The following is a 144,179-nucleotide window of genomic DNA, read 5'->3' on the forward strand; positions in this document are numbered from 1 at the left end:
CACCAAGGAGAAGCTTTGTTGGGGAGGTTGTTTCAAAGAAAATTTTCCTCATCAATGGAATAAATGGTATATGTATCAGACAATGTATGAACTGAGGGCACTATATTGACTTTCAAGGATTATGAATTGGCTTAAAATTGTCCACATCTTCATGAGTATTATATCATTTAGGATTCTCTCACTAAAACAAATCCTTAGTGGGATTTAATACATGAAATTTTAGATGTAGAGAAGCTGAAACAGCACAAAGGAGATACTATGTATTAATTGAGGGATTATTACCTTCAAGAAACAGCTATTATACTTGACATTGGGAGACAAAAGAGAAAGAGATATTGTTGTCAGAATCTCAGTGCTTAGAGGAAGCTCTCCACTCAGCAGCTAACTCCTTGAGTAAGAGTCCTAGCTCTCAGGGTGTCTGAGCATCACAGGGTGGTTTAGGCCTCAGTAGTTTTCACACGTCAGGTGGCATATCCCATAGGGACTTTGAACAACAAATTCTACTGTCCCAACCTCTGAAGAGAACAGTGAAGTAATAAAAAGCTGTTAGCCAACACCACGTGTCTATTTCTGCTGGATTCACCTAAATGGTCATTGGAAAACTAAACAAATCCCATTCCTCTCTTTTCTCCACATCTTTACAGTCCTCTCTTTCTCTTATTTCCCACTCCCCACCTCCAATTCCTCCACTTAGCAAAATCTAACAGGAAGACAGATACCAAGATGTAAGGAGAATGAACTGTTTAGATTCCCTGAAACATTATCACAGACTGAAGAATGGAAAAGAAGACACAGAGATGAAACAATGGACACCAAAACAACTTTAGATTGCAAGACATCTAAATGCAAGGAAGAGATTCTTTTGCTACTTATTATCTCCCCAGAGTGAATAAATCTCTCTAGATCTGACTACTTAAATAAGCATCGAGATTCTTCAGCCTTTACCCATTATATTAATCATAGATACAATTGATACTTTGTAACATTTGTAAACCAGATATGATGGAGAAAGTGGTGCTGTTGTTGATGGTCACCCTTTAAGATCTAGGTAAGTGAAGTTACATGGATCCATTTCAAAGTGTAAATCTAATGCTTTCCCTTCAATTCTTATAATATAAGCAGCCTTGTATGTTTCCTTGGTTGTTGATGTTCATAGTCACTAAGATGAAGTTCCATTGGGAAGGTTGATTCAAAGGAAATTTTCCTCATCAATGGAATATTCTCTTAGCAGTTGGTGACTTCAATGATATGACAGAATTGAAGGGATGCTTCAGCATTAGGAAGGGCATGAAGGAGAGACATACATGACTGAACTGTAAATCCCATTCACTATAATTGTGTACTTTCTCATTTTGTATCTCCAGTTAAAGTGGTATATTTGAAGTGCATGATTCACCAAGAAAAATATATAAAGACCCATAATCAGTATAACAATATATTTCGAATAAAATAAGGCTTTGGAAAAATTCTAATGTTGATTTTACCCAAAAGAATAGATCTTTTATGCGTTAACTTGAAAATTTGGAACAGAAGATAAAAAAATAAAAGGGTAGAATTTGAGAAATTGAAGCATTAACTTTTCAATTATATATATATATATATATATATTTGCATGGACAGGCACCAGAAATCAAGCTCTGGTGTCTGGCATGGTAAGTGAGAATTCTGTCTCCTGAGGCACTATGGCCTGCCCTCAATGATATTTTAAATTATTCTCTATGAGATTTGTCCTATTTCCACTTGGTATTAATGTTTTCTTTTTTTTTTAACATGGGCAGGCACCGGGAATCAAACCCGGGTCCTCTGGCATGGCAGGCAAGCGTCCTTGCCTGCTGAGCCATTGTGGCCCTCCTGATATTAATATTTTCATAATGACTTGCAAGATATTTTATATTTTAAGAACACTGATCCTAAGGAATATAATGAGAAATTATAATAATTTGGTATTTGTCATTTAATGTTACATAGTATGCATACATCTTATTGCATAGTTTATTTTTTAAGTACTTATATTAATTTCTTTTGCAATGTAAAGAATAAAAGCAGTATAAATATTTTACTATATTCTATGTTTCATCTTGAATTTTATGCTGTTTTTAAAAAATTAAATCTTTATGTCTTAAATTTATTGATTTTTATGTAATTTTGCATTTTTGTTGACTGAATGTAAATAAAGAAATTGTTTAACTCCTCTTTTTGTGATAACAATTGTGTAGTAATTTTCAAAACCCTATTTATTTCCTTATCTACTGAAACTATATCATTGATTGGAGTCAATAATTTACCATTTGGAAATAGCAAATGCTTATATTTCTCCCCTAACTTGGCAAACGATGATTACATTTTTGTGAAGGAAGAGACAATGTCCTTTTTATTTTTTAACATGGGCAGGCATTGGGAATTGAACCCAGGTCTCTGGTATGGCAGGCAAGAACTCTGCCACTGAGCCACCATTGCCCACCCAACAATAACCTTTTAAATAGCGTTCTGAGAAATGAAAATCCATATAGTTTAAATGCTCTGACCAATGTTTTAAAATTAGTAGATGACACTTTACTTATTTATTTTTGCATGGGCAGGAACTGGGAATCGAACCTGGGTTTCTGGTATGACAGGCAAAATCTCTGCCACTGAGTCATCATTGTCCACCCAGTAGGTAACACATTAAAGTCATCTTTATAATATGGCTTCAATCACACAGGCAAAAACACTTTTTCAATATTATTTCATTCTTCAGCTTTATTTTCAAATTACCTGTGGTATCTCCCATAGCAACTATGTAGGATATGATTTATATGAGTATTTTTCATCATAAGTTTAACTTGAAAAAGGAAAATCTTTAGCCACTTCCAGTGTATAACAGCTATCTGACATCCATCATGATACATTTGAAATGCATGGATTGTTATATTTATCTCAATTTATCTTGTCCTTGAACTCCTATTTAAATTCCACTTATTACCTAGAGCTACATACCTATTAATCACAGTAGTGCATTCCTTTGAAACAATAATACAATTAAAACTAAAAACATGTAACTGACCTTTTGTTTCCTGTGGTAATACATTTCTATGTAATTTTTGTCTGAATGAATTATTATTTCAACCATCGTTACTATGGTCTCTATACAAAAATTTAAATATATTAAAATTTTTGGTCGCACATTCAGAGAAACTTACAAGACATCACTGGAACTGCATCTCAATGATATTGATAGGCCAGATTTATTTTTTCTTTATTAAAAGTAGTCAAGTTATCCATTTTCTGACTCCTAGAATAATACTGATTTCAGCATCCTTAAATTTGATCATGTTAACAAAGATGAAATTAGAATCATGTTGCCATTTGTAAATAACGTCACTCAGTTTTTTAATATAATCACCAGAATATGTCAGAATTTTCATGCTTAACCATTAGCGAATATTTTAATAATTAATTAAATGTGATTATGCATTTTATCCTATTTGGTTAAAGGCAAATCTGGCCATTTCCTTATCTTCAAATGGAATTTTTATGTAGTCATTTAGACACATTAACTGTTTTGTTCCCTAAGAAGTTTATAAAAAACAAGGAGGGCAAGCTTTAGTGAGATTTATTAAATGAAAATTTAAAAATCTTGTTAAAATCTCAATTACTTAAATCTTTTTTAAAAGATAAAATCAGAGTTCCTCCTTCAATTTAGGAGGCAGATGTGTAGAAAGAGATTTTTTTCCCACTCTTATAGCACAAAACACTAGATATTCTGTGCACTGGTTTGAAAAGGTGTATGGACCCTAGGAAAGCCATGTTTTAATCAAAATCCCATTTTGTAAAGGCAGAATAATCCCTATTCACTACTGTATGTTTGAAATTGTGATCAGATCATCTCCCTGGAGATGTAACACAATCAAGCATGGTTGCTAAACTGGATTGGGGGAAATGCAAATCCACCCATTTGGGTGGGTGTTGATTAGTTTCTGGAGTCCTATAAAAGAGGGAACACTTTGGAGAATAAGTAATTCAAGGAGAGCAAAGCAGAATGACATAGCCACAAGAAGCAGAGTCCACCAGTCAGTGTCTTTTGGAGATGAAGAAGGAAAATGCCTCCCAGGGAGCTTCATGAAACAGGAAGCCAGGAGAAGAAGCTAGCAGGTGACACCATGTTCACCATGTGCCCTTTCAGATGAGACAGGAAGGCTGACCGTGTTCAGCATGTGCTTTTCCAGATGAGAGAGAAACTCTGACTGTGTTCACCATGTGCCCTTCCACTTGGGAGAGAAACTCTGAACTTTATCGGCCTTCTTGAACCAAGGTATCTTTCCCTGGATGCATTTCTATAGACTTGTTTTAATTGGTACATTTACTCAGCCTTAGGACTTATTAAATTTCCCTTTTTATAAGCCACTCTGTTCCTGGTATATTGCATTCCAGCAGCTAGGAAACTAGAGCATTCTGAAAAATCACAATTTTTTTCTGGGTTCCATTACATACCAGGGGACACTGGACAACTGAACAACACAAGCTTTGAGTAACGAATAATAGCAACTACTTCTAGGACAGGAAGAAGAATCTTGGGAGATATCCTCTCATAGGTTCAGGTGCAAAATGAAAACCTAAAGTTTAGGAGAGATTAGACATTATGAATCTTTAACAAACAAGAGAGTATCTTAGGACAAGAACTTAAAGTTTATTGACACAATTTTGCCTAAAAGTAATGCATATATCAGTCCAAAAAGGCAAAAATCCTAGCCATGATTTAAGGTGCCTTGATTGAAGAATTGAAAATGAAAGCAGGCTTCATGAAGAACAATATATCCAAGTTACCCTTTGTTTTGGTCCACAGGTTGTTATTTATGGAGGATGGAGGTTATCACTATATTTAGGCTGGTTATATCTTTTTTATTTTTGGGCATTTTGAAATGGAAGGTGGAAAGGAGAGCCAGAATATCTCCACATTGTTGGTTGCATTCTTTTTGCAGATCAATTATTGGAATGCATTACATGATAGTCGAGAATAGGAAAACTGCTGTACCTGAAATTGCCTTTATTCATGTACACTGAAAAGACTTTGGCTGCACCCAGGGACACACAGACATAAGTTTGGAACACTGTGGGCAAGATTTACATTATAAATAAGTGCACACTTAAGACAAATACTTGAGATGGTCTCATTTAGTGGCTGCCAGCATTGGGGTTGCATTAGGGAGAATGCAGCCCCAACACTGACTCAAAGCCATATAATTGGGAAAACAAAGCAGCATGATGATTAGACTTCAACTTTGGCCAAATTGCACCCCCCTGTGCTTCAGTAATTGCTGATAAATTGATTAAGAAAGAACTGATATCTTGTTCAGATTATTATGATGATTAAACTACATAGTTTTGCATAACATTTAAGACCTTTGAGTGGGATTATAAAAACAGTACATGAGTGGATACTTGTATAATGTTGAGGACAGGTTCTTGCACATAAGTGCTCTGTTGTGTAAGCTATTCGTATAATTTCCTGACCTGAACACTAATTTTCTTTTTGGTATGTGTAGTAATTCTGCTGTGGCTTAGACCCTATGGCTTGCATGAAGATAGGAGAGTTTGTCATATTGTAAGACAACATGTCATATCGTAAGACAATAAGAAAGGGAAAGTTTCTAAGAAATATTCATGTAATTTCAGAATGGCAAAATGAGCTCTTTGGCTCACATACACAATACTGGAATGCAAAATTCCATAATGCACTAAGAGATTTGTTAGGAAGCACCAGTGGTTTTAAATAATTGTTTCTCAAATTAGGATTAAGAAAAAAAAATCCTTATGATATGCCATAGAAATTAATTGTCGCTTGTAGTGTCCATAGAATTAGTATTATTTATTTGTTTTTTACTTCTTTATTCCTTAGAGAATAATTATTATTTTCAAAAATTATGGTATCTAGTTCCCAGGAGCTCAATTATAGTATGATGTTTCAGCTCTATTACATACACACTCTGAAATTTTCAGGACCAGAGTGGAAATGCCTGTCCATCAGTTTTGTTAGCTAAAACTAGACTCAAGTTACAGAAAATTTTCTGAGCAAAAGTTATTCTAAAAGTAGGTCGAATTCAGCCCTTCTGATTAGAGAACTTTTAACAGAGCCCATCGTCTGGTGTGACTTATGGCTGGAAATACTTTTTTTACATTGAGGTATTTGATGGGAAATTGGGAGAATTATCATCTGAACATAAATATAGGATAACATCTACTAGCGTGAGAAAGAACATAGACTTAAAAAATGGTATATCATTTCCTTATTCTTTCCCTCTTTCTGCCCCTGCCCTCTTTATTTAATATCAGTGTCCTTCGTGGAATCTGGTCAAAGTGACTGTGGAGAGGCTCCCTAAATGTCACCTTAATTCTGAAAATTGAAGTAGTGTGTCCATCAGCAGGCCAGGGAGAGTCAGGGACATATGAACCATCTCTGTTGAAGAAAGAAAATATATTCTTTTGAAGTATCTATTGCATTTACCACAACCTAATTTCCTACTACTGGCCGAGTAAATTTGGGAGAATAGTTTCCAAGTTCATATTCCTCTTTTAACTTGGGCATGTAAATAATTCACATGTTTTTGATTAAGTATAGAAGAAAGCCTAACCCAGGACCACGTTCTTTAAATTTAATCCAAGATATGGAAAAAAATTCCAGGTTGCATGACTTCTTCACACAATTTTCATTGCACACAGTGTGAAGTCAGTTATGCACTCCTCCTGCAACCTCAGATCTCACAGTCCCAAATAACGGGATTGCAGAAAAACTCATCTGGGTAAAATTATGTTACTGACAGTATGAACTAAAACAAAGTGTATACTATATACTAATCACAAGAGGTGAAGCACTGATTGGACAGAGCTTATTAAGTTTATCAGGAAACAGGTGTCAATTTCCAAATGGCCATAAATCATGTCATTGAATCTATTTCATATTCATCAAACCCACCTAACATAATAGAACATCTCAATTAAATTCTATTGTGGTAATGAGTGTGGTAATAAGCCTGTGGAACAAGAACATGAAAGCAGTACTCATGAAAATGTAGAGATTCAAATTATCACTTTAGTAGCTTATTCCTTAGCTGAAATTAGGATTTCAAATGGAAATGTTAGAGAGAAGCTTGTATTTGGGTAGATAAGGATGAAATGGTAAGGAGAGATGGATTTTTGGAGTTAGGTTTTGTGTATCCTCCTCTATTGTCCACTCACCTTGATCCTTATTTTAAAATACCAAATATGGACAGAGAATAATTTAAATGCATCTGTCAGCTTTACTGCTCTTTTCCAATCCCTAAGTGACTGAATAGGTATCTGGGATGTTTTCTAAAGTCTCCATTTTTGGGATCTAAGCAACACCAATTCTAACAAAGAGAAACTAGGAAGACATGTCTTTACAACAATGTTAAGCTATATGTGCCCCTTCTTATTGAACTGACTTCACTTATCTTCCATAAAATTTTTATATGCAACTTATTTCATATTATTTGCATTTCCTGGAAAACTCTGGGCTGTTTCCCATGGGTTTATGTGCATTTGGATTATTTTTAATTATATTTTATTTATCTTCTTTTTATTATCTTTTCTGCTGCAAGGGTATATATTAATTTCAGAAATTTTTCATATCTAAAGTGGATATAATATTCTAAATATAAAAATAATTATGATGATTAAATAAATATTACATGTACATTATTAGAGCTACATAGCATATATTTCAATTGTTTAAACAGGTATCTGATATTGTTACTATTGTTTTTACCTTTATATTTTGCTTACCATGACACTTTAGTTCTTCATTAGCTAAATAAATCAGGTATTTAGAGTATCCAGAATCTACAGTGCACTTGTCATTAGGGCTTCAGGGACACATAGTTTCTCAGTAGTGTGGATGATTACCTGCCTTTTTCTCCTTCATAGATATCAGTGCCATGAGTATAATGACTCATTATTATGTTTTTAACACAAGGCAGCCTGTATTAGATTCAGCTTCACAAAATTTTTCAAATATCAGGTTTCACTTCTGTGCTCCTTATAAGACCCTTAGCACTTTTACCTTACATTGTACCTCTTTGAGTCCCTTATCTATCCCTCTAAAAAACTTGCACATTAACTACTTATTCATTATTTGATCCCTTGCTTCTTTATCACAGAATCCTCCTCAGTGGAGATATTAAGTGAATTTCTATGAAATGAATGTACATTTACTATTGATTGTTTCTAACCTAGATTATTTGCCTCTAATAGAAGCTATTTCTTTCTCTTGTAGTATTTTGGTCCATTCTCAAGTGTGGCAATGTATACAGAAGTGATTTAAAAGATATTGCCTAATATAGTGGCTTTTTTACACACCAATTTGCAAATACTGACTAAATCAAAGACCGTGTTCTAGTTTGCTAGCTGCTGGAATGCAATATACCAGAATAAGAATGGCTTTTAAAAAGGGAAATTTAATAAGCTGCTAGTTTACAGTTCTAAGACTGAGAAAATGTCACAATTTGAACAAGTCGATAGAAATGTCCAATCAAAGGTATCCATCCAGGGAAAGATATCTTGGATCAAGAAAGTGGATAAAGTTCAGGGTTTCTCTCTCAAATTAGAAGGCACATGGCAAACACGGCATCCATCTGCTAGCTTTCTCTCCTGGCTTCTGGTTTCATGAAGCACCCCAGGAGGTGCTTTCCTTCTTCATCTCTAAAGGTTGCTGGCTCATGGACTCTGCTTTGTGCTGCTGCAGCATTCTCTGCTCTCTCCACATCTCCCATTCTCCAAAACATTTCCTCTTTTATAGGACTATAATAAACCAATCAAGACCCACCCAAATGGGTGGAAACATGTCATCACCTAATCCAGTTTAACAACCACTCTTGACTAAATCACATCATCCAGGGAGATGATCTAATTACAGTTTTGAACACATAGTATTGAATAGAGATTATTCTACCTTCACAAAATGATATTTTGATTAAAACGTAGCTTTTCTGGGGGGGGGCATACATCCTTTTAAACCAGCACAGACGAGTTCGAAGAATATTCTCCCAAGAATATTGTCAGTCTGAAATCTCTTTTTCAGAGTAAGCAAACAGCTAAATATTCTATGGGGTGAGAGTGTCTTGGAGCCAGAGATGGAAACTGGAACCTATGAATGGTGGGACATATTCTGGTTTATTGTTAGTCTGCTCTATGGCACATAAAGAAAGTGTGGCTGGAAAGTTGAATGAGCTAAACCCAAAGAGGAAGGAGTGAAGATAAACTAGAGAGGAAAGCCTTCTGACTGTGAAAATCTTTGCTGGGCTCTAATTCCATACCACAGTGCCACTCACTGCAATAGGACCTATTTTCACAAAAGAAGATGCAGATCAATAAAGGGGTCAGTTTGTGTTTTTTGTTGTCAAAATTGAACTGTATTGCCATCTGAGGATGATAAAAATTCAAGTCTTTCTTCTTAAATACTCCAAAGGAAATACTCTTTGAAGTGCATAGATCAGTTATAATAGATAACTACTGGCCCATTTTTAGCTAAATGTGCCATTTTGTTCATGGATCTATGGTTAGGGTCACATGGGGTAACATAAAATCAGGTACAAATGGGTTAATTATTTAAACTCACTTGTTGGGTATGTAAAATTTCAGATTTAGATAAGGAATGTGGTTCCTGGTATTGGTCATGGCACAGACATAGCAATGTGGGACCAGCATCAGTAGCCATGGAGAAACAAGTACTGAGTTTAACCAGCAGTGAAGGCAGAGTCAGGAAGAACAAGTACTAATGCAGCTGAGCAGAAGGCTAGAATCTATAACGGGTGTTTGCAGACTTGATGAGCAGGAGTCTGCAAGCTTGGTGAGCACAAGTCTGTAGACTCAGTGAGTTTTAAAAAGGATAGTAGAGGGAGCCTGGAGGCTCCCTTTCATGAGACAATTTTGTGGAACATATACCTTTTTGCCAGCTCTGGGTTTACAGTCCCTGGGTAGGTAGTTCATTGTTAGGAGCTCTGTATAATCTTGGAAGCTCTCTTTGAAATATTTGTTCCTGTGATAATAACCAACATTGTACCAGTTTGAAAGGATGTATGTACACTAGAAAAGCCATGTTTTAATCTTAATCCCATTTTGTAAAGGCAACCATTTCTTCTAATCCCTATACAATACTATATACTTGGAACTTTAATTAAATTATCTCCTGGAGATGTGACTCAATTAGGAATGGCTGTTAAACTGCATTAGGTAGAGATGTGTCTCCACCCATTCCAGGTCAGTCTTGATCAGTTTTACTGGAATCCTTTAAAAAAGAAGCACTTTGGAAAAAGTTAGAATAACAAGAGAGAAAGCCTTGAGATTCTGAGAGAGCAGAGAATGCCACAGCACCACAAAGTAGAAAATCCACCAGCCAGTGACTTTTGGAGATGAAGAAGAAAAATGCTTGCCAGGGAGCTGGAGAGGAAGCTAACAAATGATGCTGTGCTTCCCTTGTGCCCTTCCAGCTGAGAGAGAAACCATGAGTGTGTTTGCCATGTGCCTTTCCAATTGAGAGAGAAAATCTGAACTTCATCAGCCTTCTTGAATCAAGGTATCTTTCCCTGGATACCTTAGACTGGAGACTTCTATAAACTTGCTTTAATTGGGATATATTCATGGTCTAAAAACTGTTAACTTGAAACTTATTAAATTCCCCTTTTGAAAAGCCATTCCATTTCTTTCATATTGTATTCTGGCAGCTAGCAGTGGGGAGTTCATTGTTAGGTGCTCTGTATAATCTTGGAAGCTGTCTTTGAAATATTTGTTCCTGTGATAATAACCAGCATTTTTTGAGCTTTTAAATAATGTCACATACCCTGAAGAGTTAAATGTGTGTGTATATATATATAAAAGTTTTTTTTTGCATGGGCAGGCACTGGGAATTGAACCCATGTCCTTGGCATAGCAGGTGAGAATTCTTCCATTGATCCACCATGGCCCACTTTAGATACATTTTTAATCTCTTAAATAGAAGAGGAAACTGAGGTCTAATAAGGCTAATTATCTTGAGGACATACAATTAACAGGTCATTGGTAGCATACAAGATGTTAACTGGGATTTGTTTCAATTGGAAGTTCAAGTTATCTTAAAATCTCTCCCATTTTTTTCTGTTTCTTAAAACCAAAACAATAAAAAAACTAACAAGTAAGGCAATTTATGAGTTCCCGCCCATGTGTAAAGACTATTGAGGATCCTCAAAAGAAAAGGCAGAAAAAATGCAAAGAATGTATTCTTCCTGCACATATATGTGAAAGATGGGCAGTGGTGTCAATTTCAGATAACATGAGTATGTTTAATTTGTATACTCATGAATATATTTAATAATTTCTTCTAATAGAGTACACTGAATTGGGAAAGGATTTGAACAGTCATTGAGATGTTCTATAAACAATATAAATTATTCTATTGAAACTTGAGGTATTTGAGGTTATAGAAGAAAATAACATCATCTCTAGTCAAGCAACATTTATTATTTCTCCTTCACCAATCTCAATATAGGTATTGTTTAAATTCCATATTACAAATGCACTCATACACATATACATGTTCCAATTAAATCAATTGAGACAACACAGGAAGTTTTTTATATAGATAGACAAATCTACCATTAGTTAAATTTCCTAGAGATAACCATGCTTTCTAATACATGCTATCAGATTTAAAATTTTTAACCAACAGGTGAAAATAAAACACACACATGTATAAAATATTATGAATAGAGGCATTGTATTCCTGTCTATTGAATGCATGTAATTTACTTCATCCATGCTATGGTGTATGTACAATGCTTCATATTATAAACAAGACTGATGAGTAAAATTATACATATATAATTTATTGTTTCTAGGTGTATCTTTAAAATAAGCCCTTATAAAATGGACTTAAGTAGATACCAAATTGGAGTCCATAACAAATGTTAAGTATTTCTCACATATTTTCTAATATATCTCCAGAGTCTATTCTACATTTCATATATTATTTCATATATTCAGATTTTTATTAACACCGTGATTATACCAATATAGTTGGCAATGTTTATAATCTTACAGGCATGAAATGTTTGAGGAAAGCAAAGCAGTTGCTTTCAATAAATTCCTGTATACACATTCTACATTAAAAAGTAATTCTCTTTTTTCTTTACACATGAGCAGGAACTCATAAATTGCCTTACTTGTTAGTTTTTTATTGTTTTGGTTTTAAGAAACAGATAAAAAATGGTAGAGATTTTAAGATAAGAACTTGAACTTCCAAATTGAAACAGAGTTAAAAAAAGTAATTCACTTTTCAAATGTGAGGGTAATATCAGTTTACATTAAATTATTGCTTGGGAATTCAAAATTAGTGTTCCACAGATTTTTGGATTTCTAAGTGAACAAAAAGTCACCTAAGTAGCATGTTTAAACCAAGGCAATAAAGGTGATAAAGGGTAGAGAGAAGCAAATAGGGAGGCTGTTATATTGGAAGTAAATCTTTAATTTATTTTAGCTGATACTGAAACATTATTAAAGTTGGTATGAAGACTAAGTGATGTGGATGACTACTAAATTACAACATTCCAGGGAGCAAATGGAAAATAAGGAAGATGGTATCCTCTGAAGACGGTATCTTTCCTCTCCCTTAAGAAGAAATCCCTTAGGGGAGATACAGAGGGTATAATGTAGTGTAGAGGGTATACCGACCTTTGTATTGTTCAGATTTAGTGTGGTATTTTATAATGTGGAATCATTCCCTTTTAGCCACAAGCAAGGATTGCTATGTGTTCATTAAACATCTAGTCTAGACTTACATTTTGAGATAATATACAAAAGCCAAGCACACACCTTGTAAAATCTATCTTAATGCAGCTGATTTAAATGCCACTAAACCAATCAATGCAAAATTTACATGTAAACAAACAGTCACAACAATTAAGGTATTACACATATGCAATTTTATGCACACTGACACTGAAGATCATTTCCTGTTTCTTTCAAAATATGACTTTGGAGTAAAGAGGAACATGGTTTTGTTATTGTAATTGTTTATTGTGCTCTCTATAATGCTAGGAAACTTATCAGACTAAAATCTGTGAAATTAGTATAATTTTACTTTTGAGATAGTGATTTAGGTGACAATTTTAATGCATTTTCACATTTCATTGCCATTCTTTGTTTAATGATCCTGGTACTAAATTGCCAAATATATACCTGTGGGAAATAGTGTTGAGGCAAAACTCAAACTACTTGAGTACTTGGTAAATAATTGTCCAGTGGCAACCACAAGAAATTGATATGTTTGCATTACCCAACTGCTTTACTTCCATTATGCACTTCTCTAGTGTATGTTTGGAGGAAGTGCAGTTACCCTTGTTCACCCTCTGATTCTTTTCCAATCTCATTTCCCTTTAGGTGCTTCTCCTTCTCCAGGGATGGTAAATCCCTTCACAGTACGCTCTATTCTGGACCAAGACCAAGCTTCTTAAACACAACTGCCCTTAAGAACACATTGTCTCACTTCCCTCTAGCTCTCCTCATTAAAACCCGTGCTTGCATAGTTACATCATGTTTACAAACTGGATACCATAATTGGCTTACTGAAGATTGGAACTCTCATAATTGAAATCAGTGTATTTAGGAGCAATTTAGACATCAAGGCAAGTACATGAGAAACATATGTCTAGGTTTAAGGCTTTCTGGGTGACCCTATGGCTCCTAAAAGAACATTATGTATTCAACTGTCTATATACAAGACCACCTTATTCAGAGAATTGTTTTCTGTCCCTAAGGTGTGGACTGTTATGAAACAGTGTTCACTGCATGACACTAGTGACAAACTACTTTTAGTCTCACTGATAATGATGAATCTGTAGAAGTGACCATGTGTTGATGAAAACATTATTGGTCTACAAGACAGGACATTTTGAATAAAATAAAGAATGAGCATTGGTTGATATATTCTATGAAATTTGTATTCTACATCAAATTTACAAATATATTTGAATACTTGTTACATATAAGAATCTACCACACATTGAAAAAATATTAATGAAAGGAAACAGCTGTTTGAATATGATAATGAATAGTCTTTGATTTTGGAAACATTTTAGAAAATAATCATATAATTAGTATGTATTAAGTGATTTTTCAGAAATTAAAATTCTGTGCACCCATAACCCACAGCATAAGATAGGACATCACTAAGCATCTCAGAAATCATCTGCACACCCATCACAAGTTGACATCCAATTTAAGTCATTTGTTTGTATATTTTTAACCTTGTGGTGAAATCATTGTTTTATATACAATTATATCTAGCTTCTTTCATTAAAGCTTATGTTTGTGGAATTTCTCTATGTCACTGTTTGTTGTCATCATTTTTCATTCTCACTGCTGTATAGTAGTCCAATAAGCCACATCAATCATTATGTTTTATATAGAACAGTGATTTGTAAATATCACCCATAAAAATTTATGAGAACACATTTGTTCCCAATTCATTTAATATTGCTTTTGGTTGTTGCAATGCAGGAAGAAACATGAATGCTTGTGACAGAAAAGTTATTGCCTGCAAATTCTAAAATAGTATTAACAACATGCAAAAAATCCCAACTCTGATCTAATTTGTTGATAAAAACTTGAGTTGTTTTCAGATTTATATTATTGTAAATAACTCTATCATGAATTTTTTGTACATGCATATTTTATAGACATATTCCTACATGTATTCCTTGAATCTTGTCACTGAAATCCCTACACATAAGAACGGTGTATTAGAGAAAAAATGGTGTATTGGGCCATAGTGGCTCAGCAGGCAGAGTTCTCATCTGCCATGCTTGAGACCCAGGTTCAGTTCTTGTTCCCTGCCCATGTAGAAAAAAGAATGGTGCACTAATGGAGAACTGAGAAGAAATCACTTAAGGGAGATAAAGTTGCTGCTTCTGGCTTTAATGTATATCTCCTACTTACAGGGTCATTGAACATTAGTACTTCTCAATTGTCACTAATGAAGTCAAGCAGGGTAATCAATACTAGGTGTCTTTCTATTTGATGTTTTATACACATACTCAAATCCTTTAGAGAAAACACATTCAAAGTAATCAATTCCATTTATGGTCAAACATTTATAGGGCTTAAAATATCTCTCCCCCTATTTTATACACACGAGGTGTATAAAGGAGCCAGTCTGCAGATCAAATTGACCTTTAGAAGTGGTAATATATAATGTCATAGGAAGCAAAATGAATTAATTAGATGTCATGTTTAAATATTCCAAAATATTGTCAATCTTCTCACATCTTCCACTGTTTGAACTTCAATTTCTCAATTTCAAACACAGTTTTCTGCCATGAGGCTGCTCATAATAACAATTTCAACAGAGCATCAGTTAACTGAGAAAATATGGTGGAGGAAGAACCCTTTAAAGCTTTTTCTGAACCAATAATTTCCATAGGCCTTTTCTACTTCTGTGCTTTCTCCTAACATGTCCAAGTGTTTCACAAAGAAATGCTGATTTGTAAAACACAGGAAGTCCTTGGGCTTTACTCCTATACTAGACTGTTTTCACACAGGTCATTTTATAATGTTAGCTATCAAGTTTAAGACATTCAATGACTTTAGCTTGTACAATTATAGCTATCTAAGTAGGAGTGTCCTTGAGTGTTGCTAGAACTGAAGCAGAAAAAGTAGATGAGTATCAAGAAAGTGCATCAATGAATGTTCCTTTTTCCTAAATTGTATGCATGTATTTGTTTATACATTTATTACTTCTAGTAATCATGAAATACATGTACTTACAAGCTACAATATATATTTAGTTTTGACTAACATTTAATCAGCACTTAACATTAACATTTTGATTTTAGTACTTATCTGATTTCCCACTTTGTATCAAAAACATGAAGCAGATTATTTGTATATTGGGAATGAAAAACTTAATTATTAAGCCCCAAATATTCACATATTGGAGAAAATGATTTAATAAAAAAATAACATTGTAAAAATGTCTTGAGGAGATCATTGCTTATGAATACAAAATGTAGCATTTAACATGGATTGAGAAAGAGGAAGAGAAAGAAAGCTTTTTGCCAGAAGTGATGGAAGAGTTAAGAATTACTATTCAAGGATTACTTTCCTCCAGCTCTTGCTTTTATTCTTTCTAAGGAAACATTCTAAGCATGTTGGACTTCTTTCAGGCAACTTGTTGTCCTCCTCAAGTCCTCTCTAACTGCTATTTCTTCTGCACATAATCCTGTCATTTCCTTAATGTACATCTTTGCTTATCTTTTAGACCTGTAACAAAATTACTCCATTGAGGGAAATCTTTCTCTGCATACCAAAGTCAGCATTATGTTTTGGATTTTCGCTGGTGTTTTTATTTTGTGATGATTTGCAATTTCTGAATTTTTGAAAGCTAAATTAATTGCTGCTTGCTTTTCCATGAGATTATTCATTAGTATAAGGACAGCTGGATTCATCATAATACTAAGCACCTAAATGTAGAAAAGAGATTTAATAAACATGCATTACATTTTAAAATAATTGAGATAGCACCCAAATGAAAGTTTGAACAAATAAAATTTGACAAAACAAGAAGTGTCAGGCAAGTTTTATTCAATGAGATACTTATATATATAAATTCAGGACTTATAATGAAACATGACCATTTAATGAAATGCAAAATTTTGATTATTGCAATTTAGTACACTCTTTCAAAAATTAGTATATGAAGCAACTCATTTCTTACATATTTTCACATGATTTTATGAAAACAACAAGCGCAAATGCACACATCTGTTCACATACATACATGTTTAATAGCATATTTAATATCACCTTTTATTTTTCAGCCTTTCCAAAACCTCTTTCACATTTTTATTCTGCAAGTTATAAATGAAGGGATTTAACATGGGAATCACAAGGATGTGAAACAAAGAAGTTATTTTGTCTTGATTTAAGGAGTAGGAAGAACTGGGCTGGAAATACATGAAGACCACTGTTCCATGGAAAATTGCAACAACAGTCAAGTGGGAAGTGCAGGTAGAGAAAGCTTTGAATCTTCCCTCAACAGATTGGATCTTGAAAACTGATAGGATGATATAACAATAGGATGCTAGAACACCTGAATTGGTACTCAGTTTAATGAAGCCAAACATGGTGAATAATACCAGTTCACTGACCTGTGTATCAGACCATGAAAGGAGGTAAAGGGGAAGTAAATCACAGAAGAAATGATTAATCTCATTTGACCCACAGAAACATAAGTGGAATGCTAAATTTGTATGTGTCAGACCATCCATCCTTCCCATCAGGTAAACCCCAGCCATGAGCATGGAGCACATCCTGCTGGACATGTAGCATCTTGGGCCCAATTGCTGTGAAATAACAGAGGTCACAGAAGGTGAGGTGGCTGAGAAAAGGTACATTGGCGTATGAAGCTGAGAATCCATTCTAATTAAAATGATCAGTCCATGGTTTGCCAGAATATCAATGAGATAAACAACCATGAGGATGGTGAATAGGGTCCCTTTGATCTCAGAGTTAGTAGCTATTCCCAAGAAAAGAAATTCAGTCAAGGAGGAGCAATTTTACTTGTCCATTCTTTTTTGTTGCTAACCAAATTGTGGCAAAGATAATCAAGAAAATGGTATATGCAAGTTTAACTCTCTGGACATCCACAAACTATTACCTTTAAATCAAGAAATTACTTGTTCCTGTGAATTTTCTTCTTTGTCTTCAGACTGTTATCCAGACAAGGGTTAGTCTCCAAAGAAGCATTCTTAGCTATTTCACACTTATGAGTTATCTGTGATCAGAATTGAGAACCTTTGACCTATATGTGGATGTCTTTCATGTGCTATGCAACTCCTCATATTCTCAATTTCTCTTGGCCTTCACTTTTTTACATTAGTGAGTTTAATTGGATTAATTGTAATCTCATTCCATTATCAAAATATTTTGGTAAAGACACCCATGTTAGAGAGACAAAGCTCAAAGATGTGAGATCAATGATCTGACATGCTTGAAAGTATTCACATTGTCAAAAAACCATGATCACATTTATTCTGTGCCTAAAAAATCACAATTGCATTAAAATACCTACATGAGAGTTCTAGAAAAAGTGATTGTTTTATTATTATTATTATTTATCATTCAGACAATAATAAAAATATACAATGTAACTGTTTGGTGTCTATGTTGTCTTTACTACTTAGTGAGATATGAAGTATATTATATTGAACTTTTCTATATGAAGGTATTACTGCTTTGCCACAATATTCATCACCTATTTGTAAAAGTGGTCTAGTGCAGGGTGGGTCATGGTGGCTCAGCAGGCAGGGATGCCTGCCCATGTAAAAAAAAAAGTAGTCTAGTGCAAAAGGACAAATTTCCTAACCAGTGAAAGAGAAGTGCTGAAAAAAACATAGAAACAGTGAAATTCTACATATGCATTTGCATTCTTTTGGATTTTACATTGACATTTCCATTTTAAAAAGATACAGGAAATGAGATAAGTGTTTCTGAAATATGTAAGGTTCCATTTCTTTTGTAAGTGTGTATTTACGTTAATGTGTGTGCTGTGATTGTGTATGTGTGTACAATCTCTCTGTTGATATGAGATTTAGAATGCGTATGATGATTTTGTTTTAGCTTTTAGACCTAAGTAAATATGGCATGTGATCCATATGGAATTGAATTTTCACAAGGTGATATTTGTAATATGCACCTCAATTACTTTTGAGATAAAACTGAAAACAAAATCTAAAAGTCAGATATACACTTGTACAATGATAAAAGCCGTAAAGTTTTCTTATGAATCTAAATTAAATAAAATAATGCAAATCAAGACTACAATGACATGCAACCTCACACATATTATTAGAATGGCTGTTATTAAGCAAATAGGAAACTACAAGTGTTGAAGAGGATGTGGAGAAACTGGGACACACACACTGCTGGTGGGAAGGTATAATGGTACAGCTGCTATGGAAGGTCAGTCTGGCAGTTCCTCAGAAAAATAAATATCAAGTTACCCTTTGACTCAGCAATACCACTACTCATTATATACAAAGAAGAGCTGAAAGTGTTGACACAAACATTTGCATACCTATGTTCATAGCAGATGAGTGATTAACAAAATGTGGTATATAAATACAATGGAATATTTAGGCAGCAGTAAGACGAAATGATGCCCTGAAGCACATAACAAGATGGAAGGACCTTGAAAATATAATGCTGGATGAAGTAAGACAGACACAAAAACATAGATACTGTATGATTTAAATGTTATGCCTGTGGTAAAGGTAAAATCAGAGGCTTATGTTACAGATTATAGGGGACCTAGAGAAGCTAGAGATGGGTGAATGGTTTGCTAATGAGGTTGAACTTAATTGTAAGAGAAGAATAGATGTGATAGAAGTGAAGGTGGTTCACTAGTGGGTCTATAAATAGTATTGCATATTGAAGGTGGACATAATTGAGAGGGGTTGTATAGACTCATGTGTCCCATTGATTAACACTGCCACTATAGATAAGATCTTGCATGAACTACCGCAAAAGTATGAATCTTGTAGAAAGTGTATAATTTGAGGGTATGGGGAAAACTGCTGTTACATGCTATAGGTTATGTTCAACAGAAAAACATCATCAATACCACATTAATACCAGGGGTAGATGGTGCAGGGAGGGACAAGAGTTAAGGGGAGATTTGGATCTTCTGTTTGGTCAGGGTGTGTTCTTGGTTGTCTTTTCTGTTGAGAACAACGCATTTGTGTAAAATTGAGAATGTCAATGGACAGCAGACTTTGGGTGTTATACATGAGGCCCAACAGATGGCAATGGCTGAAAGATGTATTGACTGATAAGTATATTGGCAAATGATAGCGTATATGTATGATATTGACTTTGGACATTCAATCACCAATAGAAGGAGGTGATTGAAAAATGCACTGACTGAGAAATATATGGGTGAACAAGAGTGTATACATATGATCAAATACTGTGCTTGGATTTGAAACTACAAAAGGATTGAAGTTGTGAGGGATGCAACATTGTGAATGAACCTGTGGGGCATTTGGTGAAGCAAAATAAGCCAGAAACAAAAGAGAAAAAATATTGTATGGTCTCATCTAGAAAATACATATAAGTTAACTAGGGCTTTGATTGTAAGCCCTTATTTAGTCCAGAGTGATAATTATTTTTTAGTTCAGAGTCCTAATTGTTATTTCTGGATTTTGAAAAGCTGTTTTGCATATGTTTAACCTGATGTTTAGAGAAAAGAATGAAGTAGATCAGGTTGAGATTAAGGTATTTCAGAATGCAGGGGTAAGGTAGACACTGTATTTTAGAACTTCATCTATTATTTAAGACCAAAGGAGGGAAAATTTATTTTGTCCAGAACCTATAGTTTCTATAGCACTTGATCTAACTCAATCTGTCTGAATAAATCAATTAAAAAATCCAAACACAGGGAGCCCAAAATAAGAATGAAAGCTTTTAATCCTCTATAGCTTAATATAATGCCTGGATATATCCCAGAGTATATTAAGCAGATCTTCAAAAAGTATTGGCAAAATCCCTTGAGGGATGGAAGAAAAATATGGAACTATTAAACTTTACCACTGGGGAAGCTTCAGATACTGTGTCAAACATTAGGGACACCCAAGTCAATAAGCCATGTGGCTTGCTCTTGTAAAACTTATGTTTGTAGTAGATGAGCCTAGCCTACCTATAAATATACCTAAGAGTTACTAATAGAGAACTTCTTTTGTGCTCAGATGTAGTGTCTCTCTCTAAGCACAACCCACAAATCATTGTCTACCCCATTATGTGGGACATGATATCTAGGGGTGAAAGTCTCCTTGGTGGCATGGAAGATGACTCCCAAGGATGAGCATGGCCCTGACACCATGGGATCAACAATACCATCCTGACCAAAAGGAGGAAAAGAAGTGTAACAAATATTGTATCAGTGACTGAGAGTCCAAAGAGAATCAAGAGGCTATTCTGGTGGTCATTCTTATGTAAGCTTAAGTTAGACATCGCTACCTATCATAGCTTTCCAACCCAAGCCAAACCATTCTTAAAGAACACCCAGGGTGACATATAAGATTCTACAAAGGTACCATGAACTAGAACAACTTTCTGGAAACCTACAACCTCCCAATTCATCCTTAGACTAGCTAAATTCTAAAATGAAGAGGACCAACTCTCCAGAATATCAACTAGTTCCATCCTCTTATCACATATTACTGACAGCCTCTTCCAACATGAAAAAATCATAATGGGCATAGCCCAAATATCCCTAAAGAGTAGGAGAAAGATCAAAAGTGATGGTGGATTTATGCAGGGAAGGTAGTGTTTAGCAAATGAGTGATTGCTGAATCATTACATTGATATTCCTTTTAATCTCCAGTGTCTTGGAGATGCTCATAGTAAAAAGCTAAAAATGTGAAATTGTGTACCATTCCAAACTCTGGAATTTGTTATACAGCTAATTGTTGTTATGTGAATGAAATTTACTGCTTTTATGTACATGTTACTTTTCATGAAAAAGAAAAACAAAGTTGATTGTGATGATAAATTAAAAAAACAAATTAAAAATGCTATGTGTGTGTATGGATAGTAATGTGATCAATGAAATTGTTTCACCTTTAAGTAGAAAATATTTTGGGGGCCTGTAGTTTGCAGATTTTATTATTTTATACCCAAGAAAGGAAGAATAAAATGACTCATTTCCAAATCTCTTATATATTTTTACAAAATATATTTTTCCAAAAATATGTTTCCATTATTTTATTTAAATTGGTAACTCATCAACCTATCTGAGTTGTACAAGTGTTTCTGTCCTTGTCTCTGGAAGGAGACGACATTTTATTTTGCTCATTACACTTGGGACTTAAAAATCTCTCAGGCTCCTGCCCTCACACTTCTGTGTAATGAAAACATGAGATTAATTAGATTTGGCTCTGTTCTTTTCCCATGAATACTGCAATAATTTCAAAACACTGAGCTTTTAATTCTTCACTCTTGTCACCAAATAGGTCATTACCAGGAAAGGTACATGCAAATTATTTTCGATTAATATATTTTTTTGTTAGAGAATTGTAGGTTTGCAGAAATAACATGCATAAAATACATAAAACACAGAGCTCCTATGTACCATCTCATCATTAAAACCTTGTATTAGTGTGGGACATGTGTTCTAATTTGTGTACATTTGTTATAATTTATTTAAGAACATTTCTATAATTGTACTATTAACTATAGTCCATAATTGCAGTAAAATCCTCTGTTTTGCTCCTATGCTTTTACATTTCATTTTTATTCTAACATCTAAAATATAAAATTTTCCTTTTAACCACATTCACATATATAATTCAGTGCTGTTAATTCTATTCATTATATTTTGGTATCATTGCCACCATCAATTACTGAAACTTTACAATGAACTCATATAGAAATTCTGTGCGATTTAAGAATTAACTCCCCAATCCCTAGCCCCTATCTAGCCACCAGAAACATACATTCTTGATTAAGATTCTGTGGGCTTACTTATTCCAATTATTTCATATCAATGGCATCATACAATATCTGTCTTTTTGTGTCTGGCTTATTTCACTCAATATGACATCACATAAATCGGAACTTCATTTCTTTTTAACTTGAAATTGATTTTAATGTTATGCTTTACAGCAACCCTACATAAATACCTTCCTTCTCCGGTCAGACCTACATATATGCCTTTCTTCTCCAGTGAAACTCAAAGAGAACAGCTGCTTATACTTATACCTCCAACTCCTTCCTACTGTTCATTTTCTTTCTCCCATTTATGAAACATTTTCATTCACCTCTTTATTTAGAAATGCCACTGCACTTTAATGGTAATTTAAAAACTTTTTTGAGGTAAAAAATATATTATAAGATTCAGACTTTAAAATATGTATCTTTTAGTATTTTAGAATATTCACAAGTTTGGGCAGCCATTATCATTATATATGAACACTTTCATCACTCCCAAAAGAAGCCCCATACACCCTAGCAGTCAATTTCCAACCTGATTTCCCCCATCCCCAGTCCTTACCATCCACTAATCTGCTTTCTGGCTATTTTTATCTCTATTTTCTGAATATTTAAAATAAATGGAATCATAATATGTGGACTTTTGTGTCAGACTTCTTTCACTTTCCGTGTTTCCAAGCTTTATCCATGTTGTAACATGCATCAGTACTTCATTTCTTTATATAGCCAAATAATATCCCATTGTATGGACATATGAATTTCATTTACGCATTCATCAGTTGATGGACAGTTGAGTTTATATTTATACATTTTGTCAGTTTTGATTAATGCTGCTGACATTGACAACAATGGTAATTTAAAGTGCCATTATCTTTATCAAGCTATCACAATGCCTTTCTTCTAGTAAGCACTCAATTAATATTAGTTGATGAATGAATAAAGTAACCAAATAAATAAGTTTATGTTATAGTTATATGACTTACTTACTCTATATGACCTCTCACTGATAAAATATAATTAGTAAACAACAATAACTGCTGTATATTTTAGGCTAGCATAATTTGGAGTTTTAGTTATGAAAATCATATCAAACACTGTTTCTCAGGTCTCAAAATATTTCTAGAAGTAAAAGGAATTTGAACTTGACTTTAAAAGTACAAAGATTTTGAACTTGACTTTGAAAAATGTCTTGGAAATATGCAAAACAAAGCATCCAATGAATTATATTAGTGTTGCAAAAGAGATCCAGAAATAGAATTTTTAAAATTGGGGTTCACTCTCTTATTTATGTATTGAATACTAAGGTAGTAATAATCCTAAAAACTCTATATCTTGTTCTATTTAAATCATTAAAACCCTCTAGACATGGGTACAAGGAAATTTATTGTGTATTAGAAGAGTTAATCACATTTTCAATGTTCTGTCTTCTGTTCTTGCCTGAGAAAGTGTGAATGAGATACAGTAAAACCAGGACAAGAGATAATTTACCTAATTTTGCTGTTTCCTTTATATTTAGAAAAGATAAGTACTTTGCTTTAGACTTGAAAAAAATTGGTAGGAATTGCATCTTGGTCACAAGTGGGCTGTTTGATCTTGGAATATTAAGCATAAATTCTCTTATCTCTAATATAAGAATGACAACAAAAATCCATTGTTGAATGGATTAAATGAGGGAAATATCTATCATCTATCTGATCATCTTATCTACCCACCTACTTACCTATATATCCATCCATATAGTGACTCTTTATAGAGAATAACAGAAGTAGCTAAACAACAAAAAATAGTTTCAATTGTCACACTGTTATTCACTACTCTCACCTTATCAACAGTGCTATGAATAAGGTTGCACTAATAATGGCTAATATTTATGTAATGCTTCTCATGTGCAAGACAATAGTCTAAGCACTTTACATATAACTTACATAATCATCACAATAAAACTAAGAAACTTTTGATGTAAAGTACTATCATTTTTGTTTATTTATAGAAACAGGATTAGAATACAAGCTCCTGACTTTAAAGCCTTGTGATACCTTGTGTCTTTAGGAGGTACACTGTCTTTACCAACTCCCTAATTTGGATGAAAAAATTGAGGCTTAATGTAGTTGCATAATTTTATGTACTCAGAGCTGCAACTCAAATTCAGCTGTGTTCAAAGCCAAAAGCCGACGCTATTAGCCATGAGGGTAAGTAGAATATTAAGGTGGCCATTGTGAGGCATATTGAGGGATATAAAGCAGTTGGAGGAAGAGAGAAACAGCTCATGTATTTACTGAAACAAGAGGGCATGTACTCTTAGAAACTCTACATTGATGACTTCTGATATTCTAAGAATTCCAGATTTAGAAAGATGAGATAGAAGGGAAAAGACATCAAAGGTAAAAGTAGCATAATACAGAGATCCTGGGATTCTTCCTCTAAAATATTATGATGTAATCACATGCCATGATTCATTAAATTCTTCCCATCTGTAATAACATGTTCATAGGATAGAAAATAAAACCATCAGAAAGCCAATCATATTTCAGTTCTCTTAACTGTAATAGAAACTTATTTCAACAAAATATATTTAGAGTCCCAGAAAATCTACATCAGAAAGACTGATAAAAAATTAGATTACTTTGTAAGTGCATAATTGAATAATGAAAGTGCTTCCACAACTGTTTGTACATAGATCAACGATTCTTGCTTTCAGAACCAAAAAAGCCAATTTATATACCATTAAGCCAGTCTAATAACAACAGAAGCTACTTACCCAGAAGGAGCTATTTCCAATCACCTATGTGAATAATTTCACCAATACAGCAAAGCATTTTTACATGCATTCTTATGACAACGAGGACCTAATAATTGAAGGATTCTAAACATGGTGATTTTGAAAGTGTACTTAAGGAATAATTTGTAGGATACTGACATTACACATTTTTTCTCTAAAATAAATTTTATGTAATTACAAGAGAAATACTTTATTGTTAATTAGAATAAGAACTTTCCTTTCAGTAATGTTTGGGTTGCTTTTGTTGATACCTGGAGTGAGTGCTAAAAAAGACCCCCCATTTCTGTGGAAGATGTTTGCAAATAATTCAAATGTTTAAAAATGTTAACTGCTGCCAATTAAGTTATCAAAAAATCTCAGAAGCTCAAATTTTTTACCTATTATAATCAATACTGGAAATTGATAAATAATATTTTCTGGCAGAAATGGGTGAGTGAAGTGGAGGCTTCTGTGGAATGTGGTATCAGCAGCTGTTTTCTGAGAAGTTGACAAGATGTAAAGATAAGTGTCTTATGCCAAAGAGCATCAAGAGTCTTGAACAACATTCTTTGTTAATACATGTCTTATCATACACTTAATTACTATGTTCCATTAAAAATTCACAGTAAAAGGCTAGCTATAATTAGTAGAACTTTTTAATTGTATTATAAGGTCTAAAAACTGCATTATAATATGGATTTCATAATTCACACTATATCTACTGAGTCTTAGTGGCTGTCTAGTTAAAATTTCTCAGGATATGGAAATGTTCTCATATAGTTTGTGGTGGTCAATGCATAACTATATGATTATGCCAGGGGCCATTGATAGTACACCTAGAATTATTTTATGGTATGTGGATAAAACTGTTTAAAACAATAAATAGAAACTACAAGAGCTGGAGGATATGTGGAGAAAGAGGCACACCTATTCACTACTCACAGGGAAGTAGAACTGTGCAGCCCCTCTGGAAGGCAGTGTGGTGGTTCCTCAGGAATCAAGTATAGAATTGCCATTGTATCTAGCAACCATATTACTAAGTATGTACTCAGAACAACTGAAGGCAGAGACATGAATAGACATTTGTGCAACAATGTGTGTGGTGGTATTATTCATGATTGTCAATGTATGGGGGTGGTCCAAGGATCCAGAGATTGATGAGTGGAAGAGCAAGTTGTGATGTCTACATACAATGGATTACTGTTTGGCTCCATGTATCAATAAAAACAACCCAAATGTTACTGATTGAAAGTGTCAGGCATGAAATAATATGGATGAATCTAGAGGACATTATGCTAGGTAAAATAAGCCAGAAACAGAAGGATAGATATAGTGTGGTCTTACTCATATGAACTAATTTTAATGAGCAGAGGTTATCAGGAGATACATGAGGGCAGAGATTAGGCAACTGATGCTTAAGGAATAAAGAGTGTTCAATAAGGTTGATTGTTAAGGCTCAGAAATGAATAGCAAAATACTATGTGATGACAGCACAATACTGTAAGTGTAATTAACAAAGCTGTTTATGAGTATGATTGAAAGAGAAAGGCTAGAGTAATGTATTAGAAAGGCTAGAGTAATGTCATCAGAAGGAAACCTAGAGGATAAAAACTGGGACTGTATAATTTAGCAAAACCTAGAGTAGGCAATGGTGGTAGTTTGCTATATAAATATTAGAAAACTAGAAGAAATGCATGCCACAATTATAAGGTGTTGATAAGGTAGTATATTGGAAAATATACAGTTAGTGTAAATTAATATCCAGAGTTAATAGTAATATTAAAATTTTCTTGCATTAGTGGTAGCAAAAGCACTATGGCAAAGGTAAATGTAAATAATAGGGGAATATAAGGTGTATGGGATATTTTTCTTCATAATAAAAGAGAATGTTTTCATATTAACTGTAGTGGTGAATGCATAACTATGTGATTATACTAGGAGTCATTGCTTGTACACTTAGGATGGATTTAATGGTGTGTGAGGAAAATTATAAAAAATTAATAGGGGAGGATAAGAGTGTGCCAGTTGGAATCTGTTGTGTTCCTTAGAAAAGCCAAGTTCTTTAATCCTTATTCAATATTACTAAGTAGGAATATTTTGATTGTGTCATAGAGATGTGACCCACCCAATTGTGGGTGGTGACTTTTGATTAGATGGTTTCCATGGAGATGCATCTGTACTCATTCAAGATGGGGTTGCTTACTGGAGCTGCTTAAGATGGAAGCATTTTGGAAAAAGCTGTAGAGCCCATGCAGCCAGTGACCCTTGGAGATGAAGAAGAAAAATGCCCCTGGGGTATTTATGACACAAGAAGCCTAGAGCGAAACCTAGCAAATGTCACCATGTTCACCACGTGCCTCTCCAGCTGAGAAAGAAACCCTGAACATCATCAGCCTTCTTGAACCAAGTTATCTTTCCCTGGATGACTTTGACTAGACATTTTCATAGCCTTGCTTTAATTTGGATATTTTCACAGCCTGAGAACTTCAAGCTTGCAACTTAATAAATTCCCATCTTAAAAACTGTTCCATTTCTGGTATACTGCATTCTGGCAGCCTGAAAACTTAGAACAGATTTTGGTACTGAGAGTGAGGTATGGTGACAATTTCAAATACCAAACATGTTGGAATAGTTTATTAAATGGATAATGGGAAGATTCTGGTAGAGTGACAAACTTGATAGTTAAGGCTTAGAATTCCTTGAAGAGACTCTTGATAGAAATATGGACTCTAAAAAGACTTCTGATAAGGCTTTAGACTGAAATGATGAATGTATTGTTCCAAACTGGAAGGAAGGTGACCCTTGTTTTAAAATGCTAGATAATCTGGCAGAATTCACTAGTTGTTTTGGCTGGAAGGCAAATCTTAAAAGCCATGAACTTGGGTATTTAGCAGAAGAAATTTCCAAAGTAAATGTGGAAAATGCAGCCTGGTTTCTCCTTGCAGCTTATTGTGAAATGTGACAGCAAAGAGATAAGCTGAGAACTGTAATCTTGGGTACAAAGAAATGAGAAATTTATATTCTGGAAAATTCTGACTTTCCAGAAAGTAAGACCCCCCAAAATAGTGCTGCATGTGAGGATTTAACCAAAACTGGAACCAGTCAGCCATTTCAGAAAAAAACAGGACTGAAAATAGAGTTATCCAGGTAGGATTTGTGGAAACTCCTTTAGTCTGATGGGCATGATTCTTGCCTACTACATAAAAAGACAACAAGAGTGTTGTGGGATATGTATAAATGGAACTGCTGCCAATATGGACTAAAAGACTCAGCAAAGGGACAAACTGAAGGTAAAATGTCCTCAGAGGTGGAACTATCAAATCTAAGGCCTGAAGTCAAGAAATCTCAGGCCAAGAGAGCAGACTCAGGTAAGCACTCAGAGATGGTGAGCTTGCCCTGAAGGCAGAGGGCATATCTTCCACCTCATTGCAGTGGAAGAGTTCTGCCACCTCAGGCCTTGGAAAGGGTAGAGCATATTCCTTGGGGATTGGATAGAGCCTGGCTGTTACCCCATTGTTTTGTAGAGGTTGAGATTGTGTCCCAGAAATGTCAGAGAGCCCAGGTGTGGTCCCAATGCTTGGAAAGGGTGGAGCTGAGTAAAAGGTGGTTTCCCCAGTGTTCCCCAAGATTTCATTCAGAAATGGCAAGCCACTGTGTAGGCTCTAAGAAAGGGTGGGCTTCCACTTTCTAAAGCCCCAAAGATAAATGACTCTCAGACTTTGAAATCTAATGGAGTTTGCCCTGCAAATTTTCAAACTGCTTGACTCTGGTGACCTTGTGTTCTTTCCAATTTCTCCTAATGGGAATGGGAATATTTATCCTATGACTGTTCCCCCTTAATATGTTGGCACCAAAAAACTTGTTATAGTTTTACAGATCCAGAGCCAGAGGAAAATTTTACCTTAGGATAAACCATGACTGTAGTTGGCTTTAATGAGATTCTGAACTGTTTCTGTCTTTGTATTCTATTTGTATGTTACTGAAATGGTTTAAAGATTTCTGATATTGTTATGGAATGAATGTATTTTGTATTTGGAAAGAACATTTCTTTTTGGGATCCAAAGGGTAAAATGTGCTGGTTTGAATCTTTTAGTATGCCCCATAAAAGTGAAGTTCTTTGATCCTCATTCAATATTGCTGGGTGAGAGCTTTTTCATTGTGTCATGGAGATGTGACCCACCTAATTGTGGGTTGTAACTTCTGATTAGATAGTTTCCATGGAGATGTGTCATCACTCATCCAAAGTGGGGTTGCTAACTGGAGCTCTTTAAGAAGAAACCATTTTAGGAAAAGCTTTAGAGCCCATGCAGCCACAGAACTTCGGAGATGAAGAAGGAGAATGCCACTGAGGGTGCTTCATGACACAAGAAGCCTAGAGAGAAAACTAGCAGACATCACCACTTTTGCCATTGTGCCTTCCAAGTTGAGAGAGAAACCCTGAACATCATCATCTTAATTGAACAAAGGTATATTTCCTTGGATGCCTTAGATTGGACATTTGCATAGCCTTGCCTTGCCTTAATATGGACATTTTCACAGCCTCAGAACTGCAAACTTGCAACTTAATAAACTCTGCTTTTAAAAGCTGTTCTGTTTCAGGAATATCACATTCTAGCAGCTTGCAAACAAGGACAAGGGGTCTGAGATATATTGTTTATAATTTTTGTTTCTTTTCTTGAGTAATGAAAACATTCTATAATTGTGATATGCATGCACAAATATGTGATGATAATATGAGCCATTGATTGCATATTTTGGATGGATTATACAGTGTATAAATATATCTCAATAAAATTGTATTAAAAGGAATAAAGTGATAAAAATAACTAATATGTGTAAGTGCTTGTTATAATCCCTCTAAAGCATTTTACTTGCATTAACCTATAAAGCATTTTATCTACGTAAACATCCTTTAATCCTAACAACATCTAGTGATTTAAGTAGTGCTATTATTATTTCAATTTTAAAGATATGGAGGTTGAAACATCTAGAAGATAAATGCTTGCCCTAGATTATTCAGTTGAGCCAGGATTTGAATATGGACAAATTAACTCTCCAGAGTAAGGAAAAAGCACTATTACCAGTCAAAGAAATGAGTCTGGTTAAGAACTTGCACATAGCTAGATGATCAATAAAGAGATTTTGAATCCAGACTTAGCTCTGAAGAACTTCACCTTTCTCCATATAATTGTAAGCTATTTCATGTTCTTGGACCTGGAGGTAATACCACAAACTGATATTTTATAAAGATTTATTGAACAAACTTTTTTAAAGAGAGATGGATTTTTGGAAGAGGTACTAGAGTGAAAGAAATATGAATTAATTGACTGAAGAGAGACTGAGAACACATTGAGATGACAAGTCAAAATAGCTGAGGTCTAAGATACAACAGCAGAAAACCAGGAAATGGCTAGGAGTGAAAATGAAGAGAAATATTTTCAAGAAGAAGGTGAAAGTCAGTTGAAACTTATCTTTTGGCTAAAATAAGTATTCGTTTCTTACAAATATAATTTTTAGCCTTCAGAAAATAACTCATATTCTCATCTTCAAAAATAATTTCTTGGGACATCTTGGTGATCGGTTTGGAGAACTATAAGTTAAACTTTTAATCAAAAGTTAGACTTTTCAGCATAATATGGACAAACAAATAATTTAATATTTTTGTTTACTGTGAAGATAATAACAGCAATTGCCATTGGAAGATTATAATAATTTGCTGCATAAAACTATTTTTTGAGCAAGCATCCTTTAAAGTTTTATGCATCAATTTTTTTAATGAAATAAATTAGGATTTCACATAATAAGGCATAAACATACTCATTTCTTTTCCCGAATTCATCACTTCAGCCTAGGTGGCAATTACTTAACACTCTAATATTTGATTGATCCATTAGAACTTTGTGCCACTCTTTATTGTGACTCTAAATTTTTCTGACAGCATATCTGAGAGATAGAAGGGAGGGAATGTTAAAGGAGATGTATTTTAAATCATTAAGTTAAGTGGGAGTCAAACATTCTAGAAAAGCACAGTTCTTGGGCACAGAGTTGAGACTTAATTTTTTGTAGGAGTACATGATGGCTGGTGGAGAATGTTGTGATAAGGGATCTGCTTTCCTAAAGGTCAAAATCAGGCCAGGCCAAGGACATGGATTACTGAAGGAAGTCTTTATGACTTGGCAGCAAAGATTGTTGTGTGCATGAATAGTCTCAAGGAAATTGAGAGGGGTGCTTTCAATAAACCTTGCACTAAATGTTCCCTAAAATAAGGACCAATAAGCTTTCCAGACTCTGTGTCCATAAGATGTAAATGTAAGATCATTGTTTTGCTTAAGGCCATCACTCATGAGAAAGTCTGGTATTGCCTGTGTGAGTAAAAGCCTTCTCTCTGAAGCGCTCAAGGCTATTCTAACAAAAGAGTTGTCCCCTGTTCACACATATCCTCTTGTGTTTGGGTATTTCTTTCACTATGAGTGAGTGTGTCAGCATAACCTCTGACACCTTTTTAACATCACATCTGATGGAAAATCATAAGCATATTTGCATTAATTTTAGGTATGAGTTTGTAAAGAAGACCCTTTAAATGATTTTGTTATGCTACACCAGCTTTTGTTTCTTAATATAAACAAACTACATTGGACCAGCTTTGACTTTGTAGACAACTGACTAGGTTTTTCCCTTTGGTGGAAAATAATAATACACAAAATACATACTAAGATCCTTTGAATCCCTACTGCTACTCCTTGCCTTGCTGATTCCAACAATCCTTTGCTTTGAAATACTTGCCTTTATCCAAACTTTCCATCCTTAATAAATTCTGACCTTTCCTTCCTCATTCTGAGTTACTGTATAGATGTTGAGAGACAATATTATCTCAAAGGTAAGCAGTAAATTCTGATATTTTCTTAATAATTAGTGAGGTTTGTGATATTAGAAGAGTCAGCTTTCACATCACCCATGTTTTCAAAAGTAGATTAGACTAAGTATAATTCAAGAGAGAGTAAAACTGTTTACAGGTGGGCAGAAGACTTGAAGATGTCTCTAGAGGTATTGACCAATTGTATGAGAGGGTGAGAGGCTGAGTGTATAGGTTTGTCAGAGTTTTGGGTAGACATATAGCTCTGGAATGATAACTGGAGATATGACAAACCTCAAACTAATGGCAGATTTCCTTCACAAGATATTTTCTGACTTCTAAAGCTTCATATTCAGTAATCTAAAGGCACCAAAAAAACTTGAAAGGTAAAGTGGAATAAACCCAATTTCTGGGTGTTCAGGAAATACCTGTTTGATATTTCATTCTGAGAATAAAACACAAGAGTGGAAACCTCTGAAAATGAATTATCATTTGAGAATGATAACCTATAACCACACTTCTGTGAAAATACTTGCTGATCAAAGCACAGCACAGGTAGAGGCTAATAGTAGGAGAAGACTGCATCTAGGGACAGGAAAACTGGCAAGAGCACAGAAATGGAATATCAACATCAGATATTTTGGGGGTCCTTAGATGCAGAGTGATCATTCTTTTGAAACATTTACCAAATTCTACAACTGCTTGAGAAGAATAATCTAAGTAAAAGAAATTTGAAACAAGGAATACAAATTCTTGCATTCTCTTTATGCTTCAGAATAAAAGAAAGCCAATGTTCTTAAAGAAAGGCCCTGGATGCTCTTGCTTTAGGAATAGGAATAAACTGAAGGTTTAGTGCACATTTCCCAAATACTAAGGAAAATACAAATAATATCACTCTCTTATTGTATTGAGTTTATTAGCTTTTACACCCTTAAAGGAAGGATTGAATTCTCTTTGATAGAAGGTTCATCTAGAGAGTCTTTCTTTACAGTTAATAAATGGCATGTAGGAAACAAATAAATTACTAAACATGGGGATAGAAAATATATTATTGAAAGAGGTTAGAATAAGAACTCTGGGGACAGGGTCAGTTTAGCCACAGAGCTAATGGTTTGGCTCCTTTAGGACTGCAGAAAAATAAGAAAAGAGCTAGAGCACAAGATAAATGGCCTAAATGTAAAGAAACAAACATTAGAAACTGGAGAATTCCACCCCCTCACTTCTCAGAAATGACTGAAACAAGCAAAAAGAGGAAGAAAGGAAGACTAGAGCAATAAGGGAGATTTGGAATTTTCTATACTTAGTGTGCCAATTTGAATCATTACGCACCCCAGAAAAGTCATGTTTTAATTCTGACCCAATCTTGTGAGGGATTATTTATTCTAATCCTAATTCAACAATGTAGGGCAGAAACATTTGACTAGATTATTCCTGCAAGCATGGAGCATGCCCAATTGTGGTGTTGACCTTTTGATTACATGGAGTTGTGACTCCACTCATTCAAATTGGGTTTTAACTAGTTTACTGGAGTCTTTTAAAAGGAAAAACATTTTGAAAAAACATCACAGCTCACAGAAAGAGAGTGCTGACAAAGACTTAGAGGGCAAAGACACAAATGTCTGGAGATAATTCAACCCAGGAGACATCCCCATAAGATGTTAAGCAAGCTAGAACCTGTAAAGAACCAATGGAAGCCAAGAGACAAAACCCAGCCTGGAAGAGGCAAAGTGAGGAATCCATACAGTAACAGAGGTTGAAAGGAACATATTCTAGAAGCAAGGGACCAGCAGATTTTAGCCATGTGACTATCCAGCTGACATAGCTGTTCCTGACCCTTCAGCTTTCCTTGAATTAAGGTAGCTTTCCTGGATGCCTTAGATTGGACATTTTTATAGACTTATAACTGTAACTTATTAAATTTGCTTTATAAAAGCCATTCCAAGTGTGGTATATTGTATTCTGGCAGCTTCCAAACTAATGCAGATTTCAGTAGCAGATAAGTGGGGTGCTGCTGTGGTTTAAAATACCAAACATGTTGGAACAGTTTTTTAAATGGAAAAGGAAGATTCTGGAAGAGTTGTGAAGACCTTGACATAGAACCCTAAAATATTTTGAAGAGACTGTTAGTAGAAATATGGACTCTAAAGATACCTGTAATGAGGCCTGTGCTGGTTTGAAATGATGTATACACCCTAGAAAAGCCATGTTTTAATTTTAATCCCATTTTGTAAAGACATTCATTTCTCTAATCCCTATTCAGCATTGTGTGTTTGAAACTGTAATTAGATCCTCTCCCTGGAGGTGTGATGTAATCAAGAGTGGTTGTTAAACTGGACTAGGTGATGACATGTCTCCACCCATTTGGGTCAGTCTTGGTTGTGGAGGGCCAGGAGTAATCAATCAGGCCCAAGAAGGAACAATCAATCAGGCCCAACCAGGGAAAGTCCCCACAACATTGGGGCAGAATGTCCCAAAGACTTAAACAATAGCCAATGTTAGGAAACTGAGGGAATGGGATGTGTTTTGGCAACAGCTAATGGCATTCTTCTGCTTCTATGATCACACTTGCTTGCTAGCAACTGCAAAACCACAACATGATTTTAGCCTTTATAAGCACACCTTGAAAACCTCTGGGGGCTGCTCTCTGATTCCTCCTTCTTGGAGGTTTCTGAGGCAGTCACTGGCCAGCTAATAAAGATTCCAAATTGACTTGCAGTTTTGAATTGTGTGGTCTCTCTTTGGGTGCACCCCACAACATTGATTAGTTTATGAAGTCCTGTAAAAGAGGAAACATTTTGGAGAATGAGAGATTGAGTGAGAGCAGAGCAGAATGACATAACCATGAGAAGAAGAGTCCACCAGTCAGTGACCTTTGGAGATGAAGAAGGAAAATGCCTCCCAGAGAGCTTCATGAAACAGGAAGCCAGGAGAAGAAACTAGTAGATGATGCCTTACTCACCGTGTACCCTTCCATCTGGGAGAGAAACTGTGACTGTGTTCACCATGTGCCTTCTCACTTGAGAAAGAAACCCTGAACTTCATCAACTTTCTTGAACCAAGGTATCTTTCTCTGGATGCCTTAGATTGGGCATTTCTATAGATTTGCTTTAATTAGGACATTTTCTTGCCCTTACAACTGTAACATAGCAACTTATTAAATTCCCTTTCTTAAAAGCCATTCTGTTTCTGACATCTTGCATTCTGGCAGTTAGCAGACTAGAACAAGGTCTTAGAAATGACATATGTATTATCATGCACTGGAAAGAAGGTAATCTTTTTTTTTAAGTGGCAAAGAATCTGGCACAGCAGACTCATAGTGAATGGAAGGTAGATTTTAAAAGACATGAACTTGGAAATTTAGCAGAAAAGATTTCCAAATTAAATGTGGAAAGTGTAGCCTGGTTTTTCCTTGAAGTTTATGGTGAAATGTGACAGGAAAGAGATAAGCTGACAACTGAACTCTTGGTATAAAGAAATCAGAAATTGATGGTCTAGGAAATTCTGAGCTTCCAGGAAGGGACAACCCATGAAATAGTGCCCATGTGAGTATTTAACCATTTCAGTCATTTCAGAAATACCAAGGATTGGAACTGGAGTTATCCAGATAGGATGTGTGGAAAGTCCTATTGTTTGATGGGTATTATCCCAGAAAACTAGCAAGAGTACTGCCAGTCTGGACTGAAAGGGACAGAAAAGGGACAAATTGGAGGAAAAATAAGTTCAGAGACAGAGCCATGGAAGCTAAGATCTAAAGTCAATACATCTCGAGCCAGGAGATCAGATCCACTCAATCACTTGGAGAGCGTGAGATTGCCCTGAAAGCAGAGGGTGTTTTCCACCTCCTTGCTCAGAAAGAGTTGCACTGCCTCAGGCTCTGGAGAGTATGGAGCACATTCCTTGGGGATCTGGAGAGCCTGGCAGCTGCAGCATTGTCCTGGAGGAGTTGAGCATGTGCCCAGAAATAACTGAGAGCCTGGGTACAGCCCCAATGTTTGGAGAGGGTGGAACCAAGAAAGAGGTGTTCTCCCCAATGTCCCCTAAGGTTGCATTTGGAGAGAGTTGGGCCACTGCATTAGCCCAAGGAAAGGGTAGGACAGCTACTTTCTAAAGCCCTGAGATAAATTAATCTCAGACCTTGAAACCCAAATGGAGTTTTCCCTGCAGGTTTTTGGAAACTGAGTCTAGTGGCCTCTGTTTTCCATTTAATTTTTCCCTATGGCAATGGAAACATGGGACCTATGACAGGCCATCATTTGTATATTGGCAGCAGGTAACTTGTTCTTAGTTTTACAGGTCTAGAGACAGAGGAGACATTTTTTCCCTTAGAATCAACCATACCTGTAAATAACTTTCATGAGATTTTGTACAGCTTTTAATCTTGTATTGTATTGTTGCTGAAATAGTTTAAGACTTTTGTGATATTGTAATGAATGAATGTATTTTGCATTTAGAAAGAACATGAAGTTTTAGTATCTGAAGGGTGGAATGTGCCAGTTTGAATCTATAACATGACTTAGAAAAGGGCAAGTTTTAACCCTGGCCCAGTCTTGTTAGGGCAGCTGTTTCTTTTCATCCTAATTCAGTACTGTAGGACAGAAACTTTTGATTAGATAACATCTACAGAAATTTGGTATGCCCAGTCATAGGTGTAGCCTCTTGATTAGATGGAGAATATGACTCCACACATTCAGAGTCTTTTAAAAGGGAAACATTGTGAAGAAACCTCAGAGCCAACAGAGATAAGGTTGACACAGGTGTTTGGAGATGTTTCGAGCCCAGCAGATGTTGCTATAAACAAGCCAGAACCTGGAGAGGTCAAGGGAGCCCAAGAGATGAAAATGTGTCCTGGAGAATAAAGTGAAGAACTTCCACAGGAACAGAAGCTGAAAGCAATGAAATTCAAGAACAAGGGATCAGCAGATGCTAGCCACATGAGTACCCAGCTGACAGAGATGTTCCTGACGCATTGGCCTTCCTTGAATTAAGTTATCTCTCCTTGGATTCCTTAGTTTGGACATTTTTATAGTCTTGTAACTGTGAACTTGTAATTTATTGAATTCCCTTTGTAAAGCCATTTCAATTCTTGTATATTGCATTCCAGCAACTTACAAACTAATACACCCAGCTTTAGCTTAACAACGTATAAAACAGCAAAAAAAAAATCTAGGTTAATACAGGATACAGCTCTATCTAGAGCATACCTGTGGTGATCTTTCTTAACCATCTACTAGCCTTTGATTAAAATCTTTGCTGTTTCCACTGTTTGTCTTTGGACTGAGGCTGGACTGAGCCTCAGCTTGGACCAGGGCTGAGCCTCACTATCAACTCAGGCAGGCAGAATTCCAGCAACATATTTTGGTAAGCTAGCTATAAGATTTTCATGAGTTGTGAGCCCTAAGTGAGATGCCATCCAGCTTAATCTATGCTCTGTAAGTCATGTCTCTTCACATTGATTCCTGCCAGACTGCCTGGCCATTTCCCCTTTCTTTCCTCCTAGCCACTTCTAAACTTACTCTCATCATTCTTGTTATCCTTTGTGTTCCACTCTTCCTTATCATATGCTTTGACTGTCCTTGGTTTCATGGCTTCTGACCCCAGGCAAAGTTGGAGCAAGAGACTCAACACTCTCTATCCTTCCTTTCTCACTCCAACCCCTCTACTGCTCTCTCTTTCTTTTCTCCCCATTTTCTGTTGTTTGTTACAAGACTATAAACTTATTCTAGGCTGGAAAAGGGAGAGATTTGTGGGGACTACCCTTATAGATCCTCAAGAGCTGTTCATGCCTGTCTCTGTCCCCTCCTTTTCCCTTCCTCCTCCCCAGAAAAAAGAATTCCTCTAGGGCATCCTTTGTTATCTACTCCATCTCACCTGGCTTTACAACTATTCTAGAAAAGACCCCTTGGCCACTCTCTATGACACAGAACTCCTTCTCCATGAGAAAGTAGCAGGAGCTAGTCAATTAGGTCCTCTGTCCCTTCAAGTCCTCTTCTTATGGTGGGTTTTTAGATAAAGTAATGGTCAATGGTTATCTAAAAAACATATTTTCTCCATGCTTGGAAAATGAGCAGATGTCTAGCTCACAGTTGCAGGGTTGAGATGTCTGGATCAAACACCCTTTGAGCCTAGCTCAGGAGTTAGAGGGGAGTTTCAGACCACCCATTTCCAGAGTCTCAGTTAGAGATGCCTAGGGACAAAAGATGTTGATAGAGGGTCACCTCAGCTGATGGACAAATGGAATGATGAGCCTTAGTGAGTGGGTATTCTCATGTCTCACTTCTTCCATAATATGGGCACTGCATCCAATATCCCAACTAACAATCCTCTGGAATGTCTCTTAAAAAATTAGAATGACCTACCAACCACCAACCTGGAAAAGAAAAAGCTTATCTTCTATTGTAATGCTGCTTAGCTTCAGTGTAAGTTAGAAGGCAGGGAGAAGTGATCTCAAAATGCCACTCTTGGCTCTAACACCATTATCTAATTAGATCTTTTGCAATTTGTAAGATTTGCCATCTTAAAGAAAAGAAAACCTCCTTTCTAGGCCAGTCACACAGAGACATGAGGAGGGGTTCACAAAAAATTCCTTCAAGGTCACAAGCAACTGTAAATGACATTATAATCATTGCTTTTTCTGTCTTTAGCAACCAGGATGGAACAACAGAGGAGAGAGCAAGGGGAGACTAGAATAAGGCAAGTATTATAGGTCTAAATATAAATGATAAACAGCCACCTCAGGGAGACTCTGAGCAGAAACCACCTGGAATCTGCCATCAGTATGGACCATTGAGGGGGTCTGAAAATGCATCAAATCCCCTAAGCAGAGTGATGTCTCCCCAAAGTTACTGTTGACTTCCCCAAAACTGGACTGAAGGGACCAGTGACCAGTGGCTCCCTAGACCTTGCTGAAGATCACTGATCTCAACAAGCCCAAGGTGACTCTTGATGTGGTGTGTTAATTTTTTCAGTTGATAAGGGAGCCACACATTAAGTTTTAATCTCTCACTCTTGTCCTCTCCCCTCAAAGACACATCCCATATTAGGAATAGAAAAAGTCTCAGACCCAAGACTTCACCCCAACTTCCCTACTGAATTGGTAACATTCTTTTATGCCATCAGTTATAATAATATCCAAGTCCCCCATCCTGCTGCTAGGAAGGAATCTACATAATTTTACACTCATATTTCTTGTGGTCAAAGTTAGGCAAGGTTTAATAAGTCTATCTACAAAAATTCTTAAAGCTTTAGTGTCAAATATTATACATGAATGTAAGCTACAATTAATTTCCTCCCTATTAAAGTAACAATGTCTCCCTGGATTATTAATCTGCTTTAGTAAGAAGTTATGAATGTTTTTCTGAAATAATCAGTGTAAAATTTAGGAATTCTGTGGTTTATCAAAATAGCTTCCTGTATATTGTGTTGGCTTTATCCTGTTCTTGCCTATTTAAAATATCAAGTCTTCTCACTTAAAAGAGCTAAGTCTTTTTCTTAATTTTACTAAAAAACACTAAAAACAAAAAGCACATTCTTTAGTTCTCTGAGAGTCATAAAAAAAACTTACACAAAACCTAGCAGCTCAATTTCTTCCTGCCCCAGAGTCATATTTTCCCCTCTTAAGGTGAAACTTGGGGACTCATTCTTAATCAAAATCTCCCCAAAAGAGGTCTGTGTCCCAGGTGGAGCCATAATGGAGGGAAACTTACTCTGTAATTTTTGTTACTTCTATAACAGTTAATGTTGGCAGAAATTCAATTTAGATACACCTGGCCAGAGCCAAGCTGCCTTCCCAAGTACGAACTGAGCCTCCTAACTAAGAAAAGGCCTATGAATGTGACCTCCTGGAAGGGCTTACATTCTTGTTCTAAAAGCAAAAATAAGTACATTTTGCTTTGCGCTTGTAAGAGAGATGGCTACTTTAGTCTTAAATCTTACCTTCTTCCTAAAGCTTCTTTCACTAGCAGGAATTCTAGGCCTAAACCCATGGACTGATAATAGTCAGGTTAAAATTCCATTAGATATTAAGGGACACAATCTCTTCAACTGCTGGATCTGTCATGCAAAACTAACTTGCAACTCTCAAAAACTCATCTGAGGTGGGCCATGGTGGCTCAGCAGGCAGTATTCTCCCCTGCCATGGCAGAGGCCCAGATTTAATCCCCGGTGCCTGCCCATGAGAAAGGAAAAAAATGAAAGCTCATCTGACTAGAAGGCTACCCAGTTAATGATTGCATGTGACTGAAATATCCCATATTAAAGACAATAAGTCAGTCCCCAAGCCACTCCTCCACATCCAGCTTATCCCTATATAGAGAGGTGAATGTGGCATTGGTACCCTGGTGGGGACGAGGCTGGTGTTTGTTAAACACTTTGAACATCCAACCTAAACCCCTGGTTGAACAAATCATGTAGTAAATTAATGGAATGCTATAATTCATCTCAGCATAAAGTAATATTACTGACTCCTTCCTCAAAAAAAGGAAATTATATTCCTCCTCTTAATACCCAGATTGCAAGTCTGATTCTGCTGAACTCAATTAAGATGACTATTTTAATAATTAGGGTGATGATCATGACAGAGATGGGTGTGTTGATGTGCTCTGGGATGATGATCTTGCCCTTATAACCTCCCACTGGATCCTACAAAATTATCCCCATTTAGGAGGAGAGAATCATATGCCTTTACTCTGGGAAATTGTACCTCAAAAAGGGACTTATGTTTCTTGCTCTTAACAACGTCAAGGTATTGCAACTCAGTGGTGGGATATCAAAACTCTACTAGGCATATGGATGTGCACTCTTCTCTGAAAAACATCCCCCTTTATTCTAATATGTCTGCCACAAAAGAAGCCCAAATCAGGCCTCACCAGTAAACAAACAAGGATATGGGTTGATCACCCTTGGGGTCACCCTTCTGGTAAGTGTTCTCATTGCCCTACCTGTAGGTGCGATGTATAATATGTGGTAGCTCAAAACATTACCACTACCATAGCTGACCTAGCACAAGAATTAGATCAGGGCCTCCCACTCCTTCAGAGGTCCCTAGACTCCCTAGCCAAAATGGGGTTATATCACCACATTGCCCTAGACTATCTCTTAGCTTAACAAGGTGAGGTGTGTGTACTAGCCAATACCTCCTGTTGCTTCTAAATTAATACCATCAGTCAAGTTGAGACTAATATGAAAGCCATATTTGATAATTCCATATGGTTCAGAGGTCAAACCAAAGACCTCCCACCAGTAGCATATCTCTAGGGTTTAATAAAAAAGCATTTCCATATTTCACTTGATTTCTTCCTTTCTTAGCATGCATCATAACAACCCTATTGCTGCTTATATTTGGTCCATGCTTGTTAAACCTCCTTGTAAAATTTGTTTCCATCAGACCACAAACATCCCATGCCAAATTGATGTTCATCCATGAATATCAAACTATTCCAAACCAAGTCCAGCCTGCCCCAATCCTTACTAGGATGGAGAAAGACTTTTACACCCTGGCAAGCAAGGACCACCATCTCTGACTAGCTCAAAGCAGATCCAGAAGCTGGATATGCACCTTTCAGCCTCCCCTTAAAATAAAAGGTGTCCAATGTTTTCAGAGAGGAGTTGAGGCAGGCTAAAATAGGACAAATGGGGGCCAGGGGTTTCAGTCATTCCATGCACAGTGCTAATGGGTTAAGTCAACTTCAAGTAGCTCCACACCAAGATTAAGTTTAATGGCATAGCAACAAGCCAACATACAAAATTCTAGCCTAGATTAATTGGGAGAACATCTCTATCTAGAGCATACCCATGATAACCTTTCTCTACCATGTAGTGTCTTATCAATAAAACCTTTGCTGGTGGATACCATCAGCTCTGCTTGTCTTTGAATTTTTTCTGATGACAAAAACCTGAACCTGGATCAGGCTTGGCCACAGTGTCAACCAGTGCTGCTTGAGTTTTGGCAACATTATGGTCAAGAAAAAAAAGAAAAGTGCTAGAAGTAAATGCATATTTGATCCAGAAAATAGAGCTGGTAAAAGTGACTTTAAATTATCAAGGGATATGGTAGAAAACAAGGGTCAGAATGACATATGTTAAGGATATTTGGCTTGGCAATTACAGCTAAAGTGGCATGTTATGTCATCAGAAAAATGTATGCTGTCATCATCCAAGCACTCAGAATGAAATCCTTGAACTGGCCTTAGGAAATCATTCTCTGAATGTTCTTGTTTATACTGGTACTGCTTGAGTCAACAAGTGATCTAAATTGTTTACTTTTTGCACAGGACTTACAATGGTTTTGTTTATTGCACACACCAGATGGCACCAAAGACAACTATTTATGCAAATATGAAAGTCTCTAAATTCTGAATTCTCTATCCTTCAGTGTCCTTAGTGATAAGTGATGCAATAGGGATCTTACATTAAGCTGGGAAATATTCTATTTCTCTCTCTGTGTTTATGTGTTTTTCATATTTGCATATTATTTATAAAGCCACTGTGCTTCTACTTTGGTAGGTTGAGAACACACCTCTCAGTGTATATGATACTGCAAACTTCAGGTGACATCATCAAACAAAGAAGATTGACTTTTGTTCTTCCAACCTATTTTAGTTTGCTAAAGTTGCAAGAATACAATATACTGGAAATGTAATGGCTTTTATAAATGGAATTGCAAGTTTACACTTATAAGGCCATGAAAATGTCCAAATTAAGGGAGCAATAAGAGGCTACCTTCACTCAAGAAATCTGGTGCCATTTGGAACATCTCTGTCAGCTGGGAAAGCAGGTGGCTGGTGTTCACTGGGGTCTTTGAATTCTGGACACCTCTCTTAGCTGAGAAGCATGTGGCAATATCTTCTAGCTCTCTCTTCTTCTTTCATAAGGCTTCCCTGGGGACATTTTCCCTCTGTGTCTCCAAAAGTCCATGGCTGTGTGGGCTCTGTTGGCTCTGCAACTTTTTCAAAAATGGTTCCCTCTTACAGGGCTCCAGTGTGCAACCCCAAATTGAATGGATGGAGACACATCTTTGTGGAAGCCACCTAATCAAAAGGTACTACACACAATTGAGTGCATAACATCTCCATGGAAAGAATAAAAAAGATCCCCCCCCCCAGCAATACTGAATCAGGGTTAAAGAACATGCCTTTTCTGGGATACACAATAGTTTCAGACCAGCACATACCACCCAAAAGATGTGTTCCTTCCATATACAAAATACATTCTATCACAATATCAGAAAGCCTTCAACCATTTCAGTAACTATATAAATACAATGCAAAGTCAGAACAGTACTGAATCTCATCAAAGTCAGCTACAGGCATGGTCTGTCATAAAGCAAAATTCTCATCTGGTGTGGACCTGTAAAATTCAGAACACATTATCTGCTGCTAATATACAAAGGAGGGACAGACATGACATACATATTCCCATTTTCACAGGGTGAAAAAATTAGAAGGAACACAGAAGTTACCAGATGCAAACAGTTCCAAAAACCTGCAGGGAAAATGCCATTAGATTTCAAAGTCTGTGAGTCATTTATCCTTAGGGCTTTAGAAAGCAGCAATCCTACTCTTTCCAAGGACCTCCACAGGGGGCTGGCTCTCATAAATGCTGGGGTGGGAATTGCAGCCTTGAAGGGCATTAGGGAGACCACTTTTTTCTTGGCTTCACCCTCTCCAAGCATTGGGACAACATCAGGGCTCTCTGCTATTTCAAAGGCAGATACTCAACCCCCACAGAACAATGTGGTTGCAACAAGGTTCTCTGTAATCACTAAGTAATGTGCTCCACCTTCTCTGAGGCCTGAGACCGTGTAATTCACCCCCTTTGCCTTTGGCACAAATGCATCCTCTCCAAGAACATGGATGGGTTCACTCTGAAGCTTGAAGTTTCTTGACTTCAGACATTAGCGACCATGGTTCTGTCTTTGAAATCACTTTTCTTTCAATCTGTCCCCTTTCTGCCCCATTAAGTCCAAATTGGCAGTGATCTATTTATACAGATCCCATTACATTCTTCTTGATTTTCTACATAGTATGCTGTGATCATGCTTATCAGACAATAGACTTTCCACAAATATTTTCTGGATGATTCCATCTCAAACCCTTGCTTGTCCTGTAATGGCTGATTGCTTAAATCCTCACATGGGGCAGTACTCTCTGGCATCTCATTCTCTGGAAGCCCAGAATTTTCTAGACCATCAATTTCTGGTTTCATTTTACCCAAAAGTACAGTTCTCAGCTTATTTCTTTCCTGTTACATTTCATTATAAACTGTAAGAAGAAACCAGGCTGTACCTTCAACATTTAATTTGGAAATCTCTTCAGTTAATCTTCCCCACTCATGGCTTTTAAAATTTGCTTTCCATCTAAAACCAGTAGACAATTTTGCCAGATTCTTGTCACTTTGAAAAAGGTGACAAGAATCTTCCTCCCAGTTTGCAATAATACATGCATCATTTGTGTCTAAGGCCTTATCAGAGGTGTCAATAGAGTCCATGTTTCTACCAAAAGCCTCTTCAAAGCATTCTAGGCCTTCTCTATCAATCTCTCCACAACTCTTCCAAAATCTTCCCCTTATCCATTTAAAAATCAATTCCAACATATTTGGTATTTGCAATCTACAGCAGCACCCCATTTCTCTGGTACCAAAATTTGGTTTAGTTTGCTAAAGCTGTCAGAATACAATAAAACAGAATTGGAACAGATATTTTGTATGCTGTATATCAAGTCGTATTTCATCCTTTTTCCATGTAGCTATTCTGTTATTTCAGCCCCATTTGTTGATTTTATTTTTGCAAGCTCATGGGCTTGGAATTGAACCCAGGTCTTCCATATAGCAGGCAAGAATTCTACCACTGAACTACCATTGTACCCCTGGAATAACTTTCATGAAGTGGATTTATTAACTTGCAAGTTTAAATCTCTAAGTCCAGGAAAATGACCAAATTAAGGCACCAACAAAAGGTTACCTTCACTCAAGAAAGGCTGGTGCCATCTTGAGCAATTCTGTCAGCTGAGAAGGCACATGGCTTGTGTTTGCTGGGGTCTTTGACTTCTGGGCACCTCTCTCAGCTGGTAGGACCCATGACAGTGTCTGCTAGCTTTCTCTCCTTGTTTCCCAAGTCTTCCCTGGGGACATTTTCTTTTTGCCTCCACAAAGGTCCATGGCTCTGTTGGCTCTGAAACTTTTTCCTAAATGGTTTCCTCTTAAAGGTCCTCAGTATGCTACCCTACCTAGGATGGGTGGAGATACATCTCCATGGAAACCACCTAATCAAAAGGTACTATCCACAATTGGGTAGGTCACATCTCCACATAAGCAACAAAAAAGATCCCACTCAGTAATATTGAATCAGGGTTAAAAACATGGTTTTTCTCAGTTACACAACAGTTTCAAAGCAACACACCACTCTTTCCTGTCAAAACACCAGCTAGCTGAATTCACTTTCTGATTGACCATTTAAAACAAAATTTAATTAAAATTGAGTTCATGTTTTAGACAATTATCAAACTAGCAAAAGCTTTAAGTATTCTCCACACAAATGAATCTTGGAGAAACTGTTAAAACAAGACATAAAAGGAGTTTCCAGGAAACAATAAGTATCTTGAATCCACAATTTTTCTCTACCTATCTCTGTCTGTCTTATAATAATCCATGGACCAAGCAAGTAAATATGTACTGAAGAGTGCAAGGGACAAAGTAGGGATTAGGAAAATAGGAAGAAAAACAGTGAAGGGCAAAAAATATATATATATATACAAGCAAAATTTGAAAAAAAAAAAAGCCATAATGTAGTCTACTAATGGAATCCATTGTATAATATATCTTGACTCACACAGGCCAGAGAAATTTCCACAAAATTGCAACTCTATCCTCCACTTCACTGGCAAGACTTAGAAAAGGCAACAATTGTGGCATATTAAGAGCTTGCCTCTTTAACCCTGTATTAGAATGTCCTATTTAGCACCTATTGACAGCATGAGATTGTGAATATAACTTAACTTTTACAAAGTGAAGAATGACTATCAATGATGACCATTTTTACATATCTTATTCAATTTCATGAATATGGTATCATTGCAGTGTTTATTATTGAGATATGTCTATCAAATTAAAGTTTGGTTACATTTGAAGCCTGAACAAAATTGAGATGTGATGTCTAAAGTTTTTCTAATGCAAATAAATATGAAATTATAAAATCAGTTATATTTTATCAAAGCACCGAGAAATGAATAAGCCTTAAAGCAAAGGCTCAGTATTTCTTTTTTAACTGAGATATGTTTGTTCTATGTGTATATATATAATATTCTATTGAGACTAAATCCACTGAATACCAATATCCTATATTTTAAGAGACCTAAAAGATTCATCTTCATCACTACATTTTAGTAATGGACATGCTAATGAAATACATGGTATATTTTACCTAAATTCTGCTGTTACTTTTGACAATATAATTATCTGGAAATTCTTGGTCACTGATCATTTCTGTAAACCAAGAAATTGGTTTACAATTTTTGCTGGTTTGAAACTGTTCTGTACCCAAGAAAACCCATGTTCTTTTAATACAATCTTCTGGGTTTAGACCTATAGTTGGGTGGGAACTTTTCATTAGGCAGTTTCCATGAAGATGTGGTCCTGCCCATTCAAGGTGAGTCGTAATTCACTTACTGGAGTCCTTTAAGAGGGAGATCTTTTTGAGAAAGCAAGATGCTCAGATAAAGAAAACACCCAGGGAGATGCTAATCTAAGAGATGAAATGCAGATATAGCCCAGGAAAAGCTAAGAGAGGCAACATAGATGCTTTGAGAGAGAAATACTCCAGTGATGCTAAGAGAAGACCCACAATGCACAGAGTGAAGCCAGGGGAACCAGAAGCTGAAGCAACAAACCAGGAGCAAGGACCAGCAGAGGCCAACCATGTGCCTTCTCATATGATGGAGATGTTCCAGAAGCTGGTAGCCTTTAATCAGAATGCAGAAATCATCTTGATGTTTACATTCAGATATTTTCATGGCCTTAGAACTGTATATTTGTAATGTAATAAATCCCCTTTGTAAAAGTCAATCCATTTCTGGTATATTGCCTTCTGGTAGCTTTAGCAAGCCAAAACACAAGTAAAGATTTATTTTTAGCAAATCATTCACCCCTACAGAAATTCTCTAATTATATGGAACTGGAAACATTGTACAGAATATATGGAGCTTGCAATTTCATTCCATCTTTTCTGCTAATTGGTATTCCTGTTAATGAATATTTTAGGACTATTTAACTGATTGTGTACAGGTGTGGCTGATTTCATTTTAAGAGGACATAGAATGTAGAAAAACCTACAGAACATAAATTTTTTTTAAAAAAGATCAATCTGAAAGACTTAAACCATTTCCTCAATTCTCATATAGTCTGAAGTCATAAAGTAACATGTTCTTGGGAACAATTTTACAAACATTAAACTTATGAAAAAGAAAAGGTATGATAATTGTTACCATATACTATTAAGTAGTTACTAGTGTTAGGAATTTTGTGGGCATTATTTTATACAATCTTCATTGCAATTTGAAAACTAAATAAATTAATATCCTTTTATACATGAGAAAATGCATGACAAGCTAGATAAATAATTCATTGAATTCACACAACTATTTAGCAGAGCCAGGTTTCAAGTTCAAATTTCTTCAACTCAACATGCTAAGCCACTGGACCATATAAACAATCATAGTGTGGCATGCAAAATTTTGGAATCAAAACAAACTATACCTTTGAGTATTTGAATACTTTTTGTAAAGTCATGAAACTTAAAAGACACACTTTACAAAAAATAGTAAAATAAAATATCTTCTAGATTTATTAACTAGTAGATTAAATTTAAAATTCATTTTTTATCTTGTCAGAAAATCAAATTACTAAGGGTAAAAGGATTATGAAATGGGTAGTAAATGAAGGTAGTTATAAATACTAGCCATGAGCATGTTACCTGTGGCAGAAACAAAGACAGTAATTGTTGAGTATTTTTCTTTATGTTGTTCTGAATATGTATACACACATAGAGATACTCACATATCCATATATATGAAGTAAATATATCTGTTTTGTTTGATCTGTTACCCCCATATCACAAACATAATTTGTATTAACCTTGTGTCATAGTAATAAATTTACAGGGTAAGAATGACTATCAGCAAGAACTTGCATCCTCCTCTCAGCAAAGTGTTAGTACATTTTCCATTGTTTGCCAGATAGTTGTATCATGTTAAGCAGAAGTATAACTACATATTTTTTTACTTGGGTATGAAGCATGGGTTAAATTGATGTGTATGATTTCTAAATTGAGAAACATTAGACTGAGATGAATAATTCATGTTTCAACTTGGGCATTTTTCTATGTTCAGTTGATTGCTTCATCAAGTTAGCATTAGCCTGATTTTCTTTGTGAATGTATTTCATTGATGAAATTACATTAGTGATCAGTTTATTTCATCTTCAGTTCATTGCATCTGCAATCAACAACAGAGATTACCCACAGCAATATGGAATCTCTCCATACAATAAGTTGAAGGTGTTAAAACCAGAACTGAGGATTTCAGATTGCAAAAAGATGAGTTTCTACTTCTACTTTGGTCAGTCAGTTTCTACTGGGAAATTCAAGTTCATCTTCATGGAAGTTTTCAACTCGCAGCCTGCCCTACAGAATTCAGATTTGGCAATCCTCACAGTCATTTTGTAAAAAAAAAAAATTATAACAAATTTCTTAACATGTTCTTGTCAGTTCTGTTGAAAACTGCTCACCAGGCATCTATGACAAATATCACACAATGAGTTGGCTTAAGCAGCAGGAATTTGTTGGCTCATGGCTTTGAAAGTTAGCAGTCCAAATTCAAGATATCAGCAAGGCTTGCTTTCTCCCAAAATTCTTTAGCATTCAGGTGCTGGTTTGTTGCAGTTCTTGCAGTTATTGGGATTTTATCTGTTCTTTCTGGTACATGGAGGTGTCTCTCTCCTTGTTTCTGCTCTCTTTGTTTCCATTGACTGCTAACTTTTACTGTATGGTTTTCTAAAACCTATGGTTTCCAGTGCCTTCTCTTAATATAGTTCTCACTGATATTAAGACCCATTCTCATCCATCTCCAATGAAACTATTATATTCAAAATGTCATATCTATGAAAGTGTTTACATACATGGCTATGAGACTTAAGATAAGGACTATGCCCAAATTGGGATACATAATGCAATCTACCACATTCTGCCCTCTGGAATATAAAATAAATATTTATCCTACGTGAAAAATCTGTTCATAAATTCCAATATACAGAAATATGAATGTGAAAGGCAAATCCAGTGAGACCACAGACAGAAATGATCAATTTGTCATTGCAAACTGGAAGGAGGTGATCCTAGTTTTAATGTGGCAGAACATTTGGCAAAACTGAATCCTTGTTTTAGATGGAAGGTAGAATTTGAAATGATTAGCTGAGACACTTAACTGAAGAGATTTTTAAACAAACTGTGGAAGATTAATTCTGGCTTCTCCTACAGCTTATAGTAAAATATGAGAGGAAATGGATAAGCTGAGAACTGAAATATTGGTTACAAAGAAAACAGAAACTTTCAATTCAGAAAATTCTGAGCATTTTTAAAAAAGAGACCTCAAAGACTCATGCCCCTCCTGAGATTTAGTCAATCATGGAAACAACCAGACATTTCAGTATAAGACAGGATTGAAGATGAAGTTACCCAGAAAAGATTTGTGGAAAGTCTTGTTGTCTAATGATTGTGATCATTGTATACTACATGGAAAACTGACAAGTTTATTTTATTTTATTTTTTGTTTTTTGTGGGATCTGTACAAATGGAACCACTGCCAGTTTGGACTAAGAGGGACAGAAAACAATCTAATGAACTATCCCCTGCACAATTTGTGTCCATGTACCCAGTTTTCTTTTCAATTTCTTCCTATAACAAAGGGGAAGATTTATCCTATGGCTGTCTCTCCTTTGTGTATTGGAAGCAGATAACTTATCCTAAATTGCACAGGTCTACAGTCAGAGGAGATTTTACCTAGGATAGAACATGCCTATAACTGATTTTGATGAAACTGCGTATTTAATATTGTTACTGAAATGATGCTTTTGTGATATTGTGATGTGATGAACATATTTTGCTTATGGAAAGAACATGTCTTTTGGGTGTCTAGAGGGTGGAATATGCTGGTTTGCATCTGTTATGTACCCCAGAAAAGACAATGTTCTTTTAATCCACCCTTACTGGGGCAGACCTAGTGTTCAGTAGGCTCTTTTGCTTAGGATGTTTCCATGGAGATGTAACCCAGAACATTCAAAATGAATCTTAATCCTTTCCTGGATTCCTTTATGAGGCAGAGCTTGAAGATGCTTAAACAGAGAAATAGAATGGCACAGGAGAATCCAGAAGGACCCACAGGGGATGAAAGAGCCACTTTGAGATGAACCTAGGATATAAGGGCCCACAGATATCACTATATGCTTTTCCACATTACAGAGGAACCCCAGGCACAATCAGCCTTTCTTCAGAGTCAAGATATCTTTCTATAGATGCCTTAATTTGAACATTTTCATGGCCTTAGAACTGCAAATTTGTAACCTAATAAATCCCCTTTGTAAAAAAAATCCATTTCTCATATATTGTGTTCTGGCAGCTTTAGCAAACTGAAACAGTTAACTATAGTCCATAGTTTGCGGGATGTATAATTTTCTCAAAAATCACCTTATTAATAACAACCTATTAATTGTAATAGTGATATATATTTGTTATAGCTTATGAAAGACATTCTTATATTTATATTACTAACCATGGTCATTTTCCACAACAGGCTTCACTGTGTCATAGGTCCCAATGTTTTTTCCTCTGGTTTTCCTTGTACTCAAAACTTCCTCTTGCAACCACCTACATGTACATTACTCAGTGATGTTAATTATACTCATGATAATGTACTACCACCATCACTATCCATTTCCAAATATTTACAAAAAACATAGATAGAAATTCAGCATAAATTTAGGATCCCCGTTCTCTATACCCATTCTCTCTCCTGAAAACCTATATTCTAGATTCCAACTCTATTTATATGTTTATCATAATTTGTTCATATTAATGAGACCATACAATATTTGCCATTTTCTATCTGGCTTATTTCACTTAAAATAATGTCTTCAATATTCATATTTGTTGTCACATATATCAGAACTCCATTCCTCCTTGCAGCTGTATATTTCATCATGAATATACACATTTTGCTTATCTATTCATCAGTTGATGGACATTTGGGTTGTTTCCATCTTTGAGCAATTGTGAATAATGTTGCTATGACTGTAAGTGTGAAAATGTCTGTTCCTGTTCCTGCTTCAGTTCTCCTGGGCACGCACCTAGAAATAGGATTGCTGGAGCATATGACAATTCAATACTTAGCTTCCTGAGGAACCACCAAATCTTCATAAATATCAATTGCACCATATCGCCTTCCAGTCAGTAGGGAATATTTCTCTTTCTCCACAACCTCTCCAACACTTGTAGCTATCTGACTTTTTAATGGTGGTCATTCTAGTAGGTGTCAAATGATATCTCATTGTAATTTTGGCTTACATTTCCCTAAGAGCTACTGATGTTCAGCATCTCTTCATGGGCTTCTTAGTCATTTATACTTTTTTTCTAGCATTTCAAGCAAATTTATTTTTTTTTTTTTTAAAGGAAAGACAGAGAGAAGGAAGGAAGGATAGAAGGAAGGAAGGAAGGAAGAAAGGGAAACATTTTCTTGTTTTATTGTATTCTGTTTCTCCGTTTTTGTTACATGGGCTGGGGCCGGGAATCGAACCGAGGTCCTCCGGCATAGCAGGCAAGCACTTTGCCCGCTGAGCCACCGCGGCCCGCCTCAAGCAAATTTATTTTAACATTTGTTCCCTCTATTATTTATTTTATTCCATATGTTCTACTCATCTCTTGACAAGGTAGATAAAAGGAGCATCAGACACAAGGTTTTCACACTCACAGAGTCATATTGTGAAAGCTATGTCACTATAAAATCATCTTCAAGAAACATGGCTACTGGAACACAACTCTACATTTTCAGGCAGTTCCCTCCAGCCTCTCCATTACATCTTTTTTAAAAATTTATTTATTAATTAAAAAAATTAACAAATGAAATAAAAATTAACATATATAATCAGTAATTCACAATATCATCACTTAGTTGCATATTCATCATTTCTTAGAACATTTGTATCCATTCAGAAAAAGAAATAAAAAGACAATAGAAAAAGAAATTAAACAAAAACAGAAAAAGAATTATACCTACCACACCCCTTATCCCTTGCTTTCACTGATCATTAGCATTTCAAACTAAATTTATTTAACATTTGTTCCCCCTATTATTTATTTTTATTCCATATGTGCTACTCATCTGTTGACAAGGTAGGTAAAAGGAGCATCAGACACAAGGTTTTCACAATCACCCAGTCACATTCTGAAAGCTATATCATTATTCAATCATCTTCAAGAAACATGGCTATTGGAACACAGCTCTACATTTTCAGGTTGTTTCCTTGAAATAACAAGGTGATATCTACCCAATGCATAAGAATAACATCCAGGATAACCTCTTGACTCTGTTTGGAATCTCTCAGCCATTGTCACTTTGTCTCATTTCACTCTTCCCCCTTTTGGTCAAGAAGGTTTTCTCAATCCCTTGATGCTGAGTCTCAGCTCATTCTAGGGTTTTTCTCAATCCTTCGATGCTGAGTCTCAGCTCATTCTAGGATTTCTTTCCCATGTTTCCAGGAAGGTCCACACCCTTGGGAGTCGTGTCCCACATAGACAAGGGGAGGGTCATGAGTTTGCTTGTTGTGTTGCCTGGAGAGAGAGGCCACATCTGAGCAACAAAAGAGGCTCTCCTGGGGGTGACTCATAGGCCTAAATTTTAAGCAGACTTGACCTACCCTTTGTGGGGCTAAGTTTCATATGAATAAACCCTAAGACTGGGAGCTCTGCCTATAGCTTTTGTTGTCCACATGCTTGTGAGAATATCAAAAATTCAACTTGGAGAAGTTGAGTTTCTCCCTGTTCTCACCATTCCCCAAAGTCATTTGTATTTTGCTTTAGAAATAACTATTCAAGTCTTCTGAATACATGTTTAAAACACATATTTATGTTTTAAACACTATGTTTAAAAAACTTATTTTTAAAATTTGATTCTTTGTCTTATTTTTAAGTTGTGGGATTTTTTATTCACCACTGGTATTAAACTCCTATCAGATATATTGTTTCCAAATATTTTCTCCCATTGAGTCAGCTGCCTTTTCAATTTCTTGACAAAGTCCTTTGAGGCACAGAAATTTTTAATGTTGAAGAGGACACATTTATCTATTTTTTTAAATTGCTTATACTTCAGGTAAAATATCTAAGTAACCATTGCCTACCACAAGACCTTGAAGATGCTTCCCTAAACATTCTTTTGGAGTTTTATGGATCTGGTTCATAGCCTTAGTTCTTTGATCAATTTTCAGTTAATTTTTGTATAAGGTGTAATTTAGGGGTACTCTTTCATTTGTTTGGATATGATTATCCACTTTACCTAACACTATTTAATAAAGAGATTATCCTGTCCCTTTTGGGTAGATATGGCTGCCTTTTCAAATATCAATTGGTCATAGATGTGAGGAACTATTTCTGAACTCCATTGATTAATATGTCTATCCTTATGTCAGTATCATGCCCTTCCAACCACTGCAACATTGTAGTATGCTTTGAAGCAGTGTGTGTGATTTCAAGCACTTCACCCTTCTTTTTCAAGATGTTCTTAGCTATTTGGGGCCCATTGCCATTACAAATAAAATTGATAATTGACTTTCCCTAATCTTCCAGTATACTGTTGGAATTGTGATTGTGATGGTGTTGAATGTGTAAACAAATTTGGGTAGGACTAACATCTTAATGATATTTAGTCTTCCAAACCCTGAACACAGAATGTACTTTCATATGTGTAGGATTTTTAAAAATTTCTTTTAGAAATATTTATAGTCTTCTGTGTACATATCCTTTAGATCTTTTGTTAAATTGATCCCTAAGTATTTGATTCTTTTGTTGTTATGGTAAATGGATTTTTTTTCTTGATTTCTGTCTTAGATTGCTCATTACCAGTGTATAGGAACTCAATGACTTTTTGCATGTTGATCTTGTTTCCTGCTACTTTGCTGAATTGGTTTATTAGCTCTAGTAGATTTATCGTAGATCTTTGAGGACTTTATATGGGATCATTCATCTTACAGATAGTGAAATTTTTTACCCCTTTTATTTCTTTTTCTTGCCTAACAGCTTTTGCTAGAATTTCTAGCCAAATAGTGCATAAAAGTGGTTAACAGTAGACAAACTTGTCTTGCTTCAGATCTTAGAGGGAAAGCTTTCAGTGTTTCACCACTGAGAATGATGTTAGATGTGCCCTTTATCAAATTGAGGAATTTCCTTCTATTCACATATCTTGATGTATTCTTTTATGAAGGGATGCTGGATTTTGCCAAGTGATTTTTTGCATTGACCAAGATGATCATGTGTTTTTTTTCCCTTGGTTTGTTAATGTGGTGCATTATATTAATTGATATTCTTGTGTTGAATCACTCTTGCATGTCTGAGATTAAACCCACTTGATTATGGTGTATAATTATTTCGGTGTGTTGTCAACTTGAGCAGGATTGGAATTAATTCTTTGGAATTATTTGTAGAATTTACATGTGAACCCACCTGGCCCCGTGAATTTTTTTTTTCTTGGAAGTGTTGTGATAAGTGATTCAATTTCTTTCCTTGTAATTGCTCAGTTGAGACCATCTTTTTCTTCTTGAGCCAGTGTAGGTTGTTTATGTGATTTTAGGAATTTATCCCTTTTATCCGAGTTTTCTAATTTGTTGGCATACAGTTATTCATATTAACTTCTTATGATCCTTTTTATTTTTGTGGGCCTGTAGTTAAGTGTCCTTCTCATTTCTGATTTTTCTTTGCATCTTCTCTCTCTCTCTCTTTTTTGTCAGTACACCTAAGATTTGTCAATTTTATTGATCTTCTCAAAGAACCAATTATTTTTATCCCCAATATCAGTTATTTCTGTCCTAACCTTTGTTGTTTCTTTCCTTCTGCATGCTTTGAGCTTAGTTTGCTACTCTTTATTTCCTCCAGGTGAGTCATTAGGTCTTTGAATTTTAAATCTTTCTTCTTTTTTAATAAAGGCATTGAGGGGTATAGATTTCCCTTTCAGTACTCTATTCACTTTATCCCATAAGTTTTGGTATGTTGTGTTCTTGTTTTCATTCATCTTGAAATACTTACTGATTTATTTTGCAGTTTCTTTGGCACACTCTTTGAGTGTGTTGTTTAACATCAATTTTATCATTCTCTGCCTCTTCTTGATTTCCAGCTTCATTCCATTATAGTCACATAGAGTGCTGTGTATAATTTTAATGTTTTTTAACTTATTGAGACCGGATTTGGACGCAACACATTGTCTCTTTTGGAGAGTGATCCATGAGTACTTGAGAAGAATGTGTATCTTGCTATTTTGGGGTGGAATGTTCTGTATATACGTTAGGTCTAGTTCAATTATCATTTTATTCAATATCTCTGTTTCTTATTGACTATCTGTCTCTCCAATTACTATTGTAGAGTTGTCTATTTCTTCCTTATGTTTTGCCAGTGCTGTCTCACATTTTAGGACATCTCGATTAGGAACATAAATATTTTTGACCATTATTTCTTCTGGGTGGATTGCCCCTTTCATTAATACATAATGTCCTTCTTTGTCTCATAACAGTTTTGTATTTAAAGAAAATTTTGCCTGATATTAGTATAGCTAACATAGCTCTTTCTTTTTCTTTTTACTTTCTTTTTTTTCCAATAACATGGGCAGTCACTGGGAATTGAATCCTGGTCTCCAGCATGGCAAGTAAGAACTCTACCACTGAGCCATGATGGCTGACCCCCAGTTCTTTCTTGGTTACTGTTTCCATGGAATATCTTTTTCCATCCCTTCACTTTCAAATTTTTTATTTCCATGGGTCTAAGGTGAATCTCCTGTAGACAGTATATCATCAACATTTTTAATCCAAGCTGCCAAAATGTGTCTTTTGATTGGAGAGTTTAATCCATTAACATTCAATATTATTACTGCAATGCTCTACTTACTTCAGATCTTTAATCCCTCAGACTTTATATGTCATAATTGATTTTGTATTCTCTTTCCTACCCTTGTAGTTACACTTACTGATAATCTTCATTTATACATCCTCTTCCAGGGCTTTCTCTCCTGTTTTTCTTTAGATGTCTATGGTATTTTTGTATGAGTTTAATCATTTTGTATAATAATCATTTGAATAAGTTAAAATGATTACCCAATTCATTCCAAGCAGTGCACTTCACAATTGATCAGAAAAGATATGTAATGAGATTAGTTGACTATAAACACATGTTCTGGATTCTGCAAAACATATAACATCATTTTAGTTTACTATGGTTACCCTAAATCTTGATTTGCTGCAATACAAAATGGGCTATATTGTCAGGATGAGGAAACTGGGCTTCAGAGATATTAAGCACTAATCCACGTCAAAGCTATGATCTAAATTCATATCTCATACCTTAAAATTTGAGAGGTTGAATGTAGAAATGATAATGACCAAAGAAATTCTGATACCCTATCATCAGTCATCAGACCTGAAAACACTAACCCACAACCTGCATAAATTTATACAGGATCTTTACACTATATATATATAGTATATATCCTGGGGAGTAAAGCCATAATTCCTGGTCACAACTGACTCCAAATAGTGAGGATTTATTGAACAACTGACAACTTTCCTAATTTGCCTCCACTTTCTACATGAGACCAATTGATGAAAGACAAGTGTGCTGTCCTAAGCAATCCCATAGGACGACATAATGTCGTCCCTCTTTCCCACTATAAAGCTTTCCCATTTCCCTGCCTGTCTTTGAGTATCTTCCAAATTCAAGTGAAAGTCCCAAACTCACATGCTATATCAAGCTTTGAATAAATAGACTTTGTTCACGTTTGCAAATTCATTTATTTCCATGCATATTTCTGGATGTCCCACTGATAACTTGTCTGCATAGTCCATTTTTCTGAACTCCAGTCTTCCACCAAGTGTAGAACACAGACAGGTCCCTTGTGCTGATGTGGTAAGTCATCAATGTCTGCATGAGTCCCTTAGCTATTTACTCTAAGTTTGGTACCTAGCTTTCGGTTCCCATCCTTGGTGGAATCAACTCATTCTTTTTCCCCTCTTTTCTGTCATTTGTGCTACTCATTTTTGTTGTGCTCTCATAGAGCAGAACACAGGCATAAGCCCTATACATCTGTTATTCAAGTCAGTCTCAAAGACTGATAAATTTGTGCTTATCACCAGATGAGCACCCACTTAAATTAGCTTAGCCATATCTCACTAAAATAATCAGATAAATTTCTTACTATATCATAATTTTGTCCTTAGAGATTGGCTTTGATCAAAAGAGGGAATTATCTTTGGTGTTCCACCCTCCAGGGAACAAGATTGTCAGCATTTCATTTGGTGGTGACCACCTGTCAGGTTGGGGGTTCAAGAAAAGAGACAGAAAAGTGGTACACCTTGGCAGACTGTTGCTAACTATTCTGGAGTCCTCTAATTCTAAATCTTCCCCTCCTCCAGGAAAAACATCTGCCATTTGTATGTGCTCTCACTATAGTCCTATGTTATAAATGTGTTTCTAAAAGGCACAGTGTTCTAGTTTGCTAGCTGTCAGAATGCACTATACCAGAAACATAATGGCTTTTAAAAAGGGGAATTTTAAGTTGCTAGTTTACAGTTCTAAGGCTGAGAAAATGTCCCAGTTAAAACAAGTCTGTAGAAATGTCCAATCTAAGGCATCCAAGGAAAGCTACCTTGGTTCAAGAAGGTCAATGAAGTTCAGGGTCTCTCTTTCAAATAAGAAAGCACATGGTGAATACAGTTGAGGTTTCTCTTTCATCTGGAAAGGCACATGGTGAACACAGGATCATCTGCTAGTTTTCTCTCCTGGTTTCTTGTTTCATGAAGTTCCCTGGGAGGGGTTTTCCTTCTTCATCTCCAAAGGTCACTGGCTTGTGGGCTCCCTGCTTCTTGTGGTTATGCCATTCTTCTCTGCTCTCTCTGAATCTCTCATTCTCCAGAATGTTTCCTCTTTTACAGGGATCCAATATTCCAATCAAGACCCACCCAGATGGGTGGAGACACATTTCCCCTAATCCAGTTTAATAATCACTATTGACTTGGTTATATCTCTGGGGAGATGATATAATTACATATGATATTTAGTAATTCATATTATTCTTCCTTTAGGAAATGGGATTTTGATTAAAACATGGCTTTTCTAGGGGACATACATCCCTTCAAATCAGCACACCTAGTTTCATTCAGAATAATTTGGGCATTTAGTGGTAACCTTAGGGAACATTTGATTGGAACAAAATTCTTCATTTGAGACTCACCTCAGAAATGAAAGGAAATAGGATTTCTCTGGCCCAAAGGGCAGCATTTTTGATGGGCATGCAAGAGCCTAAAATGAAAGTCTGAATAAAAAATTACTTCACTGAAGATTAGTTTGGCCAAAACTAATGAGCAATTTGACAAAATTAAACAATCAGTAGACTTCTTTCCCTCATAAATTGTCGTTCCTATCCTGAAGTTAGTTCTCAATTTCCAGATCTTTCTTTTCCTTCTTATTCTTCTGCTCTCTCTGCCTCTGCACCTGTGTCAACAGTTTCCTTCTTTTTTCCTTGTCTAGATCCTCTATCTCTCCCAAAGACTCTCCAAATACCCCCAAAATACCAGTTTTCTCTGAAGACATTTCTCTCCTGTGAGACAGGTATGCACACAAGTCTACAATTTAAACCAGCACCAACTGAATTGAGCGGTAATTAAAGTTTTCTCTAATCCCATATAAAGATTAGCAAAAATTCATAGATAGATTTAGAATTTTTTGTGTATGTATGAACCAGAGTTAAGTGACATATTTCAACTTGTACATATGGTTGGAATCTCAGAGGCTAAATCCTGGACATTAAAACTGATTGGACTCTCCCAGAAAGGGTTTTATAGTATCCTCTTTCCATCATTAACCTGATGTCACAAAATGGGCCCTAACATATGGCAAAACCTCCTAAATGCTTGAAACATGTTCCACAAAAATAAATTGGACAAGAAAAAATTCAATCATACAGAGAATAACGAAGCACATGCCATTTGGGGGATAAACTAGAAAATGCCTTCTGACAACATTCAGGAATTAAGAAAGTGATAAAGTAATAATGGCCTTTTCATTTCACTTTTACAGTGAAATAAAACCTGAGATCAGAGATCCAATTTTAAGGTACAAAAGTCAGAATGGGAAAGTATACCCCTGTCTGACAGAAGACATTGAATGGGCTTTAGATCTAAAAACAACATAGGAACCAAAATAAAACTCTTGTCCTGCAGATTAAATAGCTAAGTAACTCTCTTCCCAACCAACTACATTACTAACAAGGACATTTGTAGATGTTTTAAATAGAAAGGACACTGGAAAATAAATTGCCCATCTTATAAAAATATATATAATTAAACAAGACAAAGGGAAATCCCTCAGTGTAGATCAAATGAATTTGTAATGTTGAATGTACATGAAAGGAACTATTTTTTGAAATCTAGAGGATAATTTCACTGTAGCATTTACTCTGGATATATCAGTACATTGTGGCATCTGCTGGACTTTCCCTTCTTTTCTGGGTTACTTTTTTCCAACTTCTTGCTTCTATGACATTCTCTCTCTCTTTCTCTCTCATTTAAAGGACACCAGTAATAAGATTAAAATCCATCCCGAATGAGGTGGGACACATTTCAACTGAAGTAACTTCATCAAAAGTTCCTACTTACAATGGGTTTATACACACAGGTATACATTAGATTTAAGAACATGTTTTTCTGGGGAACACACAGCTTTGGACCACCATACACTCTAAAGTTTCCACAGACATAGGAAAAATACTTGGAGCAGATCCTATAAATTTCAGATAGAATGTACCAAACTTTTAAGCAAAGTTCCCCAATATCCCTTCAAGCCAGTAGCAAAGGAAGGAATAAACCTATAGTTGAAAATGGCATATCCAAATGTTTTCTTTTTCCTATATTATCTCTGTAACATCTTACAGGCAAAGAAATAAAATGGATGAGGCCAATGATGTGTTCATGATCTCAAACCATCAAAAAAATTGTGATACCTCACTTTCCAGTGCTACCTAATCCAAATAAAATTCTGTCATCAATTCTTTCCAGAGCCACTTACTTCAGTGTAGTGGGTCTTTGCTTTGCATTTTCCAGTGTGCCCCTACACCATGAAATACAATTCCTTTTTTACTTCACTCAGGAAAGAGCAATATGGACAGTAGTGCCTCAGGGTTACACTAAAGCTCCCTCCCACATGACCCGGGTCCTCAATCAATAAGTAAAAGTCTAATTTCCCTTGTGATTCAGTTCTGAAAAAGTTTCCTTTGTTTGGAAAACAAGGAAATTATTAAAAAGCATTCTATTCACTTGCTTTCATCTTTAGCAGAAAAGGGACATACAGTTTGGCATGATAAATTTTGCCATGACACAGTCCATTATTTAGAGCATGACCTACCTCAGGAAGGACAATCCCTCTCTCCTCAGAGCCTAAAATCTATCTAGAGTTTCCCTAGACTCCTCATAAATGACAACTGGAAGGATTTCTAGTTTTACCTAGATATTGTTGACAATGAGGGCCAAAATTTTTGGATTGCAAAAACCTCTTCATGAATGGACTGTGTCTTCAGTAAGAGACCCTCTCTTCTAGGAGGCCAAACATCAACAGGGCTTCTGTAACATAAAGAGAGCTCTTCAACAGCCTCATCCCTGTAGTCATCTCCAACTACAAAAAGCCACTTTCTCTATTTGTACATGAGCAATCTTGATAAGCCCTTGTGGTTTTAACTCAACTTCATGGAAATCATTGAAAACTCATTACTAATTATAGCCTTAGGCTTGACCCAGTTACAAAACCTTTTCCCTCTTGCCTTAGGGAAATAGCTCCACTTCTGCTGAGCTATTTTTAGGTTCCTCACTTGATCTGATGTCTCTGCATGCAGTACAGACATTATACTGACTAAGAATTCACAATTGTCATTCAGCTAATTTAAACACTTATGAAATTCTTCTAAGGTCTCCTACTCACAATGCTATTCAGTGCTGCAGCATACTGAAACCCATTACTCCCCTTCCCTACCAAAGGATGGAAACCACATAATTATCTTACCTCAGTCACAAAACTATCTGTATCTCATGAAAGTCCATTAGAGAACCCATTGAAAACCCTGAGCTAGTATCATTTGTTGATGCATTATATCTCACAGGATGTGCTTTCACTAAGTTAAGCTGTCCTTCAGAATATAATTTTATATCTGGGCTAAAATCAGGCAAGATGGCCGAATTTAGAGATTGTCCCATTGTCAAAGACCAGAGAGTAACATATACAGAGAGCATGTGTATTTTGGGAATAGTACATAACTTTGGATGCTTTACAACAATTGGGTCTTCTCAGCTCAGTTGGAACCTTCATCAAAATTGAAGAAGTTCGACTTCTGGAGAACATGGTGGCTTAGTAAGACATGCAGGTCTTAGTTCCTCTGCCAGAACAGCTACTAAAGAAATAGAAACAGTACAGAACAGCTCCCATAGCCATGACAGAGACCAAAAAGACAGTGTACCCCATTCTGGAAAGGCTGAAGCAGCAGGGAGAATCCACTGCAGTGAGATACCCGAGGGTCGTGCACCTCCATGGGCTGGGGTGGCTGGCGGCCGGAGTCTCTCCCTCCCTCCTTCCGGGGCTGGCTGGGAGAATTGGACAGGTGATCCCCTCAAGCCACGGCAGCTGGCACCCCCTCACAACGCTTGGCATCCCATGCCGGCTGGGAGATTTGGACCGGTACTCCATAAAGCCATGGAGGCCGGTGACCCTCCCCACGCGTGGATTCCCGGGCTGGCTGGGAGATTCGGATAGGCCCTCCCCAAAGCCGTGGCAGCCGGCACCCCCACCATGCTTGGCATCCCGGGACGGTTGGGAGATTTGGACCGGCACTCCCCCCAGCCATGGAGGCCAGCGACCCTTCCCACGCACGGATTCCCAGGCTGGCTGGGAGATTTGGACCGGCACTACCCCAAGCTGTGGAGGCCAGCGAACCTCCCCACTCGCGGATTCCTGGGTCGGCTGGGAGATTTGGATCAGCACTCCCCCAAACCACGGCAGCCAGAGCCCCCCCCAATGCACGGATTCCTGGGCAGCTGGGAGATCCGGATTGGCACTGCCCCAAGACGCTTCGGCTGGCAACCCTCACCACAGCGAGAGTTTTCCAAAGTAAAAGGAGCCACAGCATTTTTTACTGGTGGGACCCGCAGACAGACGAGCGCCACCTACTGGGCAAGATAAGTAAAACAGAGCCTAGAGATTTCACAGAAAAATCTTTCAACCTGCTGAGTCCCACACCCAGGGAAATCTGATTAAATGCCCAGACACCAGCAGAAAATAATGGATCACGCTCGGAAAATTGAAGATATGGCCCAGTCAAAGGATCAAACCAATAGTTCAAATGAGACACAGGAGCTGAGACAACTAATGCTGAATATACGAAGAGAAATGGAAAATCTCTTCAAAAACCAAACAATAAATTGAGGGAGGACATGAAGAAGATATGGGTTGAACAAAAAGAAGAAATAGAAAATCTGAAAAAACAAATCACAGAACTTATGGGAGTGAAGGATACAGTAGAAAATATGGAAAAAACAATCGATACCTACAATGATAGATTTAAAGAGACAGAAGCTACAATTAGTGAACTGGAGGATGGAACACCTGAATTCCAAAAAGAAAAAGAAACTACAGGGAAAAGAATGGAAAAATTTGAACAGGGTATCAGGGAACTCAAGGATAATATGAACCACAAAAATATACGTGTTGTGGGTGTCCCAGAAGGAGAAGAGAAGGGAAAAGGAGGAGAAAAACTAATGGAAGAAATTATCACTGAAAATTTCCCAACTCTTATGAAAGACCTAAAATTACAGATCCAAGAAGTGCAGCGCATCCCAAAGAGAATAGACCCAAATAGGCGTTCTCCAAGACACTTACTACTTAGAATGTCAGAGGTCAAAGAGAAAGACAGGATCTTGAAAGCAGCAAGAGAAAAAAAATCCGTCACATACAAGGGAAACCCAATAAGACCATGTGTAGCTTTCTCAGCAGAAACCATGGAAGCAAGAAGACAGTGGGATGATATATTTAAATTACTAAAAGGGAAAAACTGCCAACAAAGACTTCTAAATCCAGCAAAATTGTTCTTGAAAAATGAGGGAGAAATTAAAACATTTTCAGACAAAAAGTCACTGAGAGAATTTGTGACCAAGAGACCAGCTCTGCAAGAAATACTAAAGGGAGCACTAGAGTCAGATACAAAAAGACAGAAGAGAGAGGTATGGAGAAGAGTGTAGAAAGAAGGAAAGTCAGATATAATATACATAATACAAAAGGCAAAATGTTAGAGGAAAATATTATCCAAACAGTAATAACACTAAATGTTAATGGATTGAATTCCCCAATCAAAAGACATAGACTGGCAGAATGGATTAAAAAACAGGATCCTTCTATATGTTGTCTACAGGAAACACATCTTAGATCCAAAGATAAACATAGGTTGAAAGTGAAAGGTTGGGAAAAGATATTTCATGCAAATAACAACCAGATAAAAGCAGGAGTAGTTATACTAATATCCAACAAATTAGACTTCAAATGTAAAACAGTTAAAAGAGACAAAGAAGGACACTATCTACTAATAAAAGGAACAACTCAACAAGAACACATAACAATCATAAATATTTACACACCGAACCAGAATGCCCCAAAATACGTGAGGAATGCACTGCAACACTGAAAAGGGAAATAGACACATATACCATAATAGTTGGAGACTTCAATTCACCACTCTCATCAATGGACAGAACATCTAGACAGAGGATCAATAAAGAAATAAAGAATCTGAATGTTACTATAAATGAGCTAGACTTAACAGACATTTATAAGACATTACATCCCACAACAGCAGGATATACATTTTTCTCATGTGCTCATGGATCATTCTCAAAGATAGACCATATGCTGGGTCACAAAGCAAGTCTTAACAAATTTAAAAAGATTGAAATCATACACAACACTTTCTCGGATCATAAAGGAATGAAGTCGGAAATCAATAATAGGTGGAGTGCCAGAAAATTCACAAATATGTGGAGGCTCAACAACACATTCTTAAACAACCAGTGGTTCAAGGAAGAAATTATGAGAGAAATTAGTAAATACCTCGAGGCAAATGAAAATGAAAACACAACATATCAAAACTTATGGGACGCAGCAAAGGCAGTGCTAAGAGGGAAATTTATTTCCCTAAATGCCTATATCAGAAAAGAAGAAAAGGCAAAAATGCAGGAATTAACTGTCCACTTGGAAGAACTGGAGAAAGAACAGCAAACTAATCCCAAAGCAAGCAAAAGGAAAGAAATAACAAAGATTAGAGCAGAAATAAATGAAATTGAAAACATGAAAACAATAGAGAAAATCAATAAGGCCAGAAGTTGGTTCTATGAGAAAATCAATAAGATTGATGGGCCCTTAGCAAGACTGACAAAAAGAAGAAGAGAGAGGATGCAAATAAATAAGATCAGAAATGGAAGAGGAGACATAACTACTGACCTCACAGAAATAAAGGAGGTAATAACAGGATACTATGAACAACTTTACGCTAATAAATACAACAATTTAGATGAAATGGACGGGTTCCTGGAAAGTCATAAACAACCACCTTTGACTCAAGAAGAAATAGATGACCTCAAGAAACCAATCACAAGTAAAGAAATTGAATCAGTCATTCAAAAGTTTACCAAAAAGAAAAGTCCAGGACCAGACGGCTTCATATGTGAATTCTACCAAACATTCCAGAAAGCATGAGTACCAACTCTCCTCAAACTCTTCAAAAAAATCAAAGTGGAGGGAAAGCTACCTAATTCATTCTATGAAGCCAACATCACCCTCATACCAAAACCAGGCAAAGATATTACAAAAAAAGAAAACTACAGACCAATCTCTCTAATGAATATAGATGCAAAAATCCTCAATAAAATTCTAGCAAATCGAATTCAACAACACATTAAAAGAATTATACATCATGACCAAGTAGGATTCATCCCAGGTATGCAAGGATGGTTCAACATAAGAAAATCAATTAATGTAACACACCATATCAACAAATCAAAGCAGAAAAATCACATGATCATCTCAATTGATGCAGAGAAGGCATTTGACAAGATTCAACATCCTTTCCTGTTGAAAACACTTCAAAAGATAGGAATACAAGGGAACTTCCTTAAAATGATAGAGGGAATATATGAAAAACCCACAGCTAATATCATCCTCAATGGGGAAAAATTGAAAACTTTCCTCCTCAGATCAGGAACAAGACAAAGATGTCCATTATCACCACTATTATTCAACATCATGTTGGAGGTTCTTGCCAGAGCAATTAGACAAGAAAAAGAAATAAAGGCATCAAAATTGGAAAGGAAGAAGTAAAACTATCACTGTTTGCAGACTATACGATACTATATGTTGAAAACCTGGAAAAATCCACAACAAAACTACTAGAGCTAATAAATGAGCACAGCAAAGTAGCAGGTTACAAGATCAACATTAAAATCTGTAGCATTTCTATACACGAGCAATGAACAAGCTGAGGGGGAAATCAAGAAATGAATTCCATTTACAATTGTAACTAAAAGAATAAAATACCTAGGAATAAATTTAACTAAAGAGACAAATAGCCTATACAAAGAAGACTACAAAAAACTGTTAAAAGAAATTGCAGAAGACCTAAATAGATGGAAGGGCATACCGTGTTCATGGATTGGAAGACTAAATATAGTTAAGATGTCAATCCTACCTAAATTGATGTGCAGATTCAATGCAATACCAATCAAAATCCCAACAACTTATTTTTCAGAAATAGAAAAACCAATAAGCAAATTTATCTGGAAGGGCAGGATGCCCCGAATTGCTAAAAGTATCTTGAGGAAAAAAAACGAAGCTGGAGGTCTCATGCTACCGGACTTTAAGGCATATTATGAAGCCACAGTGGTCAAAACAGCATGGTATTGGCATAAAGATAGATATATCGACCAATGGAATCGAATAGAGTGCTCAGATATAGACCCTCTCATCTATGGACATTTGATCTTTGATAAGGCAGTCAAGCCAACTCACCTGGGACAGAACAGTCTCTTCAATAAATGGTGTCTAGGGAACTGGATATCCTTATGCAAAAGAATGAAAGAGGACCCGTATCTCACACCCTATACAAAAGTTAACTCAAAATGGATCAAAGATCTGAACATTAGATCTAAGACCATAAACAGAGGAAAATGTAGGGAGATATCTTATGAAACTTACAATTGGAGGTGGTGTTATGGATCTTAAACCTAAAGCAAGAGCACTGAAGAAAAAAATAAATAAATGGAAGCTCCTCAAAATTAAACCCTTTTGCGCATCAAAGAACTTCATCAAGAAAGTAGAAAGACAGCCTACACAATGGGAGACAATATTTGGAAATGACATATCAGATAAAGGTCTAGTATCCAGAATTTATAAAGAGATTGTTCAACTCAACAGCAAAAAGACAGCCAACCCAATTACAAAATGGAAAAAAGACTTGAACAGACACCTCTCAGAAGAGGAAATACAAATGGCCAAAAGGCACATGAAAAGATGCTCAATGTCCCTGGCCATTAGAGAAATGCAAATCAAAACCACAATGAAATATCATCTCACACCCACCAGAATGGCCATTATCAACAAAACAGAAAATGACAAGTGCTGGAGAGGATGCGGAGAAAGAGGCACACTTATCCACTGTTGGTGGGAATGTCAAATGGTGCAACCACTGTTGAAGGCAGTTTGGCGGTTCCTCAAAAAACTGAATGTAGAATTGCCATATGACCCAGCAATACCATTGCTAGGTATCTACTCAAAGGACTTAAGGGCAAAGACACAAACAGACATTTGCACACCAATGTTTATAGCAGCATTATTTACAATTGCAAAGAGATGGAAACAGCCAAAATGTCCATCCACAGACGAGTGGCTAAACAAACCGTGGTATATACATACGATGGAATATTATACAGCTTTAAGACAGAATAAACTTTTGAAGCATGTAATAACATGGATGAACCTGGAGAACATTTTGCTGAGTGAGTCTAGCCAAAAACTAAAGGACAAATACTGTATGGTCCCACTGATGTGAACCTATATTCGAGAATAAATGTGGGATATGTCATTGGTAACAGAGACCAGCAGGAGTTAGAAACATGGTAAGATGGTGGGTAGTTGGAGCTGAAGGGATACAGACTGTGCAACAGGACTAGATACAAAAACTCAAAAATGGACAATGATACCTAATTGTAATGTAATTATGTTAAAACACTGAATGAAGCTGCATCTGAGCTATAGTTTTTTTTGTTTGTTTGTTTGTGTCTTTTGTTTTTTTTCTTTTCCCTTTTTTATATATATATATTTTTATTTTTTATTGTTATTATTATTTTTATTTTTTCTCTGTATTAGCATTCTATATCTTTTTCTGTTGTTTTGCTAGTTATTTTCCTAAATCGATGCAAATATACTAAGAAATGATGATCATACATCTATGTGATGACATTAACAATTACTGATTGCATATGTAGAATGGAATGATTTCTAAATGTTGTATTAATTTCTTTTTTTTAATTAATAAAGAAGTTGAAGAAGTTAAGGAATGGTTGGATACCCACCTAATTCCTGGAGAGTTGGCTATTATAAAAGTTGAGGGTGTTGTGGTAAGAAGTCATATGGAAGCTTAAGGGAATGCTATGTAAGTTGCTTATCCAAAGTTATGAACTTTTCTGATCACTCAAGAGATAAACCCCTGCAGGGATTCAGAGAAACCATTATAAAATATTAGTGTATAAACTCTGATTTTGAAAAGGCAGAATGGAAAAAATCTGTTTATACCCTTCACTTAGTTGAATTCTGACACTCTCCAAGACAGCTTATTAACATTTCAAATTGATATTAAGCAAAATTTTCCATGAATTTGTTCATGATGGAATAAACAAATTGGTTGCTGCAATAAATAAGAATTGAAGAAAAACTTTAATAAGATGTATAATGTTATTTTCTGGTTATCCAACACCTGTCTCAACAGTGTGATCTCCGAAAAACCATAAAGGAATGACATAACCAGGAACCAAAACCTTAAGGAGTCTATGAATATTTCAGATGGATTTTATCTAGCTTTTACTTTCCATGAGATTTGAAGATGTTTTAGATATTTTGTGTCCATTTTCAGGATGGATTGCATCATTTCCTTGCTGAAAAGCTACAGTTCTTTCAGTCATTACAAAGCTGCTAGGTTTTGTGTTTTCAAAGTGTGACATCCCAACTTTTATATCAAGTGATCTAGGCATGAACTTTGCAAGAATTTTAACAAAATTCTGTAGGCATTATCATTCATTCACACATTATCCTTTCTCTTTACAACCCACAATCTTATGTAAAGTTTGAAAGGACCAATGATATCTTTAAATCAAAAGTAGCAAAACTTTCAGAGACTTTTGAGCTTCCTTGACCAAAGGGATTTTCACTTGCCCTTGTGGACATATATTCCCTCAAGGATACATCAGTTATATTCTTCAGAAATAGTAACTGGAAAGCACATGACTTTAGGGATTTCACCTCCAATGCTAGACTCTGCCCTACTGCATGCAGGCATGGTAAATTGTTGCAAGGGACTCAGGTACTTTACCTGGCCCTATTACCAACGGGTTAAGGCTGTCATAATAGCATCCTCCTAAACAGCTGTTCATGATGTTCAACTAGGAAATCTTGTTTTTCAGAAAAGACATCAGAGAAAAACTGCCCTTCATTCTTAAAGGTATGGACCTTATCAAGTACTATTAACAACAAACACAGCAGTAAAACTCCAGGGAGAAAATACTCAAATTCTTGTTCCACAAGTAATTAAGCAATGAAGAATTCCACAAAATTGGAAGGTTACTCCAGTAGGGGACCAGGACCTGAGGAGTCACAAAGATCTTGCAGTAGCAGGTGCTATTCAGAAGCAGACAGCTTCCTAAGACATGGAACAAGAATATGTCAATAAATAAGCCAACATCCACCCATGATCTTTGGCCAATACCTTTATTTAATACCTTTTTCTCTGCTTACTTACCATTTTCTATAATCCCTTACTCTCATCCTTTCATAATGACCCTTTTATTCTTTCCTTCTCTCATTACTAGAATTTTTGTCAGTGCATACTTATTCTAATGATATTCTTAGATTACTCTGAACAGTTGCTACTGTCCTCAATCTTAATGACTGCTGGATATGCAATCCATCATCAGGCCCCTATGATAAAAGCCTCTGGGAAATTCTGATTTCATCACATGAGACAACTTGCAGCTACATCAATAACTGACTTTAAATAAATCAACCTCTATTTACTAGCATCTCTCTCAGAAAAAAAATACAATATATTGATAAGATCCTAGATAATTCTAAATTTGACAATTTTCATAACATAATTGGCCAAATATTTGCCATGTGGGAAAAATCATAAAGATCCAAATATTAACCCAGTTAAAGTAAGCTTGTGCTGTAATCAACTGTTTTTCTCCCAGGTGCCACTATTGTATATTTCCTCAATCACTATATTGTCTGATACTGTTTGTCTAAGCCTAACACTTCATGATCTTAGGATTAATATTTTGAGACTTGTCTGTATTTCTATTTTAAAAACAGAAATCAAAACCAAACTGATTTTTTACAACACTAAGGCTGAAAATTTCATCTCAAATACAACCTATGAAATGATGCCACTCAATTATTCAGACACACAATCTGGGGGAATTGTTGACTCACTGTTTATTCTAACACTCAGAACAGTGTTCCCATTGATGGGAATCATAAAAATAGAAAAGACTTTAAGAAACCTGTTACTAACTCCAGCAGAAACAAGTAATGATACCAGCTCTGCCCTAGATGGAATACAGATCAGTCTCAGTTTATTGAGACTGATAGTGATGGACAATCACATTGATCTAGATTTCTTGTTGGACTTTCAAAGTGGTCTCTGTACCATTACTAATATTTCTTATTGTATTTGGACTAATGAATCAGGCAAAGTAAAATGGGCCATGCGTTGCCTTAAATAAATATTAATTTGGCTTTCTAAGGTTGATCATCAGGGCCTATGGCAACGTTTTCTTGGCTTGTGTCTTGGAAATTGGTGTTCCAGTTTCTGAAGCCTTTACAAGGATCATTACCATTCTTGTTTCTATCATAGGAGTTGAGATTCTAGCCTGCTGCATCCTGTACAGAGTCATAAATTCTTTCATCACTGTTCTCTCAACAGATGACCACTATAATGATACAACAACAAGCCAGTCATAATGATCATTCAGTTAACTATGAAGAAATGCAACAATCTCTCTAAACAGTAAAGATCTGGATACTAGCTTTCTCTTACATGTGAGAGAATAACAAAAAGGGGGAACTCAGAGATTGTAAATATAAATGAGAAATGACCAAGAAATTCTACCCTACTATCAGCATTAATCTGATCCAAAACTCTGGTGTAAAACCTACAACAATTCATTCAGGAGCTGCCCTCTATCTATAGAAAAAGACCAGAATTCAAACAGCGATCTCTGTAAAAACTGATCCAAGATGGACAGAAATCAATCATTAATTGATGGGTTTACTAATTTATGACCCAATTGCAAACTGGCACCAACTCATCATCCTCTTGAGTGTCCCCTTTTATAATTGGAGAAACATTGCCTATATAGTATAATATACATATGTAATATATCTCTCTGTATACTCACTCAATGTCAATTTTGGTGGTACAGATAGAATCCAGCAGTTGGAATCTAACTGAATGCTAGATACAGATAGAGATATTAACAATTTAGTAATACTATTAGATTTTAAGTGGATAAGAGAAGGCAGTAAAGATTTTGTTCACATATAGTAAAGTTAATACATCTCAAAAATTTAGCTTACTGAAGACCTTAAATATCAAAATAACATATGTAACAGCATATGCATGCTCATTAAAATCTACATTGTATTTACTTTATGAAAATATATTCATTTTTAAGGATCAATATAAAATTTCTTATAAGAGATGCCTCTAAAGGAAGGAGAACTGAAGTGGAATTGGGAGTGAATCAGATGATTATGTGATAAACAAGATAGGATGAGTTCAATTCAGTTGTGAGATTAAAAGAAATAAGTAAGAGTAAGATGCATGTTCAAAATTTGCATTCTTTCTGGATCTTTTAATATTACTTTAAGTCCTGTTAAAGTTATCTATCTTCATACTCAGACATGAAGCATAGTGGAAGCAATGTGGAATATGCTAAACATTGAAATAATTTGGTAAGTTAAAGTGTGTGCCCCCAAAATAATATACTTAATGTGATTGAGAGGAGCTTGTATAAAATGACACAGAAAGGCAGGGAAATTGTAAATTAATTGGAAATATAAATTGATGCTTTTCAGTATGGAAATCAAAGGTACCCTGGAAAATTAACACAGACCCATGGCATTGTCTCCTTGTCTCAGAAGGTTTGGGAATAATATCAAATTGCATTCAAGCTCTCAAGATTGTGTCTCAAAGGAAAGAGACATTCATAAATTCCTTTGATTTTCAATGATGTTAACAACTACATGGGAGAGCAATAACACATTCATCATTTAATTAAGGTGAGTAAAGGACTCTACTCATGATTTTCAGATTTGCTCCAGTGACAGTTATTGATTTGTGGTTTCAAGTTACATTATGGAAATGATGATAGCAGCAATGCCATATCATCACAGCATGTCATATTTAATCTCATTTTATACCAATGTTTTCTGGAGTACCTTGGTACTTTTAACACCATTCTTATGTTCTTTGAGGAAAGCAAGGGAATCTTTCTGTTTTTCATGATTTTAGTATTGATATCTAAACAGTGAAAATTCTGAAAGGGAAAGGGGTCAGACATTGTTTGAAAACTTAATCTAGAAGGTGGTCTTAGCAAAGATGGTGAAGGTCAGGTCAAGGTTATTGATGCTGAGTGCTTATGTTTCAAATATTAATAGTTTCCAATGAGAGCTTCCTGTTACTCAGTTATGTGATATTAGCATTAGCATTATCTTCCATTAATTGCAGCTACACAGTTTCATTAGTGTCATGGATATTTGTGCTTTTTTAAACTGATACCATGTAAGAGATGAAAATTATCAATTTAAATTCCCTCTTTAAGCAAGTCCTTTGATAAGGACTTGGGTAAATAATATTTAATTGGTAGGTTATTCCAGAAAGAATAAATGCCAAAATGAGGAATGTGAGACAGGGAAGGGAGAAAAGCTTTTAAAGTGGAATTAGAGAGCAAGTCAGTGCTGTAAGCAAGTGAGACACAATCACTTGAAATGCATTTATGTCCCCTGCAGAAATATTCTTGGAATTATCCTAAGGAAGTTCAGAGAAACTACAGCTTGGTACATAGCTGCAGGGCACATTAGAGGTGTCCCAATATGATAGGAACTATGGAAACAGATGTTTCTGCAAAAATGACACTTGCAATGGTAAATTGATGGCAAAGTCAAAACAAAATATTATTTTGATTTAGGCTATTATATTCACCAGAGCACAATAACATAATGCTTTGAACATTATAATTTTTGTATTAAATTTGCAAGTGTTTCCATATGAATAGTGAGGTTCAAGGCCTGGAAGTATCTCTGAATATATTTCTAATGAAGGTCAAACTGAGTTTAAAATCAGCACAATTAAATGATCAAGGAGGGTAAGTTCTTAGATGAGTTATGTCAGGTGTGCATATTCTGCTATCAGTGTTGGTGGACATGCACTAGTTCTGCTTAAGCAGAAGAAATTTAGACACAATAAAAGAGGGACAGAGATGGCTAAATGATGAAGGCAGAGATAAAATTATGCCAGAAGCCAAGGAACATCATGGATTGCCACCTAATGCCAGCCCTCTATGTATTTAAGTGGAAGCATGGTACTGCTAATATTCTGACACAGACATCTATCCCCTAGAACTATTGAACATTAATTTTATTTTATTAAAGCCAACTAGTCTATTGTAGTTTGTTACAATATCCCTGACAAACTAAGGCATTCATACAATGGATTATATACTACAATTGATGAAGATGGAAGACAGAAAGAAGGATGGATCTCACAAGCACACTATTAAATGAAAGAAATGATATATCCCTATAAACTTACCCTAAGATAAACTATTCTGAAACATATTGAGCTGTACTCTTAAAATTTGGAAAGTTTTTAAAAGTTATACATATTTTAAAATGTTTAATACAGCCAAAGGTTGATTTCATATAAGAAATAGATGAATAAAAAATTATTGCAATTTAGAATTAAATTGGGCATAGGATAAAATTCAACTTCAATTTACAATAAAATTTTTAGCAGAATAGAATAAAAACTTATCAGTCTAGAAAATGTCTATAAAATACTTATATTGAATACCTAATGTAATAGTGAAATGATAAAAGTTTCCATAGTGAAATTTGCTCCAAAGGGAAGATGAAAAGGCTCTAAAGGAGATACTCAGCTAAAGGTAATCTGCAAAATCTGAGAAGTGAATTCTTTGCTCTTGACATTGAAAAAATCTCTGTCATATCATTTGTATTCATTAGCTAAAGAAATAGTAACTTCAGTGATTACATACATTAAGGAATATGTTTTCTTTTAAAAATAGATTGGAAAGGTCACTAAACAAATATACTAATACCTCTTTGACAATTAAATTAAATAAAACAAACATTTGGAAGGTAGAGACATGCATTCTACAGTTACCATGTTAAAATACTCAAGTGTCCAGATTTAAAAAAAAGTAAAATCACAAAACTTTCGGAGAAAAAAGGGTCCCCATTTCAAAGGAAGCAATAAAGAGATGCAAAGTATACTTCATAAATCTCAGAAATGTTACTTCTAAGACAAAGAATTTAAAACAAGTATCTTCAAAATACCCAAAAAGTTAAAGAAAACATGGAAAAGAGCACACAGGAATCAGGAAAAAATATATGATCAAAATGATGGAAAATATTAAATCCTGCCAGGAGTACTGAGCACCCATAGCTACCATGCACTGCTGGTGTTAGTGTGTAGTGGTATAATCACATTGGAAAATTATTTGGCAGAATATATATATATACCTATGACTAAGCAATTCCAGGCCAATGAATTTAATATATAATAAAAATGAATTTATAATTTAATAAGAATGTAATCAATTATGATTAGCACTATTATTCATAAAACCATGTGAGATTCCTTAGGGGTCCTGATAAAGTTTTCATTGTTGTTATTATTGCTCTCATTATTGGTCAATGTGGATTCTCATTATATACATGTCTCAAATTTGTAAAAAATATTTTTTGTTTTTTTCATTTATGATATGTGCATTTGTTTATAGGTATATAATAATTCACTAAGTTAAAAATACAACATATAAAGAAAAAAATGGCTGCACATAAAAACATTAATTTTCCCTTGTGGGTTTTTAGAAAAATGTAAGAGGCAGTGTTTAAGCCCTTCTCCATTGTGCTCTCAGACATACAGCATAAAATAAGCCACTTTAATAAAAGGGGAATATTGTGGGTTATAAAACAGATTACAATACCTGTCCTGAAGGTACAATGCTTTGATTCCAAATCTCTAGGTGGCAGCAGAGAAATAACAAAGAGAAACTGTGGAAAGTTATCTAAAAGCCTTTTCATTTATGGGAGTATAAAGGTGTCATTTGTAGTTAGTAGATAACCCATTGGCTTTCATTGAAGACTTAAAATGTGTTAGGCAAATTAATAAATTGTATGCCTTCTCCTAAGAGAGAGTCTTCAATGAGGAGAGAAATACATTAATCCTTCTTATTATATTGCATTAGGAACATACTGAGAATAAAGGCAGGTTTCCCATTAAAAGAGAGGAAACCTCCCCTACTTTTTGTGGTACTGTGGTGGTTTGGAGATGTATGTACTTTAGTAAGACATATTCTTAAATTTAATCCTTTCCTTGGGTGTAAGTTGTAATTAGGATCTTTTGATGAAGTTATTTCAGTTAAGGAGGTGTAGACACATAAATCAGGGTGAATTGTAATCCTACCTTGTAGTATTAATGAGTGGAGTAAAATTCAAAGAGAGTAAGCCACAGGAGGCAAGAATCTGAACCCAAAAGTGAAGACAAGCCGAGTGACTGAGGAACCATGTTGCCAGCAGCCAGCCACAAAACACGGGTCTTTGAGAACAAAGCATCAATTTGATGATGCCTTGATTTGACCTTTTCCCCAGCCTCAGACCAAGAGCAAATAAACTCCCATTGTTAACCTTACTCATTTCATGGTATTTGAACATGGCATTAAGATTCATAGGAAACTTAAATGGGGCCCTATCCATAAGGTTTCCAGTGATCCTTCAAAGTCCCCATCTTCCATTTTACCTGTGTTTTCTAAAACCCAACCTAGGTAACTTAGCAATATGCATAAACAGTCTGCATTGATAACCGGAGATTCTGGACTAGTGTGGTATTTCAACCAACTTTATTATGATCTTTGAGGAAAGCTAGACTTCTACATCCAAGTCTTCCCTTGTTAATTGATACTTTTTGGATAGTACAACATGCAACCTCTGAGATGGGGAGATAATACATTGATATTGCTAAGATTTTCCTGATTGCTTCCTGTGATTTGGGTCACAAACAAGATGTTAAGTATGATATTGTTATTTGTAGTTAATCAGATTTGCTTGAGAATTGACCTCAAGATTTCCATAGTGTTTTCCACCTACCTTTAAATTAAGTGTTACCAATATCTTCTATGCTTCCTGCATTTTCTCTGTTTTGAATATGCCCTGTATATTTCATATATTTTCCAAATTTACCAATATATTTCAAAAAATCAATGCAATTTGCAAGGCACCACTTTTAGTTGGAGACAAGGTCAAATGAAAATATTAAAGTATCTGTTTCAGTACTCCAGTGTGACTCATCCACACCGTAATGTTGAATGAGTGAAAAGACTACCCCGTATCATACTTCCAAAGTTTCAAGGAATCTTTGAAGTGTCATGAAATTATCATTTGAATGACTAATACACATCTATCAGAGATGAAAAGTAAGATTAAAATCTCTACAACTATAGGTGTAAGCACAGAACTGTCTTTGCAAAATTATGATGCAAGAATATGTACTTAGCTTAAATTTTTAGTCTTTTATGCTACTTATAGCCTTTCTGTTATCTTCTACTCAAAAATTACTTTGGTATTTAAATAAATATACTGAGATGCATATTTTTCTTGATATGTCTTAGAAAAAATATAGTTATCATTATTTATTTTAGAGTTGAGAGCTGTACTTGGATTGGGGTCTGGCTCTGGACAATGATTTAACTTCCTGAATTTCCTATTTTGATCTGGTTTTATAGTGACATGATAATGTAAAACTACACCCTATTATTTATTGAATTGTGAACCCTCAAAGAACTGTGTTTTGATTTCTCCAAATATTATTGTAGAATTTTCTATTTCTCCTTTAAATATGTCAATTTTTATCTCATGTAGTTTGTGTTCTGTTGTTAAGTGAATAGATGTTTATAATCTTATATCTTATGGATTGACTCATCAATATTTTCAAAATGCCATGCCCTTTTGATCCCACCAGGGAAGGAAGATCCCACCAGGAAAGGAGCTGTTGCTTTCCTTGAGGTATTTTTTTCCCCTTTTGTTCCCTGTTGCTGAATCATTCAGCTTCATAAATAATCTTCCTTGCTGAAGGAGAAGAAAGTGTTTTTCATAAACTCATTATCCAGGACTGTTTATAGCTTGTTAGAAGGACTAGGTCTTCCCTAGCCCCCCAGTATGTCAGGGCAATGCAGACTTGATTGTACAAAATATGTTTGTAAATGTTATGCTGTTTACCTGCAAATAAACTTGGTAGCAACCCCCCCAAAAAAATGCCATGCCCTTCACTGTCTTGTCTAAAAATTTATGACAAAATATTTTATCTGTTATCTGTATAGCCACCACAGCCTTATTTGGTTACTGATTTTTTGTTTTCATTATTATTTTTATTCTTCCTTTCTCTTTCTATGAATTTCCGACTTTGGAATTAAAATGAGTACCATGTAAAGACCATAGAGTTATATCCATTTTTAAAAATCTGTTCTGATAATCTCTACCATTTAGCTGGATGGGTTAGTGAATCACATTAAATAAAGTTACTGATAAATAAGAACTTACTTTGTCATTTTCCTCTATATTTAATGAATTGTTTCCTCAGTTCTTCCATCACTCCTTTCTTTCTGTTTACTTGATTGTTCTAGTGTATCATTTCAATTTCTGTCTAAATTCCTTTCTATATATATTTTAGTAACTTTCTTTGTAGATACACAGGAGATATTTAAATTTAAATTGATATTTAAATCTTAAAACAATCAACTATGTATTAATAGTTGTGTAGCATTAATAATATACTAAAAATCTGCTCTTGTACAGCTCTGCTTCCCCTTGTTATTACACAAATTATATCTTCATATAATGTGCATCCATTAACATAAATTTAAAATGATTATTTTATGCTTTTGCCTTGTGAATCATATAAATATAAAGCAAGAGCTACAAACCAAAAACAGAATGTATCTCCCTATGTAGTTACCTTTGTTGTGGTTATAGTGTATGGCATTGTGGATCTCTTTGAGCTGATCCTATGTGGAATCCATTGGTCTTCTGAGAACACAGCCTCATGTCTTTCACCATATTTTTTGTTCAGCTGTTATCTCTTAAAATATCCATTCTGCCCCTATCTCCCCTTCCCTTCCTACTTGCATGCTCATTATGCTTATGTTGAAAGGTTTGATGGGGTCCCCCAGGTCCTTTGGGCACTGTTTATTTTCTTCATTCTCTTTATTTCTGCTCCTCAGACCTTTCTCCTATGACCTGTTTTCAAGTTCAGTGATTCTTTTGCCTATAAAATATATTGTTGAGCACCAATGGTGATTTTTTTGTTCTAGTCATAGAACATTTTAGTTATAAATTTTCTATTCTGAAAATAGAATATTTTCTATTTTAAAAATAATAAATAAATTTTATTTTTCTAAAAAAGAAAATATTCATTCATTTCCATAATTTCCAAATCTTATGGAGAGAATTAGTTGCTCTGGTTTCCTTTAGTACATTTTCAATTAGTTATTTGAACATACAGTTGACTTAAAGTTTGTCTATTAATTTGTGCCACTTTGAAACTGTTGTGTACCCCAGAAAAGCCATGTTCTGTAATACTGATTCAATATTGTTGGGTGGGATCTTTTGGAATAAGTTGTTTCCATGGAGATGTGGCCTACCCAGTTGTGGGTTTCCATGGAAATATGTCTCAACCCATTTAAAGTGTGTTTCTTACTGGGATGTCTTAAAAGGGAATCATTTTGGAAAAAGCATCAGAGCTGACACAGGCTGAGATATTTGGAGATGAAGGATGAAACTGTCTCCAGGGAAATCCTTTGAACTGAGGAGGTGGGCAGAAAACTAGACCTAATCATGTGCCTTCTTAGCTGACAGAGAAACATCAGAGTCATTGGCCTTTTCTTGAGTCAAGGTATCATTCTCTGGATGCCTTAATTTGGACATTTTTATGGCCTTACAACTATAAACATGAAACAATAAATTTCCTTTATAAAAACCAACACATTTCTAGTATATTGCATTTCTGGCAGCTTTAACAAACTAATACATGATTCCAATATTTGTTCTTCCTTATGGATATTTTCCTTTTTATTTTCTTTCATGTGAATGGGTAATATTTCCTAGTTTATTTTAATATCTCTATTTTTTTTGCAAACTGAGTATTTGAGTATTTGAATACAGCATGTGGTGACTCTTGAAATCACATTCTTCCTCTTCATGATTACATGTTGTAGTTATTTGTTTAGTGACTTTTTAAAACTAATTTTTAAAGACTATCTTATGCTTTTCTTTGGGGGTGGCATGCATGGTCCAGAAAAGAAACTCAACACTACCTTGTGATTAATGTGTGCTTGGTTTAGTTCTTTCCCATCAACTTAAATGGTCAGCTAATGATGTATCAGAAATTTCCTTAAATTAAATGCAAAGAAAATTTCTTATATTTGCTAATTGACTGTGTGTCCTGGCACTCCAACATTTAGTCAGGTAACTTACAACACTGCTTTATCTTTATATCTTTCTTGAATGGAAGCTAAAGGCTAGTCAGAAGTGAAAGATTAGGACTTTATCTGGTATTTTCTGAGCATGCTCACAGTCCTGTGCAAGCATACAGTTTCTACATTTCTTAGTATATGCAAAATTCTTCAAGTCACTTCTACCCCTTATATCTCTGCACCCAGCCACTTCCTTTCTGGGCTTTCCTCTGTTGCTTTTCCTCATCCATTCCACCAAGCTCACTTCAGCTAGCATATTTACCTTTATGTATTTTTTACCAGGTGAAAATGAGCCCTTAGAAATCTCTGAGATGGGTGACACAGTGCTAGACATGGGCTGATACCCAAAGGAGCTACTAAACAGGTTAAAACACACCACCACATTAAATAGAGAATTGAATGGATATTTCCCATGGAACCAACAAGAAGCCCCAGGAGGGTGGGTCAACATTTCTTTGGGTGGCTTGGACATATTGAATGGGGTATATAGGCCAGTATGTTGAAATTCCACAATACTTTCTAACTGTAATTTAAGTTTCCTTATTTATTAAGCATTTACATGGAGACTGGATACTTTGAATTAGATTCATGAGTTCCCCATTCTGATTCTTTCTGATGGTTTTTGATAGTTTAATCCCTTCTTTAGTGTAAAGATAGGGTTTTTTGAGTTCCCCTACTCTGCCATTTTCATTTATATATATATATATATATATATATATATATGAAAAGAATTTCTTAGTTAATGATATCTATGTCTCACAACATTGTCAATTCAATTGTAATTTAGTCATCAATTCAATCATATTACAAAGGGGCAGTGTCTTTATTTGATGGAATATAAAATAAAGACAGAAAGATACTGTTTGAATTTATGAACATATCAATTCTACAAAATAGTCTGAGTGGTATGTTGTTGACCATATCGATATAGTAAATATCTCTAATCTGAGCCATGCAGATGAAATCATAACAAAATCAGGAATTTAAATGTTTTCAAATGTACATGTACTTTTGCTTCTGTAAGTCAACAATTCTTCCCTACCCTGGGTTATTTGTTATATTTCATATTGTCTATCCAGTACCCAAGGGAATCTGAGGATTGATCACCATTCTTTTATAGCACTGTAACCTTGAATACAGGAAATTCACATGGGGATTTTAGATAAATAAACTAATAAATATTTTAATAGTTACATATCTACAGTAATAGAAAATAGTATAAACACAATCAGACTTGAAATGTTTGTGGTTTTAGATACACATCAAAAAAAGCTAAGTGCTATTTGTCAATCCACCCTTCTCAGACTACATAGAAGATGGTTTCAGTGTATAAGTGGTACTCAGCTATTAAAAATATCAAAGTGTTGTTTTGGTGATTAATGATGGTTAAATGAAGATATGAAGGAAATTAAATAAATTGTATGAATCACTTTAGGGTTGAATGAAATGATGTATATTTGCTAATTTATCTTCCATGTAGTAGATATTCAAATATATTACCTGAAATGATAAATAATAGCAAAAAAATTATTTCAAAAGAATGAAGTAATCATGAGGAAATGTTAAAGCAGAAACAGTTAATATTAGCTCTTTTTCCATCCTATTTGTTTCATGAACTCCTGCCCAATGGGAATGGCAATGCAGAGAAGTAAAGCAAGCAGCAGTTTTTCATTATAACACACACCTTACACTTCATCTGCTAACCCCTTTGTATAGTCTCAATTATTAAGAAGGTTTTTTTAAAAAGGCTATCACAGTCTCTTCTGTAGTTTTGCTTTTACCCCAGAGTTCAATCTTTCCCATGTATAATTTCATCATAAAATAAGAAGATTCTATTTTCAATTTTAAGTTTTCATAAAAAAAGAAAGGATTATAAAAGAGTCTCATATTTTTCTTATTTGTGTTATTACTTAACCGTACTTAAGGACATCACAAATCTTAAACTATTTCATTTGATGGATAATGGATTTCATATGACTACATTATTAAATATCACTTTCTTCATTTGTCTACATACTTCTGTCAACTTTTATTATGAATATTTTTAAATGTGAAGTAAAATAGGAAGAGTAATACAAATGTAATCCATTCACCACCACAATCAATGCAGAAATTATTAAAATCCTTTGTCTATTTTTGTCTGTATGTAGAGTCAGAGAGAGAAAGCGATTAGAGAGATATTAATATGCTGGAGCATTTGAAAGTAATTAACAACATCATTAAATTTCACTCCTTTAATATTTTAGAATTGATGTCATAAATCAAAACATTCTCTTAATTAAATGTCATATTTTCACATTCAAGAAGAAACAAACACAAAAATTACTAGTAAAATTAGAAATACTGAACTTTTGACTCAAATAAAATGACCCCATTTTCCACAAAGTATTTTATGTATTTTATTATTCATGTTTCTTCTTTTTTTTCCTTTCTCACTCCTCCCTCCTCTTTCTTCTCTCACTCTTCTTTCTCTTTCCCTTTCTTTCTTTTTTTTTCCTTTCTTTTTCTTCCTTCCTTCCTTCCTTCCTTTTTGCCAGAATCTAATCAACATATCCATTTAGGCCTTCTTTAGAAGATTTCCATAATATTAATTAAATTAATGATTAATATTTTCAAATTATGTGATCTCAACTTTTGCAAGAGATCACATGTATTATCTCTTCAAATATCTTGATATTCTTTCTAGTGACATTTACATTGTTCCTCTACCCACTGTGTTGCCTATAAACTGTAAATAAGTTTTGAATTATGTTTATATTTAAGATAAAAGTTTTGTTACAAATATTTCATAGTGATATTGCTTAATCCATACTTTATATTAATAGGAAGCACAAGATAAGTTGTTTTATTATTTATGCATAACAATTAATTGGTTGGTATTTTAATGTTAAGATAGTTTCAAAGGTATGGTTTTAATTTCATAGCTAACATTATGTGGGATAAATCTTTGGCACAGAAGAACCATCTTCTAATAAATTTTCTCCAAGTAAGAGTAAAATTACTGAATGAAGTTCCTAATATCTTTATCCTACTCATGATACATAGCACACGGATATTTTTTGGGAATAATTGTTTATTCTGTGTAATGATGTTCTCAATTTACAAGAAAAAAGTTTATTTTTTGGCCAATAAAATTAGAATAAGGATTTTGGTGAACACTTTGCAATTGTAGCTATTAATTGATTTTGTATACAAATAAGTTAATATATATTTCTCAGTCATATACATAAATTTATTGATTATTCTTATAATTATTTCCAGTATAGGTTCCCTGTTGAGTGGCCTGGTTGGACAAAACCAATCTCACAGGTCTGAATGAATTCATTCTGATGGGAATCACAGATCATCCTGAGCTGCAGACTCCACTATTTGGGCTACTTCTCATGGTTTACATGGTCTCAGCGTTGGGTAACCTGGGCTTAGTCATCCTCACCATGATAGACTCCAGGCTACACACACCCATGTACTTTTTCCTCAGACATCTGTCCTCCATTGACCTTGGTTATTCAACAGCTGTAGGACCCAAAATGTTATTTAATAATTTTTCAGATCAACATACAATCTCCTATCATTGGTGTGCTATCCAGCTCACTTTCTTCTGTATTTTCCTCACTAGTGAAGTTTTCATTTTGTCAGCAATGGCCTATGACTGCTATGTGGCCATCTGCAACCCTCTGCTCTACATAGTCATCATGTCACAAAGAGTTTGTCACCTGCTGGTGGTGATAATTTATCTCTACAGTGCTTTTGTGTCTTTGCTGACCACAATAAAAATTTTCATATCTCCTTTTTGTGGCTATAATGTCATCAGGCATTTCTACTGTGATAGTCTGCCTTTGGTATCTTTACTCTGCTCAAGCACACATGAAATTAAATTGATGATACTGATCTTTGCAGGTTTTCATTTGCTTTCATCTCTTATTATACTCCTTGTGTCTTACATGCTGATCCTCATGGCCATCCTCAGGATGAACTCTGCAGAGGGCAGGCACAAGGCCTTCTCCACATGTGCATCTCACCTGATGGTGGTAGCTGTCTTCTTTGGAACTCTATTATTTATGTATGTGCATCCCAAATCCAGTCATTCCTTTGATACTGATAAAACAGCCTCTGTATTTTATACCTTGGTGATACCCATGCTGAATCCCTTGATCTACAGTTTGAGGATCAAAGAGGTGAAAAAGGCCCTAAAGAGGACCTGGGAAATGTGTGCAAATTTTCTACGTAAAATTCATGGTAGGATAAAATGACAAATAATGTTATAGCCAATATATACAACATCTGACATTTCTTTTGCTTTATACTCTTTGTATTCATAGGAATGAGCAAGAATAAATAAGAAATATAGAAATTACTTCCTTTTTTCAACCAAAAATGCACCACTAAAAGGTGACTAACATCAGCTCATACTCCAGAGGAGGTTCTTATATTTGTAAGACCCCATCTTTATATTTGCTCAAAGTCTGTTTCCATGTCCCTATACTAATCATTGACCTTAATGAAGCTAGGGACTCAATACAGTCCATTCATTATTTAATCTTAAGTTTCTGTCAAAGTAAAAGCTGCAAAATAACTTCTGATAAAAATTATGGTACTTATTTCATTCTATATATATTGTTAAATGAAACAAGCAAAATTCCTATCTTAATGAAACTTAATTCCCATAGAAAGATACCACAAAATAGGCAAAATTAGAAATGGATAACATAGTATGATGAAAAGTAGTGAGTTATACAAAATGAAATTGAGGAGTTCATCAGGAAGGGGAATGATTTTTTGTTAAGATAGCCAGGAGAGGTCTCTGAGAAGATAGCATGTAAGCAAGTACTTAAGGAATTGAATGAGTAGGGCTTGTGATTATCCACTGTAGAAATATTTCAGTGCAAATGTTCTCAAGCAATAGTATAAATGTTATGTTGAGAAACAGAACCAACGGTGATGATGATTGATTTTAATGCAGGACCTCACCATGAAGGATTGATCAGGTCATTGTAAAATTTTCTATTTATTTATGATTGAAAAATGTAAACTTCAGAGGATTTTGAGCTTAGGAGACATGTAATATATGCTCAGTTATATGATTATTATGGCTGTTGTGTAGATAATAGGTTTCAGGGGAATAAAATTGGAGAGTGGAAAAATCCAAATGGCATATATACTTTCAGGAGATACTAAGGCCAGAATGGAAGCAGTCAGGCTACAAGGAGTGATCATATTATTGACATTTTAAAGAAAATATCAATCATAATTCTTCAAATTAATGTGGGATGTGAGAGGCTATTAAAAGTAGATTAATGATTGGAAAATTATGGAAATACCAAACCCAGAAACTCACCTCAATGTGTGCTAAACATTTACTTCCACTTCCAACTAATCTAAAATATAAGGAACCCTATGTAATCTCCTATATGAGAAAAGAATAAGAAAACTAGGACTAATATATGAAAAAATGTTTATGCGTGCCATGATACTGACTCCAGGAACTGAATGAAAGTTTCATGGCTCATAAAATAAAGAAATGAGATGAACCTTATGACTGACCAAACTTTCTGCCTTAAGATATTTTCCAGGCCTCAGTACAAAAGTGGGAACACAATGAAGCCAAAGAGAATCTCTGATTCATGTTGTACATAGCAGAAGATTAATGAATTTATAGACATAGAAATAGAAACCATCTAAAATAAAACAGAGAACAGAAAGTTTCAAAATCATGAAAAGAACAATAATGAACTATGGGACAATTTCAAGAAGCCACTTGTGTATTGGAATGAGTTCTTAAATAAAGGAGTTGTGAATTATTTAAAGAAATAATAGCTGAACATTTACCAAATGCTGTAAAGAACATATTAAAAAAACTCCAGAAACATAAAACTTATAGAAAACATGCTTAATGACATATGGTAATCAAATTGTCCAAAGCCACTGATAAAAAAAAGACACTGAAAAAAATGCAAAATTTAACAGCGCTAAATGCTTTCATTCTAATCTGAATTGCAGACCACCAGGAGATACAGGCTCCCTGATTAAAAAAAAAAGCCTTAGGCAACAAAAGAGAAAAATCCACTTTGTATGCATATGAACAGAGATAAGCATGGCATTAAAATAGCTCAGCTAGAATTCCAAATTGAAGGTAACAAACCTGGAGCAAGGATGAGCAGATGCCAGCCACATATGCGACAGAGGTGTTCCAGATGCTGACAGCATTTCTTCAAAGTCAGGGTATATTTGTCTGAATGCTGTAATTTGGACACTTAATTCTCATGTCCTAAGAACTGTAGGTTTGCAACCTAATGAATCTCCTTTGTAAAAGCCAATCCATTTCTGGTATATTGCATTTTGGTGACCTTTTAAAGTTAATGTTAAAGATATATTGATGTGGTTCAGGATTTTTGCATGTATATATATGAAATGGTGGGCCTTAAATATCATTTATACATTAAAAAAACAAGGTTGTCCTGATCTTGGGTGAGTTGCAAAGTAGCCCTCATTTTGTATAATCCAGAAGAGTTTGTAGAAAATACAGATAGTCTCTTCCTTAAAAGTTTGAAAGCCCTTCCCCTTGAAAGGAAATAAAGGGTAAAAGAGTTGTGAAAGTAAAGTTATAGAAAATGTAAGCCACAAGTTGAAATTTGTTAATTGAGAATGCTCAATGTGCATTTGATGGAAGATGAAATAATAATACATGAATGGTATTTGAATTTCAAATGTATCAAAAATACTTTATTTCTTTCAATGTCTAGCCCATGCAAACTTTAAAAATAAAATTTGTATACTTTATATGAAGCAGGCAATATCCTCTTCCTCATGTCACCTGTTACTTTTGTTAACTTCCTACGGTGATATTGTCTTCTGGATCTTGAGGCATCTGAATACATTCCCTGCTTTCGAGGCTCATTTCACTTTGTTGGATAACTATATCTGTGGTGGTTTACTAGATCATCTTAGATCATGCATTAAGAATGTATTAATAAATACACTTTAATAATTTTGTATATCTTAGATTATGTTAGAAAATTAAAACTAGAAAATTAATTGCTTAGCCAAAGCTAGCTATGGATACTTTGTTAATTTTTTTTTGTCCAAGTGAACAAAATATAGATGCAGAAATTATTTTCTATTCAATAGAGCAAAAATCAAGAATGTTGTATACACATGTTGAAGCTTTGCATACATCATTTTATAGTGAATTAAGTGCACTAGAGTAGACACATTGAAGACTCCTGCAAATGAGCTAAATTCTTACCTTTGGTTATAGAAAAGCAATGCACATTGTTTAAAACTCATAAAGATAATAGAACAATAGTATGTTTAAAAAATATCAAATACATAGTGGAATGAAAATGCTTCTTAAATGTGGAGTTAAGAATGAGAGGAAGTAAATTAAATTCTGCTAAATAAATTATTAACTGTTTTCTCTGGATATTTGGAGTGAAGTGTAGGGGAAAAAACAAACAGTTATTATGTTTTTATTATAATTTAAAAATGCTATGTTTTAACAAATCATGTATAAATATAAAATATTCAAAAGAATATCAGCATTTCCACAGTAGTCCAGATTTCTCAAGTGTGCTATTGTTGACAGAACCCAGAAGACATAATATATATTCTGGAATGGTGACCAATTTCTGATACACAAATAAAATATTAATTATGTATCTTATGCTGTGATAGTTTCTACATGTGGTTCAATTTTCAATGATAGAGGTGGGACTTTAAGTTACTTCACTTAAAATTTTTAATGGATTTATTCAACACATAATGGATTTGTATACTAATCCATTTACTAGGTAACACCTTCTGAAATTCAATGATTCTTCTTATGGTTCTTCCCCCTGTAAACTCCCCCAGTGGCCCGGATGGACATGCAAAATCTCACAGTGCTCAATACTTTCATTCTAATCTGGATCACAGTCAACCATGAGATGCAGGCTCCCTTCTTTGAACTCTTTTTTATCATCTATGTGAATTGCAATTGCAAACAAATTGACCATGCTCTTCCTCACCAAGATTGACTCCAGACTACAAAACACCCATGTATTTTTTCCTTAGACACTTGGCTCTTTTAAATCTTGGCTACTCAATACCTGTGGGGCTCAAAATGTTGGTAAATTTATAATTAAACAAAATATGATCTGCTACATTTGTTGTGCTACAATGCTATTTTCTTCTGCTACAATTTCTTCATCATGCTCATCATTACTGAAATTTTTATTCTTTCAGCAATAGGTTATGACTGTTATGTGGCCATCTGTAGCCCTTTGCTTTATACATTTGTGATGCTCCAAAGTTTGCTGGTTGCTGGTAGAAATGCCCTATCTCTACCATGCCTTTCTTTATGTCTCTGCTAACAAACATAAAGATTTTTATTTACTTGCTTCTGTGGCAATAGTCATTTTTCACTTCTACTATGACAGTCTGCCCTTGTTATCTCTGATGTGCTCAAGCACATGTGGGACTGAGTTGGCAATACTGATCTTTTCAGCATTTAATCTGGTATCTTCTCTCCTTATCATCCTCATGTCCTACATACTGATCCTTATGACCAGTCTCAGGATGGCTTCTGCAGAGAGCAGACAAAAAGCTTTCTCCACATGTGGATCTCACCTGACAGTGGTAGTTGTGTTATTTTTTATGTATGTGCAGCTCAAGTCCAGTCACTCCTTTGATACTAATAAAATGGAGTCTGTATTTTGTTTCATAGCTAATACCCATGTTGAATTGTATGACTCATAGTTTGAGAAATAAATAGATAAAGCTGTTCTATGCAGTATGGAAATATCTGTGAAAACTTCCAATTTAAGTTCAATGGAGAATATATATACAATAATTTCGATCAATTGCAACAGTTTGTTATATGTGAAAAGAATTTAGAAATTACTAATATGTAAAATGCAGGAAAAGTCAGCAATAAACACGTACCAATTCAGGAAAGATCTTTGATGGTTTGTATCTACTGTTTTGGACTCCCATGAATTGCACACAGACCAACAATATTCTTGAAAATGTTGTATCAACAGAAACACTGTCACTTTGATTGACAGGGCAGAGATGGGACAAAATAAAGGAAGAATTACTCCATGTGTAGAATCATGGTCATGGACGTCTGGACTACAGGGATCTCCTAGGGACAGGAGGGTAGGCCTACCATCATATACTGAGAAGGTGCAATACTCTCCCCCATGTTCAGAGAGGATATGGCAATCTCCTGATCTTTGGAGAGAATGAAGCTCTCAACTTGATAGTCAGAGATGGTTGGGCTGTCACACCAGGATGTTAAAAGGACAAAGCATCAAGACCTTGATAACTCACAAGTTTTGAAATATAATGGAATTTTTCCTGCTTGGTTTTGGACTTGCTGGAAACCTGTGACAGCCCCACACCCACCCTTTCCTTCCAATTTCTCTCTCTTGGGATGGGAATGCCTATCCTATGCCTTATGACAACATTGTATTTTGCAAGCAGATAACTTGTTTTCTAGGTTTCACAGGTCTGAAGATGGGTAGGAATATTACATCAGGATAGACTGTATCCAAAGGGAATTTAGATCAGCTATTAGACATACATTTGTTACTGAACTTGCTGAAACCTTTGGGTATGTTGAAATGGGGTGAATATTTTGCATTTGGGAAGGACTTGGCTTGCCTTGTGCCAGATAGTAGACTGTTTTGAATTGAATTATATCTTCCAACAAGTTAAGTTCAAGCCCTACCTTGGTAGGGCCTACCCTCCTGTCCTTAGGAGATCCCTGTAGTCCAGATGTCCATGACCATGATCCTATACATGGAGTAATTCTTCCTTTATTTTGTCCATGTTTGCCCTGTCAATCAAAGTGACAGTGTTTCTGTTGATACAACATTTTCAAGAATCTTGTTGGTCCGTGTGCAATTCATGGGAGTCCAAAATAGTAGATACAAAGAACCATCAAAGATCTTTCCTGAGTTGGTACCTAATTATTGCTGACTTTTCCTGCATTTTACATATTAGTAATTTCTAAATTCTCTTCACATATAGCAAGTTTTCACATATAACCCTGTGATCTTATTTGGAAACAAGGTTTTTGAAGATGTGAGTAATTAAAATGAGGCCAACTAGATTGTGGTAGATCCTAATCTAATGTGACTCATATTTGGATATGCAGAGTAAATTTGGACACAATAAGAGAAGAACAGAGATGGCTATTTTATTAAAGCAGGATAGAATTATAAGAAGGAACATCAGGGATTGCCAGCCACTGCCAGAAATCTGTGCATTTCACATGAAATACAGTCTTGCTCAACATCTTGATTCTAACTCAGCTCCCCAAACTATGAGACAAAAGATTTATTTAAGCAAATTAGTCTTTGGTATTTTGTAACAGTATCCCTGGCAAATTAGAGCTTTTATACCACAGGTGAAGATGGAGAAGAGCATTGGATTTTATAGACATAATATTAAATGAACAATTTCAATTCCCAAAAAAAATCTTATAATGGGATATACTATTCTAAAACATATTGAGCTGAACTCTTACACTTTTGACAGTCTATAAAAATCATAAATATTTCTTTAAATGTATACTACAGTTAAAGGATTAATACCAACATATTAATACCTACATAGTCAAGGGTGACTTCATATATGAAAATCAATCTATGGAATTAAAATAATTATAATTTCTAATTAAAATGCCATATGATAAAATTCAACATCAATTTACAATAAAATTTCTAGGAGAATAGAATAAAAAATCAATCTAATAAATGTTATCCAAAACAGCCTAACATGAAATAACCAAAGTAAATATGATATATTAAAATTTTCCCCAATGACATTGGCCCAAAGTGGTGGCTGAATAGGTTCTAAAGGAGAGGTTCAGCACAGATCTAATCAACAAAACCTGAGGGAGTTGCATTTTGTTGTTCCTTTCTTCATTCCTTACAAACAAGGAATCTCTGTTCTAAATCTCTTTAGTTGAACACTAGCTAAAGAAGCAGAGGCTTCAGTGATTACACACATTAGTCTTCACAAAAATAGTGTGGAAAAATCACTAAACAAATATTCTAATATCCCCTTCAATAATTAAAATAATTAAACAAACTTGTAGAAGGCAGAGAATCTGAACTCTATAGTTAATACATTAAAATATTCAAATGCTCAGATTTCAAAAATAAATCACAAAATGTTAAATAAGGTTGTGATATCAGAGGATGAAATAATGTGACAGAAAACATCCCTGATGTACCTCAGACATTTTACTTGACACATAAAAATTTAAAACAAGCATCTTAAAACATGAACAAAGAATAAACAGGAAACATGAAATGATGAAAAATGAATGATTTGACAAGGGTACTGAGCACCCATAACTACCATGCACAGCAGGTGTTATAAACTAGTTGTCAGTATTCACTAAGGCAGAATATATATACCTATGACTGAGCAATCTCAGGACAAAAAACTTAATATTTAATGGAAATACATTTTTAAGTTAATAGAACATGCTTTAGTACTATTCATCAAACCATGTGGGAATCCTCAGGGGTCCTGATAATGTTTTTGTTGTTGTTTTTATTGCTGTTGTTGAATAGAGATTCTGGTTATAGGAAGCGTGCCAAATTTTTAATGATGTATCTATGATATGTGCATTTGCTTATATGTACATTGTATTTCATTAAGTGAAAAATACAACATATAAAGGAAAAAATGACTACATGTAAATGCATTACTTTTACTTTTTGTTTAAAAAAAATTGTTATTGGCAGTTTAAACACTTCTCCATTTAGCCTTCAGCCACAAATGCATGAATAAACACTCTAAAATTATGAGAAAATAAATTTCAATTGTTTAACCTTGCTCATTTCATGATATTTGTTTGAGCAACTTAAGAAACTAAAAGGGAGACTCAAATTTCCAGTGGCCCTTCATGGGCCACATATTCCATTTAACCAATCTAGGTGACTTAGTCACATGCCTTAAAAATCTGTTTTTATACCGGAAGTTTCTGGGCTCATCTTATGTTTTAACAGCTTTTATTATGGTCTTTGAGGAAAGCCAGACTCCTACATCCAAGTCTTCATTTGTTAATTGATTTTTTTTTGGATAGTACAATCATGTAACCTCGGAAGAAGGAAAATTTCACTAGAACATTGCTAATATTTTCATGATTGTTTTCTTTCACTTGCACCCATGAAAAAGGTATGATATTGTCATTTGTAGTTAATCAGATGTTTTTAGAATTAATCTCAAAATTTCCATAGTGCTTTCCCTTCAAGTGAACAAAAATATTATCAATATTTTCTATGAACATTGCATTTTCTGTTTTGAATAGGCACTGTGCATTTCAGATATTTTCCAAATTTAACAGTATAGTTCATATGCTCAATGTCATTTGCAAGGTATCACTTTTAGTTGGAAGTGAAGCCAAATGAAAATATTAAAGTACCTGTTTCATTGCAGTGTTACTCAACCACACTGTAATGTCTAATGAGTAAAATGACTGTCCTTTGATCTTACCTCCAATGCTTTGAGGAGTGTTTGAAATATTATCAAATTATGATTTGAATGACTAATATGCATCTAAAGGACGTCAAAACTAAGATTAAAATCTCCACAACTATAGGTTTAAGCAAAAAAAAGTCATTGCAAAATTGCAGAGCAGAATTATATATTTGACTTCAAATTTTGGTGTTTTCCATTAGTTATTTATTTTGTGGATTCAGATGTTCTTTGCTATCTTCCATTAAAAAATTCCTTTGCTATTTAAATAAATGTATTGAAATGCATATTTTTGATGTTCTCTAATAGTATAAATACATTAATTGTCATTTATTTTAGTGTTGAAACTGTGTGGGGATTCAGAGCTGGCCGTGGAAAATAATTTAAACTCTCTAATTTCCACTTCTGGCCTGGTTTTATAGTGACATGACAGTGTAAAGCCATGCCTTCTTATATATTCAATTATGAACCCTCTAAAATATGTTTTGACATCCTTCATATTTGCTAATTGTTTCTTTATGTAGTTTGTGTTTTTTTGTTAGGTATATATGGTTATACTTCTTATAACTTATCAATGGATTGACACTTTTATCAATATTATTAATATTCAATGTTCTTCTCTGTCTCACATTTTTGAGTCTCCTGAGTAATGTGAATTAATTAAGATATTCCTAAATTTTTAATTCATAGAGCTTTTCACCAAAGTGAGTTTTCAGTAAGATCTGTGGAAGGAATTAGGATTTCTCAGATTCCATAAATCAGTATCTTTCCAATGAAAATTATTGTGTTACTTCATAGATTCTCACCAATGCAAATTCTCACTTTTTTACTAGTATCTGTTCTGGAAGGTATTCCATTTGATGTTTTTTCACCAGAAATAACTTGATGAGGTGTTGTTATCTTGGTTTTGAGTTACAAATGCCATTCCTGTAGAACTCTTCTCTCCCTTGTCCTCAGCCCTTCTCCTTATTCCACCTGAGAGATAAGATTGGGTTTGTATATTTCATACCTGAATATGAACAGGGCCTTATAGTTCTCCACCATAATGTCTCTGTAAATATTTATTTGTGTTTTGTCCAGAAAAGCTCACTTCTCCTGGGTGAAATTCATGGCCATATCCTCAAAGGCCACTAAGTCCTGAGAAGAATCTGTCATCAACACAGTCACCACATTTGCCTCCTTGGTGTTCCTCTCATAAAGACAGAAAAAGTCCAGAGAAAGAGACCACACATATGACTCAGATCAATGGCTATCATCCTGTGTCTGATAGAGATATTTTCCTGAATATTGCATTTCTCACTCTGTAGATCCTTCAGAGAAATCTTGGAATTTAAAGTGATCAATTGATCGTGATGCTTCTTAGTACATTTGTGTCTGTGTAACTGGCTCAGAACATCAATAATTAAGCAAGAACCATATCTATTCAGTCATTAAGTGCTGTTTATTAACCATCCCTCAGAACCTACCACAATCACTAGGTCATTGAGAAGAAAAAGATGAGATGCTTTTCCAGAATGGTGGAGATACTTTACTTTCTGGAAAAAGGATACAGAAGTCATTTAGGGGACATTTGAGGAAGTGACTATGGGGAGTATATAAAAGACCCTGGGGAAACTCCCTGACCATGTTTCCTGTCTCACCTCTTACTGAGGATGAAGGCCTGAAGGAGAGACCAAGAGAGTAGAGGAAGAAAGCTGATTGCAGGGTCCTGACTGAGAGGATTCACTGTCTCTGGGGCAGGCAGGAGAGGCCAGCACTCCTGGGACTGAGGACATAGCCATGGGTAGTGCCATTTGACTCCTTTTCCTCATCTCATTGGGCCAGCTCCTGAGCCAGCCTGGCCTCAAGCACACAAAAACAAAAAAACTACCTTTTCTGTCTCTTTTTAAATATTTTTAAGCTCATTTTGTCTCTTATCTGTATAGCTTCCATGGCCTTTTTGGTTAATGATTATTTCTTTTGATTACTATCTTTATCCATCCTTTCTCTTTCTACCTATCTCTGACTTTGTAATTAAAATGGAATGTCATTTAGATAGCAGGTAACATGCTTTAAAAAAATATCAATAGCATTTCTTCATATTAATGTGGAACACAAGATGTTATTAAAGGCATATTAGTAATTAGAAAATAATAGAAATACTAAATTCAGAACTCAACTCAAGATAGGCTGAAAATTCACTCCCATTTCATACTAATCTGAAATACTTGAAACCCTATTTAGTCTTCCACCTAAAATAAGAATAAGAAAACTAAGGCTAAATACTTGAAAAGTCAATATTCTTGATGTGACACTGACATCAGAAACTGAAGAGAAGTGGGGAAAAATGAGATGCGCTATATGGCTGAAAAAACATCCTGCCTTAAAATGTTTTCCAGACTATACTGCAAAGGGGAACATAATCATAGTCAGACAGAATCCATAAATTTGACTAGCATTCCAGAAGATTATTGGACTTTTAGATATAGCAGCAGAGACTATTCAAATTGAAAGACAGAGCAAAGGAACCAACATCATGAAAAGAGCAATAATGAACTTTGGGGAAACTTCAAACAGACATGTGTATATGTAAATGAAGCTCCTAAATCAAGAGTTTAAAATCATTTAAAGAAATAATAATTAAAAGCTTTTTGAATGCCATAAAAAGCATAAGATCAACAAATTCCAGAGATGAATTGTATAGAAAATAAACCTAAAGTTATATCCTAATCAAGCTGTCCAAAGTGATTGAGAAAAAACAAAAACTTAGCAAATGCAGTCAAAGGTATTTTGTATATATAGGAAAGAAAGATAAGGATCACACATGATTTCTCATCAGAGGGAAAGCAATTTATAAAGAATGTGGAGCACCAGCATTAAAGTACTGAAAAAACAAACTATAAATAAATTATATTCTAAATTCAGGGATGGGAAATATAAAGAGAAGAGATGAGGCAGTGTATAGATATCTGCATTAAGTTACATGATAGAATATTAGACTATTAGATATTTTAAGTTCATATAGCTAGAAATTAGGCATAATTTAATTCTAGCAGAGTTACAGTTCATACTTTTGAATAGTGCAAAATCTTTGCATTATTTAGGATTTCATATACTAATACATAGACAACTATCTGGGTACGTACACAAGAAATTCTAGAAAAAAATGTTTAAAACACATGTATGCTTTTGCCTTGTAGCCAAGGATTCTAAATTAGTAAGTAGGGAATTCAGGCCAAAGAATTTGAATTAAAAAAGGTAGAGACAATGAAACATAGTATTGGTAGTGAGACCATTTGGAAACAGTCTACCTGTTCATTAAATGCAATCCCATATTGTTCTTTACATTTAATTCAAAGCTAATAAAATTAAGCAAACATTTTGCAGAAATTGACAAGCTGATTCTACAATTGAAAACAAAAACCAAAAGGAACTAAGATAGTTACAACTATTTAGAATATGAATAAAGGTGAAAGATACATAATCTAATTTCAGAACTTATCAGAAAGCTAAAATAATCAAGAGAATGTAATTTTGGTGAAAAATGATATATACCTAGTTCAATGGAACAGAATAGAGTGTTAAAAAGTAGATTCACTTCTATGTAGTCAATTGAAATTCAACAAAGATGCCAAGGAAAATTTATGGGGGAGTATAGTCTTTTGAAAACATGGGGCTGAAAAAAAATGAGCAGTCTCTTTTCACAAAAAAAAGACTCACTGATTCACTGTTTTTACCATATATAGAACTTGTCTCAAAATTAACCTTAGATGATTACATAAAACAGTGCTGTGAAAGTACTAGAGAAAATGTAGAACAGGATTTGCATCACTGTAAATTAGTCAAATTGTTATTGTTTTAAAATAAAAGGCATGAACCATAAGAGGTTAATATATTATACTTCACAATTAAAATCTTATGCTTTGTCAGCAATGAGAGTTCCAGGAAGATGGGTGAAAAAGATAGATCAAAATTCAATCCTGCTCCAAGAAACAGCTAGGGGATGGAGGGAAGTGTGACCAAGAAGGGAGATCCAGGGTGTGAGTGACCTGGGAGAGTCTTCTGCACCAGGTCAGAAGTGGCCTGGTTGCAAAAGCTGGGAACTGAGAATCAGAGAACTGGAGACTATCTGACTGGTGCAAACAGTCTAATATGGAAGCCTAGAGCCCTCAGGAGTGCACAAACTGGGAGACAGAAACCAGGACATGAACCAAGCCATGTTCTTTTAAATCACTACCCTTACCAGAGCAGCTCATGACCCACAACTCATGTATACTCCACATTCCTGAATGCCATCACCTGGACCCACACCCTGTACTCGAAGTGCCCCCACCCTGTCGACATTTTGAATGTGTACCTGCACCCTCAAGGGTAGACACACCTGGCCCAACTCAAACCACCTCTCTTGCAAAATTGCAGTCTCACGTCTGCCAGTCCATACACCCTACAGGTCATTGAGATCATATAAAGGCTGCAGGTGCTTACCTCCATACTCAGGCTACACCCTCCCACAAACCGTACAGTCATGCAACCCCACCTCACACCTCTGAGCCCTTCCCACATGTTCAACAATTTACAGCCCTCCCATATCTGCACATACACATGGACCCCAGTAATACTTCCCAGCTTTGGGAAAGCACTGACTGGCCTGCACAACCCAGCCACTTCTGCCCCCAGCTGATGTTCTTTGCAAGCACAATGTTGACCCACTGCCCTCAGCTCTGTGCATGTCCATGAAGGACCCTGCACCCTAGACCAGCACACACCAAGGTCCCACCTCCCAGACACTTGGACTCACACAGTGACAACCTTACCACTTCTGGGCTCACACACTCACAACCACCAGTGTAGCATCACCAACCTGTGCTTATACCTGTGCTGCAGCACATCACTGCACTGTCATGCCCTGCCCTGAACCCTGCATCCCACTCCACATCCCTCATGCAAATGCAAGGCTTTAGACTATTGAAGGAAATAAACTTCTAAAATAAGCCAATCAAGATATTTACATGCCATGAAGACAACAGAATATCACTAAATATGTCATGATGCAGAGAGATATAGCCCAGCCTAATGAACAAATTAAAGCACCAGAGAAAACACAGCCATCAAAGATGTTCATACAGCTCTACTAAACAAAATAAATAGGATGGCTAATGAACTAAAGGAGATTAGGAAGACAGTAGAAGAGCATAAAGAGGAATTTGAAAGAATAAATAGAAAAATAGCAGAGATCACAGAGATTAAAGATGGTGTAGACCAAATAAAAAATATACTAGAAACACACAACAGCAGATTTGAAGAAGCAGAAGAAAGAATATGTGAACTAGGGGACAGGACAAATGATTTTGAACATGCAAAAAAGCAAATGGCAGCAAAAAAGGAAAAATTTGTTTTGGATCTCAGGTAAATGATCTACAAAACAAAAGCACACAACTATAAGAATCACTGGCGTCCCAGAAGAAGAGAAGAGAAGAGTTAATTGTTGGGAGGATTAGTTGAATATATAGTGGGGGAAAGCTTCCCAACCCTCATAAAGGATATAAACATTCAAGTCAAAGAAACTCAATAAATTCCAAATAGAATAAATCCAAATAGGTCTTCCCCAAGATGCATAATAAGCAGTCTGTTAAATATTGACGAGAAACAGAAAACCCTGAAAGCAGCAAGAGGAAAAACAATGTACTATATAAAATGGAAATAATATTAAACTGGGTTCAGACTACTCAACTGGCACTCAGGAGGTGAGCAGGCAGTGGTATGATATATTTAAGATCCTGAAAGAGAAAGACTTCTAGCCAAGAATTCTATACCCAGCCAAACTGTCCTTCAAAATTGAGGGAGAAATTAAGATTTTTTTCACAGACAAAGAAGTCCTGAAAGAATTTGTCAACAAGAGACTGGCCCTAGAAGAAATACTAAAAGGAGTTCTGCCCACTGGAAAAAAATAAAACAGGGGAGGGAAGTCTGAAGAGGGCACAGAATTGAAGAATACTGGTAAGAATAACTTAAAGGATAAAAAGTGGAAGAGGGAAAGCAATATACATATATATGTATATATATAAATGTCTGACATATAAAATAAAAAGATAAGTTGGTGGATTCAAGAAATGCCCTTTTCAGTAATAACTTTGAATATTTGTGGGCTAAATTTACCAATTAAAAGACACAGATTGGCAGAATGGATTCAGCAATGTTATCCAGCTTTATGTTGCTTATAAGAGACTCATGTTAGACACAAGAATACAATTAGATTGAAAGTGAAAAGATGGAAAAAGATATTCCATGCAAGTTGTAGCTAAAAGAAAACAAGAGTAGCTAAACTAATATCAGACAAAATAGACTAAATGTAAAGACATCATAAGAGACAAAGAAGGACACTGTATATGAATAGAAAGGAAAATTCATCAAGAAGAAATAACAATCATAAATGTTTATGTTCTCAATCAATAAGCTCCAAAGTACATGAGACAGACATTGGCAAAACTGAAGGGAGCAATAGATGTTTCAATGATAATAGTAGGAGACTTTGACACAACCCTTTCCTCTATAGATAGGACAACAGACAGAAGATCAACAAGGAAATAGAGAAGTTAAAAACTTGATAAGTGAATTAGACCTAACAGACATATATAGGTCATTGCACCACAAAGCACAAAGATATGCATTCTTCTCTAAGGCTTGTGGAACATTCTCCATGATAGATCATATGCTGGGACACAAAACATGTCTTTATAAATTTAAAAACATTGAAATTATTCAAAACACATTCTCTGATCACAATGAAATGTAGCTAGATATCAATAATTACCAATGACGAAGAACATTCACAAATATATGGAGACTATATAACATAATCTTAAACAATCAGTGAGCCAAAAAAGAAATTGATAAAGAAATCAGTAGCTATCTGGAGATGAATGAAAACAAGAATGCAACATACCAGAATTTAAAGGAAGTGGTAAAGCCTGTGCTGAGAAGGAAATTTATTGCCCTAAATGCCAATATTAAAAAATCAAGAAAGAAAAAAAACTTTAAAAAATTAAAAATTAAAAAATTATAAAAAGCAAAAATCAAGGACTTATCTGTTACCTGGAGGAACTTGGTAAAAGTTCAGCAAGCAAACCCCAAAGCAAATGGAAGAAGAGAAACAAATATTGAAAGAGATTTAACTGAATAGGAGAATAAAAGAACAATAAAGAGAATTAATAAAACACTAGTTGGCCCTTTGAGAAAATCAATAAAATTGATCAGCCATTAGCAAGACTGGCAAAGAGAAAAAGAGGGAAGATGAAAGTAAACAAAATCAGAAATGATAAGAGGTGCATTACCACAGACCCAGAAGAAACACACAAATCAGCTACACTGACTCAGGAAGAAATAGAAGATCTCAACAAACCAATCACAAGTAAAGATATTCAATCAGTTATCAAAAATCTACCTACAAAGAAAAGCCCAGGGTCCGATGGCTTCATGGGGGAATTTTATCAAACATTCCAAAAAGAACTAAGACCAATCCTGCTCAAACTTTTCCAAAAAACTGAGAAAAAAGGAACACTACCTAAGTAATTCTAGGAACTTAATAACATCTTAATGCCAAAAATGGGTAAAGATGCAATGAAAAAGCAAAACAACAGGCCAATCTCCCTAATGAACATAAATGCAAAAATTCTCAACAAAATTTTAACAAAATGAACCCAACAACACATTAAAATAATTAATTATACATCACGAGAATGTGGGGTTTATACCAAGAATGCAAGGATTGTTCAACACAAGAAATCAATTGGTGAAATACAGCACAATAACAAATTGAAAAGGAAATATCACATGATCATCTTGATTGATGTTGAAAAAGCATTCAACAAAATTCAACATCTTTTTCTGACAAAAACAGTTCAAAAGATAGAAATCAAGAGTAACTTCCCCAATATGATAAATTACATATATGAAAAACCAATAGCCAGCATCATACTTAGTGGAGAGAAACTGAAAGTTTTTCCTGTAAGATAAGAAATGAGACAAGGATGCCCTCTGTCAAAACTATTATTCAACATTGCACTAGAAGTTCTAGCTAGAGCAATTGGCAGGACAAAGAAATAAAAAGCATCCAAATTGGAAAAGAAGAAGGGAAACTTTATTTGCAGATGTCATAATACTATACTTGCAAAATCCTGAGAAATCTAAAACAAAGCTACTTGAGTTAGTAAACAAATTCAGCAAGGTGGTGGGATATAAAATTAATATTCAAAAATCAGTAATGTTTCTATGCACAATGACCTAACTGAGGAATTGATTAAGGAAAAATTCCATTCAAAATAGCAAGCAAAAGAATCAAGTACTTAGGAATGAACTTAATTAGGGATGTAAGAACTTGCACACAGAAAACTACATAATATTGTTAAAAGGAATCAAAGAAGATCTAAATAGGTGGAAAGACATTCCCTGCTCATGGATAAGAAAACTAAATACAGTTAAAATGTCAATTATATCATATTCATCTACAAATTCAATGCAGTAGCAATTTTCATTTTCATCTGGAATGAGTAGAGCCATATCTCCATCTAATCAGAGGTCACACCCATCATTGGGCATGTCATATAGCTGTGGAGGTAATCTAATCAAATTTTCTCCCCTACAGTATTGAATTGGAATTAAAAGAAACAGCTGCCCCACAATATAGGACAGATTCAACTTGGCACCACCACACTAATAAAAACTCACACGTATAGAATCAAAATTCAAATTTAGAATATTCTAAACAATATCAGGTCCAGATGGCTTGATTGGATGCTACCAAGCATTTAGGGAAAAACAAGTGACCAATTCTCTACAAACTTTTCCAGAAAACTGGAAAGGATGGTATATTTCTCTACATGTAAACACAAGAGACAGATTTGTGAAAAACACGTTATGGGGAATTGGTTCACAATTTTTAAGGGGACAAGCACAAGGTTGTTTATTAAAGCTGCACATTGGAGTGGTGTGGGTTGTAGCTGAGAGTTGGAGACAAAATAATGTCTGCTCTTAATGAACAGATAGGTCAAATTTGTTGCATGTATATTATGGAACATAATGCAGACATAATGACAAGTGTTTCAGAATGTGGATACATTAAAATAATTAAAGAGTTTTAAAATGTAACAATAATATTTATGGCACAATAACACATAAGCATGGTAAAATATATACATAAAAATCTTAAATTTTATAAGGATATTTTGATAATACAAGCTATAAACCAAACACAGTAGAATATGTGTTAAATTGGGAAAGAAGAATTGTGATAGGGACTGGGCAAAATGGAAAACATGAAATACTGGAATGTAAAAAAGGAAATATAATAAAAAGGAAGTCAAAAATAGACATGGTGGCCACTTGCTATGAAATGAGAAGTAGGAATAATGAATTTCCATCATGAGGTAAAAAAGGAAGAAAATAAAGGGCAATACAAATGCAAAATTCACAACCATTTTTAGCTTTTGCTCTCTTCTCTGGACTCAATAGTATTAGCAATGAGACATAGAAAGTTGTGGTGATTTGAAGTACTCAGTCCATGGGGAATCTGTTAGTGCAGCATAATTTGTAATCAGTAGCCTACACATTCTGCTCAGCACCCTATTTTGTCTAAATAAATCAATTTTTCTATTCCAGTTGGTATACCAATTAACATAATTTTTTTGAAGTCAGTAGTAGGAGCTCCCAAGTGTAAATATATGTTCCCCTATGAATTAGCATACTTTTTTTCACAAGGCTAACTCTTCTCCAAACTACTCCATATTTGCACGCAATATATTTTTATTAGGATCCACCTTGATTGTATTGATTTAATCATCCTCCTTGAAATAAACAAAGGGAGATAATCCCATGATTTGGACTTAACAGTATACCAAGTTAGAGTGAAGTATGATATGTAGCAATTTAAATGGTTGTCTTGTCTTCTGAATATAATTGTCCCATATTTCTCCCTTAATATCAATGCACATTTTGTAGTTAGTTGTGTTTGTTTTAGCATTCAAAGGATTTTATTTTTGTGGAGCTTTGAATGAAAGAGAGCAAATGATAAAGGGATACAGTATATTAATAATGTCATGTCAGAATAAATACTACAGCAATTTTTATACAATGACTTTTTAAATGATAAAATTATTTAATGGAGCTTCTGAGAGTAAGAAATTTAAATTTTTCTTATATCTTTTGCTTGCACATTTTTCCAAAAATTATCACCACTAAATATTTATGACATAACAGAAGGTGAAATGTAATAATAGCTGGATTTAGCAAAATTTTGGGTCTAAATATAACCTTATATTCTATTTTACAAACAAGCTTGTTTTTTTCTTTTCTTCAAACTTCAAATGAATAACAAAAAAAGAACCAAATGTACTGGCATGGTAACTGCTTTGACAGCATATATACTAAAATTGGAATCATATAGAGATTACATGGTCTCTGTGCAAGGAAAACATGCAAATTTATAAAATGTACCATATTTTTATTCCAAAAGTGCCTTGAAAGAATTATATACTAGGGTGAAGTGCTATTTATTCCAAGTATGCACGGTTGGTTCAACATAAGAATATCAATTCATGTAATATACCACACTAACAAAATGAAGGAAAGGAAAACTACATAATTCTCTCCATTAGGACAGAAAAGGCATTTGGCAAAATTTGGCATTTTTTTTTATTAAAAAGAGCTTCAAAAGGCAGGAATTGAAGAAACCACCTCAATATGACAGGAGTATATTTGAATAACTCACTGCTAACATTGTATTCAATGTTGAAACACTGAACACTTTCCTTCTAAGATCTGGAATAAAATAGAGATGACCACTTTCACCACTACATTCCATATTGTGATGTTAGCTCTAGCCAGAGCTAGTGGGGAAGAAAAAGAAATAAAAGACATCTCATTAGAAAAGAATAGGCACAACTTTCTTTATTTGATATTGACATGATCTTATTATAAAGTACCTAACAGTCTTCAATCTTTATTACCTAAGCTAATGAATGAGTTCTACAAATTGGCAGGATACAAGATCAATACTCCCAAATTAGAAGTGTTACTATATACTAATGGTGAGCAATATGAGGAGGAAATCAAGAAATAAATTCCATTTACAGTAGAAATAAAAGGAATTAAATATCTAGGAACATCAAATATCTGGCAATAAATTTAAGCAAGGATGTAAAGGAAAACCACAAAACTTTGATAAAAGATATGAAAGAGAGTTTTAAATAAATGAAATGACATTTCAGGATCATGGATTGGAAGTCTAAATATTGTCAAGATGTTAGCTTTACCCAAATAATTTACAGAGCCAATGCAATCCCAATCTAAATCACAACAGACTACTTTTTAGTAATGGGAAAGCAAATCATCAAATTTATTTTGAATGTGTGCTGATTTGAGAGGATTATATACTCTCAAAAAGTCATGTTTTAATCCTGATTCAATCCTGTGGGAGCAGCCATTTATTTAAACCCTATTCAATAATGTAGGTTGGAATCTTGGTTAGGTTATCTTCATGAAGATATGACTCACCCAATGTGAGTATTAAACTTGATTAGATGGTGATGTGTCTCCATCAATTCCAGGTGGAACTTGATTACTTTACTGGAATCCTTTAAAAGAGGAAGCATTTTGGAAAAAGCTTCAGAATGAAAGGAGAACAACAGAGCAGAATCACAAGAATGATGAAAGCCCACAGAGCCAGAGACCTATGGAGACAAAGAAGGAAACTGCCCTGAGAAGAGCTTCACAAAACAAGAACCCTGGAGAGGAAGCTAGCAGGTGTTTCCATGTTCACCATGTGCCTTTCCAGTTGAGAGAGAAACCCTGGACTTCACTGGCATTTCTTGAGTGAAGGTAACCTACTATTGGTGCCTTAATTTGGACATTTTTATAAACTTGTTTTAATTTGGACATTTCCAAAGCCTTAGAAATGTAAACTATCAACTTTCAAACTCCCCTTTTTAAAAGTCATTCTGTTTTTGGTATATTGCATTCTGGCTGATAGCAAGCTATAACAGAAAGATAAAGGATCTCAAATAGTCAAAACCATATTGAAAAAGGAGAACAAACATGGAGGATCCATATTTCCTGACTAAAACTTATTACAAGGCTACAGTGATGAAAACATGATATTGACACAAGGACAGTGTCAGTGAAAGTGAATTAACAGTTCAGAAATAATCCCTCACATCTGTGGCCAAATTAGTTTTCGACAAAGTTTTCAAATCACTCAAATGGGAAAGAATAGTCATTTCTATAAATGGTGCTGAAAGAACTGGATATCCATATGGAAAACAATGAAGGGAGATTCCTATTTCACACAATAAACAAATATTAGTAAGAAAGGATCAAAGACATAAACATAAGAAAAAGGACTACAAAAATCCTAAGAGAAAATCTAGAGAAATATCTTAAGGTTTTTATGTTAGGCAATGGGTTTTTAGACTTTACACCCAAAATACAAGTAACAACAACAACAAAAATAGATAAATATGACCTTAAAAACTTTCACATCAAAGAACTTAATAATGAAAGTGAAAGAACATTCTCAGGTGGGGAAATATTTGGAAACCACATCCAGAATATTAAAAAAAAAATCCTACAAGTCAAGTATAAAAAGATGAAGAATTCAATTTAAAAATATTCAAAATAACTTGAATAAAGATTTCTCCACAGAGTATATACAAATGTATAAAAATCATATAAAATCTTCAATATCATTAGCTATTAGAGAAGTGCAAATCAAAATCACAATAAGATAACTTTTCACAATTATTAGAATGGTTATATTAAAAAACAGAAAAATTGGAGTGGATGTTGAAACTAGGAACACACATTCATTGCTTGTGGGAGTGAAAAAGTACACAGCTGCTGTTGAAGACAGTATGACAGCTCCTCAGAAAAATAAGTGTAGAATTTCAATATGACCCAGCAATTCTATTACTAAGTTTATACCCAGAGGGATTGAAAGCAAGGACTTGTTCAGATGTTTGTACAACAGTTATCATACTGATATTATTCAAAATTGCTAAAAGATGGAAGCAATCCAAATGTTCATCAACCAATAAGTGGATAAACAAAATGTGGTATATACATGCAATGGGATATTATTCAGTATTAAAAGTATTGGTGATCTAATTCATGCATGTCAACAAGGATGAGCCTTGAAGACAGCATGTTGAGTGAAATGTCAGACACAAAATGAAAATTTTGTATGATCTCACTGATAGGAAATAATTAGAATAAGCAAATTCATAAGTTCAGGATGTAGAATATAGGTTACTAGGGGCTAAGTTTGGGGTTTGGAATGAGGAATTCTAACATTATACAGACTTTCTATTTTGGTTAATTGTACAGTTTTGGTAATGGATGCTCATGATGGTAGCATATCATTGTTTATGTAATGAACAGCACTGAATTGTATATGAATGTGGTTAACAAGAGGATAGTTTAGGTCATATATATGTTAATAAAATATGAGTTGCATGAAAAATTATTGGACTGTACCACATAATGAACTTTATTGTAAATGATGGACTATAGTTAATAGTACAAATATAAAAATGTTCTTTCACAAATTTTAACAAATGTACCATACATTTTATGCATGATATTTTTGAAAACCTACAAGTTTTCTAACAAAATATAAAATAAAAAAGTCACACAATAACAACTGCTAGCAAGGTACGGAGAAAATGGAACCTCCAAATATTGCTGGTAGGAACATAAAATGGTGCAGCCAATTTGGAAACCAGTTTGCCAGTTCCTGAAATAATTAAACAGAATTATATGTTTCATTATTTTCATTTCTAAGTATAAACCAAGAGAAATGAACATAAATGTCTATTCAAAATTTTGTTCACAAATGTTTACAGCAGTATTATTAATAACAGTAAAAAATGGAATAAATGATAGAAAAATGGATAAACAAAATCTTTATTTACATATGATGGGACATTGTTGACCACAAAGAGGAATGAAGTCGAGTGCAAGGATAATTAATTGAGAGAATTCTTGCCTGTCATGTAGGAGTTCAGGTTTGATTCCCAGCCCATGCATTCTCTCACCCCCCAAAAAAGAAACAACTCAACAAATGGTGCTGCAAAAATGGGATACTCACATGGAAAAATAATGAAATGAGATCCCACCCACAGCATTCACGAAAAAAGAAGAATGGATTACTAATACACGATATAACTTGGTTGTACCTTGTAAACACTGTGTTAAGAAGTCAATCACAAAAGACAACATATCATATGATTCCTTTCTTTAAAAAGTACAAAATAGGGAAATGAAATCCATAAAGGCAGAAAGTAGATTAGTTATTGCTTAGGCTTGGTTGGGATTTGATAGAATGTCAGGGAGGTGGTTGCTAATGTGCATAGTTTTCTTTCAAAGTGGTGAAAACATTGTAAAATTGACTGCAGTGGTGGTTGTAAAATCTATGAATCTACTAAGAACCATTGACTTGTACAATTTAAATGGGTGAAGTGTATGCTACGTGAATTAATTCTTAATAAATCTGTGTTTTTTTTATTAATTTGAAGTGTATGATCAAGGAATCGAACCTGGGTCTCCTGCATGAAGACAAGCATTCCACCACTGAACCACCTATGCATTCCATAAATCTGTTTTGTTCATTTGTCTATTTGTTTGTTTTTTGCATGGGCAGTCACCAGGAATTGAAACTGGGTCTCCAGCATGGCAGGTGAGAATTCTGTCACTGAGCTACCATTGCACCAGCCATAAACATGATTTTAAAGCTAAAAAAGAAATGTATACAAATTGAGAAATAGATAAAAGAAACAATATTGAGAAGAGACCAGAACTAACCCTACACATATATGAAAACATTTCCACAATAGCCCAAGACAATTCAATGGATAAAGAACAATCTTTTCAAAAAAAAAAAGGTGCTGGAATAATTAGATATCCATGAGCAAAATAATAAACGTGGACCATACCTTATGCTATGCAAATAGATTTACTCAAAATGAAGCATATATCTACATGTAAAGTTTAAAATGCTAAAATATTTATGAAAAAATAATATAAAATCTTTGCGACCTTGGATTATGCAAAGATTTTTCAGAATACCAAAATAAACTAATAAAATAAAAATTTGATAGAATGGGCCATATAAAAATGTAAAACTTCTACTTTTGTGCTCTAAAATGAATGTAAAAACAAGTTGTATTCTAAGGAACACTATTTTTAATAAAGTGTCTCATTGTGGACTTGTAGACACAGTACACACAGAAATCTCAAAAATTCAATAATAGTAAAATAAACAGCCCCCAAAATGGGGACTGTTTTGGTATGTTCTTCAACAAAGAACATTCACTAACAGCTTATAAATAAATGGCATATACAATGACAACAAACATATGAAAAGATACCAGCATCATTTTTCATGAATGTAGTTTTCATTAAGACATTTCTCTTTATATCTATTAAAACAATCTCGCTGCTGAAAAGTGTTTAGAAGTACTGAAACCTTTATACATTGTTGAGTCAAAAAGTGAAGTGGTATAAAGACTTTGAGTAAGTTTGTTTTAAGTGCATCTTAAGTCAATCCACTTCCATTTATTTACCAAGAGGAATGGTAGCATATTTCTTTGTAAAGATGTGTCTATAATGTTCATAATAGCTTTATTTGTAAGAGTCTAAAAATGGAAATAACTCAAATTTTCATCTAATTGAGAATGGATAACTATATTGTGGTATATCTAAGCAAGTGAATACCAGTCAGCAATGAAAAATAATGAACTTTTGATATGCTTAAAAATATTGAAGTTTGTCAAAATACTTATGAGGGTTAAAACACTAAACCAGAGTAATAACTATGCAAAATGACTCCATTTACAAACACTTTCTTAAATTGCAAACTAATCTGGATTACACAGGGTTTACACAGAGCATATTAGCTTGGAACACCAGTAAGTGCAATGGAACAAGAATAGAACATAAAAAGCATATAGCTTAGCAAAACAGAAATTAAAATATTCCATTTGAAAATGGCATCTTATGCAAAAGGACAATCAGATGAACTCCAAAGAAAAAAACCTAAAATTTAGAATTAAAATGTCAGCTCAGCAAGTAACAGGGTAAGAGATTAGCAAACGAGTGTCAAGCAGATTTATATGTAGTAGCACGGACATTTAGAAGCATAAATTAAGAAATAGTATTTACAATCACACAAATAATAATGAAATATTAGGTAGATATTAAACCAAGATGCATAGGATCTGTTTGTGAGACATATGAAACCTTGATTAAAGAAATCAAAGACAATCTAAATATATGGGAATATTTATTGATAAACTAAATATATGGGAATAATAATTAGTTAATGGATGAGAAGACTAAACATAGTAAAGGTATCAATTTTTCCTGAATTAACTTATGAGTTTTATACAAATAATTAAAATCCCAGCAAGATAGGTTTTTAGATGTAAAGAAGCTTATACTAAAATTTTTATGAAAGGCCAAGGACCAGAGGCAGTTTAAACAAATGAAAACAAAAGAAAATAAAACAGGGTAATGTGAAAGGAATCATTCTACCAAACATTAAGACTTACCATACTACTATAAGACTTTTGGCATTGAAGGAGGGGAGGAAACATAATTCAATAGAATACCATAGAAATACAGAAATACACTCACTGGAAATCCAACTAATTTCAACAGGGTACTGGCAACTCATTGGAAAAAAGTTGGCCTTTGCAACAAATGGTGCAGGAGAAAATGGGATGTGGACATGAGAAGATAAACAAACATAACAAGACACCTTTATTAAGCCTTGTGTTAGCTGGGGTTCTCTAGAGAAGCAGAATCAGTGGGAGATATCCATAAACATAAAATTTATGAAAGTGTCTCATGTAACCGTGGGGATGTAGAGTCCAAGGTCTGTAGGACAGGCAGCAAGCTGGCAGATCTGATGAAGGTCCTCAATGAATCCTCAGGAGAGGCTGCCTGGGCAACCATGGGGATGTGAGGGTCCAAGATGTATAGGGCAGGCCAGAAACCAGTAACTCTGATAATGATCCTCAGCAAACTCTCAGGAGAGGCTGCCTGGCTGAAGCAGAAAGAGTAACTGTCTCTTCTGAATCCTGATTTAAAGCCTTCCAGTCTTTAGATTAAGCACCACTCATTGCAGAAGACACTCCCCTTAGCTGATTACAAAGGCAATCAGCTGTAGATGCAGTCAATATGATCATGATTTAAGTCCATGAAATGTTCTCATAGTAACAGACCAGCCATCACTTGGCACCTGGCCAAGTTGACACAAGAACGTGACCATGCCAAACTTCAAACAAAGGCTAACTCAAAATGGTCATAACCTTAATGTGAAATATTAAACTATGACACTTGAAACAAAAACACAGAAAAAAATTAAAATTTCAGGGTCTAGAGATAGACAAAGATTTCACTGACTTGATGTCAAAAGAGCAATCCATAAAAGCCCAAATTGATAAATTTGTCTTCATCAAGATTAAAACAACACATTGAGTGGGTTCATGGATTTTTATCCCAGATAAATAACTAATATTCTTACTATATCCTTTATGTGAATGTTCATAACTGATTAATAATAGCTAAAAACTAGAGACAACTCACAAGTCCTACAAGGAGTGAATCATTAAACAAGCTGTAATACATCCTTACTATCTCAGCTTCATGGCCACATAGCTCACGAAGTAGTAGAATGGAGGTATTAAGTAGGGACACTAAGTAACTCTGGAGGTGATGTATATGTTCATTATCTTGATGGTTTTGTTGGTTTTACAAGTGATAAAAATGGCAAACTTTAAAAAATTTTATGATATACCTATGCAAAATTTATTGTGTTCAATCATACCTCTTAGAGGGTTTTTTATTAGTAAAAATACCAAGATATTCAACCAAAAGCAAGAGGAAAAAAACAACAAAAGAAACAGACCTCGTTAATACATATATAAAATGTTAAACATTGGACAACATAGAAAGAAAAGGGGAAAAGTAAATAGTAATATAGATAAAAGCTATATAACATAAAAAATACCCAATTAATGAGAATATCATTCATTTTTTGTGGATGTGAATATCCAGAAAACTTTATTTATTTACTGCTAGGAGATTATGTAGATATAATCAAGCCAAAATAGTTAACAAAATTAAATGCTATATTACCTTTTACTAAGATATGTCACTACAGATCTGTGTGTTATGTGTATAAATACATATGCATAAATGTACATATATGAAGTAATTGTTTATATATATCACTCCTTGTGTATATTTCTCCATATATCCCTATCTTCACATATACACACAAACACAGATAGAGGCAGATGTGTGTTATGTATGTCAAAGGGAATTTTGTTCATAGCATTTAAAAGGGGGTAAGGTCAAGGCTGTTATTAGAGCTATACGTTGTAGTCATGTTAATGATAACTAAAAGAGCTGGAGATAAAAGAAACTACCATTAACAAATCGATAAGTGAAATCTCTCAGATATATATTATAGACTATAATGAGAAAGAAGCAAAAAATTTCACAGTATGGAACCGTCAATAATAGTTAAATTGACCTAACATGCAAAATTAAGCTTTACAGCATAATAACATCCATAGTGTATTAGAGTTATTTATAGATGGAAACAAACAAAAAACAAACAAAACAGGTGAGTTTACTTATTAAGTTAGGCAGGTAGGCAGATAGGTAAATAGTAATTAGTTTAAGAAATTTTCATGTCATAGCAGAGGCTGGAAAGTCTTAATTCCATAAGACAGGACAACAGGTTGGAATTTCTACTAGAGACAGATGGAAATCTTGAGGCAGTACTTTTACTTTGTGCCATCAGTTCTTGCACTTAAGATCTCAGACTGACTTTATGAGGCCTACACATATTATGGAGGACAATTTCCTTTATTAAAGTCAACTGACTGTAGACACAAATCACGTCTATGAAATACTTACACAGACATATCTAGGTCAGTGTTGAACATACAACTGACACCATAACGCAATCAAGTAAACATAAAAAATTAACCATAATTCATACTGAAATATTTCCTCACAAATATCACATTTTTAAAAGAATATAGTGAAAATGTCAGACATATTTCATATGCTGGAATATTTGTCAAGGTGGTAAAGACGAATTGGTGGGGTATTGAGCAGAATGGGAAAAAAACATGAATTTTGAAATATAAGATAGAAAATATAACAAAAGTGAAATCTTGAGGAGAAAGATGCTAGCAATTCACTATAAAATGAAAAGCAAGGCTCACTAACTTCTGTCCCTGTAGTTAAAGAAAAATTGAAAGAGAAGAACAAAGACAAAACAACCAAAATAAGCAAACAAAAACAAAAGAAATTTCTGAGGATTCAAGACTTTATATATACACAATTTATTATTTTATTCCATTTGAATGTTTTAAATAATTCAATAAAGCAATATTTAAAATTTCTCCATTGTGTCATCCATGTGAGGAGAGCACTGTAAAAATTGTGGAATGTTAAGAGGCCTATATTATAGATACAATATTCTAATACACATTCCAGTGTGTTAAGATGTAAAGTTAACCAAAAGAGAAAAAGTAGTAATGCATGAAATAAATGAATGAATAAATAAATACTTGCTCCTGGTAAATTCTGATTGTCCTGGACAGTTAATAGACACTATCTATTATACCTTCAAACCCATCAGGGATAATTAAAAAATTGCTTAGAATTTCCTCAAGGAAAGTCTCAAGGTGAAAAATATCCATATGCTATTCTCACTATGCCATGTTAAGAAGCAAAGGAGCCAAGACTAAGGCTTTATTATAGGTGAAGAGATTATTTCTCATGGTGCAATAGATTACCCATATTCATACCATTTCAGTGGCATTTGCAAGATCTCGCTTTCATTCAATTACAAATCCTTAACACAATATTAAGTATTTTGATTCATTGCTATGTGTATTATACTACACAGTTGTCTGAGCACAATAGGATCTCCCTCTTTTTCTTTTCATGTTAATTTTTCAATTATTTTTTCATGGTTGGTTGGCCAAAATCTCACATCTTTAAAACATCAAAAATTTTATTATATAAAATATAATTAAATGAAACATGGAATTCAAAACTGAAAATAAATAATGTTCCATGGGACTTGCATTTTTATGCTTATATAGCCCCAGTCCAGTTATTATTTTGACACTGATAAAGTAGTTTCCATATTTTACAGCCTGGTTATTCCCATATTGAACTCCTTGATCCATAGCTTGAGGGACAAATTTGTAAAATAATGCCATGTATAATGGTTGGAAAAAGTATAAAATATACTTTCTTAAAGATTGCTGTACACTACAATTTCTATAAATTAGATTATAAAATTTAAGTTCTATTTTGTGTGCCCACTGAGGGGATATAAATTTCAAATAAGTTCAGCATATATTAATAGGTTAACTTTTATGTACCAATCACTCTTCTAAATATTGTACACAAATTATGAGCAAAAGAGTCAGGATAGTTGCCTTGCTTGTAGGGGAGAAGTGGATTATGAACATGATAATTAAGTAAATATTGAAGTATAATAGAATGCCCTAGGAGTGTGGTGTATTGAATTGGTACCCCAACTTGGACATGCTCTTGGTCTTGATCTGCTTCCTGGTGGGTGTGGACTCACTGTAAATATGATGTCTGAAGAATATTACTTCAGTTAACATGTAACTCAACTGAATCTGTTTGGGCTATAATCTAGAGTACCAAGGTCCTCTATAAGCTTAATGATATTCAGACATAAAGAGAGAAAGCCAACAGAAAAAGCCCAAGTAAATTAAACCCATAAGAGAAAGGAAAAGACATCATCATGTGCATCATAATGTGAAGGAAAAGCTAATATACTGGTTTGAATCTATTATGTACCCCAGAAAAGCCATGCTTTATTCCTGATCCAATCTTGTATGAGCAGTCATTTCTTTCAATCCTGATTCAGTACTGTAGGTTGGAATCTTGTGATTAGATTTTCTCCTGAGAGATGTGACACACCCAATTGTTGGTATTAACTGTGATTAAATAGAGATATGACTCCACCCATTTCAGATGGGTCTTGATTGGCCTACTGGAATCCTTCAAAAGAGGAAATATTTGGAGAGAGCCAGAAATGATAGAAAGGGCAGAACCTAGAGAATTGACAGAAACCTCACAGCTGACATAAACTTCAAAGTAGAGCGGACACAGATATGGGCAGTTGGAAAATAGAGACAGATATTTTTGAGATGTTTGGAAACCAGCAGACAATACCATGAGATGTTAAACAGGCCAGAACCTGGGGAGAGCCAAGGGAAGCCAAGAGATGAAAGCCAGCCATGGAAAAGGAAAGTGAGGAATATGCACAGGAACAGAGACTGAAAGCAATGGAGTCCAGGAGCAAGGGACCGGTGTACCTTCCCAGATGACAGAGGTGTTACAGATGCATAGGCTTTCTTTGAATTAAGGTATCTTTCCATGGATGACTTTGGATACTTTCACTTTCTTAGAACTTCAAACTTATAACTTATTAAATTCCCCTTTGTAAAGCCATTCTTGTCCTGGAATATTGCATATATCAGATAGCAAAATAACAGCTGAGCACCAGGTATTGGCAGCAGTCAGCCCCAGAATGCCACAGTCTTCATGGAGAAAGCATTATCTTGCTAGGGTCTTGATTTTGGACTACTCCTACCTTCAAAACTGAGACAATAAATTCCAATTGTTTATGCCTACATATTGCACAATATTTGTTTCAGCAGGGAGAAAACTAAGACAGGGGCTATAGACAGAAAAAAGCAGGCAAGGAGAGTTAGCACGCTGAGTGAGATTCAGGAAGAGCTGTAGGTACAGAAGCATTGTTGCAAGGATTCTGATGTTTATCTCCCATCCTGGAATAAAACTTGCAGTGTCCCTGTGTGCACGTGCATGTAAGTGCATTTTCTTGTAAGAATTTTCCATTTATTTTAGTCATCATACTTTTTCCATAAGTATGTTAGAATTTGAGTCAATTCTGTTTATAAAATCTCAGTGCTTCTGAATTTGCTCAAATGTTCCCATTCAAAGCCTAAAAACCCCACTCTTTCCTCATCGGTTCCTTTATTTCATATATGAGTCTATGAGTCTATTAACACACTGTACTTTGTATTTAACTAATATGCAGGATCAACTAAGATCTGTTTTTGTCAAGTCAGCCCATTATGTCTATATCAATAGGTATATAAATTTCTTGATGGCAGCCATAGAAGGTCTCTGGTTTTAACTTTTTCTCCAACTGTCTACTCTTGTTTAATAATATTGTTTACTTATTATATGTACTTATTTCTCTGAAAAACCTAACTAAAAGCTATTTTACAATTATTTTTGGATTCTAGGGATAGAAGACTATTCAATGAAGAATTTAGTTTGTTTCCTCTCTTTCATTGTGTTAACTTTCCTATTTTTTGATCAATATTTATTATGCACTATATATCCATTAATGTTCATTGTTTGATCATCCTACTATGAGAAGCAAAAAAAGATTATGCTCTAATTTTCATATGCTATTTTTAAATGCAAGTAATTTTGCACCTCTTATGGATACATGCCTATAGGAGAGTTATCTCTTTTGGGGATACAGTTGCTTCATGCCAACTCTCACATTTTCCCATGTTTGTTTACACATATTGTTGGAATATTCCTAGGATTCCATTAAAGTTATTAGAATTTAAAATATTCCCTCAGTTCACACATATGAAATAAATTTTCCTGTGTATTTAATGAAATAGAATGAATTCACTTTATCAGAATGACAGATAAAAGTGCATGAATTATTGCTATGTCAGGATGAATGTTACCAAAGTATTTTAACAGAAGACATCTTTTGGATGGTCATAAGGACAATCAAGTAATAATAATATCAAACACCTATTGACTACTCTATTACAAACATTATTCATATCTTAATTAATGTGATAATCACAACAGATCTGTGAGATAGATTCTATTAATACATCCTTTTATCCAGAAGACAAATGGGGGCCTAGAGAGGATAAGTCATATTTACAATTTCACATAGATATTAGACATTAGAGCCAGGTTTCAAACACAGTTGGTTTAGCTCAGGGTCTCACATTCTTATCAATTGCCCTAATCACCTCTTAAAGTCAATCCTTTTCCTTCACTGATATGATCTCTGATATTACAGACAGTAAATCTCCACTCTGTCAGGTGTCATATTAGAAAAGAAGAAACAGCAAGGTATTTAATAAATAGTGAATACATAGAATAGTCTCTGGCTGAGAAACTCAATTCAATGAAGAAATAATTAATGAATTAATAAAGTGACTCATAAAATTAAACAAATCAGTACATTTTGGATGCCTCAAACCAAAAATGGAAAGTTACCACAAAGTGAATGTGAGATATAGTCTGGGTGGGTTTATAATATATTTGAGATTGCAGGGCAGGAATTAGCATTAAGTCATTAAGAACATCCTGAAAAAACAAATAAAAGTAGACACATTCCTATAAGTAAATATTTCTATCCTAAGAAATTCAGCCACCATCTAGTTAGTATTCCCACACATTTCTGGTATTTAGTGGATGTGCTGTTTTGAAGCTATCATGCACCTCAGAAAAGCCATGTCCTTTAATCCTCACTCAATATAGCTGGGTGGCATCTTTTTATTGTTTCGCTAGAGATGTGACCCACTCAATTGTGGATTTTAACTTCTGATAAGATGGTTTCCATGGAGATATGTCTCCACCCATTCAAGGTGGGTTGCTTACAGGAACCATTTTGGAAAAAGCTCAGAACCAACAGAGCCCACACAGCCAGACACCATTGGAGATGTAGAAAGAAAATGCTGCCCTTGAAGAAGCCTGTAGAGAAAGCTAGCAGATGTTACCATGTGCCTTTTCAGCTGAGAGAGAAACTCCAAATGTTATCTGCCTTCTTGAACCAAGTTAACTTTCCCTGGATGCTGTTCTAATTTGCTAGCTGCCAGAATGCAACACACCAGAGAAAGATTGGCTTTTAATAAAAGGGGATTTATTTTGTTAGTTCTTCAGCAGAAAGGCAGCTAACTTTTGACTGAGGTTCTTTCTTATGTGGAAAGGCACAGGGTGGTCTCTGCTGGTCTTCTCTCCAGGCCTCTGGGCTCCAACGTCTTTTCCTGGGGTGATTCCTTTCTGCATCTCCAAAGGCCTGAGCTGAGCTGTGAGTGCTGAGATGAGGTATGCCAAGCTGCTTGACCTCTCTCATTTGAGTACTGGCCAATTAAGTCAAACATCATTCATTGCAGCAGATACACTTCCTAGCCAACTGCAGATGTAAATCAGCAGCATATGAGGTTCATTTACCATTGGCTCATGTCCACAGCAACAGAACTAGGTGCCTTCACCTGGCCAAGTTGACAACTGAATCTAACTACCACAGATGCCTTATTTTGGACTTTTTTTTAGCTTTGCCTTAATTTGGAGATGTTCACAGCCTTAAGACTGTAAACCTGCAACTAAATAAATTCTCCTTTTCAAAAGCCATTCTATTGCTGGTATATTGCATTCCAGAAGGTTTTATAAATGAAATCAGTAGGTATATAGTGTGACTTTCAACACTATGTAGTATAAGAATTTAGGAACTTTTGAATATGAGACAGGCAAACATGGTAAGACACATTTTTGTATTTCATAATGGTGATATGAACACCGGTTCACAGGCAATCATCAGAAACAGTATACAAAGCTCTGCAATTCATCATGAATTCTGAAAAAATTGTATTGCAATAGTACACTCATAGATTTTTATACACCTTGTTTGCATTGAAAAGACATTTTGTCCCAAGACAGGGTAGTTTTCTTGAAAACTCAATGCTATACTCCAGAGATAAATGATTGCTTCAGAAAATTTAATGAACATGGACCCCAGAGACACAGAAAAATACATAAAGCCTTTAACATTTTTCATTATGGCATCTTTAGCAACAGGGGAAGTAATGGCAATCCCACAGGCATGTTGGTTGGACTAAGGTGGTTATTTGAGAAGGAGTATAATTGATATTTGGGGGAGCTTGAAGGTTGTTTTCATTTTTTATCTCATGGAGTTAATTAAATATAGATGTGAGTGGAGAGAGAACTGTAAAAGATGACTTAAATTAGGCAGAGAGATATTTTTAAGTCCATAATAGAAATAATTTTTCCCCTTGAGTATTATTTAAATAGTTTAGATAGGAAATGAAAACAATTTAGTCTGCAGAACCAAATATTCTGCAACAGCTATTAGTATGAGAAGGAAAACAGTACAAAGAAAATGAAAAGCATGCACTATTTTGTTTTTTTCAGTATCACACTAACACCACCTTTTTCAATTTTCTAAAGCTGCAGGAATGCAATAAACAAAAAAATGGGTTTTTACAATAGGGATTTATTAATTTGCAAATTTGCAGTTCTAAGGCCATGAAAATTTCCCAATTAAGGCATCGATAAGATGATAGCATTGTGGAAGAAAAGCCGATGACATGTAGGATTCCTCTGTCACAAAGGCAGGCAGATGGATGCTGTCTGCTATTCCTTTTCCCTGGGTTCCTTTGTCAGATAGCAAGGCATGTGGTTAAAGAACCACTCCTGGTTCTCATTGCTTTCAGCTTCTGGTTCCAGTGGCCTGCTCTTTGAGCTTCTATGGGTGTTTCACTTTCTGAGTTCTCTTGGCTCTTCTGTTTTTTTTCTTCTTACAAAGGACCCCATAAGGAATTAAGGCCCATCAAAAATTGGGTGGGTCACATCTCATTTGAAATAACATAATCAAAAGTTCCCACCACAATAAGTCTGCACCCACAAGAATGGATTAAAAGTACATGGCTTTTTCTGGGGTCCATAACAGCTCCAAACTATCACATCATCAATGGAACCTGGATATGAAAGCATGGAGTTTCTCTTAACAGTCACCTTGTTGGTAAAGTTGGTACTAAGAGATCTCAGAACTGTTTATGGAGAGACCAGATATGTGAACAACCTCTGAAGTGGAAAGGAGTGGGATTATTTTATCCTTGTGTAACTCACTGTAATATATCTTTTGATGGTAGGGCTTCTCACACTTGGTCATATAGAGCAATTTGGGCCAGATTACTCTTTGTTGTGGGGGATTGTCTTATACACACCTGCAGCATGTCTGGCAACACCAGTGGCTTCTGTCCACCAGATACCAACAACATTTCACTCAGTTGTCTTGAGAAAAAAAATTGTTTCCAGTTACTGCTGATGACCATTGAAGAGTAAAGCTACTCCTCAGTGAGAACCACAGCTTTGTGTATGTAATGACCTGATTTTTAACATTTACTCTTGAAAATTGGAAATACATTTGCAATGTTATGTAATACCTTGGACCCAATTATCCTGGTCAGAGAACACAGAAAGCAATATCAGAGAAATCATGTTTGTTTTCAGGCAAGGATTTCTCTATGTATATATCCTTGACTTCTTCTAAATCAACTGAAAAATTGGGAAATAATTTGTTGTGTTAGTTTTTAGTCCAGATTCTCTCCCTGACCCCAATCATTCAACTGATACCTCTACAGACCTATATATACTACCCAAGAGTCAGGAAGAAGAGTGTCCTTATTCTCTATTTGCTGTGTTTTAGAACTTGAAAGAATCTACTAATTAATTTAAAACCTTATATTCTTCCCCTACTCTACCCCATGAATTCTTCTGTTTTTTTTTTTTGAGAATTCGAGAAAGTTAATTTGTTCCTGTTTAATAGAAAATGGAGATAAAATATTTACAATTCAAAGATGTTGTGATGGATAAATATAAATTGCAGTTTATGCATATAATGTATGTATATTATGCATGCATACTATTCTGTCTGTATGTCCTGGCTTACCATTTAACCTTTGCAATATTATTACAGTCATTTTTCAGGTCATCATAAATTATCATTTTAATAGCTGCAAGTTTTCCATCATGTATATGTACCATAATTTTGATCATTTCCCTCTTATTTGACATTTACATCTAAATTTTGATATCATAAATAATGGAGTGGTACACCAGTAGGCATTTTTTAAGTAGGCTTTTTTGATAATAATTTTCTATTCACATCTTTGATAAATTCTTGGACTAAAATGAAAGCAGTGAAATAATTTTGTCAGAAATGTCTGTTTAAGGTTTCAGGGTCACAGTGACAAGAGTCATAGTTATAGGAAGCTACTTAAGAGTATCCAATTCCTAAACCCTAACCAATACTGAAGAGTATAATTAACAAAATCACTCTGCTAATGTTTTAGGAAAAATGCTAGTGTAGAGTAAAAAAATCTATTTTCTATATCTACCAATATATTTAAAAAGCTGACTAAGCAATTTTAAATAAGTATTTATCCCATAACTTTAATGAAAAAGCTTAGAGAATCATGTTATATATTATATGCATTATTTTCTAGAATTACAGGTTTGAATAATCAATTGAAGGACTTTTGGGGAAAAATGGATAAGAAACAATGGAGCAATAAATCTAATTATATAAAATACACAATATTCTTTCTATTGAGTTGAAGTCAATCACTAGGTTTTGAAAGATGAAGGTAAGAATTTTATAGGCTATTGCAGCTGTTAATATTTTTACTGATTTTTCTGTGATATCTTAACTAAACTGTGAGTCATGTGCATCTGTATTCTATTACTTTTGAACTTTTTCTAATCATCACAGAAGCAATTCCTATTTATTTGTTGTCAAAATAAACTGTTGTCATTATTCTGATCTGTTTTCTGGGGATAATACAAGCTGAATTTTGGGTCTTATCATGGAAAATGATGGTTAGTTTGGGAATTTTTTTCTTTTTTCCAAGCCTAAATAAGGCGGGGATATGGTGAAAGGAAACTGCAGCACTGTATGTGAGTACATTCTCTTGGGATAATCAACCCTCCTGAGCTGAGCATCTTCATCTTCCTCGTGTTCCTTCTCATCTATGGAGCCACAGTGGCGGTTGACCTGGGCATAACCACAGTGAGACAGATCTGCTCTCAGCTTCATACACTCATGTACTTTTTCCTTAGCCATTTGTCCCTTTTGGATTTCTGCTATTCCACCAAAATTGTTCCTAAGGTGCTGGTCATTATCTTAGAAAAGGGGGAAAAAAACAATTTCTGTTCTGGGATACACAGTACAATTTTTCTTCTTTTCCACAAGTGCGGTCACTGGGCTCATCATACTGGCTGTGATGGTCTATGACCACCTTATGGCCATCTGTCACTCACTAATGTCCATAGTTATCATGTCCCAGAAGTGGACATGTACTAGGAAACCAAAATATTCATGTGGAACTCTTTATTACCATTGCTTTATGGCAGTGGTCTCGAATTGAACTCACAACATCTCTGACTTATACCTTTGATGCCAATATCAGCCTTGAAGGGGCTATTTCTTGTTCATTTCATTTGATTTTTGGTAAATAAGGATTAATATTTAGCTGAATAATATACAAAATGAAGAATAATAATAACATAGCTATAGATTCTCTTACAAACTGTGCCAATGTCACTAGCTATGATTTTAGACAAATCTCCATAAATTCTGTGGACACAAGTTCATCAATAAAATTTATTTTGAAAGACATGACATTGCAAAGAACAAATTTCAATTCATTCTCAACTTAATCTTTAATAAACCCATTAATAATCTAATTAAAAGATAGGGACAGTGTGTCCAAGTACTTGCTTACATGCTTTGAGATCCTTCACACTGTGCACTCTTCTTCTCTATGTCCATTACTATTTCATGGTTAAACTCTTGTATGATTCAATGCAATTAAGTATACCTACCTTAAATAAACTTTGTTAATTAATCTGTTAAATAATGATATTATTCCTGTTAATTTAAAAATATATCCTATCTCAGAGACATCAGCATGGATCAAAATATATCTTAAAATCAATGAAATATGGTGTTCTAGTTTGCTAGCTGTTGGAACATAATATACCAGAAACTGAACGGCTTAAGTTACAAATTTATGATTTTAAGGCCAATTAAAGAAAGACTATAGAAATGTCCAGTCTAAGGGACCCAGGGAAAGATAACATTCAGGGTTTCTCTCTCAGCTGGAAGGGCACATGGGGAAGTCTGCTAGCTTTCTCCTCTGGCTTCGTGTTTCATGAAGCTGCCCAAGAAGCATTTTCCTTCTTCATTACCAAAAGTCACTGGCTGGTGGACTCCCTGCTTCATGATTCTGTGGTGTTCTGAAGCTTTCTCTAAAATACTTATTTCAGAGGATTCCAGTAAACTAATTATGACCCAATAGAATAGGTGGAGACACAAATAGACCAAATCAAGTTTAATACCCACAATTGATTGAGTCACATCTCCATGAAGATAACCTAATCAAATTTCCAAGCTATAGTGCTGAATAGGGACTAGAAGAAATCATTGCTCCCACAATATTGATTAGGATTAAAACATGGCTTTTCTAGTGCACATAATTTTTTTCAAACCAGCACAATTGGCATTGAATCAGGAATGTCAGGAAAAAGAAAAACTATTGAGTCCAGATTGTATTATGTATTTTAAATTGAATTTTCATTGCTCACTCAAGATATGGTTGCATTTAAATTTGTGATTTTTGATTCTTACGCCAAATATGGAAGGCCACTATATGAAAGAAGAAAGATCAAAAGACTGGAAGATAAGACAATACTGGAGATCCAGATCTAAGTGTAGCAATTAATATACAGATTTGAAAAATGAACATGTTCTTATTCTTAGCAGGTAAAGCATTATACTTATCTCAAACATTTTACATGATAAAAATAAGGCTAAGAGATCTTCAATACACTTAATAACATACACTTTGGGGTACGTAAATGGGTGAGGAAAATACATAAATGAAAGAAAAATAGTGTGTAATCCCAAGGAAATCAAAGATGAAGTCACATAATTGTGTCAGAGACATGCACAGAACACTATACATATCTCAGACTGTGGTCTTAGAAATAAGTAAAGAGTGGATGATGAACAGAAATCATGACTACCAAAGTTATGAACTTGTCCCAAAGGAGTTAGATCATGTTTCTTTCAATACTTTTCATCTCAAGAGTTTTCCATGGATGAACTAAAAACCAGGTTGATAAGATATTGCACAAATGTGTAGATATGTTGAAATAGGCATGGAATTATGTACCCCACAAAAGGCATGTTCAAGACTCAATCTGCATTTCTGTAGAAGCATACCAATTTTTAGATAGTGTATCTGAATATATTAAGGTCTATCAGAGTGTTAACTCATTTATGAGCAGTATTCTCAATGATCCTATTTTGCCATGTTATGAGGGTGGGCCTTAATCCATATGAGTGGAAGCCTCATAAATATGAGAAATTCAGACCAGAGAAGTCAGAAGGGCCCAGGGGAAGCTACAAAGGAGATCTCCGCATAATGGGGGACTGCCATCACTAGAAATCCAGGAGAAAGTATAGCATGTTGATTCCTTGCTGTTGGACTCATAACCTTCAAAACCATGTGTTTCAGTTTCTTAACTACTAAAAAATTATCATACAATGGATTGGATTAAACAATAGGACTTATTGGCTCACAATATGAGGCTATGAGAAGTCTAAAATTGAAATATCAGCAAGGTCATGCTTTCTCCTTAGACTGTGGCATTCTGTGGCTGGTGACCAGTGAATGTAGATCCTTAGATTTCTGTCACATGCCAATCCTCATGGAGTTGATTACTCCTTTCTCTGCAGATTCCATTGACCTCCAGCTTCTGGCTGTTCCCTGTGGCTTTTTCTATTTTATTCTGAATTTCATTTTGCTAAAAGGACACTATTAGTCTGAGTTAAAGCTCAACCTTGTTCAGTTGAGTCATACCTATAAGGAAGTATCACCTTGAAGCGATCTTATTTACAATGGGTCAACATTCTTATGAATCTGAACTAGGAACATGTCCAAACTGCACCCAATTCAATCTACCAAACTGTGAGACCAAAAGAAACAATTGTTTAGGCCAATCAATTTATTTGTTAGATAGGTTTTAATAAAATAAGATTATATGTATATATATTTCTTAATATTTATGGACCAAAAAGTTCTACAGAAAAAAATGGTGAGAAATAAGGTTAATAGAGTGGGACTTGGATGCCATATTTAGGAACTTGAGCATATACCTATATGACTGGGAGTCACATACGTTTACATACTGGGGAATGATTTGCTTATGAGAGCTTTCACTTATTTATTTTATTTTAATTTAATTTATACTTATTTTGATTTCATAATATTTAGAAGAGTTAATTCATTCACAGATTCTACTTTGTTTCTTTTTTTCTCAGTTTTATACAAAATTCCAAGCATATCTTTCTAGAGATATGTATGCAAATTCAAACAAATATATAAATGCAAGTTGATTTCTTTTCCAATCATTTTAGTGGCAGTATGATGGGCAGGTATAAGAAGAAAATTCTGTAGGCATAAAGGCCAATTCAGAAGTTATTGAATAACATAAGTTTGAAATAATTAAAATAAGATTTACAGAAATATTAGTGGTGAGTGTGAAAGTAGAATCAAGAATTCAGTGGAAGCATTGGATGTTAAGGGAATGCAGAATTCTGTATGAATTTGGTGAAAAATAAATGATAAATCAGAAGCAATGATGAGATAATGCAATGCTGTGAATAGTAGACAATCTATATATTTAACAGGGATCTGGGATGTTTGCAATAACTTTAGATACCGCAATAAGAGTGGTTTTACTCCAGATGTAGCTTCTTCTGGGGACACTGAGGAAGCAAATTCCCAACATTTTTATCCTATCATTATCATACATGAAGAGATGTTTTGCACCTAAGACCCTTGGCAGGAAAATTACTAAGTAGCAGAAGGACCTGAAGGCTGGATTTACCCTCTTCCCCAGTGTAGGTGGTTTTAAGGAGGGGGTGATTATGTCTTGCAGAGGACAGGACAGGAAGAAACTTCAGAAATATTTTTTAATAAATTAAACACACAACTTCTGTTATGATTGCTTATTTCACTATAATTTTTGGAGACTATGAGATGATCATAGAGAACAGAGTGAATGCTTTTAAACTTTTAGCTAACTTTTGTCTAAAATGTTTCTGAAACTGCTATTTTTTTCCTTCAGGGTTTCTAAGAAACCCATATTATGGCATGTTTTAGTTTATTGAAGCAGGCAGAATGCAATATACCAGAAGCGGAATGTTTTTTAAACAGGGAATTTATTCAGTTACAATTTTACAGTTGTAAGGTCTTAAAAATGTTCAAACAATGGCATTCAGGGAAAGAAACCTTGACTTTTAATGTCCAATAGGTCCAGAACACCTGATTCAAGTGGGAAGGCATATAGCTAGTTTTCATTGGTCCTTTTGCTTCTAGTTTTCAGAGTGCTTCCCTGGCAGTGTTTTCTTTCTGCATCTCCAAAGGTCTCTCTCTGTATTGGCTCTGACATTTTTTACAAACTGTTTCCTCCTAAAAAACTCAAGTAAGTGTCCCTACCTTGAATGAGTGTAGATATATCTCCATGGAAACTGCCTAATCAAAAGCTTCCACTCACAATTGTTGAGTCACATCTCCATGTAAATGACCTAATCAAAAAGATCCCACTGAACAATATTGAATCAGGATTAAAGAACATGGTTTTTGGGGGGTGTAAAACAGTTTCAAATGGGCAGACAGCATAAAACAGCAGTTAATATTAATTGTTTGTTTTGAGGTCAGTGGATAATAAAGCAACAAGAGATTTTCACTACAGTCCTGGAATGGTAATGAGTGGAAGTAAGTACAATAGTCTTAGCAGTTTTGCCCAACAAGCTCTCCAGAGCCAGGAAGTGGGCTACCTTTTGTCTGTAGATTCATCAGCTGTTCTGAAACTTATCTCCACCAGTTTCTACTTATCATCTTTGCCACCTTTAATTAGATGAGCATCTTACTCATCAATCTTACCTCTTTGATGTTCATCATTGTTATAACTGTAGCTCTTATTAGTCACAGTAAAGTATTCCTTTGCAACAATACCAAAAATATATAAATACCCTTTGATTTTCCATGGTAATAAATCTCTATGTGATATTTGTGCATATTGAATTATTGTTTCAATTATTACTACACAACTATCAGTACTACACTATATTCAAAAACATAAAAATATTTTATATTTTGGTTAAATTTTCAGGAAGTCTAAAAAACATCATTGGAATGTATCTCTTAATGATATTGATGCAGCAGACTTATTTTTTCTTTATTTCAAATAGTTACATTATCCATGGACATATATGTTTTTGCTGGAATAATACAATATTCAGCATCCTTAAAGTTGAACATATTGAAACAAAGATTTGGATAGAATTACATTGTTATTTTTTAAAAGCAATCACTTATTTTTAAAACATAATCCACATAATATGTCAAAATTTTCAATCATTCACCATCATTGAATATTTCAATAATTAATTAACTATGATTATGCATTTATCTTTTTTCATTGAAGGGAAATTTGGCCATCTCTTATTCTTCAAAACAAGTTTGCGTGCAGTCATTTAAAGGCATTTACTATCTCAGTTTCTGAATTTATATCAAAAGGGCTTTAGTGTGATTTATTAAATGATTTAATAGTTTATTAAACACTATTTATTAAATAGTGTTATTTATTAAACAGCTTATTAAAAGCTGTTATATAAATAACAGCTTGCAAAATTTCATTCACTTTGCTCTTCTTTAAAAAATATACTCAAACTTCTGCCTTCAATTTAGGAGGTAGAAATCTAGAAAGATATTTGCTCCCACTCATACAGCATATAAAGCTAGATATTCTGCAATATCAAAAATTTCCAGGGACCATCACATAACTGAGGACATTTGGCATCTAACCAACACATGCATGGAATTACCAGTGATAGCATCTACTTCTGTGAGAGGGAGAAGAACCTGGAGAGATATTCTCTCTGAGATACAAGTACAAATGGAAGAACTAAAGTTAAGGTGATTAGGCATTTTTGAATTTTTGACAAAAAGGAGACTATATTGGAACAGGGACTCCAAATGTAGAGATATAATTTGATGAAAACTGGAAAATAGTTTGGTGCTATGACTTAAACTTTGGCAAATCTATACCTTTCTATGCCTCAGTCATCCCCAATGGGTGGGCAAATGAAGAGCTGATATCTTGTTCAGATATAATGATAATTACAAATTTAAACTAGTGTAATATTTAGGGTCTGTTAATGAGTTTTAAGAAGATCAAATGAGTGAATATTTGTCTAGCATATACAGAGTACTCAGTTATGTATGTTATTAAAATAATTTTCTGCCAAGGGACACATTATAATTCTGGTATTTGAAGGAATTCCAGTGTGGCTTTAAAAGACCTTATAACTGGTGGGAGATAGAGATTTTATAGTACTATGAGGATGGGTAAAATTCTTTTAAGATATTTATGTAATTTCAAAATGATAATATAAGCTGTGGCTCACATATATAATACTGGGATGTAGAATTCCATAATTAACCAAGAAATTTGGAAGGAGGTGTGTGTGGTTTTAAATAATTGTTTTCAAGTTTAGTACTAAATCTTTTTCCAAATGATATGCCCAAGTAACTAGTTTGCATCACTGCATCTTCTACTTTCTATAGAGTTATTTTTATTTTTAAGTTTTAAGTTTTTTTTATTCCACAAACAATAATAATTGTTTAGGGAATTTAAGATACCCAGTTCCCAGGAGTATAATCAAGGTATAAAGTCTTAGTTATTGTGCACATATCCTGACATCTTCAGGATCAGGGAGGATATTCCTGTTCATCAGATTTGTTTGCTGAAACTAGACTCAAGGAACTTGAAAATGGAAATGAATATATTTTCTAAGCTAAAATTATTTTTTAAAGTATGTCTAATTCAATTCTTTTAATTAGAGAGTTTTTAGCAGAACTCATATTATGAGACATTTATGCCATGAAATATTTATTTTGGCATTAAAAGATGGTCGTGAGAAACTGGCACAATTTCTTCTGAACACCAAACACTGGATGACATATGTTAGTGTGAGAAATAATGCAGATGAAAGAAAGTGATATATCTTTTCTTTATCGCTTTCCTCTTTCATCTCCTTCCCTTCTTCTTTCACACCAATTTCCTCATGGAATCTAGGAAAAATGTCATGGGGAGCCTGCTTAATTGTCACATTAATTTGGAAAAAATTCTAGCTTGCATGACTTTTAATCTAGCCTCTCTTTGTTCAATTTTCATTGCACACATGTGTAAAGTCAGGTATATACTCTTCTTGTAACCTAATGTGGGGCAATAGTAGGGCAATTTCTAGGTCAAAAAGTAAAAAGGTAATTGCGATTAGGAAGAATTTTATTGAGAATGGGTGAAGGTTAAAATAATATAACCATGAGCTGGTCATGAAGAGTCAGGGAGATGTGTCCTATCTCTGAGAAAGGAAACATATTATTTTGAAATTTCTATTACATTTACCACAATCTAATTTCCTGCTATTGGCCTAAAAAAATGGAAGAATAGTTTCCATGTTCATACTCATTTTTTCCCTCTGGGCCAGGCAAATAATTCACATATTATTTATTAAGTAGAGGTGAAATTCTAACTTCAGGATTACTCTTTGTTCCCATTTCTTTAAATTTATTCCAAGATTTGGAAAAAATTCCAGGTTGCGTGACTTTTAATCTAGCCTCTCTTTGTTCAATTTTCATTGCACACATGGGTAAAGTCAGGTATATACTCTTCTTGTAACCTAAGATCTCACATACCCCAACAATGGAATTGCAGAGAAACTTACCTGGGTAAATTCATGTTACTGATAGAATGAATTTTTTTTTTACCAAAGTGTATATTACATAGTATCACAATAGCCATGATTGGATAAAGCTTATTAAGTTTTTCAAAGAATAGGTGTGTTAATTTTCATGGGGTGCTAAGCATATCATCAGATCTCTTTAAAGTAGAACTTCTCAATTCTATTGTGATAATAAGTGTGGAGGCCCATGTATGGCTTCTCTTGATGCAAAAATTATTTTTGATCAGTAAGCTCCACTGAGGCGTTCCACAATTGGAATAAATTGAGTTTCTTTTATAACTCATAAAAACAGGATTTGATATCAATACTCCATTTCTCTGAAGTTAATATAAAATAATTTTCCCTCCATTTGTCTCCTCCTAGGAGATAGACAAAATGTTTCACTGAACATGAAATAGAATGGCTAATGGAGAAGGGAAACTGCAGCACTGTGTCTGAGTTCATTCTATTAGGATTATCAGATGTTCCTGAGCTGAGCATCTTCCTCTTCCTCGTGTTCCTTCTCATCTATGGAGTCATAGTGATGGGCAACCTGGGCATGATCACAGTGATCCATGTCAGTTCTCATCTTCATACCCCATGTACTTTTTCCTTAACCACTTGTCCCTTGTGGATTTCTGCTACTTCACCATCATTGTGCCTAAAATGCTGGCCAATATCTTGAGCACAGACAAAGCCATTTCCTTCTTGGGATGCATGGCACAATTGTATTTATTTTGTACTTATGCAATCACTGAAGTCTTCCTGCTGGCTGTGATGGCTTATGATCACTATGTGGCCATCTGTAACCCACTGCTGTACATGATTATTATGTCCAGGAGGCTCTGTTTGGGACTGGTGTTTGCCTGCTATCTCTGTGGAGCAGTGTGTTCTCTGATTCACATTTGTTTAGCTCTTGAGATCCCATCTTATAGATCAAATGTGATTAACCACTTCTTCTGTGATCTACCCCCTCTCTTATCTCTTGCCTGCTCTGATGTATCTATAAATGAATTGCTGCTGTTTATTGTGGCCACTTTCAATGAAATCATCACCATCGTGGTCATCCTCACCTCCTATTTTCTTATTCTCATCAACATCCTGAGGATGAACTCTGCAAAGGGAAGGTGAAAAGCCTTTTCCACTTGTGCCTCCCACTTCACAGCCATAATTATCTTCTATGGGACAATCCTTTTCATTTATTGCAGGCCAAGTTCTGACTATAGTCTGGAAACTGATAAAGTGGCCACAGTGTTCTATACTGTAGTGATTCTCATGCTGAACCCCCTGATCTATAGCCTGAGGAACAAGGATGTGAAAGCAGCTCTCAGGAAAATGGTGGGATTCAAATTACTTTCTGCAGGGCTAATTTCTTAGCTCTATTCAGAGTTTCAAAAGGAAGCTACAAGGAGAAGAGTATGTTTTAGTGGATGTGAATAAAATGCCAAAGAAGGAAGGTTTTAGGCACAGAATGCCAAGAACTGTACATCCTCCATCTGAATCTCTAACAAGCCAGGCCATGCCCTTCACTGTTTCATTGTGTTCTAGTGCACTACTTTGCCTCTTTATCCTGACTGGTTTTTCCATGTATCTCTGCATGTCTTGATTTGCTACGCTAGAGTCTCCTGCTCTATAGGACAGTCTCATAGCATGACAAAACTAGGAGCAGAGACACACTGAGGCAGATGGGCCCCTTTTAGCATAAGCATAACCTGGTAAAACCAAATACTTCAAAGAAAAGAATTGCCCCAGGATTGTTGAAGTGAAATCACAAAGCTGGTTGGAGCTTTCACCAGAGGCCCTTCACAAATCATGATGTGATCTGCCTACAGCTAGAAATCAGATATTTTTTTGCCAATATTCAGAGCCACAGGAACCACACTGGAGATAAAGATAAAGAAAGCTATAAGAATCTGTGTACTGTCTAAAGCCCATCTAAGGATTTTGTACTTGATACTGTAAGCAATGGGCAATGTTGTATTTCTTGACCTGAACCAGATCAAACTTTTAGGCAGGCTGCATGGTGCAGTCTTTGTTTTGATCTCCAATCTCTTTACTTTCTACTGAGAATTTGTGGTGCTCAGATACCTTCCAGTTCCTAGAGTACATGTAGTTCTCCGCGTTCCTATTTGGTTGGCCCATGGTCCACTCTATCTCCCCTTTACTTTCCACCACCACAAACCCTTGTTTATTAATTTTTCTGCATGTTCCTCATGCCTGTTTACTGCTTCTCACCTGTATTTTCCTCTCAATGGGACTGGAAATTCCTTGAAGACAGAAACTAAGGCTGTCTTGCTTACCACATACCCAGTGTCTCAGATATTGCCTGGCACAGAAAATATCTGCAATAAATTTGCTGAATGGATGGACTAATCTGGAGGTGGTTTGTTGGTTTGTTAGCAAAGATACTTGGGACAAGGTGTGGATTCACTCAATAACTTCACATTTGATCACCTTCTATGTACCAGGCTCTGTGTAAGATACTAAGAGCACAAAGGAAAACAGATGTGATACTGCCTCAGTGAAGCTAAATTCAAGGGGAACAGGCTGTTGTATAAACTAGACATTATAATAGAATTTGAGAAGTGCTATAGAAAGGTAAGCAATGTTAGGCCTGAGGGAGGGAGTGAATAGTTCTGCCCAGGAAGGTCTTGGCAGTTCTTCACCCAGGAGGCTGTTTGAACTGAGTCCTGAAACATGTTCAGGTGTTATGTGCTGTGCATGTCCAGGCATGGCATAGAGGTCAAACACTGGCATGTTCTAGGACCACTGGTCAGTTTAATACTACTATAACTTGAGTGCAAGTCTCATTGAACTTATATATATATATATTTTTTTTAAAAAAAGCAATTTAGATGATTTAACTATTGTGAAAGGAGATGACAGTGGACTAGAAGACAGGAAACAGAGCCTAAGAAGGCAGAATTTCAGCTCAGTGTGAGGAAAAACTTGGGAAAAGTGAAACTCTGTGAAAAGCAAATGAGCCGACTCAGGACAGTGTATTTGTCATCACTGAAGATACATAAATAGGGGCTGTAGGACTGAGAATGTGGGAGAGGAGGGAGACTGTGGAGAGAGTCCCAGCTCTGCCACTTACTAGCTGTGTGTCCCTTAGATGAGTCATGTAGCCCTTCTGTAACTCAGTTTTCTCATCTATAATCACTATCCTGGGAATTTTGATAGTAGCAAGGGAATTTGAAATTCCTTGAGCTTAGAAAAATCACTTCCTGCTTGTTGTATGTCATGGTATTTCTTGTGAAACACTGGATAATTTGCTTGTTTTTGTGATTTAATGTACAGTATCATTTGTGCTATCAGTTAAGATCCAGAAATCACCTAATTTTTAATGAAAAATTTTGTTTTTTTACTAGTTCATCTGTATAATGAGAATAATTATGAGGACTAAAAGAATATTTTTAAAACACAGCTATGAAGGGCACATAGCAAGTACTTTATAAATACTAACATTTAATTCTCATAACTCTTTGAGTCAATTTTATTGCTATTATTTCCATTTTACAAATGTGGAAATCAATATACAGATATTAAATAATTTGTTCAAGATTTTGCAGTTAGCTAATAATGGATTTAAATCTGGCCTAAAGTTTTTCTCTTATCCACTAGACATTGCTGCTTCAAGTGTCCATGGGTCTGTAGTCTTGTGGATTGACCCACTAAGCACTGAGCTAGACAGGTAGTTTTACAAGATAGAAGATTTATTAATATTTCTGCAAATGTATTTTTATTGCTGGAGAATTCAGCCATGGCTAGCATACAATGAAGAAGGATATGTTGTTTTTCATTTGTGTGTGTGTTTCCTATTTTTTGCTAGCTATTAATATATATATATTAATATATAATATTATAATGCTTTCATTTTTACATGAGCAGGCATGAACTCTCCCTGCTGAGCCACCATGGCCCTATATAATGAATTTTTAAATTAACAATACCTTATGGGAGGTCAGGCATATTCTTTTTTGAAATGGAAATCATATTTTATGCTGATTTCTATAAAATAATTTCTTGGGATAAGACAAGTACAACATTATACTTTATTTGATAATTATATAGAATGGAATGATCTACTGAAAAGTGAATAATTATTTTGTATACTCTTCTTACCTCATATGTAATAATTTAGCTGCTTATAGCACATCCTTCATTTGAACTTTTTAGAACATCTCTCACTTGTACTTTGAAAATATTTTATTTGTTCTCACTATGCTAAACTTTACTGAGGTACCAAAAAAACTCAAGGGTTTCACAATTATAGGTAAATATTGATAAGTAGATCTAGTTGAGTACTAATAACTTAATGTGAACTTAATTTGCTCATATTGTAAATGGGGCATAGTCAAGTTGTAATTAATTTAAGTGAAGGTTTACTGTTCTTATGGTAAATCCTATATTTCAGTGATATTTGTAAATATGATCGAGTAATCAGGATGTTAAAACTGGTTAAAAGTGATAGAATCTTCTTTGTCTTTGTATTCCTGCCACCAGGCATGAGTATATATAACTGGTAAATGTTGAAGAATGAATGAATGAATGGAATAGATGAATAATGACTCACTCTTAATCTGGATCCTTCACTCTATACCAGAGTGTTCTACCTTGATGCTGAAACTTTCTGGTTTGGGTGAACATTTGAATCACCTTAAAAGCTTTAAAAAGTTATGCTCCATATCACACCTGTATCCCCAGAAATGTTTTAGCTGCTAGAGAAATAGCACTAAACAAAAATAAGCAAGCTCCTGTTCACAGCCAGGTGACATTATAATCAAGGAAGTTGGAAAAAAATAACTGTAAGATATGACAGGTGGCATTACAAGCTATGAAGAAAAATAAATCAGGGTAAAATAGAGTAAATGTTTACTTCATCAATGTTAAATCTTCAAAAAATCTTACTTTTGGCATAGCCATCATGTTAATTATTGGCTTTAAAAAATATATTCCTTTCATCCTATTTCCCCCTCCATTCATTTTGTTACTTTCTTTATCCTGTGCTAAATTTGATCCTCATGTACTTTATGCTTCTATTTTTGTAGCTTCCAGCCATTAACTTTGATAGTATGAAAAATAGCATGATGAAGTCTGAGCCCGCCGTCAAAGTGGGTGGACACAGAGCTCAAGGACAAAGGCACGAGTCCACAGAACCTGTTGAACTTGAAAATTTTAGGTAAGATACCCAGTATCTCCCTTGTTTTCACAGCCTATCTCACTAGCCCTAAGCTTTATTTTAGGTTTATCACAGCAGCTAAAATTTAATATCTTTCTTAAATTTTACCATAGGCATTATTCCTAATTTAATACTTTTATTTAGTGCTTAAACCATTTCCAGAAATCATGCATAAATAATAAGCTTACCGGCTACAGGTGGAACTGACCCGGGAGTTTTAGGACATGGTGCTGACACACATCTGGCATTTGCTCAATGAGAAAATGGTTCCAGATTGTTGACCTGATGAGGCTAATTCCCAACTTTGTCTTTAGCTTTTGATCTGGTCACACCTTGCCAGTAATGAGAAGGCATAAAAGGAGCTGTTGCTGTGAGCAGATATGGTGGCTAAAGAATGTTGTTGTCAAAACAGCTGAGGTTTTCAACTGAAGTGGTCACACCTTACCGTCAACATTGAAAGCTTCAGCTCCTGCTTATCTCTGTTGTCACCATGTAGACCTCCTAGAAGCTGTACATACCCCAGGGCCACTTCCCTTCCAGGAACTGGTTTTCTGTTTTACAATGTGCACAGGTCATTTGGCACTAAGTGCCATGTAAACAATGAATAGCATGAAATGTCAATATGAATATTGTAGAATGATAATCTATTTGATCTAGAGTTTATTTCCCTCTCATTTTATGGCAATGAATTAAACAGTCCTGAAAAGACAAATGAATGGGTTCATGCTAAAATATATATATATTTTAGTGAGGAACACTAACTACTTTAAATATTGTTACACGTTCAGTCTGCCAGAGTCTGGGTGCTAGGAATTTGTCACAATCCTCACCTGGCAAGAGTGGGGACATGATGTCCAATGGCAGCTGAAAGGCTGGAAATGTAAAACTTTGTGAATGGCAACATAAGGTTACAAAACTTGCCTTATAAGTGGCATTGAATTCCAGTTTACTTGGACTAGATTTTAACATTAATTTATTCTAATATGCACAAACCTATTGTCTCATATATTCTGTAGCATTGTGTCCCTTTTGTGCATTCTGTCTTATCTTCTCCCAGTTTTGAAGTGCAATGTTTTTGGGGTATTTTAACCTTTTTGGTGTGATATAATATCAAGCAACAAGAGGCAGCCACAGGACTATTTCAAGACTTTTTAAAAACAACAACATACAAATAAAGATAATGATGGATTTCAGTAAATCCTTATAATCTACAAGGAAATATCCATGGCAGCCACTGGTATTGATAGCTATGTCAGCCAAATGAGGTCAAGGGTGAGTGGAAAAGTGAAGGGAAGGAATCCTTATCTGGCTTATTCACAGTGATCTAGATAATGTGCCCCAATTGTTCTTTTTCTCTATATACTCCTTTTCCCCACTGCATCCAATTTATATACTCATTTATATGTATATCTATATATATAAGCAATGATTTCAAAGTATATCACAACAATTATTTGTAGAACAGATTTTAGAGTTTGGTATGGGTTATAATTTCACAATTTTAGGTTTTTATTTCTAGCTGCTCTAAGGTACTGGGGGCTGAAAAAAATATCAGCCTAATGATTCAGCACTCATTTGTTTAACTCAACCTTCTCTGTATAACTCCACCATCACCTTTGATCTTTCTCCCACCCTTTAAAGGTATTTGGACTATGCCCATTCTAACTTTTTCATGTTGGAAGGGGCTGTCAATCATATGGGATATGGGGATGGAACTAGTTGATGTTCTGAAAGGGCTGGCCCCTCTGCATTTCAGGACTTATCTGGTCCGGGGGCCGATCTGGAGGTTGTAGGTTTTGGAGTTGCCCTAGTGCATGGAACCTTTGTAGACTCCTATATAACGCCCTAGGTTTTCTTTAGGATTGGCAGGAATGATTTTGATTGGGGTTTGGCAAGTTATGATAGGTAGCAATGTCTAGCTGAAGCATGCATAAGAGTGACTTCCAGGGTAGTCTCTTGACTCTAAACTCTCTCAACCACTGATATCGTATTTGTTATACTTCCTTTCCCCCTTTTGGTCAGAATGGCATTGTTGATCCCTGGGTCTCAGGGCCAGCCTCATCCCTGGAATTCCACTCTATTTTAACTATTAAATATAATAGGAAATAATTGTCAACATAATAAAATTAAATACATATGTTTGACTATAATCTGTATTATTAAACTTTACAATTGAATTTGTAATTCCTATTTTAATAATTGATACTTGCCTGTAGCACTGTGTTAAACCTTCATAATCTTTATATTTACATGAATACTTTTTTGCTTGTTTCATTTCAGTATAAACTTCAAGAATGAGAGAAATTTCAGCAAACACCCCCAGCATAAACTATTTCAGGAGATCTTTGCAGTCTTGGTGAAAAATGGACTCATATGCAGGTAAGATTTTCCCAGGAACAACACACAGACATTTCCCCAAGAATGGCATATTTTGTATAATTTGTTTTCAGATAAAATATTGGCAAATGATTGTCTATGTTCCTGATGGTAGACCAATTGCTCTCACTTTTCTCTGTAATCTTCATTACGGTCTGCTAAGGTGGGTATTATTACTGCTCTTTTAAAACTGGAATTCCAATGAGCATAGAGAATGGAAGGCTTGTCAAAAATAGTTTCAAATTGAAATTTTCTTGAAGTATGTTACATTGTGACTACTATTTTTTTCTATTAGCTATATTATGTACTGAATATAACATCTTTTGTTGCCCTCCATGGGTAGGCTATAATACCTAATATCGTTATAAAGCAGAATTCAGTTCTGGAGGGACTGACTCAAAGTTGGAAAAGAATATATCTGCTTGAAAGACATAAAATGTGTGATCTGTAATATGTAAGTAAAGCTCATTCAGGTAAAAAAAGGGACATCAATTTTAACATGACAGGATATTACTAAGTCAATATTATTCTCACTTCATACCTCAAATATCTCTAGGGACATTGTAGAATTATGTATTACCAAATTCATTTTCTCTGAGGGATCAATCGAAAGTACATAAGGACAGACCTTAGAGATATGAAGAGTTGCTTTGTTAATCATTTTTAACTTTACCTAAAAAAAAGGAAAAACTCATATACTGTAGACAATCTACTTGTTTTATGATGTGAAAAAATTTCAAATATTTTAAAGTAAGAATAAGAAATCTCTCATTAGTCACAATAATGAAAAAGCTCTATTGCCAAAGCGTTTTTTTTTTTTTTTTGCTACGATTTGTAGGAGATGATGATGGTGGTAGGAGTGAAGGTTCTTATTGGTGGTAATTTATTACTATTGGTCAATGAAATATAACATGATAGTTTAGTTTGTCCCATTAGAGAGCCGGCATTCCCTTAATGGAAATCTGAGATAGTAAAGCAATACTTCAAAGAAAAATAGGAATGTTTGCATTTGTTTTTTGTCTTTTAGTATTATAAAAAAGAAAAAAAAAGAAAAATATCGCAGGTGCCTCGGTCCCAGCATCACAAAGGTCTGTCACAGTCAATGGGGGGAGGGGCAGCGGGAGGGGTAGCTGAGCAGGAGGACTCGCCCACTGCCCAGACCGCGGCCGACACGGCGGTGGCGGCACCTCTGGGTCAGGGAACCCCAGGAGGGTTCCGGTGTCCCATCGCTCCCACGCTGCCAGGCTTCTGGCAGGCGGAGGCCGATCGGCGTGCCCAGCATGGAAGGCATCGATCTCAGCTGTCAGGGAACGGAGCCGCCGGATGTTCTGCCGACCCCCAACACCCAGAGCGCGACCGTCTAGCCGACACCCGGGGCGACGGCTGGGCTTTCCTGCCAGCGCTGAGGGCAGCAGAGCCGCGAGGTCTCTGCGACTCCTGAGAGGACAGGAGGCGCATGGCCAAAGTCAGGGCTGTTTGAGAAGGACTGCCTGGTGTCCTGCCGGGTGGGACGTCCCCGTTTCAGGGATCGGTTTCCTGCTGAGTCGCTTCCCAGGTCCCAGGCTGCAACCTGGCCCCGGACGGTGCTGCACCCAGCCCGGGGCGCCAAGCCGCAGAGGGCCCTGGCCGTTTGGGAGCTGTGGTGAGGAGGCGCTGCACCACGGCAACGGTGTGTCCTTCTGGTGTGCGGGGTGGCGAGAGCGGCGGGGGACGCCTGGCAGGAGGGGTCAGGTTGCTGGAAGGGACCCCAGAGAATTGGGCTGCATGCAGGGTGGCAAGGTGCAGCGCCCTGAGCGCGCCCGATGTGGCAGGGTGCGGGCGGGAGGCTGACCGAGGGCGACGCTGGCACCGGGTTGGCGGCCAGCAGGGCCCTGCGGTCGGGAGCCGGACAGCAGGTTGGGGAGGGCCCCTCACCACAGTGCCAGCGAAGCCGCGCAGTCCTCCCCAGCCTCGGCTCTCGGGACTGCCGGGGGAGCACCTCGGCGCTAAATGCTGTCATTGTTTCAGTGCGCATGCTCGCGGGCGAGTGGCGAAGCGGAGCAGGGTCAGGCGCAGTTCGGGCTTGGATGGGAGACCGCCTGTAGTTTGCAGCTGATTGCAGGTATCTCGAGTCAATTGACGGTGACGGGCAACTCATTACCGGTATTGCCTGGGGGAGGAATCGAATGATTGCAAACTGGCCACACCTGTGCTGAGGGTGCCAGTCCGGGGAACGCGGCGCCTTTGGATCTGTTTCTATCAACTGCACTCTCTCTAAGTTTTTGCAAAATTATTTTTGTCCTGAAACATTGACACCAGTGCATTCCCTCCAGGTGGATAATCCGCGGCTCGCAGAATCGTCACAGTGGTGTGGATAAAGAACCGAGATCATTTGGTAGAATCTGAGAAGAATTCATATGGAGCAAAAGATCATCCAAGCCATGCCCTTTCTCCCCCCTTCTAGTTCACCACTGGTACATGCACATAGACAATTGGCTTTACCATTCCTGCTCTCTATTATTTTTTCATTCTTTCTCCAGCCCGTTTTGCATATCCATCCAGAACCCACAGGAAAGTAGCAGCAGAAAAAAACAGATTTCCCAAGAGCACGGTCACATTCTAAAGGTTGAATGTTTCCAGGATGATCTTCAAGCGTCAAGGCTTGGAGAACAGGACTCACCAGTTTCAAGTAATTCCCTCCAGCCTCTCCATTCCACCACAAATGAAAATAGGACGTCCGTTGAATGCCTAGGCATCACCAGCAGGATAACATCAGGACTGCTTGAAATCTCTTTGGCACGGAATCCTTCCTTTCTCTCAGTTCTCTCTTCCCCGTTGGGTCCAGCAGGCCTTCTCATTCCCTAGACGCTGGGTAATGGCTTCTCCAGAGAGTTCTGTCCCATGTTTCCAGGGAGATTTGCATCCCTGGGGGCAGGACCTGCATGACGGGAGGGGAGTAGTGAGTTCCCCTGCTGAGTTGGCCGAGAGAAGGCAAGCCCCTGTGAGCCAGAAAAGGCGATGACTGCCAGGACGCAATGGAGAGGCAGGAGGGAAGTGCCTGAAAATGTAGAGCTGTGTTTCAGTGGCCATGTTTCCTGAAGTTTATTGCATAATGATATAGCATTCACAATATGAGCGTGTGATTGGGAAAGCCTTCTGTCCGTTGTTCCGTTTTTCTACCTTGTCAACAAACAGGTAGGACATATGGAGTAAGAAAGAATAATAGGGGCAAGAAAGGTTAACATCCATTTCAGTTGCAGATGCTAGTGATCAGTGAAAGGGAGGGGTAAGGGGTATGGTATGTATAAATGTTTTTCCATTTTCTTTTTGTTTCTTCCTCTGAGCAGATGCAAATCTTCCAGGAGATGATCACGATGATGAACGTGCAACTCTGTGATGATATCATCAATCACTCATTATATAAGAAGAACGGAAGGATCGAAACAGGAATTTTGGAAGGCATTAGTTTGGTGGTTTTTTTTTTTTTTTTGTATTTAGAAAACGAAAATAAAACAGGAAAAATAAAAGGAAAAATAAAACAGGCCACAGCCCCAACGTCACAAACGTCTGTGGCAGTCAGTTGGGGGGAGGGGCCGAGGGAGGTGGAGATGAGCAGAAGGCCCCGCCCTCGGCCCAGCCACCCGGCTGACGCGGCGCTGGGGGCACCTGCGGGTCACGGAACCCCAGGGAGGGTCTGCTGCCCCAGCGCTCCAACGGCCCGGGCTTCTGGCAGCCGGAGGCCAATCCTTGTATCTGATGCTCCTTTGAGCTACCTTGTCAACAGACAGGTCCAACGTATGGAATCAAAGTGAATAAAAGGGTGAACAAATGTTAAAATCCTTTCAGTTGGAAACCCTAGTGATCAAAGAAAGGGAGGGGTAAGGGACATGGTACGTATTCATTTTTTTCTGTTTATTTTGTATTTCTCCTTCTGGATGGATACAAACGTTCCAAGCAATGATCATGATGGTGACTCATTGCAATGTTACTCTTAACTATAGACTGTAGCTTTAACTGATAGCGGTTTTTGATATACCATTCCATTTTCAACACGTTGCAATGTTGACATGAATTTGTTTCCCCTCATGTAAAAGCATTATTATATTTGTACACTTATTCATCATTTGTTTCCACCCTATGTTTCACTATGTTATACAATCTTTATGTGATATCTTTTCTTCTGCTGTCACAAATGTCCTGGCTTTCCACTTTCTAACATACTCGCACTCACTTTTGTTCAAGGAACTTAAAATACTGTGCTACCATTCATACTACTCTGCTGTCCTTTTCTGAATCTATAAAATCAATCCTGCAGAACATTCTGTAGTCCTTCTGCATCAAATGCCTGGCTTCTATTCTTTTCCTATATCCTGAAAACCTATGTTCTCAACTTTAACTCACAAAGTTTGCTCATTAATTTTAGCTCACCTTAGTGAGACCATAGAATGTCTGTCCTATTGTTTCTGGATGATTTCTCTCATCCCTGTTATTGCATGCTTCATGACTTTTTCTGTCTTGCAACTGTGTAATATACCATCATATGTATGTATTTCCATATATTGACCAACCCATCTGATCATGGGCATTTGGACTGTTTCCATCTCGGTAATCATGAATAATGCCACTATAAACATCAGTGTGCAAATGTCCATTCCATTTCTTGCCTTTAGTTCTTCAGAATATGTACGTAGTGATGAGATTGTTGACTCATGTGGCAATTCAATACTTAGCTTCATGAGGAATTTCCAAAATGTGTTCCAGAGTTATTGCAACATTGTACATTCTTACCAACAGTGAGTAAGTTTGCATCTTTCTCCACATCCATTCCAGCACTTGTCATTTTCTTTTTTTTCTTATAATGGCTGTTCTGGTAGGTATGAGATGATATCTCATTGTGGTTTACATTTGCATTTTTGTAATAGCCAGGGAAGTTGATAATTTTTTCATATGTTTTTGAGCCATTTGTATTTTCTTTTTAAAAAAGTATTTGTCCAAGTCTTTTGCCCATTTTCTATTTTTTCTGTCTTTTTTGTCAGGTTGTAGTATCTCTTTTTATATTCTGAATATTAAACCTTTATCTGAAGTATGGATTCAAATATTGTGCTTCAATGCCTAGGCTGCCTTTTTACTTTACTGAGAGTCCTTTAATGCATAAAATGTACTCTATTATGAGGATATTCCATTTATCTACATTTTCTTTCATTGTTCTTGCTTTGAGTGTAAGTTATAGGAAATTACCTCCTATCACTAGATAGTTAAAATACTTCCCTATATTTTCTTGTGAAAGTTTATGTTCTTAGCTTTAATGTTCAAGTCTTTGATTCATTTTAAGTTAATGCTTCATAAGGTGTGAGATATGGGTCCTCTTTCATTCTTTTGGCTATGGTTATCACATTCTCCAACACCTTTTATAGCAGAGGTTTCTCTGTCCCAGTTGATTTGCATTGAATTCCTTATTAATGATCAATTTTCCATAGATTAAAGGATCTATTTCTGAATACACAATTTTAATAAGTTTTTCAGTATATGTACCTTTATGCCAGTACCATGCTCTTTTGCCCACTGTAGCTTTGTAATATGCTTTAAAGTCAGGTAGGTTGACACCTCCCTCTTCATTCCTCTTCCTTAAGATATTTTTAGCTATTTGGGACACCCTAAATTTTGAAATAAATTTTCTTATTGGTTTTTGCTATTTTAGGAAATAAGTTGTTGGGATTTTAATTGATGTTGCATTTAATCTATAAATCAATTTGGGTAGAATATGACATTTTACTATATTTCAGCTTCCAATCCATGAACATTGTGTGTACTTCCTTGATTTATTTTTGTAATTTCTTGTAGTTTTCTGTATGTAGGACTTTTGTGGGGTTGGTTAAATTTATTCCTATATTTATTCTTTTTTGGTTGCTACTGTAAATGGATTTTTTTCTTGAGTACTTCCTCAGACTGCTCCTTTCTAGTGTATAGGAACACTTTATTTTTTGCAAGTTGAACTTATACATTTCCCATTTTTTTATATTGATTTATTAGCTCTAGTAACTTGGGTGTTGATTTTTCAGGATTTCCTATGTATAGTATCATGTCATCTTCAAACAGTGATATTCCATTTCTTCCTTTCCAGTTTTCATCTCTTTTATCTCCTTTTCTTGTCTAATTGCACTGGCTAGAACTTTCAGCACAATGTTGCATAACAATGGTAGCAGGGGGCATTGTTCTTTTTCTTCATTTCAGTAGGAAATCTTTCAGTCTTTCCCCATTGAGTATGATGTAGGCTCTGGATTTTTCATATATTCCCTTTATCATATTGAGGAAATTACCTTCTATTTCTGAGATTTGAAGTATTTTTATCAAGAAAGGATTCTGAATTTGCTCAAATGCCTTTTCTACATCAATCAAGATGATCATGTAATTTTTCTGCTTTAATTCCTAGATGTGGTTTCTTACATTGCTTTTCTTGTGTTAAACAAGCTTAGCATACCTAGAATAAATCCCACTTGGTCAGGGTGTACAGTTCTTTTAATGTGACACTGAATTCAATTGGCAAGTATTTTTTGAAGGTTTTTGCTCTGAATCCATGAAAGGAAATTGTCATTTTCTTTTCTGGTAGTATTTTTCACTGGCTTTGGTATTAGGGTGTATTCATTTCACAGAATGAGTTTGGTAGCTTTCCCTTCTCTTCAATTTTTTTTGAAGCATTTGAGCAGGCTTGCTACTAATTCTTTCTTGAGTGCTTGGTAGTTGCTACATGTGAAGCCAACTGGCCCGACTTATTTTTTTAGGATGTTTAAATTGACTGATTCAATCACATTAATTGTGATTGGTTTGATGAAGTCTTGTAACTCTTTTTGAGTCAATATTGGTTTACATGCTTTTCTAAGAAGTTGCCTATTTTGTCTATGTTCTCTAGATTTTTAGCATATAGTTGCTCATATTATCCTCTCATAATCTCCTTTATTTCTGTGGGTCAATAGCTATGTCTGTAGTCCCATTTCTAATTTTATTGATTTGCATCCTTTTTCTTTCTTTTCTTTTTTTGGTCATCTTAGCTAATGGCCTATCTTTTTTTTATTTTCTGAAAGAGCATATTTTTGGTTTTGTTGATTCTAACTTTTTCATGCTCTGTATATTATTTACTTGTGATCTAGCTAATTATTTCTTTCCTTCTGCTTGCTTTGTGATTAGTTTGCTCTCCTTTGTCCCATTCCTCCAGGCGAACAGTTGTTTCCTCAGTTTTTGGTCTTTTTTCTTTTTTTAATATCACATTTTTGGTAATAAAATTCCCTCTGAGCATCCCACAGTTTTTAATATGTTGTGTATTTTATTTTCATTTGCCTCAATGTATTCATTAATTTCTCTTGTAATTTTTCCCTTGAAATTTCTTGTAATTTTGAAAGTATGTTTTTTCATATAATATTCAATATTTTTCATATTGATTTCCAACTTCTTTCCATTATAATCTGAGAAAGAGTTTTATATATTTTCAGTCTTTTAAATTTATTGAGACTTGCTTTGAGACCAAACATGTGTCCTAACCTGGACAATGAGCCATGAGCCCATGAGAGAAAAATATGTCCTGCTTTTGTGTTGCTTTGTGTTGTATACATTTCTAGTAAATCTAGTTAATTTATCATATTACTCTAAATCACTCTTATCTTATTGATCCTTTGCCTAGTTGTTCTATCCATTGAGAGCAGTGTATTGAAGTCTTCAATTATCATGGTAGATTATGTCTACTTCTCCCATCAGTGTTGTCACTGAGTACCTCATGTATTTTGGGGCACTCTGTCTCAGTGCAAAATATTTATAATATTGTTATGTCTTCTTAATCAATTATCTCTTTTATTAATACATAGTGTCCTTCTTTGTCTCTTTTAATTGTTTTACATTGAAGACTAATTTGTCTGATATTAGTATAGCTACCCCACACTTTTCAGGTTGTTGTATTTATGAAATATCTTTTTACATCCTTTCACTTTCAACCTATTATTGTCCTTGGTCTAAGGTAAGTCTTTTTTAGACATATATAGATGGTTCCTATTTTTTAATCCTTTTTGCCTATGTATTTTGATTGGGGTGCTTAATATACTTATATTTAATGTTTTTACTGTAAAGGTGGTAATATCTTCTACCAATTTGCCTTTTAGATTTTATATCTCTCTCGTGTTTACCTTCCTGATAGGCTTCATTTCTCTGCTCTTCTCTACAACACTGTCTCCTGTCTTTTCCTATCTTCCTGTCATGCTCCCTTTAGCATTTCTTGTAAAGCAGTTCTCTTGCTATAGTCCTAATGTCTGCTTCTCTGAAAATATTTTAAATTTTTACTCAATTATAGAGTTATGTTTCCTGAATATAAAATTCGTGGTTTGTAGCTTTTCTCTTTTATAATCTGAAATATATCATAACACAGCCTCAGCTGAGATATACACATATAGCCTTATAAATCTTCCTTTGTATATGGTGGAACATTTTTTACTTGCTGCTTTAAGAATTCTTTCTTTTGTTTTCAACATTTGAAAATCCAATTATTAAGTGCCTTGGAGTGAGTCTACTCAGATAACTTTCTGTTTGATCTAAATTGTGCTTGTTGGGCTTGAATTTTGTTTTACATAAGAGATGGGAAAATGTTCATGATTACTTCCTCCATTACTCTTTGTGCCCCTTTCCCATTCTCTTATTCTTCTGGGACCCCCATGACATGTGTAGTCATGTATTACATGTTGTCATTCCATTCTGAGAGACACTGCTCATATTTTTCTGTTCTTTCGAGTGTAGGATTTCAAATATTTGTCCTCTCATTTGTCTCTTCGAATCTGCCTTTGGAAGTCTCCATACTCTTTTTCAACTATTTATTGTGTCTTCCATTCCAATAAGT

The 144,179-nt window shown here is 35.2% G+C and overlaps 2 protein-coding genes and 3 pseudogenes across 2 annotated transcripts; 4 read left to right on the forward strand and 1 right to left on the reverse strand.

Annotated features, from left to right (window-relative positions):
* Window positions 1-16,823: 16,823 nt before the first annotated feature.
* Window positions 16,824-17,594, reverse strand: LOC143673128 (olfactory receptor 5W2-like; annotated as a pseudogene).
* Window positions 17,595-28,565: 10,971 nt separating this feature from the next.
* LOC143673124 (olfactory receptor 8K3-like) lies at window positions 28,566-83,760 on the forward strand. The gene is given in 3 exon segments (XM_077147469.1): window positions 28,566-28,638; window positions 82,812-83,726; window positions 83,729-83,760. Coding segments are annotated over 3 exon segments (1,020 nt in total).
* Window positions 83,761-102,383: 18,623 nt separating this feature from the next.
* Window positions 102,384-102,482, forward strand: LOC143673130 (U6 spliceosomal RNA; annotated as a pseudogene).
* Window positions 102,483-128,197: 25,715 nt separating this feature from the next.
* Window positions 128,198-129,147, forward strand: LOC143673122 (olfactory receptor 5L1-like; annotated as a pseudogene).
* A 7,324-nt stretch (window positions 129,148-136,471) lies between these two features.
* Window positions 136,472-138,799, forward strand: LOC143673121 (uncharacterized). The gene is made up of 4 exons (XM_077147468.1): window positions 136,472-136,997; window positions 137,336-137,429; window positions 137,641-138,502; window positions 138,655-138,799. Exons 1-2 carry the CDS (start codon window positions 136,652-136,654, stop codon window positions 137,410-137,412), a joined length of 423 nt encoding a protein of 140 aa, XP_077003583.1. The 5' UTR covers window positions 136,472-136,651; the 3' UTR covers window positions 137,413-137,429; window positions 137,641-138,502; window positions 138,655-138,799.
* The last annotated feature ends 5,380 nt before the right edge of the window (window positions 138,800-144,179 follow it).

Source organism: Tamandua tetradactyla, unplaced genomic scaffold (genome assembly GCF_023851605.1).
Source record: "Tamandua tetradactyla isolate mTamTet1 unplaced genomic scaffold, mTamTet1.pri scaffold_133_ctg1, whole genome shotgun sequence".
Taxonomy (NCBI): domain Eukaryota; kingdom Metazoa; phylum Chordata; class Mammalia; order Pilosa; family Myrmecophagidae; genus Tamandua; species Tamandua tetradactyla.

Excerpts from the sequence above, each read along its gene's own strand:
- LOC143673121 (XM_077147468.1), top strand. The coding sequence starts at position 136,652 with ATGTTCTGCCGACCCCCAACACCCAGAGCGCGACCGTCTAGCCGACAC. Across the intron at positions 136,998-137,335 it reads GGCGCTGCACCACGGCAACG|TGCGCATGCTCGCGGGCGAG; the intron begins GTGTGTCCTTCT and ends TCATTGTTTCAG.